Below are 144,179 nucleotides of genomic sequence, written 5' to 3'. Positions count from 1 at the left end.
AGGCTGACCAATCAGAGCAGGACTGCTGGAAGGCTGGATTTTGGCTTACAAAAAATAAAGTTCCATAACTTATTTTCTGTGATAGTTTTAATAAACATATCAGTGGCAAGTTAATGGATTTACAGCCTGATTCATCATTGGGAGGTTTTGCGAGTCTGAAATAGCTAATCAGCTATTTCAGACTCGCAAAACGGGATTCATGTAGGAATAGCAACATTTTTTGCGATTCCTACAGATTCCTTATTTGCGATTAATACTCCCCATTCATTTCTATGGGCCAAAAGGCCCATAGGAATGAATGGGGAGTATTCCTTATTTGCGATTAGCAATTAGCTAATCGCAAATAAGATAGCGATGTAAAGGGTGCCAGGGGTGTCCAGAGGACACCCTGTAGCACCCCTTAAATGCTAATATAAACAGGGGTTGCGCACACACATGTCCAAAGGACATGTGTGTGTGCAACATGCAACTCAGTAAAATGCTGTTAAAAGCATTTTTCGGAGTTTTCGCTATTTACCACGAGGTTTGACCTCGCGGTAAATAGCCGCCCGAAATTGCGATTTCGCAATTTGAAAATGGATGATGAATTGCATTTAAGGAATCTCAAATAGAGATTCCTTAAATGTAATTCCTCGCAAATTTGCGAAATCGCTATTACCGATTTTTGCATTTGGGATGATGAATCCAAAATGCAAAAATCGCACTCGCAAAGGGCCAGATTCTCAGAATCTGACCCTTTGCGAGCGCAATTCAGCTTGATGAATCAGGCTGTTAGTCTAGTTATCATTTTGATACTTCAAAGTGTTTTTTTTAGCTCCTTCTTTCAATAGTTACACTTTAATAAAGTATTCTTGGGTTAGCTTATTGAACCATTGTGCTGTAATGGGAAAAAATGAAATTGGCAGTTCTTCCCGCACCAGGGCATATAAAACATATTTTATCATGTCCCTGCATATAGTTACAAGCACCTTGCCCCAGGGGCACCTAGTGGAGGCCTTAAGGGTGACATGTACAAATAGGGTAGCTTGAGAATTTGGAAGTACCTTTAATTCCAAAGTCAAATTTGCATATAATTTGAGTTTAAAACAGCCTGCAAGGCAGGGCTGGCTTTTAAAATGACAGCAAGGACCATAGCAGAGCACACTTAAGTAAATGTAATCTACTGCATCTATAGACCTACGTGCCCTACCATATATCAGTGACTTACAGGTAGGTTGTCAGTACCAATTGTTATTATACCTAATTACCATGAACTTATAATCAGATCATGGGACATGGGTCTGGTTAGCTAAGCCAAAGCAACAATCTGAGTCGGAAAACCAGCATCTAGTGGTCAAAGTGGGGGCAAAAAGTGGCGGGACACTGCAAACATGTTCTGGTTACTCACAATATAGATACAAGGTTTTCATCCTATTAGCACCATTTATTTTTAAAGTTCTCTCTTCATAGTTTCAACATAACATGGAGCCCAGGGAATTTTATTTGTCGTATGCATGAACTCACCTGTGCGTGAGATGCATTTTCTTTTAAATAGTCTTTTTATGCTGCTCTAATGAGAAGTCTGTTGAAACCTCTGCTGCTCCAATTTAAGACGGAAGGACGCTCTCTGCCTTTGAGAAAATTGTGCATGAATTACATTTCATTCCGAACTGCTCACTTAATTTAGCATGTATTTCAAAGAACTAAAAGTTTATTTAAAATTAATGGAAAATTGCCTTGTCCTTCTTTGTTTATGTGTATTGTGCATGCCTATCGATTTAAGGTTATTTTTTTACTTGACTCATTCTCAGAAAGGGAAACATAACTTGAAAAGGTATTTTATATTTATAATACAATATACAACAATTTAAAAACATCATTATACATTTCATAAAAAGATTTTTAAAAAAACAACAAGAATCACAAGTCGACGCGGCGTTTCGGTATCCTGTATTTGAACCTTCTTCAGGACTGATTCTTTGAAATTAGATAGGGCAAGGCGCCCACTGGACACAGTTTAAGTGAATTCTGTACCATGTAGTGATTGGATACTGATATTCTCCCGACCAGATTTTCAATTTCTGATCTCACTGATTTTTGGGTTGTAAAAACTTTGTCTTAGACTGCCAGGGGGAGCCACCGTTTTTCTACAAATGGGTTTCTTCAATATCCCATTAAAAAATTGGATAGTTGGCGCAATGTTCAGGATGAGTTGCTACCACCTTCCTTTTTGATCCACTCCAATTTCTTTCTTAATTCACAGGTTCGGCCTCCCTGCTCCTGGTCTCTGGCAGTCGGTCCGCACGTCCTTCCACTGATGGAACGTCTTGAAAATTGTGCATGAATTACATTTCATTCCGAACTGCTCACTTAATTTAGCATGTATTTCAAAGAACTAAAAGTTTATTTAAAATTAATGGAAAATTGCCTTGTCCTTCTTTGTTTATGTGTATTGTGCATGCCTATCGATTTAAGGTTATTTTTTTACTTGACTCATTCTCAGAAAGGGAAACATAACTTGAAAAGGGTACAGGAGTGTACATCTTCAGAGAATACCAGCAGTGAATATGTCAGTTCATTGATAGACCAACTAATTATTTTGGCTTTGGGCCAAAACAATGTGTCATAAAAAAAAATACCAAGCATAATGTTATATAGAAGTGAACGACGTTGCGCGCTTTCTGTGAAACGGGTACACGGGATACATTTCTTGCAGGCATCAAACAATATCCTGATTATGTGTCATTTTTTTCATTTTCGTCCCCGGTTCTTATCTGTCCAGCTTAATCTTCCAAGATAGTAGCCTGCTAGGCATAGGAAAACACATAAACAAGCGCCTGGTAGATCACAGTGGTTGGGAGAGACTGATCATAGCAGCGAGTTCTTGCCACAGTCCTCTGAGCTCCTGGCACCAGCACTTAGAGGGGGAAAATTATGAACACTTTACGCACACACAAACAGTGTGCAAAGTGTTGTGTTGGGATTTAGGGGCATATTATCAAGTTAGGGCCTTACATTATCGCCGCTTTTATCGGCAGGAAACTGCCGATAAAGCGGCGATAATGGGCTTGATAATATGCTCTATGAATTCCAATCGAAGCCCATGTTATATGTGAAGACATGTAAAATGGGCTTCGATTGGAATTCATAGAGCATATTATCAAGCCCATTACCGCCGCTTTATCGGCAGTTTCCTTCTGATAAAAGCGGCGATAATGTAAGGCCCTATCTTGATAATATGCCCCTTAGTTTCCAATGCAAATCCTGATTGCAATTGCAAAGTTGCCTAAAGTAAGAGAAGGTAATGATGTTCTCTAGTTTGTTCTCTTAGGCATCAAGAGGGAGTTCCATAGGTGGGACATTGACATGCACATGCAGCCACCTATGGATTTTGACACAAATCCTACTAAAAGCTGGTAGGCAGGGATTTGAGACAATAACGTATGCCTTATCTGGTCAGGCGTAAAGTTTGAAAAAGGTTTTAGTTCCTGAACATCTTTCAAACATAGTATGTGTGCTGCACTGTACAGCACATATGGAATGTGGGAAAAGCACTATAGAATACTTTTACTGGAGGGGGCCCTCGCAGTATTAACCTATGCTTGACAAAATGATCCCCATTGCACTATGGTGCAAAAGTGCACGAGTTGGAGCATGGCAGCCAAAAGTGTGCCAGTGCTGGAGGGAGAGAAAAGCAGAACTATGGGGCATATTACCAAGCAATAGCGATAATTATCGCTATTGCTTGGTTAGAGACAAAAATTTACTGCTGAGCTGCGGCAATTTTTATCGCAGATAAACCTTGGTATTACCAAGGTTTATCGCAAATGCGATAAAAATTTTTATCGCAGATAAACCTTGGTATTACCAAGGTTTATCGCAAATGCGATAAAAATCGGCCGCAATGCATGAATATCGCTGAAAAGTCCGCGATATTCATGCATTACCGAGCTAATGCTCTTAGCCATGTTATCCACCTCCCATTGGATAACATGGCTAAGAACTGCTCAGGGCAGGTGTTAGCTTTTGGAGATATTCGCGCTTAGCGCGAATATCTCCAAAAGTTGGTAATAGGAGATAGCGATGTTAGCGACTGTTTCCAGCCGCTAACATCTTGGCACGCCCACTTTGCATGTCATTAGTGATAAATATCACTGACATGCAAAGCGGGGCCCAAGATGGTCGCTATCTCCTACTAGCTGTCGCTAACTGGTGTTAGCGACAGCTAGGTAATAGGGATATGGGGGCATATTACCAAGCAATAGCGATAATTATCGCTATTGCTTGGTTAGAGACAAAAATTTACTGCAGCGCTGCAGCAATTTATACCGCAAATAAACCTTGGTATTACTAAGGTTTAACGCAAATGCGGTAAAAATCGCCGCAAAGCATGAATATCGCTGAAAAGTCAGCGATATTCAAGCATTAGCGAGCTAATGCTCTTAGCCATGTTATCCACCTCCCATTGGATAACATGGCTAAGAACTGCTCAGGGCAGGTGTTAGCTTTTGGAGATATTCCCACCTAGCGCGAATATCTCCAAAAGTTGGTAATAGGAGATAGCGATGTTAGCGACTGTTTTCAGTCGCTAACATCTTGGCACGCCCACTTTGCATCTCATTAGTGATAAATATCACTGACATGCAAAGTGGGGCCCAAGATGGTCGCTATCTCCTACTAGCTGTTGCTAACTGGTGTTAGCGGCAGCTAATAGGGAGATAATTGTATCTCCGCTTTCTTGGCTTTTAAAGCCAAAAAAGCGGAGATAAACCCCCTTGATAATATGCCCCTATATCTTTGTAGATGCTGTGCTGTTTTTGTCTTTCCCGTTGACACAATATAGTGATAAAAGTTTAGTTGATGTGCTGCATTGCAGAAAAAAAGAGCAAATCCGCTTCATAGTTGGTAGTCACTCAATTCACACTGCACTCTTGCGTTCCAGGGACACCACCTTAAAATGAGATGGAACCTGCCTGACGGCCATTGCCTCTGAGAAACTATGATCTGCTAGATGGTTAACCGTGACCTATTTCTACCGCCATTCGAGGCATTATCCACCCTGTTGATTGACAGTGTCACTGATCTGGCAGGCTTTTGAAGGCATTGGTTGATTGACATGTGACGTACTCTATGCTACCCTTTCGGAGCCACTGACCCGATTTAGCGCCATCTCCTGCCTTGACCTCCTTGCAGGGATACCAGCGCGAAATGTGACCAACTCTGACCCATCCCAGCCTTTCATTGGTTAAACTTGCTCGTGCCCGGCAATTCTATAAAAAATTAATTTAATATTCATTACTCAAATGCGTAGCGTTTCGAAGAAGTAAACATTTTAAACCAAGCATAGCTAGGAGAAACAGTACCCCACAGATATCTAGGTAACTAACCTAATTTCGAGAGAGTATATCTCTTAATTTAGTTATCTAATGAGTTGTATACATACCTCGCTGTGAGCTTGACAAAATGATCAGGAAACACGCACATCTTAATTTTCCGAACTGAACTTTCACATTTTTGCAGCAGCTTGGAGGGCGATTCATTGAACCGTGACTTCCGACTTTTTAAACTCATGTGCGACATTATTTTACCTTTCAGTCGTGTACTTGAATCCTTTTGTTTGAAGTGCGCTGTTTAAACAGAGATTCAAGCGTGAGGGCATATTTAGCAAAGTAGTCATATGTTTGCTCATGGGCTCTGTTACGCGGCACAATTCTCCCAGTTGCGAAACCAGCAGTTCACGGGGGAGACTGCTCAATGAATTGAATGAGCATTTCTTTATCAAATGTTTAATTTATAGGCCACGAGTTCAATTCTTGCAAGTGCAGCCATTCATGATTGGGAAGGGAAGTTAAGCATCATAAATCGGGTAACTGTAACAATTATTTACAGTGTAGGAGAAAGCATTATACATTGTTTTACTTGTATTGATACATGCGGATTGATTACAGTGGTTGCAGTCAAATCCAGCCCTAGGGGTGGGCAGACTGTGGGATGGCAACGGACCCTGCTCGTTCATGCCCCGATTACTTACCGGTAATCTTCATTACACCGAGTTAGTCTTCCTCGCCACATGACTTACAAAGTGAGCTTCAGCTCCACACCAGAACCCTCCAAAGCAAAAAAAGAGTCAGCCTCCCATGCTTCCCATCCCTTCCCAATATGGCCGACCCATCAAACCCATGACCTCTATAAGAGGCGGGACAGCCCAACCCATCAGCCTGAAACTACCAAGCAGAAACATGGAGCCGATAGCCAGACAGGGAGGGAGGGATGGGAACTCATGTGGCGAGTAAGACTAACTCAGTGTAATGAAGATTACCTGTAAGTAATCGGGGCATTACCACCTCGTTAGTCTTCCTCGCCACATGACTTACAAAGTGAGCACATACCAAAGCCAAGCGGCTTCATGGAACCTCACAAGGTACCAATGGGACAGAAGGGGATGCCCAGGAAGAGGGCAAACCCACAGAACAGATGAGTGGGAAACCACCAAAGGTTGAGGCAACCGCGAGCAGGAAAAAACGAACCCGGGACAGAAAAACACTGGGAAGCCCGAAAACCCGGACCCACGAGAGACGAAGTGCCGACTGAGAAAAAACTGCCCCGGCCAAAGACCGAAAGAGGACAGAAAAGGCACCGAACCAGACAGCACGGAGCCAACAGCAACAGCGAACAGGCCCCAGAGAGAAGACGTAAGCCAGTCAAAAACCCACCAAGACTGGCCACAGGCGACCAAAAGTGAGAGGGGAGCAAAACAACATCGCAAGGGAGACCCACCCGGAAAGGATGTGACACCTACTACAAAAAAACCAGGCAGGCACAGGGCCAACAGACCCGGGAAGTGCCGGAAGGATATCGACGAGACCTGCCAAGGGAACCCAGGGTCGCCTACCCACCGAAGGGCGGAAGGGTCCAGGGCCAAGGCCAGACACCAGAATGAAGGGAAAACGCACTGAAGAAAGCCCCACATAGGAGCAAACCGCAAAGCGCAGGGACCTGAGACTGCCCAAGGACCCAGGGAGACAACAAAAAAAACGGGCGGCCAGCACCCCCGGGCACCCACAAGGGGAGGTCGGGGCAGAACACAAAACTGGCGCCCACAGAGGCAAAACAGGAGCCGACAGGGCGGTTCGGCCGGAGCCAGGAGAAGAAACTCAGGACCCCATGAACATGTACCACATCGGGACACCTCAAAACACAGGCAGGCCCTCGGCCAGTGGAAGCCGAAGCCACCAGAGGCACCAGACATACCAATGAGCCACAGTACAGCGGTGAAAGGACAGCACAACCGTGCCAAGCCAACAAGCCGCAAACGCCCCAGTGAAAAAAACAGGGGAGAAACAGCCCAGGAGGGCAACAGGAAGCCCCCACAGGGCTGGTGCCAAGGAACGGGTAACAGAAATCCGACCAACCGAGCAACGCCGATCGGGGCCAAAAGCCCGCATCAAAGGCTGGGAAGGCCCCCAGCAACCAGGAAGGGGAAAGAACAGAAAGACCACAGGGCCAAGAAGGAACGTTGAAGCACAAGACATGGACCCCACCGGAGAGACATCCCAAAGCACCAGGAAGACCCAGGACCCAAGGTGTAAACCAGTCCAGACCCGGCCAACTATCCAGAGCAGATGAGAACAGAGGCAAACAAGGGAAGAACGGCCATGGGGCCCAGGAAAACCAAGGACTGAAAGCAGAACCCCGCCCGTGTAGACCGTGACCCCAGAGGAACAAGACAAACGACCGAGCCAAGCACCATGGTGGTACGAGGTCAAGCGGCAAGGTGCAGCACCACAAAAAGGCCGCAACAGCCAACCAGAAGAAAAAATACACTAATAACACCGCCAGCACAGGCGAAGCCGGAATGGCCAGGCAGGCCCAAAGGGCAGAGACCAGCCGGACACCAACGGACAGACCGGGCAAGCACCCAACCAGGCACCAACCAGGCCTGACCATGCCCAACTCATGAGACCAGACGAGAACAGGGACCATCAGGGTGCAAAAGCCGCCGGACCCAGAGAAAGACGGACAACGAATTCCAGCCACCATTCGCCTAAGACATTACCTGGAACAAAGCACAACCTGTGAAAATCAAAGCACGTGTTAACCCCATCGGGTACTCGTGGCGCATCACTGGATACTCATCGCATCAACCTTAGATGGATGAAAGGCTGAGTAGACCCACCAGGATCTGAACCTGTGACCATGCGGCTGAATCACAGGCCCCCGCAGTGGATGCAGTAGTCCACTGAGACCAACCACGTGGCCACCCTTGAGTCCAAACAGCACCCCGTAGGGAATAATATAACATGAGTATGCGTAAAGCACACGCAGAACCCAAGGGCAGCACAAAAATGGACACTTCGACAGGACTCGAACCCTCGTCGACTGAGAGCCTGTGACAACAGACTCATCACTGAGCAATAGGCACATGGACACCGACACACTGGAAGCATTCTGTACGACTGAGGTACCTCCACACCGAATAACAGAAGCAAATGGGAACCCAACCCAATGCAACTCATTACATAGACCTAAAAAAGTCGAGCGGAGCCGCCCAGCTGTGAACCCCGTGACTACGAGGCCAACCACAGATTACAGGAATGGAAACAAGAATCCAGTGAGCCAACAAGCCTAGAGTATAAGCAGGAGTGCCAGAACATGCGCTCGGGGCCAGGGGAGAGGGAAACCCGAACAGCCGGGAGAGGAGCGCCGAGGAACCTAAAAGATTTAAAATAAATGCACAGTAAGAACAATTATCACCTCCTGTGGAAGGGCAGGAAACAGCAGTCAAACGTTCCCCCACTGAGCCAACCCCCCCCCAGCGCTACTGTACACAGAACCAACAGTCCAGTGATGGGAAAACGACAGGCTTCTAAAAAAAACTGAAGGTGTCAAGGCGCTGGGGGCCCCGGGGAAGACCAAGTAAGCCACTGCCCAGAATCACACGGTGGTGGGCTGAACTGCCGCCATTGGGAAACGAACCGTGAGACCCCGGGCGCCAGCCGCTGCATCACTCCACCTCCGCAAAAGGGAGAGCAGACGACCATTCCACTGAACGTATGTTAAAAGCACAGACCAAACATTACTCCCCTTAGGACAATTTAGAAAGTAAAGCAGGATTAGAACCCTGAGCAATAGCACCTCGGTGACAAGCCAGAAAGGACCTAAAAACGCGACAAGCAGGGGCAGGGAACAGCAAGAGCACCAAAAATCCCCGAAGGGCACGCAGGTGCGAACAGCCACAGGACCCAGCTCAAGCGAGCGGCCCCGACGAGACCTGAACCTGAGTGGAACAGAGGCCTCAACTAAGTACATCTGCACCACAACACAAACTAAAGTGTTGATAAAGAAGAACAAAGTCAATCCGACTCGACCCCAAACAGCCCTTGTGATGAGCAAAGAAGAAATTCAACTTGTGCCGAACCCCGGGTTTCAAACAAAGGACCTTAATATCTTCAGCCCACACCTGTGAGCGCAGGGAGAGCAGGATAGCTGAACAGAAACAAGAAGCCCAAAGGACGTCCACCCCCCATAAAAACACGGAGGGAAACCGGGACCTGCAAACAAACACATACACAGACCCCGGGCAACGAAAAATACAAACAAATGTCCCCAATGAGAAACCACATTAGTGACATCATTTACAGTACAGGGTGCAAGTGTTGTCAAACAAAACACCGAAACAGCACACAAGCGGACAAGACCTCACCCGACATCGAAACCCCGCTCAGGCAACGGCAGAAACCATCAATTGACCCAATTACCCGTGAAGGGAGGAAAACTAGAATGCAAAAATTGGGACGATCAGAATTCCATAAATAGCGCAAAGGCAACCCCAATCAGGTATCAGAGCCCCGTACATAGCATCTAGCGCAATACATGAACAAATAAAAACAGTACAAGTAACACCTACTTATTCTAAATGCACAGCAAGAACATGTAGCATGCTGAGCGAGCCCACAGGAGCAAAAACTCTAGTCAAATCACAAAAGTATAGGTCAACATACCTGACCTCGTCCCGCCCTGGCAACGTTTGCATCCAGCTGGAGGAAACCAAGCCGACTCCGCCAATCCCGAAGGAAGCCGGAAGTGCCCGGCCCCACCCCCAGACCGAAGGAAACATGGAGGCTCACAGCCCGGAGAGCAACGGCCGCGCCCCTGAAATATGGCAGGAACTAGAAACTGAGCCCAGTCGCCCCCTGGAAACAGAGCAGGGGGCAGCCAACTCACGCCGCGCGGAATCCCCAGGCCGCAGAAGGTAAGCCCGCGAGAGCGGGAACACGCATAATCAGCCTTGCATCAGGGGAGCAGAGCCGTCGGCAGAGTTTCAGCCGAATCGTGGATGTCAGCCCCACGGGCGGTGAGAGGGGGACTTGAAACAGAAGATTACATGTTCAGAATAAAATATGTGAAAAATAACCTGTGCAGAAACTCGGTATTGGGGGACCACAAGATCATCAAACTAACTCACTGCCATCTCACAACATGTATACGAAAAGTACACAGACATCCCTGCCATATGGCATGATTAGGAGACGCAGAACAAGCGTCCGTTGACCCCTTCAAATACTTAAGTTTTGGCGGGAGTAGTCCGAAATTCAAACTGTACCTGGCGAAACCAGTGTGCCAGCCCTCCCTTTGGATACAGTACAGGTGTACCCGCGCTATCATAGGCCACAGATCCCAGCAGTATGGACCCAATAGGCCACAGCAACCCAGGAGGACCCAACACTACTGTGCGCGAAGGGACGGGCGTGAGACAGAGCAATAACTCTGACACTGTGCAAGGCGAGGGGCAGAAAAGGGCGCATAAACTACAGGCCCAAAGCCGCCCGCTCCCCCTATTGACCCATGGCTCGCTAATGCAGGGCCTTACCAGGCCCTAAAAAGGGACCGGGGAAGGAAGGCGGGAGGTCCAAAAAGCCCCAGAGTCCGCTAGCGCAGGACCACCAACCAAGGACCCATGTGCTTCCTCTACAGCAGGAGAGGAATGATGCGCAGAACTAAAAAAACAGGCTGATGGGTTGGGACGGCCCGCCTCTTATAGAGGTCATGGGTGTGATGGGTCGGCCATATTGGGAAGGGATGGGAGGCATGGGAGGCTGACTCTTTTTTTGCTTTGGAGGGTTCTGGTGTTGGAGCTGAAGCTCACTTTGTAAGTCATGTGGCGAGGAAGACTAACGAGGTGGTAATGGGGATCCCACAGCAATGGGAAGACTTTTTGTTCCGAAAGGCTGCCAGATACGGCAGAGACAGACAGGGCCATATCCGCATCCCAAATCAGCGTGTGTTGTGAAGTGGGGAGATCAGCCAATCACTATGCAAGACACAGAAAAGAGATCTGAGCATTGGCAAATAATAACGCACCTCACTGCGTGAGGTCAGAAGCACAGCACCAGTGGGAGCTTAAGTGCTTATAATTGAAGGCACCGTCCCCTCAAGTACTTTAAAAGCTTGGCAGCCGCTGTCGTGTTCTCTTGCAGTATTATTTCTGCTACAGAGTGAGAGAGTGATGCCTTTCAGCTAAACACCTCCCTGCAGCAAAAACCCAGTAGCTGAAGGCTGACTGGTGAGCGAAATAAATTATTTATCCAGTGTCAGCTTCTGGGGTTACCTGCTTGTGACGCTGTAAGTATGTTAAACCTCTGAAGTCATACGGCACAGTTCTTCAGACTTTATCGAGGGAGACATGCTTGACAGCTGAGTGACACACAGTGAGCCGCTGGGGAATGCCTAAGCTTGGAGCTTGCCCGACACTGCACTGCACAGTGTTAGACCCAATGCCCCAGACTACAAAGGGGGTCCCTTTCATGTGCAAAACTGAATTCCATATGTTTTAATCAACTATGCAAGCTGTGACTGTGGGCTGATCTTTACAGTATTTAAGAGAAACAACGTCACAAAATGCAACCAGCTTGCGGCTGAAAAGCCAGAATTAGTATAACCACTTATGACCTGTGACCACATGGAAGCCATGAACTTTGTATGACTCCATGCAGGTTCTGATTGGATTGGCGTGAAATCTTTAAAATATTATAACGAAAAAATATACATATTTTTAAAAATTATTTAGTGGCCAGAGAAATAAGCAAAGGTGTTGTAGACATATGGTTTAATGTGAATGTGTGGTCGCTAGCATATTAATTTCAAATGAAGATCAACCGAATTTCGGAAATGAATACTTAGTTATCTACATAATTCCTTCCATCCAAGTAACATCCAGAAGTACTTATTGCTCATGTTTATTCAATGAAACAAAGTTTCAAGTGGGTCAGGGGAAAGAGGGAGGCTGCACTGACCGGTGACGCACTCAACATCTTCTTCGACATCCCTACAGATCTTTCTCAGGGGCCTACTAATACATTATTACTATATGCCAATACTCTGCATTGTATCGCTCAGGAGTTTATTTTTAAAGGCATCATATCAATATGTACATATATGGTTGACTCTAAAGTGTCCAAAGATACAGCGACTCTCAAAAAGTCACAAAAAAGGCCTTGAACTATTTCATAGTTTCACGTTGAAAAGAATGAAATGTCACAAATGAAATAAATATCTTTCAGCAAAAGAATGGAATGCGAATTTGTCATGGGATAAACTGTGATGCTTTTCCCATGGAATATATGGTTGAGGCTGTCCTAAGCATGTAGCGTTATGGTTGGAAGAAGGGAGATTAGCCCTGAGATGAGAGTATTACACGGTATCACACTGAAAACAATGACATCTCTCCCTCTTTTCTTATTTTGCCTTGCCTCTGACTTTTATCATAAATACCAGTTAACTGTGGCAAAGACGGCAGCTGTCCACTTTCAAAACCGCGGAACCAGACCCCCAGGGAGATGTGTGATGTAATAAATGGCCAACCTGGCCCTGGAGTGGACCTTTTATCCACTCTGTAAAATGATGCTTTTGAAATAAATATTTGAGCAATGTGTTTTTAAATTCACTTTATGAAATACATACTATTGTCGGAACCTCTCAAGCCCTTCGTATAGTAATCCTGTTAAGTTTTGCACAATGTTTTTTTTTTAATAAACAAGTTTTATAGGTTTTATGTAACAAAACACACACCACAATCGCCATGTATGGCCACGACCATCAATAGAAAAATAAGAAGCAGCGTCTGACCCATAACCTAGAATAATCATCAAAAACAATAATAGTAGGAACACCCACATGCACGTGCATTTCAACACTTACTGTCAACAGCCATGCCCAAAGTGGTCCCACCATTTACTCCAGATCTAGCCATCCATTTGGGGACAGCCCTGCCTCATATACTGGCCATTCCTCCTGCGCACACCATTCCACCCCCCGGCGCCACTGAGCAGCATGGGTGGGGTGGGTGACTTCCATTTGGAAGCGATGTCCCACTTCACAACCACTGTTGCTACACCAGCCAATGCCCTGCCGGCCATGGTGCCTCCATCCCTTCAAAGATTCCTAAAAAGATAATGTTGGGTGTCAAATCCATCTCCTGACCCAATAACCTTGACAGGGTTTGGATTACTTCAACCTAGTAATCACTAAAAAGGGGGCACGTCCACACCATGTGGTAGAAGTCGGCCAAGGCATAAGCACACAGAAAGCATGTGGCAGCAGGGAGGAAGGGTGCCCTATGTAGGCGGCTGGTAGTAAGATATGAGTAGTGGAGGTAAGTAATACGCCTGCACTAGCCGTAACCTGGAAGAAATTGCAATGGTGTGGGGGACCAATGAGCCAAAATGTGTCAATTTGCTCAAGCCAGTGTAAATTGGTATTTAAAGCTTTTTCAAGTTTTTTTCGACATTGCTGATTTAGTAAGTGCTATCAAATCTTGATAGAGGTGCTAATTTCATATAAGAACAACACAATCTTGTTTCTTTCCCAATGTCATTACAACTGTTTGGGAGTGTCGAAAGCACGTGCACATGATCATGCTGACACAATGGATGACAACAATAGCAGAAGAAAAGCAGTAGATTTCACATAGTGGTGCATGCATCTGATTAATGTTCTCAACACTGTCAGGTGGGTGAAAAATATAGATCCATTTTTTCTCCAAGGAGGGGGCGCCGCATCGCAGCCTCTGCCGAGGCCCCATAAATTCAAGGTCCTGCCTCGCTGCCAGTGCCTGTTGCAGCGACGTTGGTGAAGAAATGAGGCAGATGGGCGAATCGGCTTAAAACCCCCTCAGCGCTAATGTCATATGCCAAAGGCCATTAAGTTGTATGTTTCAAATGAACAATTATAGCAGTGTGGTTCAATGGTCGTCTTCGTGTTGATACAGTGGAACATTGACCTTGGATTATAGTAGAAGGAGAAAATACTTGCCTAAAATATTTTTTCGATGAAGTGTTAATTGCTGCTCACTATTGCTGCATAAAAGGACGTATATTTCAAATGCATATGTATTGATGGATAAAACAAGTGTGTACACAAAATGTGCGTTTTGCGTTCTGCTTCTGGTGTGTTTTAACAGCAACCTCATAAATTAAGGCCTAATAAGGTATAATATGTGTAGATTCTCCTTTAATTCCGCAAATTGTTAGCACCAAAATCTGCATTTATTCTACATTTCAGGGATGACACTGGCAATAGGTGCTATTTATTGTACCCAGTAAATACCCTGCTTTATATAGTATTCTTATTTATCATATGTGATCATTATCACACCTTACATATGGCTATATGTACTGAGGGCCAAAGCCTCCCAAGTGTCCACATGCTTAACAAATGTAGATGGTCATTTTGTCGAGTATCTTCCTCTTTCAGTGCCATAGCAATATCTCAATTTGAATGTGGATTTTTCTTTTAGACCTAAAGTTAGAAGAAGCTGCCTCACAGACAATAAACTCTGCAAATGTGTCAGGAACTAATAATGCTGAAAGCAATCATTCTCAAGAGAAAATGCTTTTCAATGCAGTTGGTGTTTTTCAGCCCTCTGGTGCCACTTTAAACATAGTTTTTTCTGACAATCCAAAATAATTTACCAGCTTGACTTGTGGCACTTTGGTGCTATTACAGAGACAAGTACGTTTTTGTAGCTTTAATGAATGTATTATTACTTTTTAGAGCTTCAGGTCAAGGATTTCATAAGAGACAAACAATAGTTTTACCCAGCAGTTTTTAATGGGCTGAATTGACTTTTGTTCAATTTTCGACCTCATTTTGCAAAGTTGTGTAACAGAGTTGGGGACTATCTATAACTCAAATCGATAATTCACAATATATAACTTCCTAAACAGTTACTGTAAGAAATTACATTACTTTTGTGTGACCTCCCATTTTTCCTGTCTGTTTTTGCAGTCTTTATAACTTTGTGTGCTTTTCTACTGCCGAATAGAATTAAAACGTCTACCCCCATCCCCCGTCCCTACAAAACATGTTCCGAGCATTTGAACTTCCAGTTTTGCCTGATTAACTTTCCAAAAAGTCCATTAAAATGGTGCCTAAAATATACCTCTGGCAAGGAAAGTTAAATGTAATATGCGGGCTTCAGTGTGTAGCGACATCATCCACATAATATTAAACACACACACACATATATAAAAATATCAATTTGATACTAATAGAATACATAGGCAGCTTATGTTCATTTACATCTTTGCATATTTTGCACAAATGCTTCTGCATTTAAGCAGTAATTTGCACCTAGATTTGTATATGTTTACAGAAGTTTGAATTTGCATATTTTGCACATAACTTTGGGTTTTAAAATATGTATATATTTTATTGCATATTTTATATACAATACTTGCGACGTTTGCACAAACTGTGGGCATTTGAGCTGCAAGACATCAATAGTAAACAAATGAAATAATCAAGTTGAGATGAAACTTTCTCGCAGCTAATGTTCATTTATATCCTTGCATATTTTGCACAAACGCTTCTGCATTCAAGCAGTAATTTGCACCTAGTTTGTTAATATTAACTGAAGTTTAAATTTGCGTATTTTGCATATAACTTTGAGTTTTTAGAACATGTATATATTTTATTGCATATTTTATATACAATACTTGCGAAATCTGCACAAACTATGGGCATTTGAGTTGCAATATGTCAATACCAAAACAAAATGATGTAATCAAATAGAAACAAAATTTCCTGTTATTTTCTGTAAAAGAGAGAAAAAAAGCTACGAATGAAACATAATGAGAGGGTTCCATAAATATCTGTTGCACTTAGTATGTTTTCACTGTTTATGGTCACATGGTATAGGAACGTAAAAAAATAACTGTATATATAGCCAATATCATACTACAGGCTCACTATGTGAACAAGGGAACTTGTTGCCCGAAACGCATCATGCGAGGATATCCATGCTGCTTGGTGATCCGTTGTTTTCAATGTTCGCCGTCAGGAGGAACAGAAAGGAGCTGTATATATATATATATATATATATATGTATATATATATATATATATATATATATATATATATATATATATATTACCTACTGGCGGTCGCCAGTAGGTAGTTATAGTTAGGATTATTTTCAATGCAAAATCTCAACATTCTATTGTGCATAACTTTGGCGCCGGTTGAGGAATCTGCCTGAAAATTCCCTCAAATTTGCCTCGTGGCGCCCCGGTCCTTCCCTTAAAGTTTGGGGGGGATTTGTCAAGCGGGGGCTGAGATAAAAGGGGGGTCCCAAAACGTGTTTTCTCCATGTTAATTTCCATAGGGCGGTCGACCTCACTTTTAGCTCGAACGGCTGAATGGATTTACACAAAACTTGGCAAAATTGTAGGGACTGGTAGCCCGATGTGCCTTTGCTATGTCTCAAGATATGTGCTCCAGTGGATTTTGAGTAATTTAGGTTAAAAAAAAAATATATATATCTATAAGCGCGCCCCGGTACGCGCACCGGGGCGCTAACCAGCGCGCTACGCAAGTTCGCGCGCGGAAAGCTGATTGGCTCTCGGGTGTCTGTAAACATTCCAAACAGTCCAGACCCGCCGCCATCTTGTGTCTCAGTAGGATCAAGACACAAGAGGTGGCAAAAACAAAGGAGAAAATGAGCAAAAGGGGGCAGGGTAGACCCCCCTGACCCCCTAGGTTTGATGTGGGGGCTATAAAAGGGCCCCGCGGGACCAAAAAAAATATTATTTTTTTCGATTTGCGCGGGGGAGCGCCCGGTACGTGCACCGGGTAGCAGACCGGGGAGCGTACCATGGAGAAAAAAGAATGACATGTTTAAAAAAAAAATTTCAAAAAAAATTAGAGATAGTTCTAAAAAGAACTGTTTTTTTTCTTCTTTTTGTTGTTTTATATTTTTTTTGAACATTTTTTACTTTTTTTTGCTTTTCTGAACAGTTTTATATTTTTTTGTATTTTTTATAGGGAGAAACAAAAAACAGGGATTTGTAAACGGCTCAACTGGAGCAAAAAAAAACAGGAAAAAATTAAGGCTTCTTTGTGCATTTGTGGTTATCACCAGCAAGCATGATGAGTGTAATGCTCTGCTCACCATAAGTAATTAATTTCCCACAACGTACATAAACAATTTTGTATCCCCCAAACTTTGGTTGTATACTTGAAATCAACTGACTTGCTTCTGGAACTGATGGAGTGGGTTCTTTGGTTGTTGAGGTTGTGCCAGATGATTGGGGTAGGTTTATGCAGAGTTCTCTCACCTCTGCTGCTGAATAGTTAATAAGGTGCAAACGCTGCATATGCCGAATCATTGTATGATTCCCAAAGGAATATTTTTTGGTAGGGTTCCCCCTGGATAGCACAGCACCACAGATGAGACAGGTCACCTTTGCAGCGTTTACTTTTTTGAAACCAGTCGGGATTTTATAAAACTCACATATGAAGTGCTCCCTAGGTTTGTATGGTGGAGTGTTTTCAGGCAGGAACTGCCTTGTCCCTTCCTCCTCTTCCTCCTCCTCCTCTTCTTCTTCTTGACCACCAATGAGATGTTCTGGTGGTCCTTGTGGTGGTGGTGGTGGTGGTGGGGCAGATGCTCCAGCTGCAGATAGTACAGTAGCCATATCTGTAAGAAAAAAGAACAAAGTGAGAATGAGGGAAAAAGGTGGGGGCTTTCATCATTTGGAAACCAAAACTGATCTGAACCAATGAAAAGTGTTATTTTCAGGTCACATCACCCGACGCGCTTACGCTACGCGCCCCGGTGCGTGCCCCGGGGCGCGCCTGCAGCGCTTACGTAGCGCGTTCGTATGCGCGTGGGTGCTTCCGGGCACGCTTACGCCATGTGTATCACGCGGACGCGGCTAGGCGATACGTCACGATGATGTTTTCGTTTGCGCCAATAGCGCTAACGGGACGCTCTCGGTACGCACAGCAAAATTGCGCTGACCGAGGCGCTCCCCGGTAGGCGCCCCGGGAGCGCACCAGGGAAAGAAATAATAAAATAGTATTATATAAATATACAATATAGGATTCATTATAAAACATATTACATTTCATAGGTTTGAGGTCCTATATATAGTTAGGAATTAGCATTTAAAAAACCTATGAAATTCACTGAAAAAACCATAGGTTCCACACCAGTTATAGATAGGAATTAGCATTTAAAAAACCTAGTAAATTCACTGAAAAAACCATAGGTTTGACACCAGTTATAGTTAGCTGGAAATTTTACTGACATAAAACCATTGAAATTTCCATGTTATAGTTAGTTGGACTCACTATAACTTGCGTGCCTGCAATGCACTGCTGATGACGTCACATATTACATCACTCATGACATGGTCAGTGACATCACTCATGACATCACTGATGACACCATCCTTGTGATAGAGTGACAGACCTCCTTTCAGTGTAATGTAACCCTTGAAACACATATTCAAAAATAGAAACTAACATTTTCAAAAAAATGGATATACCCATACCAGTTACAACAACCAATTCAGTAATACCATCATCTATATACACATCCACTCATTCACCAACAGTTCTATATAGTCACTCATACATATGTAGTGAAACACCTATACATCCTGTTACACACTGACAGTCATCCAAAAGTTACTCACACACATAATCACACATGCAAATAAACTATTGAACATCCATTTATTTGCATATACAGCTATACACACACTACCACCCTACTTCTAAGGAAACTTACACATACTTACTCTCTTAAACAATCACTTATAGAAACACATACATATTTAAACAAGAACTCTTTCAATCTCTCACTCTCACATATACTCACTTATATACATCAATACTCACATATACTAGATTAAAACATATGTAGTTACTGATAAAGACTCTAGTCATTCACAAACTAACACACACATATACACACTCATTCACCCATAGAGTCCTGCACATATGCTGTCTTTAAAGCACATACAAACAGTGAGTCAGTCATTAATGCATCTATGTGCTGAGTAATACTCCCACCAAACCATACAGACACTTATACTGATACAAAAAAATCTAATAACTCATATACATACACATGTAGCTACTCACCAACCCATGCAGCCACTTATACACAAAGTGAAACACTGATACATATATTTAATTATTTAAAAATTACTCGCTAATATATGTATTCACTAAGATACACTTAATAAGCCAGTTAACCAATCATTTTTTTTTTAAAAAAACAACCATTTAGACACTTATTTAAAAATGTATTCTTCCATCGACTTTTCCAAATACATTTGAAAAACATATTTATTTTACAGAAAGACACACATTCACTGGATGGTGTCATCAGTGATGTCATGAGTAAAGTCACTGACCATGTCATGAGTAATGTAATATGTGACGTCATCAGCAGTGCATTGCAGGCGCGCAAGTTATAGTGAGTCCAACTAACTATAACGTGCAAATTTCAATGGTTTTATGTCAGTAAAATTTCCAGCTAACTATAATTGGTGTCAAACCTATGTTTTTTTCAGTGAATTTACTAGGTTTTTTAAATGCTAATTCCTAACTTTAACTGGTGTGAAACCTATGGTTTTTTTCAGTGAATATATATATATATTTGTTTCTACTCGATTCGGGTCCTTTCAGGACTGGTCCCTTAGTCGGGTGTTGCATCTACCGGCAGGAGCCCCAAGTCGGCTAATTTAAAATCCAAAATCAATCCAAGTTATGATGCACTCTCGGAATCCGTTTGTTTAACACAAGAAATTTATTTTCCGTTTCTTGTGTTAAACAAACGGATTCCAAGAGTGCATCATAACTTGGATGGATTTTGTATATATATATATATATATATATATATATATATATATATATATATATATATATATATATATATATATATATATATATATATATATATATATATATATATATATATATATATATATATATATATATCTCTACTAACAAATTCGCTCTTGGATGCCTAAATTGTATTTATCAACACACCCCAATGCATTTCAGCTTTCGCCTTGCTCATGGTATGGATCGAGAGCCGGCACTGTCAATTACATACACATTGTCACAGCAATTAACAATGGACTACAAAATGTGCAAGGTACACAGAGAGCAGGAAAGAATGGCCGCTAATTTGGCATGTTTATATTACATCTTAAAAACCATGAGGGAAGTGATTTAATACATCATATTATTCGTGAATTTATGACATATTGTAAAAACTAAACAATATTTCATCATATACTCTATTACTTTACATTTAGTATGATTTACTAAATCGTTAGCTCATCAAATGTAAGAGCCCTTAATGAACTGCCTTTCTATTTCGATAGTGCAATTGGTAAGGTAGCAGAGAGAAGGAAGAATGTGCACACAAGATCACATATAAAAATACTGTATCCTGCCTCAGCCCTAAAGCTACTATGGGACAATCCTTCTCTCTATAGCTTCGCTCAAAATCTGTGCAATTGCCCGATGTGGGTATCCTCACCATACACTGATAGGTAATCACTCCAAGCTAATGATTACTAAATCGTACTAAATGTAAAGTAATTGATTTTATGATGAAATATGTTACATTTTTTTAAATATGTGTCATGAATTTGTAAATAATATGATGATCACAACGCATTTTTAGAAACTACATTTACAACGCATTCCATTACAACGCATACCATTGCAAGGCATACCATTACAACACATTACTTTTAGGGCAACAGTAGGGTAAGTGTTGGATAGTGTAGGGGTAAAAATTACTATTCCCACTCCAGTGAGTGCAACAGTAGGGTACGTTTTGGATAGTGTAGGAATAAAAATTGCTATTCCCACAACAGTGAGTGCAACAGTAGGGTAAGTGTTTGAAAGTGTAGGGTTAAAAATTACTAATCCCCATTACTTACCTCATAATGTATTGTAATGGCATGAGTTATCGTGACATGCGTTGTAATTACACACATTTTAATGGCTACGGTGTAAAGGCATGTGATGTAAAGGATGTTGCATTGTAATGACTGCACTGTAAAGGTAGTGCGTTTTAATGACTGCGTTGTAAAGGTTGTTTCCCCCCCCATATACCTTGCACATTTTGTAGTCTGTTGTTAATTGCTGTGACAATGTGTATGTAATTGACAATGCCAGCTCTTAATCCATACTGTGAGCAAGGCGAAAGCCGAAACACCTTGGTATAGAGGCTGTGTTAATAAATATAATTTAAGCATCCTAGAGCATCCTGGCAATTCCTAGATGGTGGTAATTGTTAGTGTGTTAATTTGGGCTGCCGGAACCCCACAAGAACAAATTCAAGGAGATGATGGACAGAGTGCTGGAACTTTGCACACACTCACCCCAGTCACAGATCTAGGTTTAATCCTTCATCGTTCTTTAGTTCACTTCGCCACCCCAGTTCAGACCCAGCCATACGCAAATTTGTTTTGACCCTGTTCTTCATGGGGACAGTCAACATGAACTGCCAAACCAGATCTTTCCTGGACTGGAAACAAGCATTTTTCGACTGTTTCGGGGTTTCACCTCTCATCAGCCACACTAGCTTGAATCCAGTGGAAAAGTGAGCAAGAGACCCACATCTGGGCATACCCTGTCAACTTAGGGCAACAAAAGCAAACACAAGGAGATGATGGACGGAATGCTGACACTTTTCAGACACTCACCCCTAGTCACAGATCTGGGTTTAATCCATCATTGTTCTTTAGCTCAATTTGCCACCTCAGTTGGACCCAGCAATATGCAAATCAGTCTTAACCCTGGTCCTCATGGGAATAGTCCAGCTCGAACTGCCACGCCAGTTCTTCTCTTGTCTGGAAAGAAGCATGCTGAGCCTGGTTTGGGGGTTTCACCCCTAATCAGCCAGGCTAGCTTGAATCCAGTTGTAATGTGACCCACGTCTGGCATACCCTGCCAACTTAGGGCAAACAAAGCAATCACAAGGTGATGATAGACGGAGTACTGAAACTTTTCTTTCTGACACTCACCCCCAGTCGCAGATCTGGGAGCCACACCAGGACTGCCACAACATTGGAGCCCCAGTACTCTGAGTTGTGTATATCTATCTATCTATCTATCTATCTATCTATCTATCTATCTATCTATCTATCTATCTATCTATCTATCTATCTATCTATCTATCTATCTATCTATCTATCTATCTATCTATCTATCTATCTATCTATCTATCTATCTATCTGTCTGTCTGTCTGTCTGTCTGTCTGTCTGTCTGTCTGTCTGTCTGTCTGTCTATCTGTCTATCTATCTATCTATCTATCTATCTAGCTATCTATCTATCTATCTATCTATCTATCTATCTATCTATCTATTTATATATCTATCTCCTACTGGTGGTCACCAGTAGGTAGTTATGGGATCCTATTTTCCATTTTTCCATAGGAAGAGCTTTTTTAAATTTGCTAGCTAATCCCTTTGGCGTAATTTGAACAATCCTCCCGAAAATTCCAAAACTAATGCGCCATTCACTTCAGCTCCCCTCTTGAGAATTTTGGGTTGATCCGTCAAGCAGGGCAGAGAAAAAGGTGGTATCCCAAAATGTTTTTTTCTCCATGTTAATTTCCATAGGAAACTTTAGACATGGCTACAGCCTAAACTATTGAATGGAATTACACCAAATCTGGCAAAAAGTTCGCTCTTGGCCCAGAAAGCATTCTTTCTTTAAATGGTGTAAAACTGTTCAGTAGTTCCTGAGAAATGTAAAGATATCTCAGATATACAACGTGGCCGCAGTGGATCTGCGAACCCTACCAATCTTGTGACTGAGATCTGACTGGCTGCAAACACTGTTGGCAGCCATCATGTAACTCGGTTGAACCGAGTCACTAGAAATAACGTTAATAAAAAAGATAATGGGGTAGGGTAGAAACACCCTGACTCCCTTGGCCTCTTAAGGGGGGAGGTCCAAACAGGTATCTCCAAGGGTTAAAAATTATTTTAAAAAAGAATTTCGTCAGGAGTCGCGGTGGATCAGCAAATCTCACCGAAAATGTAAAAACAATATGAAGCATGGGTTGCCTCTCTTTGTTTAAATAGGCCCCCAGGTGGGCAAGGACCCGCGGCAATTAAAAATAATAATGCTGGAGCCAACATGTGCCCCCACATGCAGCCCTAGGGACCGGCACTTCCATGGTCTAATTTAATAAAATGCCGGGGGTACGGATCCCAGCTGCCCCCGGGAACTGCAACCTCCCCGAGGATATATCAAAGTATAATGCATGGGGGGGCAAGCAGACCTGGGGACCACCACCTTCCTGAAGCTAATATGTTAAAATGCAGGGAGCACATGTCCCCGACTGTTTGGTGGACCTCCACCTCCCCGGCGTCCTCCAGGAGCCCTGCATGGCCAAGGGGACCACCACCCCCAGGGCTGGTTTTAGCAATGTCCTGGGGTGCCCACCCCAGGACATTGCAGTGTGCCATGGGATAGCAGGAGCATTTCTCTCACCATACCATACCAAACAATGTGCTCCGCTTTGAACAAGTGAGAGCATTATGCTTTGGTTATTATCACTTTGGTTTTTACAGCCAGGGAGCTGCATGTCAGCAGCTTCCTGAGTGTAAAAAGCAGTGCCGGCTGCTGCAGGAGGCAGGAGCTGGCTGGGAATGCGAGAGCCTTCAGGCTCACCCTGCGGTCCCCAACCAGCTGGCCATGGCCCAGGTGGGGGTCTGTTGAGCCCTCCACCCTCTTAAGACGTTTTTTTTTAAATGGCCAGGCCCCAGGGCTCGGGGTCCCTGGGGTTGAAAATGGCCCGGGATGGGGTGCTCCTTCCCTGTCCTTGAAAAAAAAAATTGACTGGACCCTGTGGATGGGGTACCCATGTCCGAATTCAGTCTGGTGTTGGGGGCTGCATGGCCCCTCTCCCAAGTCATTGAATAGAAATGAAAAGAATGGCTCAGCCCCCATAGGGATGGGGTCCCCAGGGCCCAAAAGGGTCAAGGGAATGTAAAAAAATCTGAAGCCTGAAAATTACACCCCCTTTCTCCACTGCTCTGCAAACTCACCTCCAAGCATGCTCTTGTTTTGGGATAAAGTCCCCTTCACTGCTGAGGGTCCTTACAGGCCAACTAGCCCATCTATTACCTCCAGTAAGCCCCACACAGTGGGATTGCTAGAAGGTGGTCAAAGGTCATGCCCCTTTCTCCACCACTCTGCAAATGTACCTCTCAGCACACTGCTGGTGGGGGGATGAGGTCCCTTGGCACCTGACTAGTTAGACTTAATCCTCTAAGTAGGAGTGCACCAGGAGGCGTGTTTGCAGAGTGGTAGAGAAAGGGGTATGCCTCTGACCACCTCTCATCAATCCAGCTGTGTGTGGGATAATGGAGGTAAAAGAAGGGCTAGTTGGCCCCCAAGGACCCTCAAGAGCGAAGGGGACTTCATCCCCCAAAAGTAACGCGCTTAGAGGAATGTTTGCAGAGTGGAGGAGAAAGAGGGCATGGCCATGAAAAACTCAGCAAACCAACTGTGTGGGACTTTCTGGAGGTAACAGAAGGGGTAGTTGTCCCCCAAGTCTACTCAATAGCCAAGGGGACTTCATCCTCCTACTAGTAGTCTGTCAGGAGGTGCGTTTGCAGAGTGGTGGAGGAAGGGGGCACAGCCTGCCATCAGATCTCAGCAATTCTGCGATATGGAACTTACTGAAGGTAACAGGAGGGGTAGTTGGACCCCAAGGATGTCTTTGATGCTCAACTACCCCTGTTCCCACCAGTAAGTCCCAACAGCAAGATTGCGGTGAAATTGTCAGAGGTACGCCTCCTTCCTTTTGTGGGATAAAGTCCTCTTGGCTCCAGAGGGACCTTGGGGGCCAAGAAGCCCTCCTGATACTTCCCGTAAGAACTACGCTTGAAATTCCTGAGAGCTGGTCAGAAGCCCAGCCTCCTTTCTCCACCACCCTGAAAATATGACTGCTAGTTAAAAAAATACTCAGAAATTCACAAAAAAAAAATCAAAGGTTTCAGGGACTTTATAGTTAGGAATTAGCATTTAAAAAACCTTAGAAATTCACTGGAAAAAACAAAGGTTAGAAGGACTTTAAAGTTAGAAAATAGAATTAAAAAACCCTTAGAAATTCACAAAAAAACGAATGTTATAAGGACGTTATAGTTAGATCGGATTATTCTCATACAAAACCAGAGAAATTAAGCTGTTATAATTACCCGAGTTAATGATAACTCGTGCCGCACGCTAAGCATTGCTTATGTTCTCACATATTACATCACTCATGCCATGGTCCGTGGCATCACTGATGACATCTTAAATGAAATCAATGATGACATCAGTGATGACATTATTATCCAGTGACTGTGAATTTCTGTGAAAGTTTATGAGTGTTAACTATATGGACAAAGGTGTATTGGTGTAGCAGTGGGTATATGAGAGACCGTATGGATGACTGAGTGGGTGTGTTACTGACTGTATAAGTGAGTGATTAGGTGTCTCAGTGAATGTATGGGTGACTGACTGGTTGTGTGAGTGTGTGTATCTGTCTGTCAGTTGATGTCTAAGTGAGTGTCTGAGTGTGTTAGTGGGTGCAGACATTTGCAAGAGAGGTACTGAAAGAAGCAAGAGGAGTGCAGAAAAACCAACTGAGATGCAGAAAGAGGCAAGGGAAGTGCAGAAAAGGCAAGAGAAGTGCAGAAAGAAGCAACAACGGTGCAGAGAGAAGGCAATTGAACTGCAGATAGAAGGAACAGGGGTGCAGAAAGAGGAAAAAGAGGTGCAGGAACAGGGGTGCAGAAAGACACAAGAGGGATGCAGAAAGAATCACAAGAGTTGCAGAAAGAAGCACGAGAAGTGCAGGAAAAAGCTTCTGAGGTGCTGAAAGTGGCAAGAACGATACAGAAAGAGGCAAGAGAAGTACAGAAAGAACCAACAGAGGTGCAGCCAGAGCCAAAAAAGGAATAGAAAGAGGCAGGAGGGGTACAGAAACAGGCAAGAGCGGTACAGAAAGAGGGAAAAAGGGGTACAGAAAGAGGCACGAGAGGTGCTGAAAGAGCGAAGAGGAGTGTAGATAGGGATAAGAGTGGTACAGAAAGAAGCACCAGAGGTGCAGAAAGAAGCAAGAGAAGTGATGGAAAGTCAAGAGTTGCAGATACAGGCAAAAATGTAGAAAGAGGCATGAGAAGTGCTGAAATAAGCAACAGAGGTGCAGAAAGAAGCAAGAGAAGTGATGAAACAGACAAGAGAGTTGCAGAATCAAGAAAGAGTGAAGAGATGTGCAGAAAAATGGAAGGGGATACAGAAAAAGGCAAGAGGTGTGTAGAAAGGAGCATCAGAGGTGCACAATGAGGCAAGAGAAATGCAGAAAAAACAACTGGTGCAGAAAGAGGCAAGAGAAGTGCAGAAAGAGACAAGTAGGGTGAAGAAATGGGAAACAGGTAGAGAAAATGGCAAGAGGGGTGCAGAAAGAAGGAAGAGAGATGTAGATAGAAGCAAGAGGAGGGCAGAAAGAAGCAACCGAGGTGCCAAAAGAGGCAAGGGGGATATAAAAAGAGGGCTGAAGGGTGTATAAAGAGGCACTAGGGTTGCTGAAAGAAGCAGGAGATGTGCATAAATAAATAAAAGAAGTGCAGAAAGAAGGAACAGAGCAACAGGGGTGCAGAAAGAGGGAAGAGGGTTGGAGAAAGAGGCAAGGGGGTGCAGAAAGGAACATGGGAGCTGCAGAAAGAAACATGAGAGCTGCAGAAAGAAACAAAAGAAGTGCAGAAAAAAGGAACAGAGGTGCAGAAAGAGGCAAGAGTGGTGCAGAAAGAGGCAATAGCGGTGCAGAAAGAAGCAAGAGGTGCAGAAAAAAATAAGTGCAGAAAAAAGGACAGAGGCGCAGAAAGAGGCAAGAGGGGTGCACAAAGAGGGAATAGGGATGTGAAAGAGGCATGAGGAGTACAGAAAGAAGCAACAAAGGTACAGAAAAAGGTAAGAGGGGTGCAAAAAGATGGAAGAGGGGTACAGAAAGAGGTACGTGGGCTGTAGAAAGAAGCAAGAGATGTGCAGAAAGAAACAAAAGAAGTGCAGAAAGAAAGAACAGAGGTGTCATTTGAGATATCATCAGTGATGTCATCAGTGATGTCACTGACCATGTCATGAATGATGTAATATGTGACGTCATCAGCAGTGCATTGCGTGGGCACGAAACCTATAGTTTTTTCAGTGAATTTCTAAGGTTTTTTAAATGCTAATTTCTAACTATAACATGCCTGAGACCTATGTTTTTTCAGTGAATGTCAATGTTTTTTTAAGCTAATTTCTAACTATAACGTCCCTGAAACCTAGGGTTTTTTCAGTGAATTTCTATGTTTTTTTAAATGATAATTACCAAATATACCTACAAAGTTAGGACATGTGAAGAAAGAGGAAGAAAAGCGCAGCAAGATGCAAGACAAATGTAGAAAGACGCAACAGAAGTCCAGAAAGACGAAGAAAAGTGAAGGAAGAAGCAAGAGATGTGCAGAAAGAACCAACAGAGGACCAGAAATTCCTCCTGGGCCCACAACTTTTTATTGACAGGTACTAGTGGTAACTGACTCTGACTAACCAGGACCGGAGCCAGTGCTATGCTAAAAGACACTTAGAATACAGTGACAACACCTACATACACTAGGGAGCACTATGTGTTGGGGTACCCCTGTAATTAGCATGCCCTCCTCTGTATTTGCCATGACTTAGTGCCTGGGTCATTGCATGAGTACATGGGTAGTGACTGGATGATTAGAGTGCTGCACGGACTGCTTGGGTTTTGACGGAGTGATTGGATAAGTACATGATGCTGGATTGGTGATTGGAGGAGTACATGGGTACTTACAAAGGGATTACTGGAGTGCATTTTTACAATCAGGGTAATTGGAGGACTGAATCAGTACTGTGTAGGTGGTTAGAGATCTGCATGGGTAGTGCACAGGGGATTGTAGCAGTGCATGTGTTAGTACCTGGGTCACTCCATGAGTACATGAGTACTGACTGGAAGATTATAGTACTGCAAGGAGGGTGCATGGTGAATTTATAAGTGCCTGGGTTTTGGCGGAGTGATTGGATAAGTACACAGCGCTTGGTGGGTAATTGGAGGATTGCATGGGTAGTGACAAGGTAATGGCTGGACTGCATGGGTACTGCTCAGGGTATTGCAGCAGTGCATGAGTTAGTGCAAGGGTCATTGCATGAGTGCATGGGTAGTGACTGGATGATTAGAGAGCTGCAAGGAGATTGCATGGTGAATTTATAAGTGCTTGGGTTTTGGTGGAGTGATTGCATAAGTACACACATGTCACATCAGGCCCGCCCCCTCCGTTCACCACTGTGCAAACATGCCCCCTGGCAGGTTTTACTTTGGGTGATTAATTCCCCTTGAATCCTGAGGGTCCCAGGGGGCCAACTAGCCCACCATGTACCTCCAGTAAGCGCCACAGAGCTGCGTTGCATAGAGGAGGTAGAATGCCACGCCCCTTTTTACACCTCTCTGCAAAGCAACTCTGTGACACTTAATGTACGTACCTGGTGGGATAGTTGGCCCCCAGGGACCCTCAGGATTCAAGGGGACTTAATTCCCCAACTTAAAATGCGCCATAGGATGAGTTTGCACACTTGTCATATCAGGCCACGCCCCCTCCTTGCACCAATGTGCAAACCCACCCCCTGGTGCATTGTAAATTGGGGATTAAGTTCCCTTGAGTCCTGAGGGTCACTGGGGGTCCAACTAGCCCTCTAATTTAAAGGCATAAAAGCTTTTTCATAGTGTATGGTCAGATATATTTTCCATTAAAATATTTAATTGTACATTTCTTCCCACAAAAATGCTAGAAAGGTGATTCAAAGTAATTTTCCACTTAATTATCAAAATCTAATTTAATGGGGGGAGTCAGGTTTTTGTAACTTTATAAAAATGCACTTTAAAGATTCCCCAGTCAGGACTGTTGTTAAACCAGTGCTGCCACATTTCACACCACCAGATCTGAAATGCATATTTCTCTTGGAAGGTTTAGACACCCTGGCTCAGAAACCAGTGGCCTGCCGCTGAGTCAAGGAAAGACATGGTAGTATAAATTGCTGACTCCATAACAGAAAATATCTATCTTGTAGTGAGAAGTACGGACGGCAGCCTTAGCACTACTTCCTTGTTACTTTTTTAAATACCAAGGAGAGCTTATCCTAGTAACTTCAAGGACCCTCCTAGACAGCCAGGCTCAAGTCACAGTATGTTATGTTATGTTATGTTATGTTATGTTATGTTATGTTATATAGTCTTATATAGCACACAGCTGCCCCAACAAAGGGGCGTCCCGGTGCTAGCAGCTAAGAGGTATAGCACACAAAACAGCCTAAAGCCATGCTAGTCACCTTACAACCAGAAATTACACTGAAGGAAAGAGAAAAATTTTAATAGTTCTCCTAAAGGCAGTCAAACAGTCAGTGCCGCGAATTTGTTCAGGCAGCGAACTCAACAGCCTGGCTGCAAGGCAGCGGAAAGACCGTCTGCCCGCATGGCTGCGCTTGAACCGAGGGACAACAGCCAGATGTTGTCCTGCCGAGCGCAACCGGCGGGAGGGAACATAAAGGGTAAGCAAGTCATTCAACAGATTAGGCCTGGAAGATTTCATTATTTTAAAAGGTAGACACAGTGTCTTGAATTGAAAACGCTTCTCTACTGGAAGCCAATGCAACCTCCGGATAGTGCCTGTAGCAGAGCAGAATCATGGAAGACCAACCAGAACTCTACCTGCATTATTTTGAACACGTTGCATCCGGAGTATTTCAACCATATTTGCTCCCAACAGAAGAGAGCTGGCATAGTCTAGGTGAGATAGAATGGCCGCCTGAACAATCAGTTGACTTATGGAAGGATCAAAAAACTTCTGAAGGGGCTTAGGACCCCGCAGAAGGTCAAAGCACGTGCCAGCAACTCTCTTATTATGTGCCTGAAAACTAAGTAATGGGTCCATCCATACTCCGAGATTTTTAACCACTGCCTTAGGCATGGGAATGTCACTCAGAGCGGTCGGCCACCAATGCTCGCTCCACAGGCTTGTGTTCTTCCCGACCAACAAAACCTCCGTTTTGTTGGCATTTAGTTGCAAGCAATTAGTAGTATGGGAGTAAACAATGTTTAAGCTTTCCAGGTAGGTGGATAGTTCATTCAAATAGGGGCTGGTTGCTAAAGACAGGCCTGCCTGGTGGTAGTTGGGTTCTTTTGTATTGAAACAGATGATCTCAGTTAATTTTGTAGTCAGGCAAAGAGAAAATGCGGCAATAATAAATGGAGGGACTGCTAGTTAGGATTTGGTGGCAGAAGGTCTCCAATCATTATCTAGAGCACGGGATAAAACTGGCACCTTATTTACCTGCTTCTCAGAATGTTCTTGGACCTGGTAGGACTCGACCTAAAGATTGAGGCATTTCTAGACGAAGGTGACTAATAAAATGTATCCTGCTGGCACACAAGGACTGTGGCTGTTCCAAAGATGCAAGTGGTTTGTGATGAAAGCAGTTTAATACATGGTGTGATGTGAGACCTCACCATGTAATAAACTCACAAAACCATCTTGGCTCCAGTCAATATTATTTGTAGAATCTTAGCGAAACACTAAGTAGCTGTGGTTCAGAGCAGGCTGGCTTAATAAAGGAACATGTGTGAATCAATTAGGAGTAAAAAAAAGCTAAATAAGAAAAAGAAATAACACAATAAAATCGAACACCAACGTCTAAAAATCGATATTATTTATAAGACATTTTAGACACCAAAATCACAGGATGGTTCTGGAGATATACATTATTGAGTATATCATAAATCACTACTTTTAAACTCAAATCACAAATAAGTTATGGCATCTACTGCAGTTAGCAGTTACTTTGTAAACTTTTATAATATTGTGTTTGGATATTCTGCACCCCTTTGGGACACCAACTCCAATAGGAAGTGAGTCACAGAGGCCAACAAATCATAGCAAGACAGTTATCTTCCAGTCAAAGCAGTCTCCAGTCCAGTCCAGTGCCAGGTTCTATATGTAAATCGCCATTGATATCAATGGAGTGGTACTTATGCAAAGAACACAGGATGCTGAAGATGCTGAGGATGCTGACTCGATGATGGGGGCCTTCCTGGGGCTACTCCTTGGTCCATGGTCATGATGGGGTAACTTTGGTCATAACAGTTGATGTCCCTCAAAGTCCAGTTGAAGCCCAGATAAAAGCCAGTTGCCACTGGTCTACCGTTCCCAAGTTACAGCAAGCCAACAGTTCCCTTTAACTGAGGCTGGTGTCTGTCTTGGATTACAGAGCGTCCGTATAAGTGACTCAGCCTTATCCCTCTTAAGTTCTGGTATTGTCAACAGAGAACAACTGGTGTCTCTGGGTGATTGTTCATCGAAACCTTTTTCACAACCATGTGGGGTCCCTCAAGTATAGTCTCTTAGTTCCACCCAGTAATATGTATGTGCACCCTTGGCTAACCTGATTCAGTCTTCTGTTTTTTTGGGAATGTCTTATGCTGACGACACACAGATTGTAGTTTCAATCTTGTGTGACGTCGAAGAGGTAATTAAATGGTTCAACACATGTATACTACAGAGTGTTCGCTGTATGAAAAATAACTGTCTTAAATTATATTCTGACAAGACTGAGGTTCTTCTCTCCAGAAAGGATCCGTCTTTGTGGAATTCTACCTGGTGGCCTCAACATCTAGGCCTACTTCCAACTCCTGAAATAAAGCAAATAATCTGGGTGTCATTTTTGACAGAAAGCTAACTTTTTCTGACCAAAATCAATCAGGTCACATCCTCATGCTTTTTTCTCTAAGAACACTAAGAAAGACCTTTCCCTTTAAACGACTGGAACTTCAAAAGACGGTCATTATTACTTTAGTGAAATTTAGGATTGACAACTGCAATGCTCTATATTTAGGTATCCAACAATACTTGTTAAATAAACTGCAGAACCTCCAGAAAGCGGCAGCTCACCTTCTTATGAAAATTTCCAAATTTAAGTTGATCTCCCAAGCAATGCTTGACCTACATTGGCTTCCAGTCCAGAAGCAGGTCAGTTTCAAAGCTCTCTTTTTAGCCCACAGAAACAACCTGACCATTTCTAGAGAAAAATCCACTGGTATACCCCAAATGCATGCTTTGGTCCTCTTCAGTCAAAAAAGTTTCAATTCCTAAAATCAAAAGCCAGGTGGGGAGGCAGAACCTTCACATTCTCCACCTACAAACTCGGGAATGAACTGTCCTATCAGCTTAAAGCTCAGTCCAACTTAAACCATTTCAGAAAACAGCTTAAAACCTGGCATTTCTCATGCTGTCTACCTTTTTAGGACATTCAGCTAGTTTAATAACAGCCAATAGCACCAAGAGTCCTTACGGCATATGCATGCTCTATACATGTATTTTACTTCGTTACTTACTTATATGAGTGACCAAACGGCACTCAAATGACTCTCCCGAGTCCAGCAGATTCTGGTGCAATTTTTGAGCATCAAGACTTGTTCTCACATGCTGTACTCTGTGGTCAGTGGTGGAGAAAAAATTATGGCTACCATCTCATCAAGGCAGGCTTCTTCATCTTTTGTTCCCCTATAGCTGTAACAGAAAGGAGTGACTCTTGGAGTCACTCTGTCTGTATGGGGAATGGGGACATCTTTTCCCCAAGCAGAGCACCACAGGTGAATTCCTCTCTTTTCTTGGTCAGGTGCATTAGGTACTGTCCAATCTTAGGTGCAGCCTCTCTTTGCCTGAGGCCTGGGAGCCAGGGGTGCTACTTGTATTCCAATAAATTGCCCTCAGAGATGTGATGGATACTAGCCAATGGGCTACCTCATCCCCTCCTGCTTAATGACAACTTTCTGCAAAGTATGGCATCTAGCTATCTAAAAGGTGAAATAGTATTCCCACTTCCAAGATGTAAGAACCCTCCTCTTGGTGTGTGGAGCTTGGAAGCCCACCCTAGAGATATGGCTACTTGAGTGCTACACACCCTCTGTAATATTGGTTTGGCAACTGTTTTCCTCTCTCTGTTCCGCTGTGCCAACCTATCTCTCATGTGTGTCCACCATTTGCCCTTTACAAAGGCAGCTTTCCCTTTGAAACTTATGTTTTGAGCTCACTCCCTGTTTGGCCTTACAAACATCTTTTCCAACTGCAGTACCTTTTTTGTCTTCCTAAACATCATCCACATCTCTCCAAGGAGGTCAGAAGACTGTCCTGTAGCTAGAAACCATAACCAATCACTGGAAATATTTAGGAAACAGTGTTGAAACTTTCTAAAGTTGGCATTCACTTAATCTTTGCATTACATTTGACTTGGGTATAAATACTTTGCTAGAAAAGGAGGTCTCTAGTGGGCACCGTTGTGCAAGTAGGGACCCTTCTCCCGAGTCAGGGTATGGGAGATATGCTTCTAAAATACCCTTGATCACCCCCTTGGGAGCTTAGCATGAGCAGACAGGCTTATCTCAGAGGCAGTGTGTAAAACATTTGTGCACACATACAGTAATACAGTGAAAACACCACAAATGGACACCACACCAGTTTTGAAAAATAAGTAATCTTTATCTAAAACAAACAAGACCAAAACGACAAAAATCCCAAATACAATAATCAAAATGTGACTTTTAAAAGTAGAAATTGTTCGATCATAGAAAATGGTGGATGCGACACATTCAACACAAAGTACCTTGGATGAGTCAAAAACATGAGCAAAAAGTGTTGCAGGGAGTGGGATGCGTTGGTTCCCAACACACAGGGAAGGTGATGCATTGGTTCCTTACTCCAGTGGAGGTGATGCGTCGATTCCTTACTGTTACGCAGGGGGGGTGATACGTTGGTTCCCTACCAGAGAGGAGGTGATGCGTCGGTTTCTTACTTCATGGGGAGGTGATGCGTCACGTTCTTACTGCGTCATCCAGCAATGGGACCGACCTGGCACCTCGAAGCAATGCCTAATGACCTGGGATGATGTGATGCATGAAGATCCGGGATGCGCTGCGAAGATTCCAGCTGTGTCCCCTCGATGCGTCATATTACACAGTTCTTTAGTCTTTTGCAGTTCCAAGCCCCAGAAATAACCTCCAGAGGCCCAAAACACTGTTAGGCACCTTTTGGCAGATCAGAACTCCCAGCAAAGGAGTTCAGGAGGGACTGGAGGGGAAGGCTTTGTGTCCCTGAGACTTCAGAACAGGAGGAAAGCTCTACTTCAAGTCCTAGGAGATCTTCCTCAATCAGGGGACACAACACACAGCTATGCCCTTGCCCTTTTCTTGGCAAAAACAGCCACTGCAGGCCAACCCCAGACAGCACACAGCAAAGGGGCAGTACTTCTCCTCAGTTTCTCCAGCTCTTCTCCTTGGCAAAGGTTCCTCTTGAATCCCAGAAGTAATCTAAAGTTCAGGGGTCTGGACCCCAACATTTATAGTCCATTTCCCTTTGCTCTCTGGTGTCAGAGAGGCTCTCTGCTTATTTAAAACCAGTTCTGTCTTTTATGGTGCAGCTTCCCGGCAGGAGGTGGAAACAGCATTGTCCAAAGCAGACCAGGCCCATTCAGGTGAAAAGGAAAACTCCTCTCCCTACTCTAAATACATCCCAGGTCTATTCACCCCAGCCCTGACTCATTCAGAAAAAGGCAGGACACACAGCACCCTCACTGGTAGCTGCCTGAGTGAATGCACATCCCCAGCCCCTGTCACTCCAAAGCCAGATGGTCAGCATACAAACCAGCAGAGGCACACAGGACTGCTAAGCAAGAAAATACCCGGTTTCTAAAAGTGGTATTATCAAACACACAATATAAAAATCATCTTTCCTAAAAGATGCATTTTTATATTCTGAGTTCAGGCATAGTAAACTCCATTTCTCCATCTTGTCCCAATGTGAAGTTATATTTATAAGATGTTATAAATAAACTCCCACTCTATCCTATAGGACATATGCCTTTTAATAGTGAAAAACAAAATTGGCAGTATTTCACCATAAGGACATCCCACACACATAAGAGCATGTCCTACCTTTTACATACACTCCGCCCTGCCCACAGGGGTAACTTGGTCCTACCTTAGGGGTGACTCACATGTAGGAAAAGGGAAGGTTAGGGCCTGGCAAGTGGGTGCACTTGTGAGGTCGACATCGCAGTACCAAATTGAGCACAGACTCTTCAGTGGCAGGTTTGAGTTATATTTACCGGCTGCTCATGTGGGTGGCACAATCAGTGCTGCAGGCCCACTAGTAGCATTTGATTACAGGCCCTGGGCACACACAGTGCACTGTACTAGGGACTTACCAGTAAAACAGATATGGCAATCATGGAATCACCCATACATAAATAACATTTACAGAGGGAGCGCTTGCACTTTGGCACTCAACAGCAGTGGCAAGTGCCCAAAGCATCTAGACCAGCAAAACAAACTTCAACATACAGTAAAAACACAGGAGGCAAAGGCAAAAATACAGGGGATGCCAGCTCTAATAGTCGTGTTTAATGTACCACATGTAACAAATCTTTTGATACCTTGAAGTACCAATTTTAGTAGATCCATTTAGACATTAGCACAGCTGAGCTGTAAACCTGTAACCCTGTACTCGCAAATGGGTCTACTAGCGTTTCTACAGCAAAGATGACAATTTGCAATATTACTGTTAGAACATATGAAAACGCATTTTTTAACATGCCGCACAGTATCTTAGTGCTCAATTAGCCTGCCTAAGGAGTGGCGTATATATATATTAAAAATGAATGTCTGCACTTTGACATTGTTTCAAATGGCAAACTTGAGTTTACAGTTTGAAAACTGCTCTTCCAGTGACCAATGATAGGAGCCTTGTTCTGCCTTGTCACACTCGAGGTAGTACAATAAGTGCTGCTGACCCCAAGGAACATTTTTACTTGGGTATCCATGGGAACATATACTAAGAAGATATAATTATGTAAAAGTATGTTAATTGTGGGCGTACCAATTAGACATGCACGTTTTAAGGGTCAAAATATTGGCATTGAGACATGGTTGGCAGGACTCAGTGCACTCTCAGAGTCGAAAAATCTGCTGTATCCATCCTTAACTTTGGGAGTGATTTTGCAAAAAGAGGCATTTCCTTACATAGTTGGTCTCCTGCTTGCCTTCTGACGATCATGCAAAGCTGCCCACAGAAGACTGAATTTTGCAAGAGGCCTAACTGGAGAAACACCTGGTCCTAGATGCATACATGAGGAACTAGGAGTTGCAAATAAAACTGACCATAGGGACCTTAACTAGCAGCTGAAGAAGCGGATCCCATTCCCTAAGGCTTCCAGTGGAGGGAAGCATACTAGATGGGCAAGAAAACAAGATTGTCCCACATGGAGAAAACAGGTTCAGGAGACTTTGAGGAATGGTATCCAGCTTTGTGGATCCCTTTCTGATTACAATTTCCAGCCTGGCATTTTGGAGGATTTTGAATTCCCAAAAAAGTGACCCCTGGACTGGGGCAAGTCATCAAATCTATCCAACCTGCAATGCACGCAAAGTGGCTGCAAAATCCAGCTTGATTATACTTAAAGGTTATAGTGCCAAAAACCAAAGGTATCAGTAGAGCTTGATAATGACATATCTTACTTTGAGGGACCCTCACTAGACACACCCTAGGGTGTTCCTTGTCCCGATGGATGATTTTGACTTTCATTTCACGAACGAAGTCTGACAGTTAAAACAAAGAATTAACAACCAGCTTATGGTATCGAAATTCTTCTCCATCACCGTCACCTTGGAAATCAGCCAAGGTCCTGGTTAACTACAAAATGTTTTTGCTCAATGGTGTTTTACATTTTCTAGGTGCTTCTTGGCTTAAACCTTTCTTGAACTTGTGTCTTTATTCTCATTAAGGTTTTCCCCTATATTTTTAAATCAATTTGGATTTTTTGGGGGGTCTTGTATTACTTAATTTAAACTTTTAGTTGTTTTGTAACTTAACACACACTTCTCTGTGGCTTGTCACCTAGCTACTAGGGGTTGATCTGAAATTCTCTCTCTACAGTGTTTTGCTCTAACCATATTGTATATATTACTTTGGTATGATTCACCCTATCCCAAATAAATAGCCCCTTTTCTGACAGTTTCAAAAGTGTTAAAGTACAGTTGCATACATCCATGAAACCTAAAGCTAAAAAAATGTAAAGGCAAAATAACAAAGACATAAATATTAAGCAGAACTCAAAAACAATAAATAAAAGAAAACACCAAACCATTGCACAGAAAGACATCCTATGTGTGCAAGAAAATCATGCAGTCCTTTCACATACACTCTGAGTACAAATGCATGCATACTCATAAATCTCAACACCACACATGGCTCTCCTATGAAAAACATGATAACAAGTAATGTGTACAACACAATAATTGTGTTGTTACATAACGTAAATTTGCATAAGTGAATCAATTGTACGAAGCTATAGGGAAAGTAGTGCCAATGTGTCTCCTAAAGTGAATACCCACAGGAACACAGGACACATTAGACACATTATACACCAGTGCTATAATGAGAAGTCCATTGCTTGTTAAGAAGAAAATAATACATTAAGGGCCCGATGTAGGTAATAGGGAAATACCGATTCCTCAATTTCGAATTTTACTGATTCGGTATTTAGAATTCGGTATTTCAGATGTTGGTAAGAATTTGGTAACAAAAACAGAATTGTTAATATTCGTTATTACCGAATCGGTAATTGAGATTCGGTAATAATGAATACCTACCCACTCATTTCTATGGGCTCGGAGGCCCATAGGAATGAATGTGAAGACATTCAGTATTACTGATTTGGTATTGTCGAATCGGTAATACCGGGAGGTATTACAAGGGTGCCAGGGTGTCCAAAGGACACCCTGTTGCACTCCTGAAATATGCATGTGTACACATGTGGCACACATGCATGCCCTAATGCCTAATGCACATTTCAAAAAGCAAAAAAGTGCATTTTGAAAGGAAATCGCTACTTACCACCAACTTGAAGTTGGTGGTAAATAGCGATTCCTTAAGGCTGAGGTGCACTGTTTTAAGTGCTACCTACATTGCATATAAGGAATCGGTATTACCAATTACTTAAATGCAAGGCCAATAAGGAATCAGTATTAAGGAATCGGTATTTTCCGATTCCTTATTACCGATTCCTTCCCTACAACCCACATGGCTAAATACCGGTCGGTAACGGTGAAATTTAATTAATTTCACCGTTACCGACCGGTATTTGCCCACCTACATCTGGCCCTAAGGTACAATAGAACCTGAATCAGATTCCAACACCAAAGTGGATTATTTAGAGACGCCATGGTAACCCAGTGTTGGAGCTTGTCCTTTTTGCCTGGCCATCCCCAACATTTTGCATTCATTCCCTTCCTTTAGGACTCTGTGCACTTTACATCTGCTAACTAGTGTTAACATGCTTGTGTTTGCTCCCTAAAACATGGCAAATTGCCCTGCACCTTATTGGCACATGTGATTTACTGCAAAGTAAATGCTACTAGTGGGTCTTCAGTACATGTTGTGACACCCATTAAAGCAGACTCTTAAAACATGTCTGGAGCCATCCACTGCAGCCTGTAGTGCAGTTTTCAAATACAATTTCAACTGGGCAAAACAATATTTTTGCCAGGCCTAAACCCTCCTTCATAATACTTATAAAATACCCCTGAGGTATACTCCAATGGCTCATTGGGCAGAGTGCCTGTTATTCGAAAAAGTAGGACATGTGTATTGAAGTCTTATGTGTCCTAGCACTGAAAGACTTCTTAAGCGGTTTTTCACTGTTGTAAGGGCTGTCTCTTGCATTGACTAAGACAGGGTTATCTAATAACATTTAGTAAGTTCTAACTTGGAATTGGGACCAGATCCATGTATGTTTGCTTTGGTTCAAATGAATTGATATATAACAATTATTTGTAATGTTAAAGTCAGATTATGAATCACAATTATGAAAATGCCACTTTTGGACACTTGACATTTTCTTGTCCTAACCATTTGTGTTTTCTGCCAGTTTCCTGGGTCACATGAATGTAAATGGCTCTGCTATTAGGGTTTATGCATTCCTCCAAGACTGTGACACAAACATGACTAGGCATGGGCAGGAGGATCCTCCCTACCATGATGGCTGGGGCAGACCCATGTCCGGCCCCACTCACACTTCAGAGAGCTTGCCACCAGCACACACAAAGGAACCTGACACTAGGCATTTGTCACTCAGTACAGTTTTGAGGCTTGACTGGGGAAGAAGATCTCTTCAGAACTCAGATGTGTGGTAGGACAGCTTGTCCCCCACCAAAAAGGTGGAACCAGGCATACATATCGGACCTCCAGAGCCATTCTTCAGAACACTCCTGGACCTTTACACATTATAGAGGACTGTCCTGCTGCCAGAAGACTAACTTGCTGCTTGAGTGCTGCCATGCTGTTTGAGAAGGAAGACTGGACCTTCTTACCTTTATCTGTGTCTAACTTGAGTGGCTCCAAGGGTCCGTTGGTGACTGCCAACATGTAGCTCCATATATAGTTAATCAAAAAGAGACTAGCTTATGTATATAAGGTTAACAAAAATTTAAGTTAACACAAATTTAAGGACTCAAGTATGTTTCGTCAGGGGGTAGGAGCACCTGGTGGGTGTGCTCATGAAGCCCTCACCCACCAACCTAGTTGGTGGCATGCTTCATCAGCGGGCCCACCCAGTGACACCTAGCGTGTCCCGGGTGTGCTTCGACGCCTGATTACAGCGGAGCAGGTATGTCGCTGAGTGTGCGGTGAAGAGTGTTATGAGTGTGAATTTAAAACGGCTTGGCGGGGGTCCCAGTACCCAAAGGTGAATTAAACTTTAATACCTGGGCCACCGTCAGCGGGTAAAAATAAGGCTGCCGGATGTTAGAGGCGAGTTACGACCTCCCACACCCTTTAGTGTGTCAACATGTTTCAGCCAGTGCCTTATGAATATGCTGGCTTTCTTCAGGACGAAATTAAAATAAGTGTGTGTGGTTAAACTAGTGGGTGTGTAATTCAGACTACGTGTATACATGCCCTAAAGTGTTTTTCTATGTGTGAGAGGGGGATTCCCTTCTCAAAGACACCTGTACATGTAACATATATGGACAAAGACAAAACATACAAGGGGAAAAGAGAGTCACTTGAATGTATTGCATTATATACATCTGACTGCCGACACTATAGCGATAGGAGTGCAGGCTATAGGCGGCTACAGTGTAATGGTATTTGTGGTACCATTAGGGTGAGATTCGCACTTGAAGTTCGGGGGTGGAGTGGCTAAAACACGGTATTCACAACCATAGTGCATGAGTGGTAAAGAAAGCGCAAGAGTTCTTTCTTACGCTAGTTCAAGCAGTATTCTGCTCCAAGGTTGTGAAGTGGCAAGGGGTTGACCCTGTAGGGGAGAAAGGTTTTGGCCACTTTGATTAGGAGACCTGTAGGGGAGAAAGTTAGTGCTTACCAGTGGTGGTGGTGGTTGTTCATCATACTCACAGCTTTTCTGGGCAGAGCCTGCTCTGGACCTGTAGTGCCTCCTTCGCAGAACCGGTAAGTAATGGCCGTTGCTGCCGGATTTTATACTGTGGTTAATGGGGTAATTGTTCGAACCTGCATGGTGGAAGAAATGGTAGAGAGACTCGAACTGCCGAGTCATGGTGTTTGCGAGGGCGCCCAGGCGCGCTCTAATGAGTGGAGTGCGCTCGCGCATGCGTGCGACCCATGAATAGCAGTGCGCATGCGTGGACGGTAGTGTAGTGTTCTAACGACTTGCAGAGTAATGGAATGCGCTGTCACAACGCGGTCGTTGTTATGACCGTGTTGTGACAGCATGCGGGCTAATGACATGCGGATTCAAGAGGGATATTTGGATTTTTATTGTGTTGTATTTTCACTTTGTTGCTGTTTGTGTGCTTCTTTAATACTTTATACTTTGGTTCCAAATTAAGCCTGACTGCTTTTGTGCCAGACCACTAGAAGATTAAATACAGGTTAATTTAGTGATGTTTGTTGTTCACCCTGACAAAGACTGTGGTTGATGCCTGAGTGGGGTTTTCACCCCTTTAAACACTAACAACATTTCTTACACCCAGTGTATGAATGCAAGCTCAATACTTGCATAAAATAACAACATTACCATGATTACTATACTTATAATAACATTGCACCTCCCATTCTACACTTTTGCTAACATTCAACACAAGTGCAGAGTACAAAAATGACCTGGTGCGTTGTGGAATGGCAGTCTACTCAGCCCACCCACAGTTTCATCCAACTATACAATGGCTAGACTGAATATTTCACCAAACCATCCGCACACTACACCTGGATTAAAGAATCAACTTTTAAACCTATTCCCAACACAATCATTCATTCACCCTCATGATGTGCAGTGATAACTGCATTCACTGCTAAACCCTGGCCTTGCAGTAATCATATGTAAGACTGAGACAAACATATAATGCTCAGTCACCTCTTGAGAAAAGACAAAACACTCTCTTGCCCATGACATCAAAACCTAAAATGAACTCACACCAAAAGTCTCTCTCCTTCAGATCAACCAGAACTCTATCTATAAGTAACTGGCACACATTGAACCAGTTTGAAAATGATTGTAAATCCTACAATGCAAAGGAGCAGTCTTACAAAAGAGCCAGAAAAGTGAGGCATTTCAGTGAGCAGTGAAACTACTGATGAGGATGGAATTCTGAAAGCCATCAGCAGAACCGTCACTGAACAGCCCCCCAGGTTTGTGAAGCAACCACATAAGGCAAAGAGTAGAGTGGCTGGTACCTCTGATACTGACCACCAAGTGACTAATCTTATCTAATCAGTTGCGTGGATAGTAGAAAGAATCCACACTTGAGCAAATAAGAAACATTAGAACCCATGAGGTCAAAAAGCATCCGCAAGTGAATCTGTTTAACCCCTTCACTGCTAGGCCTCCCAACCCCCAAGTTCTAAGGTTTCAAGCCTTATTTGGCTATTTGGTGTAATTCACACTCAGGCTCCTGTAACGTTTTGACCACATAAGGTATCAATGCCAAATTTGCGTAATTTTTTTCCATCATAATGGGGATTGTAATGGTACCCAGGGTTTGTTGATTCCCTTGGAGGGGACCGCGAAATTTGCCAGAGAACAGCCACATTTGGTTTTTTGGGGGCAAAAAATTGAAAAATAGTGCTGAAAATGAAAGCGTCTGCTTTTTTGCCTGCAAATGGTATCAACAAAGGGGTTGTGGTGCTGAAATCACCATCTTTCTAGCTTTCAGGGACAGACTTTCTTTTGTCAGAAAACCAACATTTTTTACACAATTTGGGCATTTTACTGGGACATAGCCTATTTTTGCTATTTTTTGAGATTTCAAAGTCCTTTCAGTTAATCTCGAAATGGGTATGAAAGCAATAATTGATCATGGAAATAATTGATCCTGGAAATTTATACATTTAAAAAATGTAGGCAAAATTCTGAACTCAGCAAGGGAATACTTTTGTAGATCCTTCAAAGTTTTTTCATGGAAACTAACAGTTGAAAATAGGAAAAACTGAAAATGAGTTGACAAAAACAGCCATGTGTGCCAACGTTCTCACCTGTAACTTCTAAGTATGACAGATTTTTTTAAACAATACACTGTTACATTTACTGGATCCTTCTGGTTGTATGAATGAATAGGACTTGTAGGTTCATCTAGAACCCGACGAACCTGGAGCCAATTACTGAGCAATGTCTTACAATGTTTTTTTATTGTGCACAGGGTATATCACAATTAATTTGGGAAAATATAAACAGTGAAATATCGGTATGAAAGACACCTATGTATTTCTGAAATGGGAACAAAATATGGAGTTTAGAAACATTAGGTATTTGCACATCTCTGAAACTGTGGGTACCCATACTAACATGTGAAATATAGGACATTTTTCAAAGTGCTTTCTTATTTTCCACTTTGTCTTACATTTGGAAGGCAGAAATGCATCAAAAGTCAATAGGTAATAACAGTTGCTATGCAATTCTGTGATCCCCTAAGTCTCCCGATAAAATTAGTACCTCACTTGTATGGTTTGGCCTAGTGCCCGTGACAGGAAATGGCCCAGAACGCAACGTGGACACTCCACATTTTTACAGTGACAACTGACCCTTTTTTGGGAAATGGGCCTAGATTTAGATTTTGAACCCTAGCTCTACCAGCACCTAGGGAAACCTAGCAAACCTATATATTTTTAAAAACTAGACACCCAGGGGAATCAATCTAGGATGGGGTGACTTGTCTGGCTCTCACCAGGTTCTGTTAGACAGAATCCCTTACAAAGCTCATACTTTGTAAGGAAAACACATTTTCCTCACATTACTGTGATGGAAAGTTCTGGAATCTGCATGGATCCACAAAATTCCCCCCACACTGAATTTCCAAAGTCTTCCGCAAATAATGTTACTTCACTTGTGTGGGTAGGCCTAGTGCCCGCAACATGAATCGGCCCACAAAGCAACGTGGACATACCACATTTTCACAGTGAAAAAAGGACCTTTTTTTGCAAAGTGCCTAGCTGTATATTTTGAACCCTAGCTCTGCCGCCACCTAGGGAAGCCTAGCAAACGTATACATTTTTGAAAACTAGACACCCAGGATGGGGTGACTTGTGTGGTTCTCACCATGTTCTCTTACCCAGAATCCCTTGCAAACCTCACACTTTGTCAAAAAACACATTTTCCTCATATTTCTGTGATGGAAAGTTCTGGAATCTGCTTGCATCCACAAAATTCCACCCACCCTGCATTCCCCAAAGTCTTGCAATAAAAATTATACCTCACTTGTGTGGGTAGGCCTAATGCACACAACTGGAAATGGTGCGAAATGCAACATGGACACGCCACATTTTTACATTGTTAACAAGCACTTTTTTTGCAAAGTGCCTTGCTAGAGATTTTGAACCCTAGCTCTGCCAGCACCAAGGAAAACCTAGCAAACCTACACATGTTTGAAAACTAGACACTCAGGGAAATCCAGAGTGGGTGACTTGTGTGGCCCTCACCAGGTTCTGTTACCCATAATCCCTTGCAGACATCAAACTTTGTAAAGAAATTCTCACATTTATTACATGATGGAAAGTTCTGGAATCTGCGTGGATCCAAAAAATTCCATCCACTGCACATTCCGAAAAGTCTTGCAATAAAAATGATGCCTCACTTGTGTGAGTAGGCTGAGTGCCTGTGACAGAAACAACCCAAAACACAACGCGGACACACCACATTTATGCAGTGAAAACTGACCCTTTCTTGGTGCTTGGCAAAGTGCCTAGCTGCAGATTTTGAACCTTAGCTCTGTCGGCACCTGGGAAAACCTAGAAAACCTATGTATTCTTAAAAACTAGACACCCAGAGGAATTCAGGATGGGGTGACCTGTGTGGCTCTCACCAGGTTCTTTTACCCAGAATCCCTTGTAAACCTCAAACTTTATAAAACAAAACACATTTTCTTCACATTTCTGTCATATAAAGTTCCAGAATCTGCATGGATCAACAAAATTCCACCCACCCCACATTCCCCAAAGTCTACCGATAAAAATGATACCTCACGTGTGTGGGTAGGCCTAGTGCCCTTGACAGGAAACGATCCAGAACGCAACAGTTCACACCACATTTTAACAGTGAAAACTGACCCTTTCTTGGCAAAGTGCCTAACTGTAGAACCCTAGCTCTGCTGGCACCTAGTGAAACCTCGCAAACCTATACATTTTTGATAACTAGACACCCAGCGGAATGCAGGATGGGGTGACATGTGTGGATCTCACCAGGTTCTCTTACCCACGATCCCTTGAAAACCTTGGTAAAAAAAAACATTTTCCTCACATTTCTGTGATCGAAAGTTCTGGAATCTGTGTGGATCCACAACATTTCACCCACCCTGCATTCCCCAAAGTCTTCCAATACAAATGATACCTCACTCGTGTGTGTGGGGGAAGTACCCACAACAGGTAAGGAGCCAAAACATACTGAGGAGACATCAAAATCACTTATCACAAAACAACCTGGTTTTGCAAGGGGGTTACCTTGGTTTTTTGCCCGAACTCAGCGGCCAGCAAGGGAAACCTACCAAACCAACACATTTCTTTAAAGTAGACACCCTGGAGAGTCCAGGGAGGTATGGCTTGCGTGGATCCCCCAATGTTTCCCTACCAGGAATCCCCTGCAAACCTCAAATTTAGTTAATAAAATCACATTTTCCACACTTTTCGGGCGTGAATGTTGTGGGATCAATCGGCTTATACACATTTCCTACCACCTAGTGTTCCCCCAGGTCTCCCAATAAAAATGGTACCTCACTTGTGTGGGTAGGCATAGTGGCTGCAACAGAAAAGGGTCCAAATCATAGTGTGGAGGCTTCAAAATTCCCTATCGTAAAACTACCTGGTTTTGCAGGTAGGGGGCACCTGGTGGGGGGCACCTGTTTTTTGATCCCCGGGCTCACAGCCATCTAGGGAAACCTACCAAACACACATATTTCGGAAAACTAGAATCCCTGTGGAGTCCAGTTAGGTATAGCTTGCGTGGATCCTCAAACGTTTCCCTACCCAGAATCCCCTGCAAACCTTAAATATAGCTGAAAAAAATCTAATTTTCATCACTTTTCTGTGTGGGAATGTTGTGTGATCACCGGGCTGACACAAATGTCTTACTACCTAGCGTTCCCCCAGGTCTCCCGATAAAAATGGTTCCTCTCTTGTATGGTAGGCATAGTGGCTGCAACAGGAAAGAGCCCAAATCATACTGTGGAGACTTCAAAATACCCTATCATAAAACTACCTGGTTTTGCCGAGGGGGTTTCTGGTTTTTTGGCCCCAGGCTCAAGGCAATCTAGAGACACATACCACACATTTCTTAAAACTAGGGCTAGGGCCCAAAATACAGAGATAGGCACACTGCTAAAAAAAAAGTCTGTGCCTAGTGGGCTTTCTGCCACCCTGGAGAGGACGTACCAGGAGGGTTTGCCCCAATAATGATTTATTTTAAGGTTTGTATAGCGCCAGAATCGACTCCAAGGAGTATCTCTGTGCTTAAGTGGATGTGTATCGGTTGTTCATGGGGAGACTGTAGCATGTTTAAAAACAGAAAAGAGTGGTTTGAAGAATTTTACTAAAAACAAGATGGTTCGAAAATTCTATTAATTGAGGAGGGAGGTCATTCCAATGTTTAGGTCCAAGGTATGAAAGAGATTTACCCCCCAAACTCACTCTCCTGATTCTAGGAACTGTAAGCAGGTTTTTGGTGCTGGAGCGCAAAGCTCTCGAGGGGAGATAGGGAATAAACTTTTCGGATAGATAGCCGGGGCCGAGATTATGCAGTGCCTTGTGAATGGTACAACAGATCTTGAAATTTATCCGTTGGCGTATTGGGAGCCAGTGAAATTTTAGGAGTAGAAGGCGGGAAGCTGATCTTGGCGGCATGTTTAGGACCAGACGTGCTGCCATGTTTTGAACCACTTGTAGTCTGTTAATTAATGCTTCATTGGCAGAGAGCAACAGAGCGTTGCAGTAGTCTAAGCGGCTCAAAATATCTGCCTGGGTCAGAGTCTTTCGAACCAAGTCTGGAAGTAAAGGAAAGACTTGTCGGAGTAGGCCCAAGGTGTGAAAGCATACACCCACTGTCTGGCCAATAGGCTCTTTAAAAGAAAGAGCTTGGTCTAACCGAACTCCCAAGGTTTTGACAGAAGTTTTAGGAACAGGGGGCTCTCCAAGATTAATGGGCCACCAGTTTGGGGACCATAATACAGGGGCCTCTCCAAAAAGTAGGAGCTCGGTTTTCCTGACGTTGCATTGAAGGAAATTACTCCTCATCCACTGTGAATTGACATTCATGCCCAAAGAGAAGGTCTCCTGTATGGTAGGAGTGAATTCATCGAAGGGGAAGAGCAGCTGCGTATCGTCTGCATATGATATTGGAACAAACCCATATTTTCTTAGAACACCAGCCAAGAGAGCCACATAGATGCTAAATAAAGTCGGGCTCAGGCAGGCGCCCTGTGGAACTCCCTTGGTAAGTCCCATGGGTGCAGAACAATACGCGCCTAGAGTAACCGTCTGAGTCCGGCCAGATAGAAAACTTGCCAACCAACGAAAGACAGAGTCCCTTAGTCCCATTTCCTTCAGCTTTCCGAGCAGTATTTGATGGGAAACAGTGTTGAATGCTGCGGGGGGGCAAAAAGACTGTGTCTATTTTATTGTGTGGGGTGGGGGCATTGGTATCCCCATTCTGGGCAGCCCCCACCACCACGCATAAAAAAACTAGCCTAATCGCTGGTGCCTAGTGGGCTCTCTGCCTCCCCCTGGATGGAAGGTCAGGGGCTGTGACCCTCATCTGTCTCCTGGGGAGCAGAAAGACTGTGGAATTTTTGGGGTGTGGTGGGTCATTGGCATGCTCATTCTGGGCAGCTCACAACCCAAATAAAAACAAACATATTCCCTGATGCCTATTGGTCTTTCTGTCCCCCCGGGAGACAGGGGCAGAAAGAATCTGGCAATATTTATGGGGTGGGGGCATTGGCATGCCCATTATGGGCAGTCCCCACCCTATGTATACAAAATAAACTATGGTGCCTAATGGGCTTTCTGCCCCACCCCCAGTGAAAGAACATGGTCTACTGCCCCATCTGCCCCTGGGGGCAGAAGGATTGTTGCATTTTTTTGGGGGTTGGGGACATTAGCCCACCCATCTTGGGCAGCCCCCACCACTAAATCAAATAAAAAAATCCCTGGCTTCTAGTGGCCTTTCTGCCCCCCGGTGGTTAAAGTGGGGGATACTGCTTCCATTTGCTACCGGGGGGGGGCAGAAAGACTGGAATTTCTTTGGGGGTTAGGGGAATTGTTAAGCCCATTTTGGGCTGCCGTCACAACTACATCACTACTAAAAATAATTCCAAGTTTCCGGTTGGCTTTCTGCCCTCCTGGGGGTCAGATAAGGGGGATACTGCACCTGTCTACCCCCAAGGGATGCAGAAAGATTGTATTGTCCAAAAGAATTATGGGGGAGCAAAGGCCCTTTCCCAAGGGGCTGCTCCCCCCTCCCTGGGGTGTAGTGGGTGGATCCCACCTTGGGCAATCCCCAAACAGGGTTCCACTCGGGAGAGGTACCATTGGAAAGGGGATATTCTCCCTTTTCCAATGATACCTCTCCTGTCTTTCTACGTGCTCGGGGGGGCTAAGATAGCTCCCTGCGCACATTAAAAGTGAAACTGAAATGAGCCTAACTTTTAATTTCAGTTTTGGTATTTCTGAAATTACGTCAGGGCAACATATGTGATCGTCATTTCAGGGAAACCAGGGGAGCAGCCTCGGGTTCTGAGGAAGCTCTTTGCCAGCTCCTGAGGCTGGTGGGGGGAGAAGGGAATCCCTTTAGTGCCCACGCAAGAGGAATTCACTATGCTATGTGATGGGTCAGCCGGGGCCCGTCTGAAGCACAGAAGGGGTTAACAAATGAAGAGTTCTTCAGAAGCCACATAAATCAATGGCTGTATCAGATTATGTAATCTTTATTTTTTCCTATTCTTTAAGTTGCATTCACAAGTATTAAAATTAACGTTAAGATTGTAAATGCTCTTCACTTCACAGGACTCTGGGTCTTTGGTGTAAAGTTGGTTTTCTAAGCCTCCAAACCCTTTTTGACATTCCAGCTTGCTAAGTAAGGCCTAGATAAAAGTAGATAGTGTGAAAGTAGAGGCTAGATACAGTATAATATGTTTATCAAAATTACAATAGACATGAAATATCCAGCAAAATCTTTATTTATATAAAAGGACAGCAGTTTTAATATACTTCAGCATATGTGAATATTTTGAGGTACAAAATATATGCAGAGTAAAAATAAATCATAAATCCAAGTAGGCAACAAACATCGACCATTGGTTGAAACTCTGAGCATATAAGCATTATGCAATGTATACTCTTTACAATCACTATCTGATCACACATAATCTCCAGTTTATAATACAAAGAAAACACTGGTATTGTAATCCTCCTGCCTAAATGGTTACCCAATAGATAGCACCAGCATGATTATAAAAACTACAGGTAAAGTGGTGCAACCTGCACAGGAAAACAATGTATCCACATAAAAGGCTGTTATCCTGTTGGATACAGACATAAAGAGGAGTCTATAAATACTTATGACCCAGAGGGGTAATCTGGTGTGAGTCCATGCGAAAAAAAAGGGAACACAGACACCCTGACAGTGGTTCTCCTAGCTCATGGCTAGAAGTCTGGCCAATTGGGTTCGGATAGCCAAGGTCAGGGAAACCTAAGGTCAGTAAACCCCAAATGTGGCTTCAGGGTACCTGCATGCCATCCCAAAACATGGTTAGTGGGCTCAGCAAGAAACAGTGGTATACTCCCTCAAAGATTTTCAGTTCCCTGGTGCCCAATTTGGGATTAGATTTAGAGTTTGGCTGATAGAGTACAAATTTGACAGAGCAGCATGTATTTATTTTATTCTGAGTCCAGAGGACCCGCCAGTTTCTGATTGCAATGGCCCTAGTGCTCCACTGACTGAGTAGGGGCCATTGGAGTAAGGATATCGGACCACCCGCTTGATTTAGAGTCTAAAATTTGTTTTTTCTGGACATCACTACCAGGTAAAATATTGTAGTCATGAACAAAATAAAGATAATAACTTCCGATACCCTAGGAGAAAAGTCATGCCCTGATAACGAGTTTTTGGCAGCGCACACCACTGTCCCTCCGCTCCGACAAATCTTGGCTGCCTGCCTACCAGATTACGACTTTTTCGTTGTCTGGACGGCAGTGCCTCTTTTAAAGGTGGCTTGCAATCAAAAAAAGGTTCTGCAAAGGCACCATACTACAAGGTTTTTACGCAGCATGGACTCAAAAGTTCGGACCTCCAGACTCGGAATAGGTCCCTTAGTGTATGAAAAAGTTTGGGGGTATGATTTTTCAAAAACAAATGCACGTTTGGAAATTCGTTTTTTTAAAAACAAAATCAAAAACAAAATTGATGTCCAGCCACTTAAAACCAGGCACACAACAGTTTTCCAGGGCATTCAACGAGCCGGTGGGGTGGGGGTTTCTGTCAACAAACTGAGATCCCCACTGGGCCAGCAATGATCCCTAAATATGGTTGTCTTCTATACCTCATGGTGGCAGATGACTAAATCAGGCTCTAAGGTATCTCAGTGCCATATATAAAAATAAGTAATTCAGTTACGCATTGAAGGATTCCATCTGCTTCACAAGTTCAGGAATTAATCATGGGAATAGTTTTTTGACTAGGAGGTAGCTGTCTTGCCATCAGCACCTAGAGTCCTTCTGATCATTTTATTGCTGTAGATACCATTATAAGCCCTTTGTTGTCAAGGGCTTATTTGCAAAATATATTTTTTAGCATACATTTATTATTACTACTAGTACAGTATAAAATGCTATTCGCAGACTTATGTGTGAAAGTTCTGCCTCTCCAATCTTTTTCTGTGCAGAGATCTCAGCTCCTACTGCGGAGTCTTCACACACATAAGTATACATTGTAGTACTAAATGTGGGAGGGGTAGAGGGAGGTGGGTACAAAATGTGGAATACTTCAGAGTAAAATGAAGCAGAGCTGAGGTTAGCAGTCTAGCTGCTAACCTCTCCTATTTAAACTGATGCCTGGCACAAGGCGCAGCATCCACACCTGGGCGTCACCAGAAGCCAGCACCCCTGTATGCTCTTCTCCAGACTCAGGTAAAAGGAATTTGGGTATATATACAAGGCAAGAACTTCTAATGATCCGAAATGATAGCTTAGATAACTGCACTCAGCTGCAAAACACCATGTCATGTATGGCTATGGAAGGTCCCTTCATATGTAGATCATGCCACTTTCAGAGAATGAAACAAGTTCATCCTACTTTTAGGAGCATGATGCCCAATGGGAGCAATGATCAAAGCCGCTACTACTACCAGACTGACTCCTCTCCCCTGATTCCATCGGAATTCCAAGGCTGAAATTGTCTATTATATAATGTTAGATCTATACCTAAACACACAGCGGAAATATAGGACCTGCTTTAAACTAAACTCCCTGATATCGGGTTGCTGATGGAAAGCTGGATAAAAACCATCTCAATTCCTGCAATGGCAGTGGCTCTCCCGGAAGGTTATTGGATACAAAGTTGGGTAGATCATCCAAGGTGGGGGTGGGCATAGATATTATCCACAAAGACTCCATTAAAGTATCTATATTTGACTAACTAAGTAATCCCACACTGAAAATCTTTGTTTTAGAATTGATCTCCTCTTCCAACACGGCTGGAAGGGTGCTCTGGTCTACCGGACCCTGGGTCCCCCTTTCTAATTTTTTGCTTCAACTAATGTAACTAATCTCTCCACATGTGATCTCTACTAGAAACATTTTGCTTCCAGGAGACTTCAATGTCCATAGTGAAAACACCACTAACCAAGACACTGCTACTTTTCTGGCACACTGGAATTAAGTAAGATCAACAATGGCCCCACTCATTGCTGGGCATACGTCAGATATTATCTTTACTAACTCCCCTTATATCATCTGCGGTGCTACCTCTCCCCTTACTTTGACAGACCATTCACTAATAGAGTTTTATATTAGGGGCCCGGGGACATCCACCAATTCCCGTATAAATTCACTCAGGTGGTGCAGGCAGTGGTACAAACTCACACTATAGGATATTGAAAATATTTTTCCTAGACCTCGGAATTCTGATGCAGACACGTTGAGGAATGTCTGGCTTGCTTTAACTCTACTAGTAAAACCACTATTGATTGTCTGAAAAATGCTCACGCATAGCCAGGCGTCCTCAGACAGCTTGGTTCTCTCCAAACCTCCGAAGAGAAAAGAGCAGTTGTAACAAATTGGAACGACTATGATGTCTATCACATAATATAGAGGATAAAGAAAGATATAAACTTGCACTGGCCCAATACCATAAAAACATTAAAACTGCTTGCAGAACCTACATAGTGCAGAAACTTCATGGCACTCAAGTCAGAGGATGTAGAGGTACTACTTAAAACTAAGAAATGAGGTTCCCCGCTGGACATCCTCCCAGCCAAGACCACCTCACTGCTTGTCAAATAACTTGCTGCTCCTAGTTGCTCAATGTCGAAATTTTCTATAGAAAAGGGTCTCCTCCCCTCCGCATGGAAAGCAGCACTAATAATTCCCATCCGCAAAAATATTAAAGCCCCTATGGAGGACTTATCCAATTATCGACCCATCTCATTGCTACCTCTCCTGATTCTGATTTTGTCGAAGCCTCAAACTTCCTTCATTCATCTCAGTCGGGCTTCCAACCCAGACATAGTACAGAGACTGCTCTGATTGAAGTTACACACAACATCAGAATGTCCCTTGACAATGGACAAGCGTTTCTTCTGTTGTTGCTCGACTTATTGGCAGCCTTCAACACTATATCCCATCAGACTCTGCTCAGGAGGCTTGGGGAAATTGGCCTCCAAGGGAGCATTCTGAAATGGATGACGAGTTCTCGTTCTGATAGAACAAAAACTGTAAATCTCTGCACTTTCCATTCAAAAACTACTAAATTGACTAAGGGTGTACCGCAGAGTTCCTGCTTGAGCCCCATCGTATTTAACATATTTGTTGCCTCCTTAGTGAGATTACTAAGGAATCTAGGATTTGTTCCTATGTCTTATTCTGATGATACTCAGTTCCTTCTTTCCTTTGATAAGAACAATCCTAACACTCAGTCTACCTTCTCGGAGGGTATGCGTACCATTGCAGTCTGGATGAGAACCAATGTTCCCCAGCTGAATGCGGGGGAAAATGAAAATCATGCAGTTTGGTGAGGCACTGTTGAGATGGTCACCTGGGTGGTGGCATGAGGAAATGGGCACTGCACCGACTACCAATCTAGTGGTAAAAAATCTGGGTGTCCAACTGGACCGGAAGTTGACAATGAAAGAGCACGCTACATCTACCGTTGGGTCATGCTTTCATGTGCCTGGTCTCCTAAGGAAGGTATTCCCTTTTTTGCCTCTAAAAACGCGGAAAACACTTATCCAGGCACAAGTTTTAAGCCGCCTGGACTATTGTAATTCCCTGCTGATTTCAGCAAATGAAGCATTTAAACAGGCTGCAAGTGGTCCAGAACACTGCAGCTCGCCTGGTAGCTAATCTTCCTCCTCGAACTGCCTCCCTCCCTCTTCTGCCACAACTACATTGGCTGCCTATGCGAATGTGGGTTAGGTTTAAGGTCTGTTGCCCTATGCACAAATTTCTGAATGGCAAAGGCCCCAGTTATTTTGCGGAGACACTTACCAACTACTTGCTGCCCAGGTCTCTCCGATCAGGGTCTAAATCTCTTCTCGTTGCTTCTCGCTATAAAAAAGAGCACTTGGAGGGTAAAGCTTTTTCCCACCTGGCTTCAACTTTCTGGAATGCACTCCCTGTTCACCTGCGACAATACTCGATAATTTGCAGTTCAGAAGACTCCTCAAAACCCTACTATTCTGATCTATTTCTTTTTGTGGCTGGCAGTAGCATTGAGACAGCGCAGAGATTCCCCTTGGGTGGTAATTCAGGGGCTCCACAAATAAATAAATCAAATCATGGGCTTTATTGGATAATAATGAGAAGTCTAGAGAAGGTTGCAGAGGGTTTGGGAATGGATGTTCACCCTTTCATAAAAGAGTGTGGGCCTCATTTAGAACTTGGCAGACGGGTTACTGTGTCACAAAGGTGATGGATATCCGTCCACTGAAATATAAATCTCATTATATGCTATGGGATTTATATTTGGGCAGACAGAATGTCTGTCATCGTTGTGATGGACTAACCCAGTTGCCAAGAAATAAATCTGTCCCTAGGTCTGTTGCTGCCTGTTTGCACACTGCATTTTCAAAGTTGCTACAGCAAAAAGGAACTAAAAACAGTAGTAATGTACTCCAAATCATAGCTGAAGTACATCCAGCATCACACATGGCCAACCACTAGTACTCCAAACTCCTTCAATAGAATATAATCAGGGTAGGGATTTATAGTTGATAGTTAATAATCCTCCTTTAAATTCCTTAGTATAAATTACAAAAATTAAATACATATACTTAAGAATAAGAAAAATACAAACAAAACATATTATTTATGTAATTCAAAATATTTTATTAACTTTTTGATTTAAAGTTAACTTGCCATTTATTTTTATTAAGATATTAAATTACATTAAATTATTTCTGTACATCACGGTTAGTTATTATAATGCATAATACTTTTGGGGAGAGAATTATTTTTATTTAATCTCACATTTTTGTACTCCACTTTAATACAATAAATAATATATTAATTCAAAATGACAGTATTAGTGCTGTGCTATTTTGTCTTTACTGTAAAATAGGCAGACTCCACAGTCTTGGCAGATATCTCGGTACAGAACAAGATACATGAGGCGAAGGCAGAACCTCCACAGGTAATCTTGAGAATAGCACTTTGTGTTATGTTTGAAGTAAAATTGTAGTCAGTCAGAATAACTTTATTTTGCCGACATGATGAAGGCATAAAAATATACTACATATATAAAAAGGATAAATGATAAACACATTGCACATCATTACAGTACAATACGTTTTAAGATATATTAGATATACAACTTTCAAATTTATAATACAAATTTATGCTTGATTAAGTTCATATTACAATTGATTGGAACTGCAGATTGAACGTCTCTTTTTTTAGAGCAGTTAAAAGAAAAGATGCCGCAGAAAAACAAATGAAAGGGGTCAGACAATAGCTGCAAATAGTAAAAGGCCACACAACGTTGCCTAAAATTCATTTTTCGCATAATAGGGATGATAAACCTTTTCCTTTCATTATGGTAATGTTTACAAAAAAGCAAAAAAAGCATATCATTCTGTATTGACTGGTTATCACAAGTACAGAATGGGAGATCGGCAGCAACATAAACATTGCCATGGATACCCAACATTAAAGGGATATAGGTTAAGCGGAATCTCACCAGGGTGTACCTATGCTGTAGGCTAGTAACAAAAGTTTGGTACGTTGATTTTTTTTCCATTTGTGAGATACTCGGTACAGTTAAATATATTTTAACTGTTGACAACTTGGCATTTAAGATCTCCCTTCCAATCTGCATATTAGTTAATAACTGGGCTTTCAGATCTTTCTTAGAAATAGAACAACAACTTACAGGATCCAAAAAGAGATGATGTAGCCCATTAGCTTTTAAAGTAGATTCAACATATCGTAGCCAGGTTATGTCACTCACCCCATCTAGTTTCAAGACATCACTTATAATATCACTTAGGAGTGTAAGGGTCTCTTTTCGCCATATTGAGTGCCACAGTAATATTGGCGCCAAAGAGATTTTATCAGAAATGTAGGGGGCTGTCATTTCCATATGACATTTAAAATTGGCGCAAAACTTCGGCAATGAGAGTAACTTTAACTATTTCTAGGGATGCAGTATCCATAGTCTGAGGAGCATTTATACCCAGGCCTTCCCCTATAGGGACAGTGAGTTGTATTGGCTCATTTAACCTAGACAATTTTCGTAATTCAAAGTCCAGAAGGTCTAGTCGGCCCGAAGCTCAGAAAAGCTGTTGTTGATTAGTTCTTTCAATTGAGCAAGAGCTGTACCTGTGGTAATCCTACCAGTAGTTGCAGATACAGGTTCAGTGATCTCTAGAGCATCACATATAGGAGCCAGTAAGGAATGATCGGTCTGTATTCCAAAAGTGCAAATGGTGCAATTTTGGGGCTTCTCATGATTTAATCTCTGTGGCCGTTCCGGTTGCTTAGGCTGCTTATGTTTTCGATTGCCCTTCCCTTTCCTCCACTTCCCCAATGGCTCATTTGACTCTTTGACTTCTCCTCTATCAGTGGTAGGAGGAAGACAAATACTAGGTGCCCCACCCACGATGTTAGAACATAATGAGGGGCCTAGGTAAGAGCGCCTTTGCAATAATAAAGGTTCGAGGGACAGTCGCCTCTCAGTAAGTTCGGTCTTATGTGTGAGTATTGATTCAGCCCTTATAATAAAGGCGTCCAGGGTGCCCGCCACCCCCCTGGGTTTGCTCATTATGATATGAGTGGACGTCACGCCTCGAGATTTAATGAAAGCGCACAATGAGAAAGAGGGGGGTACCCCAAAAAGAACTTAGCGTGAAAACCTCCATGAGAAGGTGCAGTAATCTAGCCTTCTGACCCGTTAATGGCACAGATCACAATGAATTCTCATGAAGTATCACAGATGGTAAACAGTACCTTTAGGGGTCGCAGCCCGAGCCCATATAGATTGCAGTCTGGAAAAGTAAGAGGGGTGGCCTTGTCCAGCCACTTCCAGTCGATGATGGGCGCAGGACGGGCCCGCCCTTGGCCGAGGCGAGCCCGCACGCATCCTTTGCCGGGGCAGCCCAGGAGCACTTTTAAAGCACCTCCAGGCACTGATGACTTGCGTAGGTGGTGGCGAGGGCCACGCGGGAGGCTGGGAGTTGTAGTCTTCCTCCTCCTTTGGTACGCGTTAATGCCTGATTACTTACCGGTAATAACCATTACTCCGAGTCCTGGTCTCCCCGTCCCATTCCTGATACGTGAGCAGCTAGTCTGCTCTACAGAACCCCTACCTAGCTGAGCTGTTGGCACTTCCCCCTAGGATGACGTCACTATCACGTGACTACAAAAGGGGTAAGTGCCGGAAGAATCATCCTGAAAATACCAAAGACAACAGAACGAAACACATACAATCACCCACAGAAAAACCAAACCAGGGAGGGAGGGAAGGGCTCAGGAATGGGACGGGGAGACCAGGACTCGGAGTAATGGTTATTACCGGTGAGTAACCGGGCATTACCTCCTCGTCCTGGTCTCCCCGTCCCATTCCTGATACGTGAGCCCATACCCAAGCACACGGTGATTGTAAGAAAAAACAGACCAGAAAAATGCAGTAAACAGGTCCATTTAATCCACAAAAGTAAGTACAAATCATAAATCATGTACAGCAGACAGGACCGAAGCCCCAAAAGCAGCGGAGGCCGTTCTCCCTGTGTTTTTTCCGGCTCCTGCCTCTCCTGAGGAGGAGCTACTCCATTCTTCTTGGAGCGTATGCCTGATGATAATGGGCAACAAAAGTGTGGGGAGAAGCCCACGTAGCAGCATTGCAAATGTCACGCAAAGAGGCACCCCTGAACATGGCCCAGGAGGACGAATTGCTCCGAGTCGACCGACCCTGAACAGAAGAAGGCAGGGGACATTGGACCGAAACATAAGCAGAAACCACTGCGCCCTTGACCCAACGAGACAAGGTGGACATAGAAGGTCGAAGCCCAAGACCCGACAGGCCGTAGGTGACGGACAGGGAATCAACCTTACGGAAACCAGGCATACGCTCCAAGTAGATGTGCAGAGCCCTCAACACATCCAAAGAATGGAGTAGCTCCTCCTCAGGAGAGGCAGGAGCCGGAAAAAACACAGGGAGAACAATATCCTCCTGACAGTGAAAAGTCGAAATCACCTTAGGGAGAAAAAACTGACTCGGACGGAGAACGACCTTGTCAGCGCAGAAGCGCAAGAAGCGGGGGGAAGCCACCAGCGCACCAATCTCACCAACCCTACGCCCAGAGGTAATGGCCACCAGGAAGATAACTTTGGCAGAAAGGAACTTCAGGGCCACGGAGTCCAAAGGCTCAAACAGGGGACCCGTCAAAGCCCATAGAACCAAGGACAGATCCCAAGGAGGCACAGGGGAACGGGAGACAGGACGTTGAAGCAAGAAACTCCTTAGAAGGCAAGCCACCAACGGGGAGACAGATGAAACAGAGGAACCCCGAAAGGCAAGAACGGCAGCCCATTGCACCCGCAGGGAAGAAACCGCCAGTCCCAAGACAAAACCATCCCGTAAGAAGTCCAACACCCGCACGGCCTCACAGCAGGAGAGAGACTCCTTCCAAGACATCAGGTGGAAAAATTCTTCCAGTGACGGGCATAATACTTCAAGGTGTAAGGACGCCGGGAAAGCTGAAGACACTGGGCAACCTCTAACGAGCAACCCAGACCCAGTAAACTCAGCCTCTCAAGTGCCAAACCCCCAGCCGGAGGCGACGCAGGGAGGCAAGACTGAGAAGAGGAGCCCGCAGGGGGGAGGGAGACAGGGGAAACCTCCAATGAGGGCAAACGGCAAAAGTCAGCAGAAGGGGAACCAAGACTGCCGAGACCACTCTGGAACCACCAGGAAAACCTCTGCCCGATCTAAACGAATCTTCCAGAGGACCCTTGGAATTAAGGCAAATGGAGGGAAGGCAAACAGCAGACCCCCCGACCAAGGAATCGAGAAAGCATCGGTCGTCCAAGCCAATGGAGACGGAATGATGCTGCAAAACAGAGGAAGAAGGGCGGAACCCTCCGAGGCCAAAAGATCCAGCCAAGGAAGGCGGAATCGGAGGACAATCTGCCCGAACAGATCCGGGGACAGACAGAGGGACACCGAGGAGGGGAACACCCTGCTCAAAGTATCCGCAGGCCCATTCTCCTTCCCCGGAAGATAGACCGCTGTCGGAGACAACAGATTCGACTCGGCCCAAAGGCCGATCTCCCTGGACAGGAGAAAGAGAGAATGACACATGCCCCCCAGGTGATTCACATAGGAGCGAACCACCTGATTTTCGGTCTGCACAGAGACCGCCCAACCCCGAAGGAGAGGAGCGAACCAAAGGAGAGCCAGCCAGACCGCCCTCAACTCCTTCCAGTTCGAGGACTGGAGGGACTCGAATCGGGACCACCGACCCTGACCCTTGGAAGAACCCAGAACAGTCCCCCATCCCAATGCACTCGCATCCGTGGACAACACGACCACAGACCGAGGGGGAAGGAGAACGAGCCCCCCGGAAAGGGAGAGAGGAGACAACCACCACTGGAGATCCACCCGAATCCCCGGAGTGACAGGGATCAGAGTCTCGTAGTCCAAGGAGGCGGGATCCCAGTGAGAAAGGACATGATGCAACAGGGGGTACAGATGCAGCCTGGCCCAAGGAAGGAGATGCAGAGTGGATGCCATCTCCCCCTGACTCCGCAACCAGAGACGGGCGGACACCTGCGACTGGGAAATAAGCCATGAAAGGCGGCGAAAAAAAGTCAACTGGCGCTCCTGGGAGAGGAACACCATGCCCAGGTCCATCCGGAAGAAAGCCCCCAGGAACTTCAGGGACTGAGAGGGTACCAGGGAGGACTTCCGGTGGTTGATAAGGAACCCAAAGGAACCCAGCAGATGACACACCTGGGCCACATCTGACAGAGCCTGTGAAAAAGAGGGAGAGACAATCAACCAGTCATCCAGATATGGAAACACCAGCAGCCCCCTGGAATGAAGAATACCCACTAGAGGGGCCAGGAGCTTGGTGAACACCCTGGGCGCAGAGGACAGGCTGAAAGGCAGCACCCGGAACTGGTAGTGATGGGTCCCCACAGCAAAGCGCAGAAACCGCTGGTCAGCAGGATGGACAGGAACATGAAGGTATGCATCCAACAAATCCAGGGATGCCAGGAAGCCACCCAGAAGGACCAGAGGCAGGATGGACTGGAGGGTCACCATCTTGAAAGGGCGATGGACGACGAAACGGTTGACACGCTTCAGATCCAGAACAGGACGAAGATCTGAGGTGTCCTTCTTGGAAACCAGAAAGAGGATCGAGTAGCAACCCTCGCCCCTTTCCAGCGTTGGAACCTCCACAATAGCCCTTTTCTCCAACAGGAGTCGAACACCCGCCAATAAAGACACTCTTCGCAAAGGAAGACGGGGCAGGGGAGTCTGAACAAAACCCGGAGGAGGAGGAGAGGAAAACTCTATCCGGCACCCTTCTGAAACAGTCTGAACCGCCCAGGCATCCGGAACCGACAACCACTGGGCGCGGAAGCACTGGAGTCGACCACCAACAGTCAAAGGCAGACAGTCATTGCGAAGAGGAGGAAGCGGGGGTGGCAACACCGGCAGCGGCCCGGGGCTTGGCACTTCCAGGGACCCCCCCGGCCACGACCCCTGCCTCGAAAGGGCTGAGAAGCGCCACGAGCAGGAGGCCCAAAAGTGCGACGATAACCAAATCCACGCCCCCGAGCAGGAGGACGGATCGGAGCCACCAGCTTGCGGTTCTCCGCGGACTGCTTGACCATGCCCTCCAGCTGAGGACCGAACACCTTAGAACCTTCAAAAGGCAACTTAAGGAGGACCGACTTCTGCGAAGAGTCCGCCTTCCAGGAACGCATCCAAATATGACGCCGGGCAGCAATGGAAGCACCAGAAGCGGTGGCCGCCGCCCCCAAATTGTCGAAGTAAATGTCTGGCAGGTAACGCACCTGCAACTCCATCAAAGACAGAAGAGGAGTGGCATCTTTGCCGTCGTTCAGCAGAACAGACAGAGACTGGAAGCCTTTAAGGAGCGACTGAACCATATAGTTAGAATATGCAGTCGCCCGGACAGAGAAATTAGAAGCAGCATAGGAACGCTTCACCGCCCCTTCAACACGCTTATCCACAGCGTCCGTAGGAAGGGCGTCCTCAGAAACAACCAAACCCTGAGAGGAAAGGCCAGCCATTAAATTGTCCACTTTCACAGCCTGAGGGAACTCATCCGCAAAGCCCTCATGAGGGTAACGCCTGGAGAGGAAACGAGGGAAAGAAGACTTGTCCACCTCCTTCCATTCGTGAGACAGCACATTACGCACAGCACCATGCAAAGGCAAAGAATCCGGAGCAGGCTGGACATACTGCGTAAAAAAGTCATCCTCAACAACAGCATCCGCAGGAGGAGAAAAACCCAAGTTGGACCTCACATGGGCAAACAGGTCAGAGAGCTCAGCACCCTGAACAAAACAACTACGGACACCCTCATCCTCCTCAGGACCAAAGTCTTCCACAGGATCAGCCTGTGCATCCAAAGAAACATGAGGCACCTTGGGAGGAGGCCCAGCCGCGTCCCTAGCCAGGAAAGCAGCAGCCACAGCCTCATTAATAATGAGGCGCAGGGCATCCAGAGGGGCCGCAGAAGAAGAAGCTTCTGAACCCATTGCAGAAGCACAAGTCCAAACAATACTCCCAACAGGCAAAAACAAGGACAAAAAAACATCCCAAAAAGGACCCCAGATATAGGCGAGGACCCGAACACCTGTGGGAGGGCAAAAAAACTGGGCCAGTATGAGAAGCCCAGCCAGCCGCCAAAATCGCCCCCTTAAATGATGCAAGACACCAAACTCCATGAAAAAGCCCCTGCCCGCTAAAGCAGGGCGAAAAACGGACCGGAGAATGCCCAGGAACGGCCGCTGGAGCAGGCCAACCCAAGCCAGGTGAGCACCACGAAGCACAGAGCACAAAAAAGGCTGCTAACGCGAGCTGCGTGCAACAAAGTGCCCCCACAACAAAGCCGGCCGCTAACGCGAGCCGTGAGTAACAAAAAATGCCCCCATGAGGTTTATGCAAACATAAAGGAAGCCAAACGTAGCTCGGGGGAAGCGGCAGAGAAAACAAACAGAGGCAGCCGCTAGAGCAGGCCGCCGCATTTAAACAAACAAACAGCAGGGAGACTTACCCGAGAAAAAGGAAGCCTCCAGGAAACAGCTCAGCCAGGAACGTGGTCGTAGACTGCAGAAAAAAGAAAACAGGATGATTCTTCCGGCACTTCCCCCTTTTGTAGTCACGTGATGGTGACGTCATCCTAGGGGGAAGTGCCAACAGCTCAGCTAGGTAGGGATTCTGTAGAGCAGACTAGCTGCTCACGTATCAGGAATGGGACGGGGAGACCAGGACGAGGAGGTAATGGTGAGGCAGCAGGCAGGCAGCAAATAACAGAAGAAAGGGCGTCCCGCGCCGCTCGAGCCCCGGAGCACTTTTAATGCGCCTCTAGGTGCTGATGACTTGCGTAGGCGGTGGCGAGTGCTGCACAGGGAGCTGGGAGTTGTAGTCTTCCTCCCCCTTTGGTGCGTGTTAATGGCCAGGCGTCAGGCAGGCAGGCAGCAAATAACAGAAGAAAGGGCGTAATAAACGTACTACAAAATGCAATTTGTAAATCGGTCTGCAGTTTTTTGCCAGTATCTTGAACATTTCTTAAAGAAAATTCCTTGTGTAATTTCCAATGAAGTTTATTTTTTTTTTAATGTTGTTAACATAAACTAACAGACTCTTTAATAATTGAACATGTGGAAATATTGTTTGTATATTTTTTTCAATATTCTCTTTGAACCAAAAGTTGGAGGTTTACAGAACAAGGATTACAACCCTTGCAAAACACCAGTTAATGAAATAATTGATTGTTCTCAACTCCTCCAGAAATGAGATCTCCCCAGCTGAAACTCATTTGTACAACAACCAGTCACAGTCAGCCTGAGCACATAATAAATGATCTCAAACAGCAAACAACTTTAGCTGCATTCAAAATAATGCTGAACATCTTTCTAGTTTTGACCCTTGTTTTTAGGAGACATTATTTGAGGAGGAGAGACTGCTTATAGTCAAAGGAGCATAATCTTTGAGATTTCCAGGGGTGCGGTAATTGCCAGATACCGGTTACGTTTAATGCGTTCTTGGAGATGGTTTCTAACTAGGAGGGAGCAGTAGCGTGATTCACCTACAGCTCGCTCCAATGTAATCCCAGTCTTAGCCCGGTCCCAATCAATACCAGCCTATGTCAAAATACTGCTGCACTCCATTTCATGGTCACTGGATCTTTTCTGAGCATTGCTCTGGCAGTGTTGTCACTTCACCGCCAATCCGTCTTGATGCTTGCATTACATCCTGAAAAGCATCAACAAAAGAGTGCATAGGTTTTTTCTCCATGCCACCATCACTGGCAAAGGGAATTGTATGCCTTTGCCCACTTCTTCATTTGCTTGGTGGCATTGACTGCACCCATGTGGTACTTCAGCCACCTCATCCCACAGCACACATTCAGGCTGTCTGCAATGCCAAGGGCTGCTTCACAAATGTTTGTGCTGCCTTTCCTGGAAGCACACACAAATACATGTTCCTATACTCATTTCAGGCATGTTGCTTAGTTGGTGGGGATGTTGGGCACTTGTAGTTTATCGGCAAGATATATAACCTCACACTGAGCCTAAATTTGCATATGGTATGGCTTCTCAAAAATAATCAATAATCACTGTAATACAATACAGACACATTATCCGGACTCATCTTGCATGCAAGTAGACATTATGTAGTAGAGCTTGAATAGAAGAGCCTTCTTTGAAATTTTAGATTTCGTTTTTGCAGGTCGATGCTGGCTATGCTCTCTCTCCCAGTCCCCTCCCACTCTACAGACATCAAACCACAGTGTCTCAGCAGAGGTAAAATAGGAAGCACATACATACATGAACCAATTATTGAATTACCGTTTTGGGTCCTGAATTTATGATTCAGATTTCTGGACTGTACTGTAGTGCTCCCCCTAAACTGCCAAATGTAATTGCCATTGTTTGTGATAATATTAATATCTGAAAGATTGGGATATCATAATGCACATAGTGTCAACAGGAATATCTGCCAAAAGACATACAGCTAACCTGTCATTAATCAATAAGGCAAAGCAGGAGAGATTTAATTTACCAGCATGTACCATCCATCTGCTGTATCATGCAGGTCCAGGTGTTGTTGCACTGCTAACAGCAGAAGTCGACGTTGTGGCAGGTCATGGGTGGGACAACAACAACATATTAACATGTATGTTTATTTTGTAAAAAAAACAAGTGAAAGCAATAATCCAAAGTGTGTAATGAGCTTAATGACATATGAGTTTACTTGTCTTTGAGGGTGATTTGTGTTGCAAGAGCTGCTCTGTGTTTCGCCCTGCTGGCGTTGCAATAACGTATACCCCGGCTGAAGTGACAAATCCACTATAATGTGTGGATTTATGAAAGAGTAGAATCCTCAACGTTAACACAGCATGTACAAATCTCTATGGTTTGTGTTACATTGGGCCCGATTCACAGAATGAACTTACTACTTTTGGCATTCACAGAATGCACTTACTACTTTTGGTATTCACAGAATGAACTTACTCATTTCGGTATTCACAGAAGTTAGGACTACTAACTTTAGGATGTCTAAATGCCTTCTGTGAATACCGAAAGTCTTAAAATTAGGATTTTTCTCAATTTAGTAGTAGTAAAGTTAGGACTCCTAACTTTAGGATGCCTAAATGCCTTCTGTGAATACCGAAAGTCTTAAAATTAGGAATTTTCTCTATTTAGTAGTAGTAAAGTTAGGACTACTAACTTTACTACTACTAAATTGAGAAAAATCGTAATTTTAAGACTTTCGGTATTCACAGAAGGCATTTAGACATCCTAAAGTTAGTAGTCCTAACTTTACTACTACTACATTGAGAAAAATCCTAATTTTAAGACTTTCGGTATTCACAGAAGGCATTTAGGAGTCCTAAAGTTAGTAGTCCTAACTTCTGTGAATACCGAAATGAGTAAGTTCATTCTGTGAATACCAAAAGTAGTAAGTGCATTCTGTGAATGCCAAAAGTAGTAAGTTCATTCTGTGAATCGGGCCCAGAGTGTTTATTATTGGCATATATGTGATTTCGAACAAAGAATGCAAGTATGAGTGAAAGACACATATGGATGAGTGCTTGTAGGTTTGGTTTTAGAGAGATAGAGTGGTGATGGCTATATTCTCACCTGACACTGCATTAGATGTATCATGAAAATATAGCAGGAGGGGGTGAATTGTGTTTAGATGGGAGACAGTTGCCACTCCCGGAAGAACTTCAGCTATCTGAACCCTGGAGAACTTATTTACCTGCCTCCTCTCATTTTGCCATTTTTTTTATGTCTTCTACAGTGAGGACATCCTCTCACACTGTATTCACAGAGTCTATGACTTCTTGACAATAGACTGCCTTCTGGGTTCCACTGAGGGAACATTGAGGCAGCCCATGTAGTTGCTTGTAGCATTTTACCATACATTTTTCTCAAGGGGCTGTTTCTTCCTCAGATACATTTGGCTTTCTCTTCATTACTGGCTGCATCCTTCAGACCTAACGTTGTGGCTACAGGATCTGAAAGCTGAAGAATAAATAACAGATCCTTTGGTGGGTGCAGTATTTTTGTGGTTTTAAGGGAATGGGTGTTAGTGGTGTCTGTCTGACTTCTTCCAGATGTAAATAATGTTCCAATTTGTTTCCATGCAACGTATCCTATTCACTGTCATATAGAGGTCTCTGTCAAATGTGCAGAGAATCCGCACCATATGCAGAGGTCTCCTTTTCACTACCATGGGGAGGCTCCACCTCGAGTATTGAGGTCTCCTCAGATATAAAATACAGTTGTAAGTTACTTACAGTAAATACAGTAATAAATTATGGATATTCCGATTCCATCTCTTAAACGGATATATCTACACTTTTGAATGACTTTACGATCAGATTTAATGAATAGCAAAATGTAGTAAAGTTACTCAAAAGTATAATACTAAGGTACCCAACTACATCTGTAGAGCCATGGGCAACGTCAGTGTGGCAATTTAATCAGAAGGTTATAATCTACCAACCGTCTACCAATCCGACCTTGAAGCCTCTTTAGTCCCCATGTCAAAGCATCCAGGCTGACAATAAAAGCCAATGCTGCAGAGGGTAACTCAAGTAGCAACTACTGTTTCTGCACCTGTTATTGTCTGGTTGGGTTGTAGTTCATATTTCTCTTCCAACTACCCTGTAAATTGTTTTCCATACATGTTTCACCTTTCCTATCTCTATCTTTCATTCAGGAAACAAACCTCTTCATATCATTCAGTGCCATACCTGTGTCACTTCTTTTAAGAATCTCCCTTGTGTCAATAAATCAACAAGTGCATCCTATCGCCATCCTCTGTCTAACATTTTTTCAGATTTATGCTTGTTAATGCTCACACAATTTAGAGTCATGTTTTTGGCATTTCTAGCCCGATCATCCATAGCTACTGAGATATCATCTTCCTCCTAGCGGTATTAATCATGTTTATGTCGATACACTCTTCATTCTCATTCTCTTCTTGTGAGTAACCTTCTCGCAAAACCACCTACTCCAACATATATCATCATGTGGATTTCCCGTCTAGGTCTTTTCTGCTAGCTTCTCAAATTCCATATCTTCTTTTTATGTCTTCTATTTGATCAACATGTACTGGGGCAATTCAACCTCCTTGGGGGCCAAACCACGTAAGGCATGAGATTCCTTATTGACATAAATGCTTCTGTAAGACTTCTTGATCTCTTATGTCACAGTCCCAACATATTACAAAGGTATCAACAATTACGTCATTATCTCTGCCATGACTTGTCTGACTTGCCAGTACTAAAGTTCTCCCATTCGGCTTTTACTTTTCATAACTGTTCCCCTAGATCCCCAAACAATGGGTAACAAAAGCATCTAGCATTACTGCATGTATATTAAAAAAATTCCCATCAATGGCTCTCTGACAAACAGCAATGCCACTCCCTTTAACATGAACCTACTTCTATCCTTGCTTAACAATGCACTACAATCCCTGAAAGAAAGCACTGTCCCTGTGTGATTGAAAGTGCAACCTAAATTTCTGCACCAAGGGATACCCAGAAATTGAATGCTAATATTAAACTAAGCGGTTTCTAGCTGGCTGTGATGCAACAAAGCCAGACAGAATCCATCTTCCTAGATAGGATGAGTATGATACACTTGTCCGTTAACCTATGCTCACTCTTTGGTAACTTGACACAAAGCAGCAGGCTTATCCTACTGGTCAAAGTAAAAAGTATTGGCACAGCACTACCCTTGCAACACACTGAGTAGACTACAAAATGTCCCCTCGCCATATGTATAAAACACTTGTCTTTGTATTACACGCACATTGAAAACAAATTGGATATATGCTTTACAGTTAAATGCAATTGTTGAACTGTCCCATTAGCAGCAGAACAGCATGAACATATATGTATCCTTCATAGGAATTCACTTTTTCCATTATCCCCTTAGCCGCAAAAGAGTCATAAACCAAGGTGCATCCTTTCCACGAGGTATCGACGATCCAAGCGATCCCTCCCATATAGAAAACAACAGAAACATATATGTAGACGGTTCAGAGGTATTCCACTTTCCTGCTATCGCATTAGCATAAACCACAACATTCCCAAATATTGCATACCCCACAGTTGTAATGGTCAAGAAATCACAGGTTGTGTCTGCTCCTCCTGACCCAGCCCTTTAGCCACTCAAACTACACCAGCCAATGATAAACATTGCACCCGCTGGCAACACTTTGATTCGACTGCCCCAACTACCTAAAGCAGAAGCAAACAGTTACATAATTTCGCCTATCCAGAGAAGGCCATTAAGGCCCACAGTGGCACATTTACGAGTGCAGCTTCACTATCCTACCATAGGCAAAGGATTGTGACAAAGGAAGTTGGCATGCTTCTGATTCGGAGAAATAGTTCCCTCAGGCAGAGGTGTGAGCTGCAGTTGCTCCAGGCAGCCACTGTGGGTGCACCCTGGGCACAACGAGACCCCTCTGGTCCAGTCAGAATGTTAACCAACAACAGAGTACCTTCTGGCGTGGGTCCGTGTAGAGGGAGCCGGAGACCTCAGACTGAGGCAGCAATATCAGGCACTGTTATGCTCCCAATCTGGAGGGAGGAGACTATTCAGGCATCAAGATCGGGTCCCGTGGACTCTGCAAATGTACATGGACACCCCTCAGACACCACACGCTATGAAGTGTGACCTAGCACTGGTTTAGAATTGCAAGCTTGGGTCCCTTTGACTCTGCAAACTTCCTCAGCATTCTTTAAACTCCTCATGTTACTGCACTCCAGGTAGGCCACTGAAATTTATAAGAACTCCCCTCTGCACACTTTTTCTACTACATACTTCAGGACTGCCTTTCTCCTAACTGATGATAACTTCTACCCATTTCCGTCACACCCTGTGTGGTCCTTACAATTTTGTAGAATTGGGGAGATCCTTTCTGTCCCTGGGATATCGTGAACAGAAGACTAGCCAATCTGCTCTTGGAGAGTGCTCAGGGAGCCGTGCCACAACAGTTGGGAATCTAGCTGCAGGCCAGTAACATCCAGGCAACATCCACCAAGTGATAGTTCCCTTCCTGAAACACAACAAGCCCCAGGCCACCACAAGCCTGCTGGAAATCCAGTTGCAGTCCATCCTGCCCCAATTGTTTTTCTTGTTGATGTCCCAGCATCGAACTAGCGTAGTATGTTTTCAATCATAAAAACTTCTCTAAACTCCTGAGGTCAGAGCCCCAGTAGTTATACCCAGAATGGTTTTTGAAGATGTAATCAGTTAAAAAGCCCATTTTTGAAATGCACAGGCTCCCTCCAAATGTAGTTCTGTCTGCCATCCTACCCTGGGAGGCTTAATCAATATATTTATTGGGACCTGCCCTTTGGAATGTAGATGTCAATTCCACCTCTCTTATCCAGCCCAGAAAGGCCCCTCACAGTCAGAGGTATGCCGTTTCCCTTAGGAGAAAGAGGATTGCAATATGGAAGGTCTCAATACAAAAGAACATTGCCCTTCTGTAAAATGTTCAGTTGATTTATCTAACTGGACCTGCTAAAGAAACAATTTATTGCAACTAAACAGAAACATTTATGGCAACAAGAACTTATGATTTGGACCAGAATCTGTGAATACATTTTACAATAAAATATAGGAAGAATTTTTACTTTGCAGTAACTCTAGCAATGAAATGAATAAGGTTGTGTTTAAACAACTGTATATTGATAAAAACAAGATACATGATGTAAATTATAGGAATCTTCTTTCATGAAGATACCAAAAAGAAGAGAAAGACTTTCCATTCTTATCTCAAGGACTGTGCTGAGGCTTGCCTGCGCCAACTAAATCACAAAAAGGGTATTTCAGCTTTCTCTACACTTTAAAATGGATGTTATTTCAGCACATATATATATGCTACTTTGAAAGTTCAAAACACATTTTCCAAAATAAATGTATATTCTAAAGTGAGGTCAAATCTAAACTAAGCACATTTTAATCAACCATGATTGAATTGTGCATGGTTTTACATGATTCATCAGACTCAAACCATATGACCAGGCCTCATTCATTGTTTTCACTTTTCATGCACCAAATGTATGCGTGCCACTTTTTAAATGCAGGTTTATGTCTGAAACTTAAGGCAGCTTTTGTCATTTAGTAATGCATAAATATATCGGTGAAAATTAGGCACTATCACTGACATGAATAGAAAGACATACATTGTTCTGCATTCTGTCCATCAACTGTGGTTTTTGCATTTGTAACCCCAAGTGGGATGGGTATGCTCAGACGTGAGTCTCATGCTCTCCACACCACTGGATCCAAGCAAGCCGGGCTGAAGACGGCTGGAATGCCAGAAACCTGTCCTCGGAAGCTTGTTTCCGGTCCAGGGAAGGCATGGCTTGGCAGTTCGGGCTCGACTGTTCCCATGAGGCACAGGGTCAGATAGATTTGCATATGGCCATGTCTGAACTGGGGTGGTGTGGAGTGCAAAAAAACGATGGATTTAGGCCCATATCTCTGTACTGGGGTGAATGTATGACATTGTTCTGCATTCTGTCCATCAACTGTGGTTTTTACATTTGTCACCCCGAGTGGGATGTGTATGCTCAGACGTGAGTCCCATGCTCTCCACACCACTGGATTCAAGCAAGCCAGGCTAAAGACGGCGGGAATGCCAGAAACCGGTCCTCGGAAGCTTGTTTCCGGTCTAGGGAAGGCATGGCTTTGCAGTTCGTGCTGGACTGTTCTCATGAGGCACAGGGTCAGACTGATTTGCAGATGGCCATGTCTGAACTCGGGTGGTGTGGAGTGCAACAAAACAATGGATTTAGGCCCAGATCTCTGTACTGGGGTGAATGTATGACATTGTTCTGCATTCTGTCCATCAACTGTGGTTTTTGCATTTCTCTACGAGACTGGCAATCAATCAGTATTTGTGAAGCTTACTAGTCACCCGTGAGGGTCCCAATGCACTGGGGGTGGGAAATGCACAGCTCCGTGGGGTTATTAGAAGAGCCAGGTCTTCAGGTCCTTTCTGAATTAGTGCAGTGTTGGACTCCGTGGGAGGAGAAGGGAGAGTTAGTTCCAGGTCTTGGCTGCAAGATAGGAGAAGGATCTTCCACATGCACTGGTCCTGTAGAAACATCAACGGTGGCTAGGGTGAGGTTGGCTGAGCAGAGGTTTCTCTTGGGGGCATGGAAGGAGATTCACTCATTGAGGTATTGGGGGCAAGTGTTGGGGAGGGCTTTGTAGGCATGTGTGAGGTACTTGAAGGTTATTCTTCTTTTGACTGGAAGCCAGTGGAGGTCACGGAGGTGTTGGGTAATGTGGTTTTGTCATGGGATGTTAAGGATAAGTCTGTCTGTAACGTTCTGGATGGTCTTGCTTCTTAAGGTTCCTATGCTGTAGGAGTAGCAATATTATCCCTTAAAAGCTGCAATTCCCAGATTCCTGTATCCCCCTGGACCCTGCTGGGAGATACATTTTTCAATCTGGCATGTTATGGAACCTCCCTAACATGTTCATTTACACCAATTCCCTTGATGAAAACTCACCAGAATTCTTTGAAAATGTTGCCCTCCATGACTAGAACCTTAGTTTGGGATGCAGTTTTAACCTAGTTCTAAATGCAGGAATGGATAGTATAAATAGACGTAGGGCTGGTAGCCGTTATGCGGTCTGGGAACTGCAACACATTCTTGAGTTTGACTTCTTGGTGGACATCTGGCAGGATCTGAGGGGTGACCCTCCAGCCTTTTCATATTACTCCTCTGTCCACATAACTCATTCAAGGATTGACTTTTGGATACAATCACCATGGATCTACTCTATCAACTAATTGCCCTACGCTCTTTCAAACCACTCAACACACATGCTCACTATGTTTATTCCTGACCCAATATGCTAAGCTGACCTATCTTGACAAAATACTAGCAATGTACAGGGAGCTAGTTGATTAGGGTATGGCTACTTTGGCAAATATTCCCAAGCTTGGGTATTTGGAGTGGGGAAGCAGCCTAGTCAATCCCTATTTTAGCTCCTGAGAGGGACGCAACCTAGACCGGTCGTCCAGTCTCTCTGTTCAATGAATGGGAGCCCAGTGCTATGAAACCTACCCATACAACAGAATATTCACAGCCATTATCAGATGCTGTAGGACCATAAGAAATCATTGTACCATCTTGATGGATTTCTGGAGGAGGTGGTCCTGGCCAGGGTGGAGAGGACAGATGATATGTTTTGCTCACATGGATCATGTTGTAGGAAATAATGACTGTGATAGATAGTTTTGCTGGAGGCAAACCCCCTGGCTTTGATGGGATAACCAAGAAGTATTTTAAAGTATATAGTGAAACACCCGCTGGAGCTATACTTAGTCTCGTATGAATGTAGCTCCCTACCTGCTACTACAACAGAGGTTCTTCACTCTGTATTTCGAAGCCAGGGAAGAACCCAAAGGAGATTGAATAGTATAGATTCTAGTCCATCTTAAACACGGGTAACACGATGTTGGCACTGGTTTTTGCCAATAGTTTAAATCACCTATTATCAGAGCTGCTTCTGCCGGATTAATTTGGTTTTAATCCTGACCTGGGACACCTCTAATAATTTAAGAACGTGAATGGCTTTATTACGCCACATTTGGGTGGAAGTGCAAATGACAGCTCTGTTCCTAGACGCAGATAAAGATTTGAAAATCTGAAGTGGGCTTTACTATCTAATGTACCACGTCGAAAGGGCTTGGGTCATCACTTCTTGAGCACGACCAAGCTGTTGAACACTAACCCAATGGCTAAGATCTGAGTGAGTGGCTGTCTATCTACTGCTTTCTATAAATCCCTTATGGCTCTGCTACTGGAGAGACACATCAAATGTGGTATAAAATGTCCAACCCCTAGATAGATAATTTCAATTCCTATAGACAATATTCTGCTATTTATCAAGGACACTGAGGTGAATTTCGACCCAAATACATACTCCATATCAACCCTCCGCATTAGTCTAGAAAATTAAAGGAATAGGTGGCCAAATTATATCATGATTCAGACGTGGCTATGCCTGCGTGAGACACTGAGGTAAGAGTGTAGTGGGAGGAAGATCTGGGTAAAAACATGGCTGTTAAAATGTGGTGGTATTGCTGTGAGCAGACTGATGTAATCCCCATCAATCAAAGCATTGTCTTACTCATTTTGTTTTTCTTAATAGAGTTTGTTTACACCCCAAAGTGGCTACACCTCACAGACAGCTTGCACTTCTTGGGTTGTGGCCACTATTCTACTGATCAGGATGATTTTATGCACTTAACTTGGGGCGCTGCTCTAACTGTAACTAGTTCTAAATGAAATTGTTGACATAACCCTGCCTTGCACACCACTTGCATTATTAGGAGATATTTTTGCTGATGTCAGGGCAAAAGATGCATTGTTGTGCAGCTTCTGGTGCTTGCCAAATCTCGAGTGTCCAGGGAATGGATTAAAGGACCTACTCCCAAAAACTTTAGACTGGCAACGAGATGTTGTTGTCTATAGCAGGCATGCATGAAACATGTGATGCTCTACAGGTCCCGACCTCCTGATATCTGTAGTTCCTAGATTACATGGCAGAAGATTGTGATTTCCCTAGAATGAGCACTGTGGGTTTGTATACGTATGGCAATGACTCAACTCCTTGTTTTTTTTTAAAGCAACATATTTTGATGTGTAGATTGCCTCCTGGAATATACTCTGCCCTGTGTTTCATAGAACAGATTGTGAAATGTTCATTATAAACTGATTTCCAGGATGCTGTGCCCTGTACATATCATCCGTGAAGTGCATTCCTTCTATTTCTGTTTGTCATTGTTTTTAACCTTGGTCTATGTTCTGTTTTGAAAAAGAAAACTTAATAACAATTGTTTAAAATACATTTAGTCAATACCTTCCACATAGGAAACATACCAAAGCAATATTCTTAACCCCTGCAGTTCGAGTCATACGTACTGCATCATCAGCATATGTCCCGAATCCCCACCCATGGAGTATCTTGTCCCATTTCCTTTAGCAATACCTACAAATACTTATTATATAAAATAAAAATGATTAAAGCAAGTGCAGAACCTTCATGTACACTTCTGACATGGCAAAGACGTTCAACCATTCGCCAAACATTAGGACCAAATCTAAATGTCATTCCGACTTCCATACATGCAGAATAGACCAAGCGATTCTTAGACCTAAGCCCAGGTCACACATGGCCCCTTACATTAAGGCTTTACACTGGCTTCCAGTGAAGGAAATGATTAAATTAAAGGTCCTGGTGTTATTCTACAAGGCCCCTCATGGCAAGGGGGCCAGCTATCTCAATAAGCGCACTAGCTGCTACATCTCAGTAAGGATCCTCCTCCTCTGACCTCGCCCGCATACCCAAAGTATGCTTGGCCCATATAGGGGGCAGATCTTTTTGGGTATCTAGGCCCCCATGAATGGAACCAACTGCCTGCCCCCCTGAGAGTTACAACTGATCTAACAGATTACAAGAAACATCTCAAAACTTTAAGAACTAGTGGAGCCTCAAGCTCCTGTCAAAAATGTTCCTCTAACACTGGGACAGTCTTGTTTGAGAAGCTGTGCGCTTCCCCAGATCTTTACATTCATTCATTCATTCATTGACTCAATGATTGAGCAAGGGATTCTAAAATAAAATAATGGGGAGTCCATGTAACTCATCCCTCTTGATCCTAGAGAAGCCCAATGGCAAGTACTGTATCATTCAGGACTTGAGAAAAGCTAACTCCATTGATTCGATTCGATTCAAAAACTTTATTCGATCATTGATTAATAATCATAAAAGTACATACATACATAAGTAATAAAACATGAGGGTACAGCAGATTTTAGTTAATCACATATCAAAAAAGGGTGCTTTTCCTCAAGCATATCGATTTTAAAATATATACAGCAGTAAAAAAACAGATGTCCTGTGAATCAAGTCCAAATAAAAGCCCCATGGCCGATACAATAGTGGATACATTATATTTTTTGAAAAGCGGTTTCAGATATATTTTTCGAAGGTGGAGATAAAGAGGGCATAACAATAAAAAATGCTCCGTACTTTGCTTTGTGGTCCCATCACACGGACAGGGGGCAGTAGTATAGGTCTTCATTACAGGATACGCAACAAGCAAATGAACAATCCCCATCTGTAATCTTGTCAATACATATTGGTGGGATCGGATAGTAACCAATTTAAAGTATCCTGAAAGCCCCATTTCTTCCTTAGTGTATCTGTCGTAAAAAACATGTGAGGAGAACTGAGCAGTAGCTGCGTTACGCTTCACCATGCTAACCCTCAAAAATTCATGTTTAATCTCACTCTTCGGGATATCTAAAACACAAGAAGGGCTATCACGCACAGTGAGATTAAAAACATCATTAAATGTTCGGATAATATAGTTAAGCCAAGGGATGCGGGAACATTTGTCCATGTGAAGACAATCTAAGATAATCTTTCTTGTAAAACCAGTCTGTTCCTTAACCCATATAGATCTCCATACTAACAGGGGTCTTAATCTGATCAAGTCAGATAGGTGTTCTAGACCAACCTCCTGATGGATCAGCTTTGTTGAGGCAGAAGATGGTAAACACAGGAGTTTTTTGACAAATTTGTTTTCCTCAACCTGGAGCATGTTGTTATTACAATGGCCCCACACTCCTGAGCCATATAGGGCCAGAGCAACACATTTATGGCGGTATAGGTACAACATGTCTGGTATCCGTCTTGAGCCTAACTTGGATGCAAACCTAAATATGCCAAAAGAACACTTGGCCATTTTGGCTCTTACATTAATCATTTCAGGTGTCCACATCCCCCCACTGTTAAAAGTGATACCCAAATAACAGAATTTATCCACCACTTTTATAGTTTGGTCCATAACTGTGAAGGGCCTTAAGTTTTTAATTTTCTTCCCACAGGGCATTATAAAAGTTTTTGAATTATTAATTTTTAATTTTCTCCCATTAATAAAATCTGCAAATGTATTCATAAGTTTTTGCAACCCTAAAGGGGTTTGTGAGAGCAGAACCGCGTCATCCGCGTAAAGCAATATTGGGATGGAATGGCCGCCAGCAGTCGGTGCATCTGCACTGATGGTCCGTAGTTCCGACTCGATTGCATTAATAAAAAGGGAGAAAAGAAGAGGTGCAAGGACACATCCCTGCCTAATTCCAGAACCTACTTTAATACTGGGTGTACACTCCCCCGATTGCCCGTATCGTATCTTAGCCGTCAGATTCCTATAAAGTTGGGCCAAGAAATAGATAATATCCTGTGGAGCACCCATGTCCAACAAGGTTGACCACAGAAGGCCATGGTCAACCAGGTCAAAGGCACTGGTCAGGTCGGCAAAGCAAAGAAACAACGAGCCTTGTTTAGCCCGTGTATATTTGCATATAATAAGGTCTAAATTAATGCACTGTTCTATGGTGCCTAACCCCTTGCGGAATCCGTACTGAGAATCCGCAAGGATCCCTTTATCTTCTACCCATTCCTCCAGGCGACTCAGTAATACCCTACTCATAATTTTTAGGGAAGCAGTGAGGAGAGAAATCGGGCGGTAGTTTTTTGCCTCACCCCTCTCCCCTTTTTTATACACCGGGATAATGATTGATTCCCCCCAAGTCTGTGGGGCTGCAATCATTGCAGCTGCATTAAAAACCTTTGTTAACAATGGGCTCCAGATGGAAACCTCGGCTTTATAAAGGTCAACGGGTACCCCATCAGGGCCCGGCGCCTTTCCCCCCTTACTGACCCGGATGGCAGCATCCACCTCAGAGACTGTGATATTAAGAGGTAGGGGGATAAAAGCCACGGTTTCCCTATCACCCCCTACAACTAGTCCTTCGGGGTTAAAAATACTAGTAAAATGAGCCACCCATTGTTCCTCAGACACCTGGGCAGACATTACCGGGACTTCTTCATTTTGGAGGAAGGGACTATTGACAGTGGACCAGAAAAGCTTGGTATCCTTAAGATCCACTGCCTTAGTCAGGTTGTTCCAGGCCTCTTCCCTTAGTTCCTGTTTCCTATCCCTCAGATGAATTGTGTATTCCCTTCTGAGGGTTTTAACTGCTTCCTTATCCCTGGGTTTACCCTTGAGAGCAACTTTGAGTCTTTGTAAGGATTTAGTACATTCCCTGTTAAACCATCCCCCGTTAATCCTAGGGCCCTTTGGTTTTCTTCCTGTTAAGATTTGTGCAATGTTTTTATTAATGATGTCGAAACTAGCTAGAATATCAGCATTATCCTTTTCGGGTTCGAGACAGCATTCCACCTCATCTATACAGGCAGACACAATAGTACATAGTAAATGTTCCTCATTTTGCCTACCCCATTTAATTCTAGGGCCATTAGGTCTATGTGGAACTACATCTGTCACTGCACCATGTAACGCCTTTACTTTATCCCCCCACAAGGAGAGATACATTGTTAGACAGTTATGATCGCTTAGGGCTGGGTCTACTATTACGGGTAAGAAACACAAAGCTGTGATACTGGAGGAGACAATGAGGTAGTCGATAACCGTGGCACAATTCCTACCAATAAAGGTCGGTACCGAATTGCCCTCACTGTCTACGCCAGGTAACATAATGCATAAATCCATTTTAAGCATAAGAGTGTTTAGAGATTCCCCATAAACCAAATGTAAAAAATGGGTCTGATCTTCCCCCACCTCACCCCCATACCCACACACCCTTTTGCCAACAAATGGGCACATGTGAATGTTGAAATCTCCGCCCCACAAAATATCAAAAGACACATCACTGCGCCCATATAACCTTTCCACCTCCGCTTCAAGTTCATCAACCATATCTGTTTTTGAGTGGTTAAAGACATTGTTGTAGTGGTTTATAACTAAAACATTTCGCCCATTCCTGTGTTGTAACCACAACAACTGAGAGTGCAGACCGACGGTCCGGTGGATTTTTACTCGAACCGGTAGCCTCACAGAGAGCAATATCACCATCCCACCACTGGCTCTCCCCATGTTGGATGGCTGAGCATGGCAATTATAAGCGACATACCCATCAAGATAGACATCTTCGGCCGCCCAAGTCTCCTGGAGACACAAGATGTCAAATTGGGATATAAATTCTAACCATCCTAGACGATCTATCTTGTTATTCCACCCAGCAATATTCCAACTCGCCATCTTATATCCCCGTTCTGTTAAACTAACAGCCTCAATAGATGGTGGGGGTAGGGTGTGGACGTGGGTTACTTCCCCTGGCACGGGGTCTTCAGATAGTCGGGTCGGACTTGTACTTCCATTGGCCGGGGTAGGAGTATCTGAGTTACAGTGAAGCTGCCCAGAATTACGAGTATTACCCCCAGAGCTACAAGTAGCATTGTACCCATTGGGTGGGTTAATATCAGTTGAGCCTTTTTCCCCCGTGCCTACACCCGTGTCTCCCCCTGTGTCTCCACATAATTCCTTATCCCCCTCCCCTGTGGCTCGATGGCATCAGTTACAGTCTTCCAGGCCACTAAACACGTCAAACCTGTTGGTGGTATCTAGGGGTGTAAAAGGTTTGAGATGATCCATTCTCCTGTGTGTTAGGGAGTTGTACCTTGGGCCTACAGTATTCCACCCATACGGATCTACAACTATAGGTGGTTGCTTGTCGTTAAATATAGGGCCATTATTGTAGACAGGTGGACGATATGGGTTTGAGAGCATTTGCCTCAATAACGGGGGGGGGGGAGCTCGCTGTGATTGATGATTGGGTGGGAACACCACTGAGCGAGGATAAAAATATGTTAGGGGACGGGGGTAATAGATTTACTACCGTGGTCAGAAGGCCAGTTAAGTATAAAATGGACGGCATTCTGATCTCTAAAATTAATGACCACTATGTCTCCCTCAATATCTTTGGGTCTTCCTCCCAGCCAAGGAAGGCGGCGGACATGGACAATTTCTCCATTGATATTTTTTGCAATAGGTCTGTGTAGACTTAACCAATGCGATATTTTATTTTTCAGCTGGGCAAAGCCCTCCCGTTTGTTCTTCTCCAGCTCTGGTACCCCAGTAAGGACTACTACAAAGGGTACAGCTTCTGGTGGAAGTTCTGGAAGGGGGCCCTTGTTATAGTTTCCTCGAACCAGCCGCTCGTTTCCTCTCTCTCTATTTTTATTCCCTGGGGCTTGACCAAGATTATTCCGCTGTCCATTAGACGTTACAGCCAGGGACAATGTGGGTTTACTCTTAGGTCCAACAGGGTTACTCCCTGATGTACTTCCACTCATATTATTTGAGGATTGAGGCAGAATGGTAGTCTGAACAGGGGTAGGTATAGTAGTTATAGCGAGGATACCTGATGAAGTAGGTAAAATTGGGGTTTGTATAGGGGGATTAGGCAACACTTTATTAGTCACTATCTTGATTCCCAGTTCATGTTCTATTTTCCCAAGTCTATCTTCTAATTTACTAAGTCTATCTACGATAGCCAGAGTATAGGTCCTCATTATAGACTCTATGCTATCGATCAAGGCCCTGTTTGTAGGTTCCTGTAGCGTCACAACCGCGGGGGGGCTGTCGGCGGTGGAGATGACAGGGTCTGTAGGGGGGGTTACGCATGGATGCGTAGGTGATATAACTATCCTTCCTTTATCTGTTACTTTAACCTGTCCTCCCCTAGTACTGTCGTCCTTTTTAATGCCAAAGTCTGCATGATTAATTTTCCTTTTTGGAAGGTCAGATTTTTTACGCCTTTTTGTCGGAGGAGGGCCATAGATTTTAACTGGCGTGACTTTTTTTGCCCTACTTTTAACTACTTTGGTTTGTTTAGGAATAGGGGTAATTTGTGCTTTGGTTATAACAATAGATTTAGTTGTACTAGGAGTGGTAGCAATGGTTGACAATTTACTAGTAGTGCCTAAGGGTTCAAAATCGCTCGTAGGTGTTCCCTCTCTAAATATTAGAGGGATGCTGTCCTGCGAGGGGGTGCAGATATTTTCAGTAAGAGTTCGGTCCCCCGTAGAGCTAATTAACACTGGTGACACCAGGAATGGTCTATTCTTTAGGCTTTCAACCGACCGCCGTCGCTCAGCCCGAAGTTCTTCAAGGGTGGGGGTAGTTGGAGAATCCAAGAGAGTTTTCTTAAAGTAATTATCTAATTTCCCATTTATCAAACTCACCGGCTTCTCAGGGCCAGGCAACTCCGGGGTTAGTATTTCGATTGACATAATGATTGGTAATATAGTATACCCCCCAAGCACTTACACAATAGTCCTAGGCTGTTCGGTAATCGACCAGGGAATCTGGCCCAGTCCAGTCTCTTTGGGCCTCTGAGGGTCTCAGAGGGTCCGCCCTTAGTCCGGGCTATGTCCCGGGTGATGTCCCGCACACGCGTCCCGCTGACGCGTAATGACCTCAGGTCCTATGCTGACTGTGGATAGAGGGGGTGGAGTCACGGGAAGAGGCGGCAGGTGTGCTCGATGGGACACGCACAGCCTGCTGGGCCTCGCAGTCCCGTCCTCCTGCACAGCAGCAGCTCCCCACGCGATTTCCAATGCCCAACGGGGCTCCTTGCACACAGGTTCACAGGTGCCAATGCCCAACAGGGCTCCAGAAGACAGCAGGCAAAACGGGTCAAAGTCTCCTCTGCGAGCGGCTCCCGCGAAGCGGGGGCCGCGAGGAGTTATCAGCGGTCAGCAGGTCAGCAGGGGGCGGAGACACGGGAAGAGGCGGCAGGTGTGCTCGATGGGACACGCACAGCCTGCTGGGCCTCGCAGTCCCGTCCTCCTGCACAGCAGCAGCTCCCCACGCGATTTCCAATGCCCAACGGGGCTCCTTGCACACAGGTTCACAGGTGCCAATGCCCAACAGGGCTCCAGAAGACAGCAGGCAAAACGGGTCAAAGTCTCCTCTGCGAGCGGCACTCCATTGTTGTTCCTTGTTTTCCTGTGGTAGTGAATCCAACTGTGATATTATTTCAGATTCCATGTGAAGCTGAATTGTTCTCTGTTATTTATCTGTGTCAAGCCTTCTTTTCTATTACTTTTCATGAGTATAGCCAGTAGCATTTTGCTTTTTGTATCATTAGCCGTGTCTTGGCATGGTGCTGAGCCCCACAAGGGTATACAGAAAGCCCCTAATATCGAATTTGTAACTCAAAAACAATATGGAGTCCTTGGAGATGCATCACCATTCAGTTTTAGTTCAATATATTACTGACCTGTTGGTGTAGTTAAACTCTCAAGAAACGTGCAAAGACACATGATTGCTTTGCTGAACCACATATGTGAGTGAATTGACATAAAGTGTTACCAAACAAATTACAGTTCTGCGAGAAAGAGGTCCTCTATTTAGGACACTACATTGAGAAAGGAGCAAGGAAAGTGTCTCAAGAAAGAATCTCAGCAATTCTGAATATAAGCCCATTAACCATCCAGAAAGAAGTTTGCATGTTCTTGGGCATGGTGGGCTACTGTCGACAGTGGATTCACAACTTTTCCTTGATAGCCAAAACTCTCCAGAGGCTGGCACACAAAGATAGGTCTTATCCTGTACCCATAGGATGGTCAATGTATACATACTTTCACAGAATTGCACTCTGTAAGGGCTCTGGGAATGCCTGTGTGTAACAAATGTTTGTATTTTTTGCAGTGAAAGAGAGAGCTGCGCTCTTACAGTTATTATAAAAATACACAGCATTGCACTCAGACCCATGGCTTATTCTTCAGCCACTCTTGATCCAGTAGCTGTAACATTGCCTAGGTTTTTGAAAGCTGTTGCTTCTACATTTGTGTCTTGAACAGCGTGAGAGCATAGTCATGGGCCATCCTCTTACTGTTTTTATAACACACTCATTTGAGGTGCTACTAACCTGTACTTGAACAAAGCACCTTACGAATAGTCAACTCACCAGATATGAGCAAATCATCCTGGGTGTATAAAATGTCACTCTTAGAAGATGAACTCTGAATCCTATTACTTTACTACCTCTTCCTGATAATGAGAATGTAAATTAGGAGGTTGAGCATGACTGCCTCGATGCGACTGAACTGTGTACTTAGCCAAGGCCATATAAGATGTGCCATTGCCTGAGTCAGATCATTTGCTCTTTGTCAATTGCTCTTGTTTGCAAGATCATGAGGGAAATTTGAAAGCAGCTTATGCTGCCTGTACTGTTGCAAGTGTGGCTGAAGCCTCCTGGCTTCAAGGAGTATTTTCAGCACTAGTGGCATAATCGATTACCTTGCTGAGGATATGCTTAGACTCAGACCAGCTGAGAGTGACAATTTTCACTGATGGTATGAATTTGGCATCATCCATGAATTTGTGCAATTGTGGTTACAGCAAGGGTTCATGACTTTTTCCGTTTCAGCTATAAGTAATGCAGAAAGTGTGATGAACCTTTTACAGTCCCTGAAATTGCTCTGTTTGCAGTAATGTTGTTTGTTGTCCACAGGCACGGTCCTGACTATGCAACAGTCTGCAATCTGTATGCTGACAAGACTGCTAGGTACTGTGCTTTGAATACCTGTACTTTTAAGGGGGATCCAACCAATGAAACTTCAGATGTCACAAATTGCAATCTATCACTATCTGATGTCGATAGGAAGTTAACAGATTACAGGAGAGAGTGCCAGGAGCTAAGCAGCAAGGTTGGTTTTGAGATGGCTGTACCAAAAGAGCAAAAGATCATAAGTGAGTTTCATCAGGTGGAAGACCTTTTTTTCTTGACTGCTTATTACCACCTATGGTTAAACATTATCATGCTGCACACGTAGGTAGAGATGAAATGAGGTGCCTTTCCTGTCAGACTTGGTTTAACTCAAGCTTCATATCAGTGGCTAAGAGTCTATGCCAAAGATATGTGGTGTGTCAGCAAAAGAATGCAGGGAGCAAAACACCCGTCAAAATGAGTCACATAGGGAGATCGGGAGGTCCCTTCAACAGGATGCAGTTAGACATTATTAAAATGCCTCTTTGTAATGGGCTGAAGTATGTCCTGGTGACCATTTGCATCTTTTTAAGGTGGGTGGAAGTCTACCCAAAAAGAAGGAATAATAGTTTTACACTAGCCAAACTGTTGAGAGAGATGATAAAGCGGTTTGGTTTCCCGACTTTTCTGGAGTCAGACCACGGAACTCCTGAAGATGTTATTTGCAGCACTGCAAGCTGAGCAGAAACTTCACTGTAGTTACTCTCCAGAGGATTCTGCACTTGTGGAACAAGTTAATGGCACATTAAAGTCCAGATTGGCAAAGGTGTGTGCTTCTATACATTTGAAGTGGCCTGATGTGTTGTCTTTTCTGTTGATGAGTCTGTGGAGCACCCCAGACTGGAACGCAGTATTGTCGCCCCGTGTAATTATCATGGGAAGGGCTTGGAGACAGCCAGCGGTGCCTGTAAGGGCACTCATAAATATCACAGATATCATGACAAAGAATTGGCTGATGTGGTACGTTCTGTGTCTCATCAGGTCGGAGAAGCTACAGCTTCGACTCAACCGGAGTAGTGCCATAACCTCAATACCAGCGACTGAGTGATGGTGAAGAAGAACATATGGAGGTTATGCTTAGAACCTCGATGGTGTGTACCATCCTAGGTGCAGTGCGAGGTCTCCTGAATTGGGTATATGCAGCTCGTACTCGCAGAGTCCCATGTCCCCTTGATGATATAACAGCACCTGTTCCTGATGTGCCGGTGGGTACAATGAGACAGAAGGAGCTGGTTAGTCAAGCTGTTGGGGACCAGTAAGCTGCTGGGACATCACTCTTTTGGCCTAAAGGGGGTCCAAGGGGTGTTAACTGTTGTTGGTTCCAAAGGGTCCAATACAGTAGAGTTGACTAAGCGAGGTTTAGATCACAGCAAAGGGACTAGTGCACTACTAATGCGAGTATTCGTCAAAGACCATTGGCTCAGAAGGCAAGAATGACTGAGACACTGTCTATTGGGCTTAACATTTTTGGCCAGTTTATCTTCTGACTTTTTACTTATTTGCCTCCTGTTTTTTACTTTGGTCTTTTGCTGGTTTAGTGTCTATGTGCACTTTTTCACTGCTATTCAGTGCTAAAGTGCATGTGCCCCTACTGGTTTACCATGATTGATATATTTGATTTATTAGTAAGTCCCTAGTACATTGTACTCTGTGTACTCAGGCCCTGTAAATCAAGCGCTACTAGTGGGCCAGCAGCACTGGTTGTGCCACACACAGAAGTAGCCTTTCAGGAGTGTCTCAAACCTGCCACTGCAGTGTTTTCGTACAGTTTTTACTGCCATTTCAACCTGGCCCTAACCTTCCCCTGCCCTACATGTAAGTCACCTCTAAGGTGCCTTACATGTCCTGATAGTGAAATGCTGTGCATTTAGTTTTTCCATATTGAATGGATATCTGTCCCCAGAGGTTAACAATGGAGCTTCCTTGTAACATCTTACAAGTGTAACTTTCCATTAGGACAAGATAAGAAATGGATATAGGCTGTCAGAACTAAAACATTTAATGACACATCTTTTGGTGACAGTGATTTTTAAATTTTGTGTTTGAAAAGGCTGCTTTTAGAAAGCAGGCATTTTCTTCCCTAACCATACTGTAAACCTCTGCCTGTTTGTGTATTCACCTTCTGGGTTTGGAGTGATAGGAGCTGGGGATGTGCATTCAGAAAGTCACAAGGGGGTGTTCAGTTATGTCCTGCTTTTCCTGGGTGACTCAAAGCCAGGCTGAATAGAACTTTTCTGCTGTTAAAACGATGGGAGGAATTTTCACTAGCATCTGATTTGGCTGTGTCTGCTCTGCAAAATGTTGTCTCCTTCTATAGTGAAGCTGGGCCTGGTAGAAAAGAACTGGTTTTTACTAAGCCCTTAGACTTTCTGCCTCAAACTTCCAAGGGACAAGTAATATAAATATTGGGGCCCTGACCCCAGAACTTTAGAACTCTTTTGGACTAACAAATCTGCAAAGAAGAAGAGCTGTAAAAGATGTGAGGAAGAACTACCACTTTGCTATCTTAGGCAGTGAAAGCGCAGATCTAAACTCTCTGCAACTTATTTTCCTGAGTTTCTCCAAGGGCTTGAGGTAGAGCTTGCCCCTTGTTCAAGAAGTCTCAGGACATTAAAGACTTCAAGTTCTGCTACCAGCAGTGGAAACTGTGTGTTTGGTGCTGCAACAGAAGAAAAAAGCAATCCAATGCCATCAACGATGCCGCTGCTGGCTCTGTGGCCTGATGGCACAACAGAGATCAGACCAGCTCTCACTGATGCAGCCAAACAACAGTGCCACTGAAGCCACTGCTTGCACCCTGGCTTCACATTCCTGCCCTGGTATCATCGTCAATGTGGCTTCATGCCGACATCAATGCCACTGCATGCACCATGGCCTGGGGGCACCACTCATCAGTTACTTTAAGTACCGTCCTGTCCCACACCACAGCCTTGGTCCACTAATGCTGGTGCCATGGACTCCAGATTGCCTATTGACGATGGCACTTCAGCAACGACGACGCCACTGCCCGTACCGTGACTGGCAAGCACTGCCCGGAGCACTGCCCCACTTCGCACTGCAGCGTTGGTCTCACCGACGCAACTGTGTGCTGTCACCAAGTCGCTGCAAGCACTGTGACCTGCACGCCACACTGCTGCATTTCACATACCACAACCCCAACGTCTACCAATGCCAGAGCTGACTTCAACTCACAAAGGTTGATCTGCAACGGGTGTGACTTCAAGGGCCCGACAACTCCTGCACCGCCATCCAAGACTGACGCCTGGCAATGCCGCCTCTTCATAGTTCATCGCAAGTTCCACATAATCCCTGCATTTCCAAGGTACTATTTGTGGGACTTCCTGACACCATTGCAGGCCTGCGATGCTGCGGCCGGCCTGAACTGTTGGATTTGTTTGTTCACGACACAGTGATAGCCCCGGATGGAGCTATTCACTTCAAAGAACTATATTTTAAGTCTATTCTTGTTTTACACAGATAATTATTGGCTATATTTTTAAAACTGGCGTGGTGTCCTTTTGTAGTTTTTTCACTGTATTACTCTGTGTTATGTGCAAATGCTTTACACACTGCCTCCGAGTTAAGCCTGACTGGTTGTGCCAAGCTACCAAGGTGGGAGGAGGGGTTATTTTAGAAGTGTAATCCCCTTACCCTAACTAGAATGGAGGGTCTCTATTTCGACAAGGTGTATACCTCTTGAGGAAATATAATTTTTGATCGAGTAGTGTTCCCCAGCGAGTACCCCACCGTCTCCATGTACTAGCTTACAGTGCATGTAATTTCCCTCCTGTGCCAACTATGAAGACGCAAAAACATTTGCGTCCATCTTTAACATGTCCTCTTTCAGATCCGCCATGAACGGATTGAATATTCAGTTCCTATATATGCCATGCCACCGTCTTTTTGTGGTGCACTTTACACGTTTTTCAGCCCTGGCGAAGTAGGCCCAGATTATGCCATTGAGCCTTTTCCGAGTTCTTTCCTGCTTCCTGACTCCGAGGGCCTCAGCCCAGGCTACCTCTGTACCAGTGACCCCCACCTTACTCCTTGCGCGGCTCCGGCGCATAGCCTAGCCTCTGCCTGCCAAGACTGCATTCAACCTTCGAATTATCTGCTCCACTCCTCGAAAATACATTCCTGTCTCGTAGCTTAAGTAAACATACTCCCAGCTGCAGGAGCAGAGGGCCCAGTCTTCTGTCTCCGTGCAAGTAATTCATAGACTCCGTTGCCATGGTAGGCCCATGCCCCCTCACCCCGCATGCCGACATGTAGACACATGTACACGCACTCACAACCAGTATAGTGTAGTCTTCGCCCGAGAGACCTTTCCCCTTCCAGATATTACAGTTCCTTAAACATATGATATCAGATATGATTTGGGATTAGGTTGATCTGACATCCTAGACTTATGTCTACCCTTGTAGTGCTAAATGTCAAGTCCCCTTCGCCCTCCAGTTATACGTCAGACTCACGTCAAGCTGCTGCGCGCGCATCTCTGCCATATATTTCTGCTGACATTGCAGGATTCTCTTATGGATCCACCTACTTGTGACCTCATGATAAGTGACGTTTCTAGTACACGCCTTCATGCACGCCTATTGTAACGCCTTTTTCATGACGTTTCCATGTTTTATCTCTTCTTTTCCAGCTGTTACGCCTACTACATGCTCATACATTGTAATGCATTGACTATATATATGTACTTCTGTAAACAATATGTTGTCTGTCTGCCCCTTCCCGAACCTATGTGGTGACGGAATGGTATGCCACCTTGGCTCGAGCCAATAACCCAATTCCTTGTACAGGAATAAAACCCTTTTGAGTTAACCTCAATATCCCGGATTTTGCCTCTTATTTCTCTGAGTTATTCTTATTGATTATTGATTATAAATTATGTATTGGTAATCGATTTTACCACAGTTTTTGGCGCCCGAACAGGGACCCCTCCCCCACCCCACGCGCCGGAGGTGCGTTGCAGGCCTAGCCCCCTGCCACAGCCGGACAATTACGCGTATCCGCAGGATTTCCTGTATCTCCCTCAGGCCAACGGAGGTGACTGAGGCTGCGATCGACACCCAGACGAGGCGGTGAGGAGTGCGGAGGATCCCGACCTGAGCCTAGCTGAGAGAGCAAGATCCGTGGTATACCGAGGCCCACCAGATTCCGAAGTATCTGCGTCGAGTCCGAATCCAGTCCGAGCCCAGTCCAGTCCAGGGTTTCCGAGGCCTTCTGTTTCCGTGCTTCCTGGTGAGTACCGTTGCTAGGGACGCATCCTGACGTGCGCATTAGTTTGTGCCGGTCAAGACGGGTTCGGGTACACGAGCCTGGTCTGCACTGTTCAGCAGTGTATCTGTACTGTATAGCAGTATATCTAGTTTGCACCAGTAAAAGGTGTATCTGTGCCGTTTAGCGGTACATCTTAGGTTGGTAGGTTTGTCATTGTAATTAATGTGGTTTGTCTTTGAAATGTTTTGATGTGTCATTCAAATGTCGTGGTATGAGTGAATGTTCGATCTTCATTACTGTGCTTAAACGTGTCTTATGTGTTCATGTTCATATCTGAAGTAAGAACCAAGTAGCCAGATTTCAGAATGCCGTTGTTTCCCAAACTAAGACAAATAAAAACCCGTAAAGGGGTTCTAGAAGAAGCTGTTCCCATTCCACCTAGGGACACTCCAGGGTACTTTATGTACCATAAACACGGCCTAGATGCTGTTTTATTTCTCGACTTATGGGTAGACTACACTAAAGACTTGTCAGAGAATCAGAGATGGCCCGCTGCAGGGACATGGGATGCAGATTGCATCATGAGAGTAGAAGAAGCATTATGGAAAAAGAAAGCCAGACAGTCACAGAAAGATGCCATCGAGTTATGGCGTAAAGAGTCGCATAGGCGCACAGAAAAAGCTCACAGACTAGAAGGAAAGAATAAGGAGGAGCCTGACAAGGCCCAAGAAAACGCATTAGTTGAGGAAGGTATCAGAGTAAAATTAGAACAAGTAGACAGACAGCGAAATACACTTATGAATGGCATGTACCCTATCTTGTCAAAAGGCCTGCCTGAGGCCTCTCCAGAAGTACCGAAGGACCTACCACCCCCATTGCTCCCGACTAAAACACACCAGAGGACAGCAAAGGACATTTTCCTTTCTTCCTATTTAGACGATGTGGCTCCCACATATGTTAATACCGCATCGCCACCAGTGCCTGCACCTGACGGTCAGGACGGTCAGGACAATTATGCTCTTCCTCCTCGGCAGGCTACTCCTCCCCGGATCCCTCCTCCTCCTCTTCCACCTCCTCCTACTTCCCTTGATACGAACCCGACTAACCCTTTCGGAGCCGGTGCCTCAGGAGGCGCGTCCGGAGGGACAGGTTTCCAGACTCCGCCACAAGCCCAACGTCTGAGCTTTAGAGAAATAGCGCAACAGCGTACACCTAGAACAGACATTACAATTTATGGAGATCGCCTTGCAGACTGTAGATATGATCCAGTACCTGGTAAAAAGAGTGACGAGAGAATGTTACTCGCATCAGTACGTTTACGGCGAGTCACGAACTTCCTGATGACGTTACCTGGAATGACAGATCACTTAGATCGAATATATACGTTTGTTCAGACAGGAGTAGGGCCTGAAAGTATTAAAGAGGCCATGGCCTATCAGAAAGTGGATACTAAAGGCAAGTTATTGCGGTTTCTTATAAACTGCTTTATTAGAGAAGTGGATAGGCCGGGTATGAACCCGGAGGATGTAAAAGCACTCCACAAGTGGGGTCAGCATATAGCGGATGGACAGCATGACAAAGATGCCTGTATAGATAATATGTACCGAAGAATCAGAAAGTCAATAATTAAGATGCATGAGAAAAGGCAGCCCGTACCGGAAATAGATTCAGACAAACAGGAATCCTCAGAGGAGGAGGCGGAGGAGGAAGCCGAGACACCAGAACAGACCCAGTTGCCAGCTAGAGAAATGGTGGCTTACGTAGGTAAAGGAAGACCATTTAATAATTCAATGCGCCCAGTGCGCCCGGAAAGTAAAAGAATATATCAGGAAGCCATGTGTAATCCTAGAACACCCGAACACTTATTCCAAGCTACTGACAGAGTACTTCAAGAGCGCATGGGGTACCATGTACTCGATTCCATGGATGAACAAGAATTAGCCAGGTCAGCCGTGCAATGGGCTGACAGCTCTGAGAAATATGGTGATGATGCGCTAGCACATACGTTCTTGAACTTGACACCGAGTGAACAGCGTTTAGCTGGTATGTACATGATACAACATCTGCTCTTATTGTATAAAAGCCAACATTCTGATCCAGGCCCTCTGCCTGATATACTAATTGAACTGGTCACGAACAGATGGAAAGGTCTAAGTACTGACCTGATTAAAGTAATTCTAGAACACCGTCACAAGTATAGTGCGTTCCTATGTCCGCAGATCAACTCAGCACCCGTTATGGAACGAAGGACCATGTATTACATGGATAGACAGAATCCGTTGCGAGAAGTGCACCCCGTACAGAACGCAGACAACACGCTTAGACGCGTGTTTGTGTATACACCTATAACTAAAATTGAATTGTTAGAGATGAAGAAACTAGTACCTAGTCATGATAAAGACCCTGCAGGTTTTCACCGTGAAATAAAAGACATGTTATTAATGGGCGATTACACTTATCCTGACCTTATGAAAATACTGAAAGTACTACTACCTCCAGGCATATACGAGAAACTTAAGGAAAAAGAGTGGGAGGTGGGAAATGCAAAGATTGATTGGGCTGGATTACAAAATGAAGAGGATACTCGAGTGCCAGGCCTAGGGCTTGGAGATAAAGTTAAAGCGTTACCAGGTTTATTAGTACAAGTGTTGCCACGCTTATTGAGTACGAAAAAGGAGGATTGGGGTGCAATTTCAGCATGTAAACAGAAACCCGATGAAGATACTAGTGATTTTTATACACGATTTGAGAAATGTTTTGGTATTAATAGCGGTCTGAAAGCAAGTAGCGAGTCATATCCACATCTTTTTGTAACAAAACTAGTCGAGAATTCCTTACCCCAAGTTAAGAATAGAGTATTGAAAGTAGAAAGCACTTGGCAAGCTAACACCCCTGCACAAATGTTACAAATGTTACAGTACCACCAGAATAGACTTAGAGAAGAACAAGAACATGAACAAAGACGTATGAAAGATACAAAAATGAAAATGTTAGTTGCTCAGTCAGTTCCCGCCGATGGTCAGAAAAAGGGTGCGACCCATCCCGGGAATCCAACAGTTCCTGTAAAGGGTGTATGTAATTATTGCAAACAGCCAGGTCATTATATAAACGATTGTGCAGTTTTGAAACATAATATCGCCACGGGTAAGACTAAAGAGAGACCGCGTCCTCCTAGACAAGACCAGACTTCACAACAGGTACCGCAGAATATACAACATATTGCACCCATGCCAGCCTCCACACAGACCGTAGCGATACCCCAGCAACAGCCCATTACCGCAACACAAAACACAACACAGCAAATGTATCAGTATGCACAGAACGATTACCCTGATTACCAGCGATACACATGAAACAGCCTAGAGAGGGAATTCCGCTTGCCTCTTATTGAAGTTCCTGTAGATCAGAATGGTCCCTACGTACATAGTCAGGTATTAGGGAAAGACAGAAAGTTCCTCATTGATACAGGGGCAAGCAGAACCACGATAAGCCATAACGAAGTACCAGGGGCACCCCTCTCAGGCTCCCAGAACGTGTCCCTTGGATTTTCAGGAAAACCCATTATTAACGAAGTATCACAACCCCTCCCTCTTGCAGTAGGTCCTCTGACACGGACTACAGATTTATTGCTTACGAAATCATGTCCAGAAAACCTGTTAGGCATAAAAACACTGAAAGCCCTAGGAGCTATTATTTGTTGTTCTCCTGAAGGAGTACGATTATTCTTGCGAGATTTCAAAGGCCATTATGTATCGAGAGATATGGATCCCCGGTTACAGAACGTCCCTGCGCACTTGTGGGCGCAGGGCCCCACTGATGTAGGTTGCATGCACATTACCCCGTATCGAGTCACACTCAAAGCAGGAGTGGTATTACCACGAATTCGACAATACAAGTTACCCCCAGATGCTGTAGTGGCTTTACTGAGAATCATTGACGAGCTGATTGCACAAGGAGTGGTTGTGGAAACTGACTCCAACATGTGTAATTCTCCTATCATTCCTGTTCTTAAACGTACTGACCCAAATGCTCCACCTGTTTATCGATTAGTTATTGATCTACGCGAATTGAATAAATGCATTGTACCACAATACCCTGTGGTCCCAGATATCTCTTCATTACTAACTGCTATTGACTCAGAAGCGACGTTCTTCACTGTAATTGACCTCAAGAACGCCTTCTTCAGTGTTCCTATTGATCCGGAAAGCCAATATTTGTTCGGATTCAGTTTAAATGGACGATCTTTCAAATTTGCCCGCGCACCTCAAGGATTCACAGAAAGCCCCAGCATCTATAGTCAAGCACTGAAAAAACAACTGGTTAGCATCCACATGCCGGTACACACTGCTCTGCTTCAGTATGTCGATGATCTGCTGATCACCGCTCGAAGCGAACCCGAATGTGAAAATGCTTCTCTGACTATTCTGAACTTCCTGGCCGACAAAGGACACAAGGTGTCTCCTTCGAAGCTACAATTCTGTGTTCAGCAAGTTGTGTACCTGGGTCACTTGCTGTCCAAAGTGGGGAGACAGCTCACACCCGATCGCATTCAGTTAATCGTAAACATGTCACCACCCAGAACACAAAAGGAAGTGCGGGCTTTCATAGGCCTCACTTCATACTGCAGACAATGGATTCCCCAATATGCATTTCTAGCAAAGCCACTCATTCAGTTAACGACACAGGAGGCAGCGACTTCGTCTGTCCTCCCTTGGACTCAGGAACATACACAAGCTTTTGAAGACTTGAAGAAAGCCTTATGTCAAGCACCTGTTTTAGCAACACCATGTTACAGTAAGCCTTTTACACTTTTTGTCACAGAACGTGAGGGTACTGCCTTGTCAGTCCTCACTCAGGAACAAGCAGGTTCACACAAGCCGTGTGCTTATTTTTCTAGCACATTAGACCCAGTAGCCCAGGCCCTTCCAGCATGTTTGAAATCAGTTGCAGCAACAGCTTTAGCAATCAGACAGAGTGATTCTATTGTGTTAGGACACCCATTGACAGTACAGGTTCCACATTCTGTAGAGGTTCTTTTAAATCGCACTCAGACCCAACATCTGACTATAGCAAGATTGACAGGTTACGAACTGACATTGTTTCAACCTCATATTGAAATCAGACGCTGCAGCACATTGAATCCTGCCACGTTATTACCAGTAAATGGAGTAGATCCATTGGCACATGATTGCATTGAAGTTATCACTATCACAACAAAGCCTAGACAAGACTTGACAGATGTTCCGTTACCGGATCCAGACCTGACACTGTATGTGGATGGTTCATGTATGAGAACAAGGACAGGTGAATTAGTGGCAGCCTACGCTGTCACGACAGACACGGAGGTCATTGAAACCAGTTGTATTGACACTTTGTCAGCTCAAGCAGCAGAGCTCATTGCTCTGACACAAGCATGTATTCAAGCCAAAAATAAGAGAGTCAACATATATACTGATTCACGTTATGCATTCGGAGTCGTTCACGACTTTGGAGTCCTTTGGCGAGAGAGAGGTTACTTAACTTCTCACGGTGCCAACATCCAACACGGTCCCCTCATTCAAGCTTTATTAGACGCGATACATCTACCCACTGCAATCTCTATCATGAAATGTAAGGCACATACCAAGGTTACTGACACCATTTCCCAGGGTAACGACCTGGCAGATCGAACAGCAAAGCAAACTGCTCAGAACCGAACTCAGGTAACTGACCAGACACAAATAGTGGTACCATCACATTGTATGACAGTTAGGGATCCCGCACATGATGTGATCGACATACAGTCACATGCAACACCAGAGGAAATTAAGGAATGGACTAAACTAGGAGGGGTCCAAACAGATCAGGGATGGATGACGAAGGGAAAATCTACATGGTTTCTCCCCGATTCTATGGTACAAGTCATTATTAACACAATACATAGTCCAGCACACCTAGGAGAGAAGGCAATGCTAGACAGTATTCAACACATATGGTCCAATAAAAACTTACGGGCAGCAGCCAAACAGAAAGTGCGTACTTGCATGATTTGTGGTCAGTTCAATCCAGGTAAAAGCATCCCCGTAGAGCAAGGTGGATTCCAGCCTCCCGATCACCCTTTTGAAGTCCTCCAGATGGATTATATCCAGATGGAACGTTGTCGAGGATTTAAGTATGTCCTCGTAGTCGTGTGTGCTCTTTCCCGATGGATAGAGGCATACCCAGTTCCCGATTATACTGCTCCAACCACTGCCAAGCAACTGGTTCGTGAATACTTCCCACGGTATGGTTTGCCCCGTATCGTGTACTCAGATAATGGCCAGCCGTTCTCATCCGCACTTGTGGAAAACATTACACTTCTGTTAGGTTACCAGTGGAAGTTCCATTGCGTTCGGCATCCCGAGGCAGCAGGCCTCGTGGAGCGTCATAATCAGACACTGAAAATCCGACTTTCCAAGATTTGTAGAGACAAAGGTATAGACTGGATAGTTGCCTTGCCGGTCGCCCTCTTCTATATGAGGATGGTGGTCCATTCCCGTTCTGGGCTATCCCCGTACGAAGTGGTCTTTGGTAGGCCACCGAATATGTGGGGGACGCCTATTCCACGTAAAATAACTGATGTTGATTGTCTTATGCTGACAGATTACCTTGCCTCCTTGATGTCTGCACTACAATCTTGTCGTTCACAGGTAGCTGCAGCCTTTCCCGACAACACGGAGACGAAGCCCCATGAGGTGGTTCCTGGTGACTACGTTTTCGTCAGGAATTTTGATCGGAAGAGCCCACTGGAGCCCCGCTGGCAATCCCCGAAGTTGGTTCTGCTCACGACGAGGACAGCTGTGAAAATAGAGGGCAGGAAGGGATGGCTGCATTCCAGCCATATTAAAAAATATTTCGGACTTCCTTCGGACTTGGACTCTAAGCCCTGCCCTCCTCCACAAACTGACACGAAACTCCCTTTGGTTGAGAAAACTGCTTCAGAAAATTACAGACTGAAATTACGATCTAGCAAGTCAGACAGTTTAATTGTTTAAGTCCTCCCCTAGGTGAATCGGTTAAATTAGTTTCTGACATGTATCCCCTAGATCGAGATAGAGAGAGAGATAGACAAAGACAACATAAAAAAAATGCATATTGCAAATCACTTCGTAGTCGCTGTATAGTGACACTACTTGTTATGTTTTTTTTAAGTTTGCTGGTTATTACTGCTAGTGTTCTGTTGCACATATACTATCCTATATTCAAGCGTGCACAATCTGCCTATAATGCTACTGCTGAACATTCTTTTAGTGAATTACCGCCTCACGAATTGTCCTACAGACTTGCGCTGCGCAATAACACTTTTATTAGTATGTTACATCACTCCCATCAGACTACCAATGCTACTAATTGTTGGATATGTGGTCGTCTCCCTCCTTACCAAGAAAACAAGGGTGTTTTGCCCCTTTTCCCATACCCGTTCACTCACAATGGCACGTGTGGTGCATGGTTTAAAATGCTCAATTCCCTAGTTTCTACTGCTGCTATTTACGAAGGTAACTGGGTTTGGGGAAACCTGAATTTAGTCCTGCTTAAGGTATGCTACCCTGACAAGGAGGGACTCCCCGTAGATACTGGAACTGATCTAGAAAATGAAGTATATGGATTAGGTAATTACACAGTTACATTTATGATTTTGTCTGTTGAATCCGAAGCTGCTCCTGTTCTACCTGCTATGGAAGTATTGCCCGTTACTGGTGAACTCTGTGTTCGCAAGAATGGTTCCGTACACTTAGGTCATAGTAAATGTACCACTGTAGTCGATTTCACTGATCATGGTAGATCCACGTTTAGGGCCTTACGTCACTCCTATTTTGTTTGTGGTCATACTGCATATGTCCGTTTGCCTCTAGATTGGGATGGTACCTGTTACATTGCATTCCTTCTGCCACCTGTTTTCCTAGCCCCTCCTGACTACCATAGAAACACCAATCTGGTTAAGCATAGATACCAGAGAGATCTCCCGCTTGTCGATTATACTGAAACTACATGGGAACAATATACAGATTTCAATAAAGGTTTCTTCCCCTACCTGGGTACTGTTTCAAATAGTAAACTAATTCGTAGATTAACCAGAACCCTCGAAGCAGTGGTACTTGAGACCACTTCAGCTCTAGGTAACTTAACGGAGGAACAGTCCGCTATGCGGGTTGTTGTTCTTCAAAATCGTCTTGTTATTGACGTCATCTTGGCAGATAGGGGTGGAGCTTGTAAGGTCATCGGGTCAAGCTGCTGTATTTTCATTCCTAATAACGCGCCAACCGTGTATAAAGCTATTACACGTCTCCATAAAATTGCAAGTTTAATTCATCAGACTCCAGGCACCTGGACTTGGTCCGGTTGGTTCTGGACAACGTTGTCAGCCTGGGGGTGGAAGATCCTATCCCTCCTAGGTATTGGCTTTCTTGTAGTATTCAGTTGTTGCCTGTGTCTCCAATGTGGTCCGGCGATTTGCGGCCTGTGTGCCACTTCATGTGTCCCGCATCCAAGTTCCCATTCAAAGCGCGTAAAAGAAGAGCAAATGATGTTAAGTGAACAAGTTGATCAATTAATGAGAATCGATGTATCATGAAGGGTCCGTGGGGAACAAGGAGGGAATGAGGAAATATAATTTTTGATCGAGTAGTGTTCCCCAGCGAGTACCCCACCGTCTCCATGTACTAGCTTACAGTGCATGTAATTTCCCTCCTGTGCCAACTATGAAGACGCAAAAACATTTGCGTCCATCTTTAACATGTCCTCTTTCAGATCCGCCATGAACGGATTGAATATTCAGTTCCTATATATGCCATGCCACCGTCTTTTTGTGGTGCACTTTACACGTTTTTCAGCCCTGGCGAAGTAGGCCCAGATTATGCCATTGAGCCTTTTCCGAGTTCTTTCCTGCTTCCTGACTCCGAGGGCCTCAGCCCAGGCTACCTCTGTACCAGTGACCCCCACCTTACTCCTTGCGCGGCTCCGGCGCATAGCCTAGCCTCTGCCTGCCAAGACTGCATTCAACCTTCGAATTATCTGCTCCACTCCTCGAAAATACATTCCTGTCTCGTAGCTTAAGTAAACATACTCCCAGCTGCAGGAGCAGAGGGCCCAGTCTTCTGTCTCCGTGCAAGTAATTCATAGACTCCGTTGCCATGGTAGGCCCATGCCCCCTCACCCCGCATGCCGACATGTAGACACATGTACACGCACTCACAACCAGTATAGTGTAGTCTTCGCCCGAGAGACCTTTCCCCTTCCAGATATTACAGTTCCTTAAACATATGATATCAGATATGATTTGGGATTAGGTTGATCTGACATCCTAGACTTATGTCTACCCTTGTAGTGCTAAATGTCAAGTCCCCTTCGCCCTCCAGTTATACGTCAGACTCACGTCAAGCTGCTGCGCGCGCATCTCTGCCATATATTTCTGCTGACATTGCAGGATTCTCTTATGGATCCACCTACTTGTGACCTCATGATAAGTGACGTTTCTAGTACACGCCTTCATGCACGCCTATTGTAACGCCTTTTTCATGACGTTTCCATGTTTTATCTCTTCTTTTCCAGCTGTTACGCCTACTACATGCTCATACATTGTAATGCATTGACTATATATATGTACTTCTGTAAACAATATGTTGTCTGTCTGCCCCTTCCCGAACCTATGTGGTGACGGAATGGTATGCCACCTTGGCTCGAGCCAATAACCCAATTCCTTGTACAGGAATAAAACCCTTTTGAGTTAACCTCAATATCCCGGATTTTGCCTCTTATTTCTCTGAGTTATTCTTATTGATTATTGATTATAAATTATGTATTGGTAATCGATTTTACCACACTCTGCCAACTAGTGATCCCCATTTCTAACACTGTCTGATCAAAATAAAAGTCATTTTTTTTTTTTTTTTTTATCAATGGGGAAAGGATCACTTGTCCTGCGAAAAACTTAGGTCTGCAGGTTGGCAACTGGGTGTCTCCCAATAAAATGACCCTCATACACGTGTGTTTTTTGATTCGTTTGCGTTAGCGGTATATGAGGTGTCCCCGCTGTTGTCACACGTGCGTGCGTAATCATAGGGTCAGTTCATTCGTGTGCACCCTCCACCAGGAGGTTTACCTTAAGTTTTAAGGCAGTAGTGATCGTGGAAATGGGGTGATCAAGGTGGTGATAAGTGATTAGATAAAAAAGTCTGGGCTCTCAGAACAAGGAGTTTATTAAGTCTGGATTCCAGCTTTTGTTAAAAGAAAGTTCGTGCTGCTGCAGAATCTGTTTATGAATTCAAGCGCACTCAATGGTCATTTAAAATGGTCGACATGTTTCAGCTGTGGTAGACTATTGGTCAAATAGCTTTCTTCAGGACCAGGGGGTGAAAATTGTGAATAAAGTGATAGAATAGGTTAAATTATAACCTGATTCTTGAAGTGATGAGAGGTCTCATTGTACCTCTTAGTTTTAAGCTATTCGCTTCATCAGGAGGTGGAGGTTGTGAACTGGACGGTAGCGCCTTTGCAATCGCGTCCTCGCTCGCAGCATGTGCTGTCTCTGCCTTCGTCCACCCGAGACAGCACATGCTGCGAGCGAGGACGCGATTGCAAAGGCGCTACCGTCCAGTTCACAACCTCCACCTCCTGATGAAGCGAATAGCTTAAAACTAAGAGGTACAATGAGACCTCTCATCACTTCAAGAATCAGGTTATAATTTAACCTATTCTATCACTTTATTCACAATTTTCACCCCCTGGTCCTGAAGAAAGCTATTTGACCAATAGTCTACCACAGCTGAAACATGTCGACCATTTTAAATGACCATTGAGTGCGCTTGAATTCATAAACAGATTCTGCAGCAGCACGAACTTTCTTTTAACAAAAGCTGGAATCCAGACTTAATAAACTCCTTGTTCTGAGAGCCCAGACTTTTTTATCTAATCACTTATCACCACCTTGATCACCCCATTTCCACGATCACTACTGCCTTAAAACTTAAGGTAAACCTCCTGGTGGAGGGTGCACACGAATTAACTGACCCTATGATTACGCACGCACGTGTGACAACAGCGGGGACACCTCATATACCGCTAACGCAAACGAATCAAAAAACACACGTGTATGAGAGTCATTTTATTGGGAGACACCCAGTTGCCAACCTGCAGACCTAAGTTTTTCGCAGGACAAGTGATCCTTTCCCCATTGATAAAAAGCAATTTAACAGGAGTTTGAAAGGATCTTATCTCTTTCTCCCCACCCCAATTGATTACCTGTCAAAATAAAAGTCACTCAACTCATTTCTGACGGTTCTTGTCCATTTCACCAAGGTGACAGAGATGAATAAGGGCCAGCAGTGAAGAAATAAAAAAAAACAAGAGTACCCAGCCAAAAGTACTCCTCTCCTGAATGGACTTACTTGGCAGCAAATGATTGAGAGAGAGTGTTTCATACTTTTTGCTATAACAATTGTCAAATGCTTGATCATTCAAGTCAGAGTCAGATTCTTGTAGTTTCAGTCTTTTCACCCGTGCAGGGGCCCAAATCCTTTCTGGCATTTCTTTCCTGGCTTTGCTCAGGAGAGCAAATCTCTTCATTTGGAGAACCTTCGCCTTGTGTTTTTTACTGGCGCTGGAGCGCGAGTTCTGACCTCTTCCCTTCCAAGATTGTGGGGATTCTTACCCACTTAGAGGTGCAAGCCTTGCTCCCTTCAAACCGGGTGCTGGGGCAATGAATGGAGCTTATCCACTAGCTTCGCAGACTTTCTTGATGCCCTCACATGGAGGGTAATCAAGATGTTCCTCATTTAGGTTGCTCTGCCAGCTTGTAGCACTTCACCTGCAGATGGATACCACTCTATCCAAGTACCAGGAGACTCCAGTGCCTAGAAACCATCCCTTGTTGCGCTGACTGTGGAGTAACAGGACGCAATGAAGAACTGCTGCAATGCATGCTTTATAATCAGCTAAGTACATTAGGCTTACTGCTATTTTTACATAATTCTGCTCTTAACATATATTACCTTGCTGGAACTCCCAAACCTGTGGGAGTGTTACTTCAGTTTCTTTAATTTGATCGCACCTAGTTGTTTTTTCTTTTGGATGACTGCGGCATGTGTTGGAAGTAAGTGTGTTTGTCCACAGTATACATTGACCATTGCAACCGGTAGAGAGGCGTGTACAGTGTGTGTACAATGTGTCTCTCTTTTTGTCTTACTATAGGACACATGGGACCAGACTGCCTATCTTAGGGAGAATAGATATTGTTTTTCTTCCTACCGTGGATGACACTCACCCGTTGTACCTACCACCGCCTTCTCCTTTTATTATTATATCCCCCTTTTCCCTTTCCCCTACGTGGTGTTTTCTGGTAGGGTTGTGTACTTCTTGCTTGCAGGAGATACCATAGAAGGGAGAAGGTTATCTAACCTCGTTTATCGCCCCTGCTGGTCGCTGAACAATAGGTTAGTGGAATCCCAGTCTGCCTTCTGACATTGTCAGTCCCACAAAATTCCGACAGCCCGGGTGATGGATGCCAGTACTGTGCTCACCTCTGTATTAGAGAACCCTGACCACATTGTGAATGGAGGTTGATGCCTTCCGCAATAAGAACTTAGAGTTGCGGAATGAAATGGGGTCTGTAAAAAGAGAAATAGCAGGTTTGTCAAGAAAGGGCAAACCTGGCAGTAGAGGAGGATTGTATATTAAAGAATAAGCTCTACTTCCTCCTTTACAGACCACTGGTATGGATACAGGATCCCAGGACAGGCACAGGGTGGGGCATCCTGGGTGCAGGACCCACCTCTATTCAAGTGGTTCAACCCCCTAGCAGATTCCCTTAGCACCCTGTGAACGTTTATTTGCGGACCCAAAGAAATTCGGTATTTTTCTTAGCCAGTGTAGGTTGCATTTCATATTTAAGCCCAGGGTATTCTATAACAACTAGGAAAAATTTGTTATGTCCTATTTATGTGGGAACATGGCTAGCTGGTCGATACCCCTGATAGAGAGGGATGATCCTGTCCTTTATCACTTCCCTGATTTTTGTACAGAAATGCGTAAACTCTTTGATAGGAAGGCACACTTGCTATCAATTGATAGAGAACTTACTGCAATGAAACAAGGCTCACAAGATCTGCTCACTTATGTCACCACTTTCAATAGACTCCTTGTATAGACGGGTTGGCCTGCAGAAAAAAGAACCTCATTATTCTATCAGGGTCTGCGGAGTAGTGAAAAGACTTTCTGGCTCAGGTGGTTCATCTGCCCCAAATTTATGATGAATTAATAGACCTAACAGTGCAGTTGGATCAGCATCTCCAAGAAAGGAAAGGGGACAGATCTAGAACGGAAGCTGAATATTTCATGCCCCATCCCAACCCTGTTCTGGAAAAACAACCTCGATTTAGTGAAGGAGTTGAACCAATGCAAGTTAACGGGATAAGGTGGGGCCCCTTAGTCAGGAAGAGCAAGAGAAAAGATGCAGACAGAAACTGTGCATGTATTATGGCAAGTCTGGACACTTTATCAAAGAATGCAAGGTCAGAAACAAACCTGCCGAAAAGACCACTCTAGGAAGCATTCCAGTGGTGGTCCATACCGCGAAGGATTCGGAAAACTGATGTACTCAAGCAAGACAGAGATCCCTTCTCCAAGGCTGAAGGAGAATGAGGTCTCTTCAGTATCCAGACATTCGTGGCTCATATAAATGTATGAATGTATGTGTGACTTTATGGTTACCCAAGGGTGAGCACCTGGTTGTATATGCCTTATTGGATTTCGGTCATTAAAAGTAATGGGGTAACCCTGTAACCCTCAGAACCTGGGTAGATTAACTAAACGAGAACAATGGTTTTGTTGGGAATCGCATTTGCATTGAAGAATATATTGAATATATAGTTGTGGAACACTTTCATGTGAATGATATATAAAAAAACTGAATTCTAAGAAAAACAGAACAAAAAACCCGGACCACAGTGTCATAAAGTGAGCATATATATATATATATATATATATATATATATTCACTGAAAAAACCATAGGATTCACACCAGTTATAGTTAGGAATTTGCATTTAAAAAACCTAAGAAATTCACTGAAAAAACCATAGGTTTCACACCAGTTATAGTTAGGAATTAGCATTTAAAAAACCTATTAAATTCACTGAGTGATGTAATATGTGACGTCATCAGCAGTGCATTGCAGGCGCGCAAGTTATAGTGAGTCCAACTAACTATAACGTGGAATTTAATTGGTTTTATGTCAGTAAAATTTCCAGCTAACTATACCTGGTGTGAAACCTATGGTTTTTTCAGTGAATTTAATAGGTTTTTTAAATGCTAATTCCTAACTATAACTGGTGTGAAACCTATTGTTTTTTCAGTGAATTTCTTAGGTTTTTTAAATGCAAATTCCTAACTATAACTGGTGGGAAACCTATGGTTTTTTCAGTGAATTTCCTAGGTTTTTTTAAATGCAAATTCCTAACTATAACTGGTGTGAAACCTATGGTTTTTTCAGTGAATTTCAAAGGTTTTTTTAATGCTAATTCCTAACTATAAGTCTCACTTATTAAGTAAGACTGTTAGCGCTCTAGTTGTTCTTTAGAACACTGTGGTACATTCTGTCGTTGGGCTATAGTTGGGCTACATCTGGCTGATATTTCGGCTACATTTGTTTTTTTTTGTCTCTGGTGGCCATCTTTGGGCTACATTGGGCTACATTAGGCTACATTGGGCTACATTTGGGCTACATTTGGGCTCTAACATATATATAGCCCAATGTAGCACAATATATATTTTTTTCAAAGTTAATTTTCGTAAAAACCACTTGAGTATATATCTTGAGACATAGCAAAGGCACATCGGGCTACCAGCCCCGGTGAGCGCCCCGGAAAGCTTAGTTTTATGAAGCGCCCCGGGGCGCGCACCGGGGAGCGTCCCATAAGCGCCAATATTCCAAACCAAAACATGATCGTGAAGTTTCGCTTAGCCGCGTCCTAATGATACGCACGGCGTAAGTGCACATGGAAGCACTCGAGCAAATACGATCACGCAACAAAGGCGTCCGACGCGCTTACGCGACGCGCCCCGGGGCGAGCCCCGGGGCGCGTAGCGTAAGCGCGTCAGGCCATGTGACCTGAAAATAACACTTTTCATTGGTTCATAACAGTTTTGGTTTCATAATGATGAAGCCCCTGGTCATGTGACCTAACAATAACACTTTTCATTGGTTCAATACATTTTTTTTCAAAAAGATGAAAGACCCCACCTTTTTCCCTTATTCTGACTTTGTCCTTTGACTTAGGAAGACCTGTTTGTACCTCTCTGTACCTTTTTGATCTATATAATGGCTTCAGTAGCAGCAGCAGCTGGTGCATCTGCACCACCACCACCACCACAACCACCAAGAGGACCACCTCAAGATATCATTGGTGGTCAACAAGAGGAGGAACAGGTGGAGGAGGAGGAAGTGGAGAGGAGAACCTGGCTTGAAGAACAAAATACCCCATACCAGCCAAGACCACACATTATATGGGAGTTTTTTTCGATCCCAGTGGGGAAAAAAAAAGTAAATGCAGCCAAGGTGACTTGCAAAATCTGTGGTGTGGAACTTTGCAGGGGAAACCCAAACAAGAAATATTCATTTGGAAACAACACGATGATACGCCACATGCAGCGCAAGCATCCAATAAATTATTCTGCTGCAGAGATGAGGGAACTGGCCAGTAACCCTCCCCAATCCACAAGCACCACCTCAAAAAGGAAGCAACCCACTCCGTCGGCACAAGAGGAAAGTGAGACGATGCCTTGCATTCAGGCACGATTTGCAGATTTCCGAATTATCAGTATATATATATATATATATATATATATATATATATATATATATATATATATATATATATATATATATATATATATACATTATATATATATTCCTTTGTTTCCTCTTGCTTTCTCTCTCCTCCCAGTGGAAGTCACAGCACAACAGCAGGTCAGGTCAGTTTACTTATTTCTTTATTTTTTTTAAAACACCATGTGCAAAACACACAAGACAGGACGGCCCACGCGTTTCGGCTGCAATTAGCCTTCAACTGAACCCTATATATATTCATAATTTGGACAAATGGCTGAGAGATTACATTCTTTATCTTATTTAAGGTGTCTATTAGTGAGCATGCTACTCTAGCGTTGCACAAATGTAACAGGCATCTGTATGTGAATTGGAGTCATGCCAAGGGACACTGCTGTCCGGGTTTAATCCACATCAGTCACCTTTAACCTCTCAACCCAGTTTGCTCAACATTACTCTGGATTAAGAGTGGAACTCTAACTTTTCAGGTGATCGCCACGGCGGCACAGAACTACACGGATCTTCCCACCGGCTGGTGTTGAAGACCAAAATTAATCAAACGAGGTATGCATAGCTCTGACCACATTGGCTCACACGGCATGCTCTACCCTTCTGACATGGTTGCCTAATAGTTTACCGTGTTTAATTATTTCCAGAGGAATTCACACCTCAAATAAATTGGAGTTTGTCGGCTGACATTCTCCACCTTCATCGGAAGTCATCTTTGTTGATACATCTACCTTTAACAAGGTAAGCCGCCATAGGCATTTGAATTGACATCAATTTAAACACTGACACACATCAGGCCCTGACCTTATCCATTTTACCTTCATAGGCTGTCCATCCTTCATTCAGTCCTGAGGAAGACCCGACTTTAGATGCACAAAAGTCAGTGCATCCTATTTAGGGTCGAAACATCAAAGTTCTGTCTATGTATTGGTCCACACATAGTTTCAACCAAACTAAAGAAATAGTATATCCGTTTGAAACAAGTGTGATTCAGATGGGACACTTATGATTGAAATATGGTGTTTATATGTATGCTCATGATTATGTTTATTGTTTATATTTCTGTTGAGCACTCAGTCACCAGTCACAACTCACTTACCCAATGTACATTTTGTTGATGTATTGTTTGTTTTGGACAGCTTCTTAAAAACATTGAGAATCAAACTGTCAGAAAGGCCAAATACAAAAGATTTGCCTATATTCTGTATTGTGGTCAGTTGTTTGTTCTGTTTTTCTTAGAATTCAGTTTCTTGATATATCATTCACATGAAAGTTTTCCACAACTATATATTCAATATATTCTTCAACGCAAATGCGATTCCCAACAGAACCATTGTTCTAGTTTACTTAATCTACCCAGGTTCTGAGGGTTACTGGGTTACCCCATTACTTTTAATGGCAATCTAGTGCAGGTCCACACTTACGAGGGTTTATTCACACATTTGGTGTAGTTTACTGTAAATTATAACATATCTGAAAGAGACACATTGTCCTACACAGAGGAGTACATCAGAAAACTAATTGAAGAGCAAGCTGAATTTGATTATTTGGGTACAGGACTGACGCCTGTAGACACCACCCTTAATGATAAACAGACACGTCTTGAAAGATTAGCGAAAAAATTAATCCGCACACGCCTTCATTGGCACTTATTGACAAAATATTTGCAAGAAAACATTATCCCGAAACATATCCTTTAACATGAAAGAGCCACTTATTGTATAAATGAGTCACCAGTGTGTTGATTCACAATGAGAACAATGTTATTGTTTTTACATATCCTTTGACATAAAAAAGCCACTTACTGTATCAATGAGTCACCACCATGTATACCAGATTGTGCATTCAAATAATATGTGGGTAACAATCCTCCTTGGTGATTCACCATGAGAACAATGTAATCGTTTTTACATGTCTTATAACATGAAAAAGCCATTTACTGTATAAATGTGTTTTTGAGCCACAAAATGTAACCATATTCTAGTGGCCATTGGGTATTAAGATGTATTGTTAATAAAAGGAGTTGGAAAAAAGAGTAAGGGTCTACAGTGCCTACTAGAATTAAGTCATTTTGATTCCCGACTAAAACATAATACGAGGACAAGATCACCCCTTTAATGCAATCCACCTTTAAGACAGGACGTAAGACATGTAATCGCTCAATACTCACGTATTTCCCATGGGCCTTACGTAAGCCGATGAGTCAGCTCTGACAAATTTGTCACGTCCGCCATGGCCCCGCATGTCAAATAGGAAGCACGTAAGGGCCCTAGCTGTCAAAAGACGAGCTACTGAGAGTGATTAAGACGTCCCTGTGCCCACATGAGAAGTAAGTAGATCGTTGGTGCGGTCTTTAGCCGTAATTAATGTACGTTCACATGACGGGCAAAATAGCACATTACGGGCCCGATTCACAGAATGAACTTACTACTTTTGGCATTCACAGAATGCACTTACTACTTTTGGTATTCACAGAATGAACTTACTCATTTCGGTATTCACAGAAGTTAGGACTACTAACTTTAGGACTCCTAAATGCCTTCTGTGAATACCGAAAGTAGTAAAATTACGATTTTTCTCAATTTAGTAGTAGTAAAGTTAGGCCTTCTAACTTTAGGACGCCTAAATGCCTTCTGTGAATACTGAAAATCTTAAAATTAGGATTTTTCTCAATTTAGTAGTAGTAAAGTCTAACTTTACTACTACTAAATTGAGAAAAATCGTAATTTTAAGACTTTCGGTATTCACAGAAGGCATTTAGGCGTCCTAAAGTTAGTAGTCCTAACTTTACTACTACTAAATTGAGAAAAATCGTAATTTTAAGACTTTCGATATTCACAGAAGGCATTTAGGCGTCCTAAAGTTAGTAGTCCTAACTTTACTACTACTAAATTGAGAAAAATCGTAATTTTAGGACTTTCGGTATTCACAGAAGGCATTTAGGAGTCCTAAAGTTAGGAGTCCTAACCTTACTACTACTAAATTGAGAAAAATCCTAATTTTAAGACTTTCGGTATTCACAGAAGGCATTTAGGAGTCCTAAAGTTAGTAGTCCTAACTTCTGTGAATACCGAAATGAGTAAGTTCATTCTGTGAATACCAAGAGTAGTAAGTGCATTCTGTGAATGCCAAAAGTAGTAAGTTCATTCTGTGAATCGGGCCCTACGTTTGGCACCAAGCCCATCATTTTCTCACCACGTAACATGTAGCAACCGGGTCAGTGAGGCACTTAGTTTGTTGCCCTGACCCACTGTGCCGGTTCTAGGCGCATTTAATTTGTGTCATTTCAAATGATGCCGCTGCACGTTCACATTGCTGCGAGTATTTTTCAGGTTGTTTAAATTAAGTTACTGTGTCAACAAGGTTTCCAGACCTGTGCCCTGAGCCCCTTATAGCGGAACATGCAAAAACAACAGGTGATGGACCGAATGTGGATCAATGTCACACACTTAACCCAGTCCAAAGATCTGGGCCCAAATCCATCGTTTTTTTGCACTCCACACCACCCTGGGCTAGACAATGGCGATATGCAAATCAGCTCTGACCCTGTGCCCCATGGGAACAGTCCAGTCCGAACTACAAAAGCCATGTCTTTCCCAGAACGGAATCAAGCATCCGAGGACCGGACCGGTTTCGAGGTAACACCTCTCATCAGCCCGGCTAGCTTGACTCCAGTGGTGTGGAGTGCCTGGGACCCACGTCTGGGCATCCCCAGCGCACTTAGGGCGGAATATGCAAAAACAACAGGTGATGGACCGAATGTGGATCAATGTCACACACTCAACCCAGTCCAAAGATCTGGGCCCAAATCCATCGTTTTTTTGCACTCCACACCACCCTGGGTTAGACAATGGCGATATGCAAATCAGCTCTGACCCTGTGCCCCATGGGAACAGTCCAGTCCGAACTACAAAAGCCATGTCCTTCCCAGAACGGAATCAAGCATCCGAGGACCGGACCGGTTTCGAGGTAACACCTCTCATCAGCCCGGCTAGCTTGACTCCAGTGGTGTGGAGTGCCTGGGACCCACGTCTGGGCATCCCAAGCGCACTTAGGGCGGAATATGCAAAAACAACAGGTGATGGACCGAATGTGGATCAATGTCACACACTCAACCCAGTCCAAAGATCTGGGCCCAAATCCATCGTTTATTTGCACTCCACACCACCCTGGGTTAGACAATGGCGATATGCAAATCAGCTCTGACCCTGTGCCCCATGGGAACAGTCCAGTCCGAACTACAAAAGCCATGTCCTTCCCAGAACGGAATCAAGCATCCGAGGACCGGACCGGTTTCGAGGTAACACCTCTCACCAGCCCGGCTAGCTTGACTCCAGTGGTGTGGAGTGCCTGGGACCCACGTCTGGGCATCCCCAGCGCACTTAGGGCGGAATATGCAAAAACAACAGGTGATGGACCGAATGTGGATCAATGTCACACACTCAACCCAGTCCGAAGATCTGGGCCCAAATCCATCGTTTTTTTGCACTCCACACCACCCTGGGTTAGACAATGGCGATATGCAAATCAGCTCTGACCCTGTGCCCCATGGGAACAGTCCAGTCCGAACTACAAAAGCCATGTCCTTCCCAGAACGGAATCAAGCATCCGAGGACCGGACCGGTTTCGAGGTAACACCTCTCATCAGCCCGGCTAGCTTGACTCCAGTGGTGTGGAGTGCCTGGGACCCACGTCTGGGCATCCCCAGCGCACTTAGGGCGGAATATGCAAAAACAACAGGTGATGGACCGAATGTGGATCAATGTCACACACTCAACCCAGTCCAAAGATCTGGGCCCAAAGCCATCGTATTTTTGCACTCCACACCACCCTGGGTTAGACAATGGCGATATGCAAATCAGCTCTGACCCTGTGCCCCATGGGAACAGTCCAGTCCAAACTACAAAAGCCATGTCCTTCCCAGAACGGAATCAAGCATCCGAGGACCGGACCGGTTTTGAGATAACACCTCTCATCAGCCCGGCTAGCTTGACTCCAGTGGTGTGGAGTGCCTGGGACCCACGTCTGAGCATCCCCAGCGCACTTATGGCTTTTGTAGTTCGGACTGGACTGTTCCCATGGGGCACAGGGTCAGAGCTGATTTGCATATCGCCATTGTCTAACCCAGGGTGGTGTGGAGTGCAAAAAAACGATGGATTTGGGCCCAGATCTTTGGACTGGGTTGAATGTGTGACATTGATCCACATTCTGTCCATCACCTGTTTTGTTTGCAATTGCCGCCATAAGTGCGCTGGGGATGCTCAGACGTGGGTCCAAGGACTCCACACCACTGGAGTCAAGCTAGCCGGGCTGATGAGAGGTGTTACCTCGAAACCGGTCCGGTCCTCGGATGCTTGATTCCGTTCTGGGAAGGACATGGCTTTTGTAGTTCGGACTGGACTGTTCCCATGGGGCACAGGGTCAGAGCTGATTTGCATATCGCCATTGTCTAACCCAGGGTGGTGTGGAGTGCAAAAAAACGATGGATTTGGGCCCAGATCTTTGGACTGGGTTGAATGTGTGACATTGATCCACATTCTGTCCATCACCTGTTTTGTGTGCAATTGCCGCCATAAGTGCGCTGGGGATGCTCAGACGTGGCTCCCAGGCACTCCACACCACTGGAGTCAAGCTAGCCGGGCTGATGAGAGGTGTTACCTCGAAACCGGTCCGGTCCTCGGATGCTTGATTCCGTTCTGGGAAGGACATGGCTTTTGTAGTTCGGACTGGACTGTTCCCATGGGGCACAGGGTCAGAGCTGATTTGCATATCGCCATTGTCTAACCCAGGGTGGTGTGGAGTGCAAAAAAACGATGGATTTGGGCCCAGATCTTTGGACTGGGTTGAATGTGTGACATTGATCCACATTCTGTCCATCACCTGTTTTGTTTGCAATTGCCGCCATAAGTGCGCTGGGGATGCTCAGACGTGGGTCCCAGGCACTCCACACCACTGGAGTCAAGCTAGCCGGGCTGATTAGAGGTGTTACCTCGAAACCGGTACGGTCCTCGGATGCTTGATTCCGTTCTGGGAAGGACATGGCTTTTGTAGTTCGGACTGGACTGTTCCCATGGGGCACAGGGTCAGAGCTGATTTGCATATCGCCATTGTCTAACCCAGGGTGGTGTTGAGTGCAAAAAAACGATGGATTTGGGCCCAGATCTTTGGACTGGGTTGAATGTGTGACATTGATCCACATTCTGTCCATCACCTGTTTTGTTTGCTGAGCCCCTTATAGGTCACACGGTATCGGATTTTTCACTTTTAACATCTTTCCACTTCGCAAGAAGACTCGTTTCTGGCATGACTCCATTTCACATACCGATGCCTGTTACATTTGTGCAACGCTAGAGTGGCATGCTCACTAATAGACACCTTAAATAAGATAGAGAATGTCGGCTCACAGCCGTTTGTCTAAATATAAATATATTTATATATCTATATATGCTCACTTTATGACACTGCGGTACGGTTTAATCCACATCAGTCACCTTTAACCTCTCAACCCAGTTTGCACAACATTACTCAGGATTTAGAGTGGAACTGTAACTTTTCAGGTGATCGCCACGGCGGCACAGAACTACACGGATCTTCCCACTGGCTGGTGTTGAAGACCGAAATTAATCAAACAAGGTTTGCATAGCTCTAACCACATCAGCTCACACATCATGTTTTACCCTTCTGACACAGTGCCCTAATAGTTTACCGTGTTTAACCCCTTGGGCGCGGCCGCGATTCGGCGCCTGTGCGGCCGTTTTTAAAAGTGGGCGGGTTCATGACGGTCCACAGCTGTCATCAGCACACGAGAACGGTGATGCATAAGGCTGGGGGCAGTCATCAGCACCGAAGAGGTTAATTCTTTCTAGAGGAGTTTATGCCTCAAATAAATTGGAGTTTGTCGGCTGACATTCTCTCCCTTCATCGGAAGCCATCTTTGTTGATACATCTACCTTGAACAAGCCACTTTAAGCCACCCTAGGCATTTGGATTAACATAAATTTAAATACTGATACACATCAGGCCCTGACCTTATCCATGTTTTCTTCATAGGCTGTCCATCCTTCTTTCAGTCCTGAGGAAGACCTGCCTTTAGATGCACAAAAGTCAGTGCATCCTATTTAGGGTCGAAACGTCGACGTTCTGTCTATGTTTTGGTCCACACATAGTTTCAACCAAACTAAAGAAATAGTATATCCGTTTGAAAAAAGTGTGATTCAGAGTGGACACTTATGATTGAAATCTGGTGTTTATATATATGCTTATGATTATGTTTCTGGTTTAATTTTCTGTTGAGCACCCAGTCACCAGTCACAACTCACTTACCGAAGGTACATTGTGTTGATGTATTGTTTGTTTTGGACAGCTTCTTAAAAACATTGAGAATCAAACCGTCAGAAAGGCCAAACACAAAAGATTTGCCTATATTTTGTATTGTGGTCAGTTTTTGTTTTGTTTTTCTTAGAATTCAGTTTCTTGATATATCATTCACATGAAAGTTTTCCACAACTATATATTCAATATATTCTTCAATGCAAATGCGATTCCCAACTGTACCATTGTTCTCGTTTAGTTATTGGATTCCGGGGCAACCAGCAATTTTATTGACCAAAAGTATGCCCAGGAAAAAGGAGTTCCATGCATTCAGAAGGATGTCCCAGAACCAGTGCAGGCGGTGGATGGCACAGCATCGAAGCTCTGGACCTATATGCTATCACACTCAAGCTGTAATATTGCAAATGGGGAAAACCACTATGAAGAATCCAGCTTGACTTGATAGATGCCCCCCATTTTCGTCTTATCTTGGGGATGCCCTGGCTAACGCATCATGAGCCATCCATAAAATGGTCGTCCGGCACCGTCATGATGGATTCTTCTTTTTGTATGGAACACTGCACTAGTGAAAGAAGGTTCCAGCAATTGGATGCAATGAAAAGATGTTGTGCTGTGTTACCACATTACCCAAGGAGTACACACTCTATTGCTCTACCATTAGCAAAAGAGAAGCAAGGCAGTTGCCTCCTCACCGGAAATACAACTGCCGGATCAATTTGATGCCAGGGGCATCCATCCCTTGCAGTCGGATTAAAGCTCTCACCGAACAGAGACCGCCCATCTCCAATGATAGGTTGAGGAACATCTGGCCTCTGGCTTCATTCGACCCTCCTCATCCCCTGCCTCCTCACCGGTATTCTTCATACCCAAGAAAGAGGGGAGTTCCAAGGGCTTGCATAGACTGCAGGACAATCAACAGAGTAATGATTAAGTACTGATCACTGCTACCCTTGGTACTAATTTGCCTCCTGACAATCTGGGACATCTGATAAGACATTGATGGGATGGCTTGATTCACCATTAGAGGGAGGATTGGTACAGCCAACCCTCTACACATCACAAAAATCCAAATTTTACCAATTTGTGACACACCAAATTACGAATCATTTCGCACATGAGAGTTCAATTCTTTTTGATTCTTACCCACATTAAACCTGATACTGCTGATGCAGAGAGTCGTAATTTTTTGAATATCATAATTACTCACTCAGGATGTATTCTAAGGCTTCAAAGAGAATAATTTGAAAAAGTAGTTTAATGTGGAAATATATCAACATAAGGAACTCTCACTTATATGTAGCATTTGTGGACCTCAGAGCGGCCTTTGATCTGGTCCCCAGGGGGAAGCTATGGAAATCGCTAAGGGACATGGGTGTCCCTGGGGACAGTCTTAAACAACTGATCAGGCTGCATGAGGGAAACTATGCAAGAGTGAGTTGGTGACCTAATGGAGAGCTAACAGAGAGAATAGATATAAAGAGAAGCATCAGGCAAGGTTGTGTCATGGCGCCAAACCTCTTCTCCCTTTATGTAAACGACATTCCAGACACCCTCTTGGGCTGCGAGGATAACTCTCCCAAGTTGTGTGGTCAAGCCGTTCCGGCCCTATTATTCGCGGACGACACGATCTTAATCTCCCAGACCCCTAAAGGATTACAGAACCTGTTGAACAAATTTCGGTTTTATAAAAACCTTGAAATTAATTCTTCTAAAACTAAGGTCATGACCATCAGTCCCCATAAGGGCTTTAACAAAGTCTTTATTGTAAATAATGAAGAGATTGAACATGTGCAACATTTTAAATACTTGGGCATTACCCTCGATACTAAAATGAACTGGAAGCCACAAATAGAAAATTCGAGGTTAATACTAACACAAAACCAAGCCCCCATTATTAGGAAACACAAAAATAGCCTTGTCAGAGCAGTATCACCTGCAATTGAGCTATTTAAATATAAAGCTCAATCGGCTACCCTATATGGGGCAGAACTGTGGGGCCACGTAGTAAGAGATGCCTTTGTAGTACAAGAAAACAGCTTCTTTAGACAACTTTTAGCTGTTCCAGGTTGTACCCCTCTAATTCCTTTATTTTGGGATTTGAATATTCGCCGTTCGGATGACTATGCCTCTTTACGCCCCTTACTGTACTGGGTACACCTGTGGTCTACCGACGAGATAGTGGACTACAGAGAAGCACTAAAGGAAATAATGCAAATAAATAATACTACTCGGTTGGCATGGTTAGTGCACATCGAAAATTGGTTTTTAAAGCTGGGCCTTTGTAGTTTTTGGACAGATCCTGACTCCCTTACTCATTCTTGTAAAAAATTGCTGAAGGAAATGTACTGGGATTATACCAACAGTTGTTTAATTCAAAATTCTAAAGTAGGAAAATTGACCCTTACGTTCTTTGAAGGTAAAATTGAAAGTAAATTTGAATGCTTTATGGATGAAATTAATCCCCTTGTGGCTAAATCATTGTATCTAAAGTACCGTTATGGCATTCTACAAATCAAATCTAGAACATCAATGTGGTCGTGCAATAAAGGACCTTGGGGCAGTACTAAATCTGACCTGTGTGAACTGTGGGACATAGGTACTAGGGAGGATGAGGCCCATGTTTTATTTGTATGCCCGCATACTTGCAGGCAAGGAAAAAGTGGATTAAACCCATTTGCCTCCTTTTAGGCTTTCGGCATATTAAAGACGGGGAAAGAGTGTTTAAGGGCAACACGTCACAGACTATAGTATTCAGTCTGAGCCGTTTTTTTCTTGCTGTGGCGATAGTTAGGAAAAGAAATGGCCTAAAAATGTAACAGTATTATCAGGACAAGTACTGATGTGACATGTATTGACCTTAAAGCTTATCCCACCGAATGGAAATTATGCTAAACAAGGTGGATTTTTATTAAAGTCCCCTTTATATATATATTTTAACCTTAACTGCACATGCGTAGATTGTAATGATTCAAATACTTATTAGTCCTAATATTTGTTAACATAATAGCTCCTGGTAATTTTTAAGCTTTTTAAAAATAGTTATTTATTATATTTATTCCTTTATACATGTATTACCTCACCCACGGATGTTTGGATTTGTTGCAAAAGATTGATGAATTTATACTGTGTCTGGAAGAACCTCTAATGTCTCCACAAACTGCGAGCTCTTCAAATTTAATTTTTTACTGAGCAGATATTTCATGTACGTATGTACCAACTCCACAGCCTTCAACTGGCACACCCTGTTTATGATGAATGTTTTTAAATATTGTATTGTATTCTTTTATGGTTGTTTTAACCAAAATAAAGATATTGAATTGAATTGAAAAAGTATTTATTCATTAACTGTTGTCAATGTGCTTTATAATTGAAGCTTTACACCTGATGAATACATAGGTGTAATTATCTCTGTGTAATTGCTAGAAATGTCTTTTTTAGCTTTAAAGGCTCTTTGTATGTGCCTTATAGTTTATTAAAGTATGTATTTATCTTACATGTACATATATATGAATTTTCTTCTGCAGCACACTCACTGTTATGCATTTTAATTGCTCATTACTTGAATTAATAGATTAAAGTTATAATCAGCAATGTTACGTTTACATAAGGGTTTTAAGTACAAACATATATACAGAGGTGCACTGTACATTTAATAATTAAAATGAGCTGTTTTATATTAAGGGCCTAAAATCTGTTCCCCTGGCCTTTCATTCCTGCATTTCTCTGACTCGCTTATTATACGGTAGATCTTATTGACTGTTAGTTAACTTGATACATTTCTTGGAACAGATATTAGATACATACTTGGGAATGGAATTCAATGTCAGTTAGGGTATGCCTTGACTTGAGGTCTGTGAAAGTAATGTGTTTTGCACCGTTTTCTAATTAGTAAGGGTGCTAGATACCTTTTCTTAATCCATGTATCGAAGGCTAGGCTAATCCCCTTATAAAGAATCTTAGTATTGGCCCAGAGTGATTCCATTTTAGAGCCTTTGATGCTATTCTCCAGTTTCTTATCTACCTTTAGTAGTGCAGTTTTTGTGTTTTTTAAGATAGACTTGGAGGTGTTGTGGTGTCTATTTGCTGTTAGTAGAGCCAGAGGGCTCAGATTGTTCAGGATGACCCTCTCTACCTGTAGCCAAGCTGGTGTGTAGTCGGTAGGGGGTGATATCCAGTATGACCCTTGTTTTGCCGGAAAAGGTAACTGGAATATTCTGAAGTCTGCTAGGTTTACCCCTCCTTGGTTTTTCTGTAGTCTTAATTTCTTGATACTTATCCATGCTTTCTTCCCTCGCCAGAGGAATTTAGAGATCAGGATATCTACTTTGCGGTACAAATCGTCTGTGAGGAGGAGCAGGAGCATGCTGATCAGGTAGTTAAACATTCAGGTGATCACCACATTATGAATTTTGCCAAGCTAGGCCCACCCCCCCAGGACATCTCTAGTGCAGAAAATATTTAGTGGTTTGCATTCAGATTTGTCCCTGTTTAGCTTGTACCCTGACAGTCCAGAGTATTCTGCTATTGTATCCATCAGGGCCTCAATGGTAACCTTTGGTTATTCTGTTACTATTAGTATGTCATCAGCATAGGCAGCAAGTTTTATCTCAACGCCATTAATATCGACCCCTTTTATTTTCATGTTTAGCTTGATGTCCTGGATAAGGGGTTCCAGTGCCAGTAAGAATAGAGAGGGGGACAGTGGGCATCGCTGTCTTGTACATTGTTGCAGTGTAGAGGGTTCAGAGAGTGACCCTTTAACGACAATACAGGCTGTTGGCTCCCCATACAGGGCCATCACCATCCGTATATACCACTCTCCTAAGTTGAACAATTTCATGCAACGCTCCACGAAGTCCCAGAAAACCCTTGGCCTCTAGGGTAATAGCTACTGCTGGTTCAGATTTAATGGCCGTATGCTCCAATATGTGGCAGAGAAGTCGGGTATTTGTCCTTAGACATACGGGTGCATAGGACTCCCACCTTAGAGTTGCTTATTAGTTTGGGTAGAGCAGAATTGAGTCTGACTGCCAAAATCTTAGATTATATTTAGCAGTCCACATGGCGTGTTGCCGCCCTCAACCAACACAATGATGCCGCAAGTAAATGCACGGAGTAGCCCGGCGGGGGAGATCTAAAGGGGACCGCTTCTCTTCTCTAAAAGGAAACCCTGCAAAAGATAGGGTGCTTAACTAACCATCCAGAAGCAAAGTAGCACCATCAGCGGCCGATTAAAAAGCAGACAGGGAGCGCTAATAGAATACCAACAACTACAATGGGCCAACAAGGAGGCAAGCAGATGGTGGAGTGGGCAAGTCCCCTTTAGATCTCCCCGCCGGTCTACTCCATGCATTTACTTACAGTGTCATTGTGTTGGTTGAGGTCGGCAACGCACTGATTTTGGACACCTTCCTCTTTCCCTTTGGTGAAAACTGCACACTATGGGTCCTGCTACAAGAGACCAAACTATCCATGGAGGGTGCCAAATTAGTGAGAAGTAACTGTATCTCACAGATGGCTTGCTCACCCACCGAAAAAAATAAGTGAGGGGTTAATAATATAATAATAATAGGGAAGCTTATAAAGCGCCTGGTTATGCGCACCAGCGTGTCCCCGAGCTGTAGTAAGTGGAAACAGCAAGCCCTCAGCAAAGCTTACAGAGCCAGTCTACTGCACAAATAAATGGGTTTTAAGTTTTCCCCTAAACCTTGCCTCTGACGGTTCCAGTCGTAGTTCCAGCTGGAGCTTATTCCAGCTCCTGGCTGCAAGAAGCCGGAAGGATCTGCCCCCCATACGTGCCTTCTTAACCTTGGGAATCACCAGTAGACCAGAGCCAGAGGACCTGAGGGCTCGAGCCGGCTTATAAAGAGTGATAAGGCTCTGTAACGGCTCAGGCACCTTGCCGCCAATAATACGGTGGCATGTACATAGAGCCTTGAACTCAATTCTGCTCCTCACCGGGAGCCAGTGAAGTGTCTGCAGCGCGGCCTTTGAGGCAGATCTTCTAGGCAGCCTCAAGACAAGCCGGGCTGCAGCATTTTGTATCACCTGAAGGTGGTCAAGGCTCCTCACCGTAGCACCCAGATATAGGAGATTGCCATAATCCAGTCGGGCGGTAACCAGGGCATGCACCAGTGTCCGTCTAGCCTCCATTGGGAGGATTTCCAACACCTTCCATAGGCCTTTCAGGACCCCAAAACACATCCCCACCACCGACTAATCTGGGGCACAAATGTTAATTCTGCATCGAGCCATACACCCAGATTTTTTGCTTGCTGACACAGTGTGGAAACCGGACCCAGACAGGAGGGCCACCATGCCGATGACCATACAGACGGTTCCCCCCCCACCACGAGCACCTCCGTCTTGCTGCCATTCAGCCTCAGGCAGTTGGTCAACATCCTAGAGGCAAGCTCCTGTATACAGGCTCTGAAGCTGTCCGCAGCAAGACCAGGCGCACGCGACAGGGAGATGACCAGCTGTGTGTCATCGGCATAGGACACAATACGCAACCCATAGCCTTCAACTATAGTTGCTAACGGAGACACATAAAGATTAAATAGAGTTGGGCTCAGGGACGAACCTGCAGTACGCCCTGACCCAAGTTGACCACTCTAGAGTAGCATTCCCCCTGCCTGACCTGGAAGCCCCGGTCCGTCAGGAAGGACTGGATCCATTTCAGCGCAGCCCCCGAGATCCCACCCTCATTCAGACACTGCAGCAAGGTGTAATGTGCTACAGTGTCGAAGGCTGCGCTCAAATCTAGGAGGATCAGGGCCATAGTTTGGCCCTCATCGACCCCCTGTCTGATGGTCTCAACAGCCATGAGCAGAGCTGACTCCGTAGAGTGGCGAGGTCTGAACCCGAACTGTGTAGAGTGTAGCAGATTGGCTTCCTCCACATACTTCATCAGTTGGGTGTTCACAACCTTCTCCGCCACTTTAGACAGATAGGTTAGCAGTGAGATTGGGCGAAGGTTCTCCATTTTCTCGTAGCTGATATTAGGCTTCTTCTGAAGGGGAAGCACTACCGCTTGTTTCCATCCTTCCGGCACCGTATGTGTCACAAAGGGTACATCTAGCAGATGCCTAATATAGGGCTCCAGGATCATTAGGCTTTCTGTAAGCAGCTTCGGTGAGGCCGGATCCCTAGGGGAGCCCAGCCTTATCGATCTGCAGATCTGTCTTAGTGCCTCTGGGGGAGGGGTAGTAAAATTCTCAAGAGCATACAATCCCCTGACTTCCCTCTCCACCTCCACACACTCCGACCCTATTTTACTTTCTCCCGGAAAGGATGAGTAAATCTTGGCCACTTTTTCAGAAAAGAATTCCGCAATCCGATTACAAGAATCTACTGAGAAATCCATGGGCACAGCGCAGGATTTGGATGAGGAAATTGCCCTGTAAATTTTAAACAGTTCCTTCGTAGAGTTTTCCGCCTCACCAATTCTCCCTGCAAAGTAGGCTATCTTCGCCCTTCTAATAAGTCCGTGGTAGGCCTTCCTCTTAGCTTTATACTCCTGCTTAGCCTGGCTCAGAAAGGCCACCCTCCACTGCCTCTCGAGACGTTTGAATTCTGCCTTTGCTCGATGCAAATCTTCATTGTACCAAGGGGCTGTTTTCTGTAAGCGTCGCCCATCGTTGTTCAAACAGAGTGGGGCAGTGCTATCCAAGGCCTCTGTTATACGTTTATCTAGGTTGCTCCTAGCAGTTTCTGCATCCATCCCACCTGGCCTCCCTCCTTTAGTTAAAGCTTCATTAAACTTTGCCTGTGGGAATTTTGCCCACTTCCGGCTCGGATAGTTGGAGAGTGGCTGATCCTTGGTTCTAGCTCCTGGAATTCGCACCACGAAGGGCACAAAAAAGTGGTCTGACCAGGGGATCAGGACGGGGGATTTACCTTCACTTCCCCCCAGTTGGCAAATATAGGGTCCAATAGTTGGCCTTGCTGATGGGTGGGGGCCTTTACTCTCAAGTAAAACTGCAGTGACTGTAATTCCCGGCAGAAACCTGCCGCCCCTCTATCCAGTGGGTCTTCCAAATGCATGTTCAAATCCCCCAGTACGGGGAATTTATCTCTCCGTAAAGCAGCCTCCATAATACTCTCCACCAAGCTATCCATGAAGCGGGTGTAGGCGCCTGGAGGTCTGTAAATCAGGAGCCCTTTTAACGTAGTGGCAGCATTCACCCTAATAGTGAAGGCACCTGCCTCACTATACGCTACCGTAGGCTGTTCCAATTGACAGCGCAGTGGTAGTTTAAAAGCAATTGCTATTCCCCCCTCTATCCGTAGACCGGTCTTGCCTAACCATTATGTACCCTTCCGGGAGCGCCTCGACGACATCTGATTCTGAGTCACCATCTAACCATGATTCCGTGAGGAACAGGAGATCAAGTTATTTATCAGTGAGTAGGTCATAAATATCCAGCCTATGTTTGCGCATAGATCTAGCATTAAGTAGCCCACATGCCAGCCTGATGTCCTTCAGCTTTTCCTACTTTCCCGTACAGAGCGTATACTGGCAATGATAACAGCATACATCCTCCTCCACCTTCATGCTATGATAGCATGTGTTAGGACGGAGTTTCAGGAGTTGGTCCCTACTTCACTGTGTTCTTACCACAGTTTGACCAGGGGTTAAGGCCCTGGCCCGTGCCCGGCCGCGGACGGGCGCAGACGGGCTTGCCTTTGGCGCGCCTTCGGCGCGCCCGCTGCGCGGCCCGGTGGATATCCGCCTTTTAACCCCTCCAGCGTCTAGATTAACTAGACCGCTGACCGTCCTCCCCCGCGCATCGGAAGTGGCTGCCTCGGACCTTCCATGCCCTCCGCACAATCGGTGCTTGTCACTGCGTCAGAACAAGGCGGGAAGGAAGAAAACGAGAGCAGCCGCCCGGAGCGGTATAGCGTCCCTCCAGGTGAAATTCCTCAGCAATGCCAACAATGCAAATTAAAAATGCAGTTTAAAAGTTACAGAGAGGAAGCCTAAATCGCTTTCCTCACTATGCTCCTAACAGTTTAAAACTATTTAAAGCACAACAAGTATCATGACTGACAACGCCGTAAAAGCGGCTGGGACACTGCCACTGCCCACTCACTATGACACTGATAACAAAAGATCCAACATATCACTAGACTCACAGACCCACGATAGGGAGGGAAGGCTTTTGGTGACATATTTGAGAAGGGTAGAGGAGCTAATCCACGTAGTTAACATATACGGCCCAAACGCGGACGAGCCAGTCTTCTGGGCTGAGGTATCACACACACTAGATAGCTTCCCTCAAACCGACCTCATGGTGGTGGGGGGGGGATTTTAATATCCCACTGGATCACATATGGATAGACAACCATCCTGCAAATATCACCCCACGAGCTTGCATGCTACACTCCAAAATACCTGCTCAAAATTTAAGCTTAAGGATGCATGGCGCCTCCATCACCCGGACACTAGTGACTACACATTCCACTCTAACCCACACAATTTATACACCAGGATAGACTATATACTATTCTCAGGACCTCACACACATCTAATAGAACTTTCAGATATATCTCCAAGACTAGTATCAGACCACTCATGTATCAGCCTAAAACTGAACAGGTGTCACAACAAAGCCATCCCCCGGAGGTAGCGTTTTAACAGCCACGTATTATCAGACCCCGCGAACAAAAAAAAGATTGAGGAGGCCATAACCGATTACCATAAAAATAATGACACCTCGGGGACCAACACACTCTGGGATGCTCTGATGGCAACTGTCAGAGGCACAATCATTGAAATTAAGTCAAAAATAAACAAAAGTATAAACCTGAGAATGGCACAGCTTGAGCAGAAGATTAAAAGCTTAGAAACGGCCCATGCTATAGCCATGCAAGATAGCAAACCTCTAGCAAAAGTAACACAAAAAAGTACGTAAATAAGCAAAGTTAATGATCTAACTGAGGAGTAAATTAGAGGTGGCAAAGAGATAATAGGGCTCAGTATTGTGGAGTTTAAATCATCTGGATCAGCACCTAGGCTTAACTTAGAGGCAGTGTGTAAAGAATTTGTGCAACACCTCAAACTGTAAAACAGAGAAAACACAGCACAAAGAGATCCCACACCAGGTTAGAATAACGAAGCTGAATTTAACAAATAAAACAAGACCAAAATGGCATGAATCCAATCAGTAGGGCCACAGTTATGTTTTTTTAGAAGTAAACTGTAAAATAGTGCCTAAAAGTATAAAGCGCCAACGACAGCTATCAGGTCATGCTGGACCAGGTTAAACTCAAAAGTTCAGGCTGACTGCAATGGAGTGTGGACTCAGATTAGTCCTGTTGGAGTTTTACCTTGTCAAGTTTTTTGTCAAAGGTCCTGTTCGCGTTGGAGAGGGTTGTGAGGTGCAAAGAGAGCATCATGCTTTGTTGTTGGCTTGGTGCAAAGTGCAAGTAGGGTGTCACAGACAAGAAGGCTGGAGCTTTGTGCTGGCAGCCCACTATGCCCACTATGGGCTGTTGGAATAGCTGTAAAAAGAGACAGACTGGCAGGGGCTAATGCTGGACTTAGTTGCGATCCGGCTTATAGTGATTCCCTCCCTTCTGTAAAACCAAAGTACCCCAGTGGTGCACAAAAGTAGAAGCACATGCCATGGTGCCACCGGAATACTCTGTCATAGGGCCTCAAGAGTTTCAGCACCATAGCAATAAAAGAAACTGAGCCCCTCTTTGTATTCTCAAATATTAATTATCAGGCATCTCATTGTTACACTTGCAGTGGGCTTACTATAGCACAAGGTGATCTACCCAAGAAACCTGCGGCTGAGTTGCATATGTCCCAAATATCTCAAAACTACTTTCTCATTCCACAGTATCAAAAGCTTTTTCAATATTGACGATTGCTATGTAATATTTCTTTGATTATAAAAATGAGTGCTTGACATATGTAAGTTGCAGTATGTTGCAACTGGTACTTTGTCTCGTAATAAAACAACTTTTTTCAGGATATACTAAAGGACTCACTATGTAAAATAGTTGTCCAGCCAGGTTCTTGCTCAATATTTTGGTATTAATATTTATCATAGAAAGCGATATTTATGACTGTCTGGTGGGTCCGTATCTATTTTTGGGGATCATTATGAGTAGCAATTCCCTCATGGTGTTTGGTAGTGAGCTACCCTCGACTTCCTCAGGGAGTACAGTCAATAACCTTTCTGTCCTCATGTTTGGGAAATGTGTGTGCAGGTCTGCTGGAAATCCATTGCTTGAAGATATTTTTCCATTTTGAAAATTTGTAATTGCCTCCATAATAGCTTGGTTGGATAACGGATTCCCTTACTCCAGCAGTTGCTCATGTGTTAGCTGCAGATGTACCAAGCAATTAAGGTATAGCTGTTTTGCCAGAAGTGCTAAAACAGGTCCAGAATGAGTATGAGGCAGCACTTGCCCTGAATTTGGGATGAAAGTGATGGTCAACTTTGCTGCAGTATCCACCATTATGTGGAGTGACATAAAAGAGCAAGCAGCAGCATGGGCTATATGCCAGCATCTAAGGGATTTGACTCCAGGAAACCAGGTTCTCATAGTGCCTAAAATTATTGAAGAAACCTTTGCTTCACTGGGTAGAGATTATTTGGGAGCCAGACCTGGTAAACCACATATACAGAGTAATTCTGAAAACGATAAGTTTAAGCAAGCACCCAAATATTCTATAAAGAAGTGAAGAAGAAAAACAAAGGTAAAACTAAATCACAGGTGGGTCTCCTCCACAGGAAGCCACTGAGAAATGCTATAGACCAGTTGACAGGTATCAGGATACTGATACAGGTTTAACTTGTGTCTTTTCAGGATCATCCGATAACCATTCAGGGGGAGAAGGAGGACGTCAGAGAGCAGATCAGAGGAGCAAGTGAAACCAAAGAAGGACTCACAATGCTCATCTTATTACATCATTAAACAGGAAGATAAATGTAAAACATCAAAATCTAAATTCAAAAAGAAAAGGTAGCTGAACTTAAAGTCAGGCATGCCGCGCATATTGAGTACACTGCTTCTGTGTGGGGAGTGAACAGTTACAATGCTGGGCAACGTGGCAGGGGTCATGATAGTTTGCCAGAACATGATCGATTGTCTGGTGGGAGTAGCGCTGAGTGACTATATCCAGATGGAGACACCAGATACTAGGGTAAGAGTCCCATATCATTTATATGAAATACAATTCCAATTCTATAACATCCAACTACATTGATGAGGTTACAATCCATATTAGGATTCCTAAATGTAGATTGAAATTACATTCAAGATTACTCGGAATGGGTTAAACCATTCTGCAGTCTGATTTACTAAGCACACACTGAAACTCTGAACACACACAAATATTAGGCTTAGTACAAGCTGACATGCGAGCTGCCAAACATTTACACACATGTGTTAAAACAACAAACCTGGTGAGCTGCATAATTGTGGGTACATCAGGGTACACCAACGTGACATTCAATGAAGGTGACATTGTACCAATTGCATGGAAATCACATCTATATGCTAATGCAGAAAGGCATTTTGCAACAACAGAATAAATGCTGATGGTGGTACAAACTGCTGTGGTGTGAACATTGGCTCATGGAAAACAAATAATTTTCATGACACTGGTGACGACCTCAGAGTCCATCACAAGAGCAAGTGTTGTAAATGCAACGAAATTACCCCCTAATGGATACAATGGACTGACTCACTTTTTTCAATTTCACCGAACGGACGCGTATGCAGGGGCAGTGAAGTCCGTGCTGTGGGCGGACTCTCCTCCACAGCGTTAGCACCACCACAGGCTGCCGGTCCCCCCCGCCACCGCGACAGGAGAACTACGCGGTCGCCGAGCGGGGGGACTACAGCCCCCACCATTCCTTGCGGCTGACCCCGGCCCCGACTGTTGACGCGCCCGGAAGGCGCAGAAAAGGAAGCAGCTCCTTCCGCGTCGCGAGACGCGCACGGGCAGCGCCGGACGAAGCCCAGGCTCAGGACGGGCCGTCTGTGGCTGCCCGGGGACGGCCTGGGACGGGACAAAAAAAAGGATTACTGACACCAGCAAAAACCATAAGAGGAACTTATTATTGTATTGTGACTGTTTTACCTTAGGCGCAACACATTGTATTCTTGTAAAGACGATCTCTCCGTATACCCTAGCCACATGGAGAAACGAAAATCGATGGAGGGGGGGGACGGAGCTGGTAATGCATCAAAGCTTCACAAGGGGAAGAGAGCAAAAAAATAGGCATGCCAAGCAGCAGATAGTGACGTTATGGATCGTTTTGACTCCCTTTTGAATGAGTGTAGAGAAATCCTTGTTAACGATCAAATAGAGAACTTTGTTACCGATAATGGTGGGGACACTTTGAATCTATCAAATGCTCCAAATGATCATCCTAAAATACCAGCCATGTTCAAGGCATAAAGGAAATGTAAACCCAAGGAAAGTATGGCAAACCCTACTGAGGATTGTATAATTGCACCAAGTGAATCTGTTAGCGCAGCAGGCAGGTCTACTCCCCCTGATTCCGAGAGTGAGACTGAGCCATTGGCCTCAGCCCCGCAGGTTCCTTTAGCAAACAGGTTTGCAGTTTTGTCTGGGGTCCACGAAGAACCTCCTTCTCACTCTAGCAATAATAGTAGCAGGGATAAGATACTGCCTATGGACGTTGGTACTCTGTCCAATTTAGTTATCTTACTAAGGGATGAAATTGAGGCCTTGAGGTCATTGATCGTAAATTTAACCTCTGTGATCACTGACAAACGTGAAGGTGTACCAATACTAACAAGTAAAGTGGCTCCGCCAGTACGTAATTCATCTCAAACTCGTACTGACGTCGTAAGCAAAGCACCCCTTGTTAAAAACCCGAACCAATCTAATGCCCAGAGGCAGGGGAATACAGCAGGATCAAACTCCGGGTGCCTAGCCACGAAACTGAGGAACACAGACCAGCCTCCCCGAGACCCTAGAGGAGGGGGGTGTGGCCAAATAAGAAGACAAACTATCAACGGGCCAGCTGGTCCCCATTTATACTCGGCCAAAATCTCTGAGGGTCTACCAACCTTAGGGCCAAATAACCTGGGTCCCAAACCAAGCAGCCTCTATAATAAAGTATACTCCTCTAAGAACAAAATATATATGACCAATGTTCCAAAATTAACGAAGGGAAAGCCTGGCAATAGCGAGCCCTCGGATTCTCTTACTAACAAAGCAATCCATTGGCTGCGCCATGTTAGAGGATGCCGTTCGGTGATTAGGGAGGATATTGTAGAGGCGAAGAGATTGAGGTCCCCAAATCTTGTAGGTGACTCTATAGAGCTAACTCTGAAATCCCCAAGCCTTGCAGAAAACCTTTTCGCACTGGAGTTTAGAAGTAGTGCCTCATCTCCTTCTCAGATCCAGCTAAGGAAAACATGCCCCCACACCTTGGTGCCCACCCGTGCAACCCCTGTAAGACTAGGTAGTAGGTTTAACTCTGGTCTAGACAATTTTGACTGACAATCATTGGATTTACCGATAGAAGGTAGTGAGAATTGGATGGTAGCCAATGAAAGGGAGGATATGCACAGACTGGTAAGAAACGACCCGCCTAGTTCTGAAGTGTGTGATGTTACCCCCATAGCAAGTTCTAACCTTGAGCTGAACCCTGTGAGAGGGGTTGATACTGCTTCTAATCAACATCAAGGTCTGCTAAAGGAAACGGAACAAGATTCGTCTTTGGTGAATCATGTAAACTCTTTATTGAATCCCCCGGCTGGCATTGTGGATAATGTGGGAAAACTACTCTCATGGAACATTGCTGGGTTGGGTTCTAAACTGGACTCTGGCGATTGGCTTTTCTTTGTTAATTCTTATGATTTATGTATATTCCAGGAGACATGGTTATGCGATCCATCCTTTGCACACGGATACTTGAATTACTCTGTGTCTGCACTAAAGGGTCCAAAGGGGAGACCTATGGGTGGTTTAACCATGTGGGTCAGTCAGATTCTAAAATTAGCTGTCAAGGTAATAGATACCTTCCACAGAGACATACAACTAATCAGAATGAGCTCTGCCACTCTGGGGTCGCTTGATATCTACAATGTTTATGCAAGGAGCATTAAGGGTGGGAGGTCAGAGGTTTTAGCGGCCTTGGGTTCCCTCCATGATACTCATTCACAAGACAATAACATTGTCATTGCAGGTGACTTTAACCGAACATTTGAACCCTTAGCCATAGATGATGATTTTCTCAGGAACGAAGAAGATATGCAATGGGGAGTCCCCAAATTAGAGCTGAAATCAGTTGTACGCTGGACCGAGGATGTCATTAGTATGAATGCCTTATGCTATGAAAAAGGATTAAGAGCGTTAAATGGGAGGACCTTAGGTGACAAAAATGGGTCTAGTACATTTGACAACGGGCGCCATAAAAGCAGAATTGACTATGTTTTATGTAGCCTGAAATTATGGCCGTTGGTCTGTGACATGGAGGTTGTGTGGAGGAGCGAAAGTGACCCCAATCCTCTGTGTACAGAGCACAAATGGTGGATTCCCACCAACAAGCCCATAGGCTCTAATGTCCTTATTCCTCCCTTAATTGTCTCTACAAATGACATGCGCAGGTTAAGGTGGGTAAATGTAGCGACCAACCAGCAGGCGATTGCCAACATTAACTGTGAGGCAGATAAAGCAATACTAGCCCTAGAACACAGAGCACTAGAACAACGCTCTGTGTTGAGCCCGACTCTTTTTAACATCTTTTTGGCCCCTCTGGCGGCATTGGCGGAGTCTTTTGGGGCCCAGATCGTATCCTATGCTGATGACACCCAGCTCCTCTTTTCGTGTAAGAAAGGAGGGGATTTTGATGGAGAGAGTATCCGTGAGTGCCTTGGGGCTGTTTTTAAATGGTTCCAGCTGAACAGCCTCAAGTGTAACTCAGACAAATCTGAGGTACTCTTCTTCGGTTGTCCTTCGGACCCGGACTGGCAGGCATGGTGGCCTGTTAACATGTTCCCCCCAACTTGCTCGTCGCAGCTGGCTAAGAACTTGGGGGTCAAGATGGACAAGGGTCTGACGTTAAGATCTCAGATCCTTGGTCCAACGGGAACATGTTTTGGTCTTCTCAAGATGCTCCGGAAGTTTCTGCCTCTACTTTCAGAGGAGCACAGGAAGATGACAGTGCAGGCCATGATTGGCTCAAGACTGGAATATTCTAACGTCCTTTACTTGGGCCTGCCAGAATATCTATTGCATCGGTTGCAAGTTGTCCAGAACTCGGCCGCGAGGGCCATCTATAGCGAACATAGGCGATCCAGTGCTGCTGGCCTTTTGCAGTCGCTCCATTGGCTGCCTATCTGGAAGCGGATAGCTTTCAAGGCTTTGACCTTGGCCTACAAGGTTCTTCATGCTGTGGGAGCAAAGTATCTCCAAAGGAGACTTGCCTTTTACCACCCGGCCCGATCCTTGAGATCGGAATCTTTGTTTCTAGCGGTGGTCCCGCAGGTAAAAAAGGCTCGCATTGGAGGCCGCTCCTTTAGCTTGCTGGCGCCACAGCTGTGGAACACTCTGCCTTTGGCGCTGCGTGCTGCCACCAATCTGCTTACCTTTAGGAAGGGCCTCAAAACCTGGCTTTTTACCTTGTAGGCTTTCTCTGTTTCTGTGTCCCCTCGATCTGTTTTTATATCACTGTGTTGTGTTTACTGTGTTACAGGTACTCAATAAAAGCGGCGGGACACTCTTTTTGAGTAGCCGTGCGCTATATAAGACTATATATAACATAACATAACATAACATGACATAACATCAATTCCTCTAGTTCTGAGTCGAGTACTGTGGTTGAAATTCATGATACTCTCTTTTGTGTATTCAAAAACCACTTTCTGAAGCCCGTAAAATTCACCAGAGCGAGAGCCCCCAAACAAGCAAAATAGTTTAATGTCCATTGCAGGGAAGCATGACTGGCCCAAGGAGCTGCGATAAAAGGGAGACAGCCCATTGCTATTCAATCTGCTAGAAAGGAGTATAAGGCTAGCATAGCGAAGGCAAAGAAAGTCTGGGATGAGCATCACTGGTCTGAGCTAAAAGTAGCCTGTGATAGAAATGATTCTAGGTTATTCTGGACCATTGTCAAGTGGGGTAGTGAGGGGCAACCCGAGCCCCCAGGCAACAACGTTCCAGAAGAAGAGTGGATAAAATACTTTAAAACACAGTATGCTGAGCCTAAAGAGGTCCCCACATTTGTGGGTATAAGTCCAACCCACTTTAAAGATAAATCCTTTAGCTCAAAAGAGATCATGGCGGCCTTGAACTCTGTGTCCAGTGGGCGCGCTCCCGGACTAGATGGATTTCAAGCGGATGTCTTTATCAACGATAAGGAACACTGGTGTAAGTACATCTACCTTCTTATTAACGCTATTGCCCAGGGTGTAGAGGTACCAACATCCTGGCAGGGTGCAGTAATAATACCAGTGTTTAAGAAGAGTGACCGATCACAGCCTGGCAATTACAGGCCGATAAGCCTTATTGACACCATCCAAAAGGTAGTGGGGCGTGTGATTGTAAACAGGCTGCTTGACTGGGCAGAGGAGAACAATGCTCTGCCACCTTTCCAAGCGGGATTCCGTAGGTCCACAAGCACCTTGTTGCAATGGAGGACCGTGGTATTGGGTGGAGGTGGTTTATACGCAACCTTTGTCGACTTGCGCGCTGCCTTCGACCTAGTGCCACGGTCCAAGCTGTGGTCAGTCCTCAAGACTATGGGTGTTCCTACAGAACTATTGTCACTGATAATAAGACTTCATAAAACAAACTTTGCTAGGATTCAGTGGGGGGGACATGGTAAGGTGACTGAGGACTTCCCGGTCATGCAGGGTGTCCGACAAGGTTGCTCAATGGCACCCACCCTCTTTACACTATTCATTAATGGCATTGTAGCCCGTATGTTGTCTGCGAAGGTGGATGCTCCTTCACTATCTGGCATAAAAAGGCCTATTTTAATGTTCGCAGACGACACGCTCATTCTATCAAAGACTCCGAGCGGTCTCCAGAACGCTTTGTCTATCTTTGATCTATTCAGTGAGGAGCATGGCCTGGAGGTCAATGTGGCCAAAACAAAACTTATGGGTTTCAACCCCCACCGTAGCTTTAAATCCAAAATTACTATGAATGGCCGCCCTCTAGAGATGGTGAATGCTTTCAAATATTTGGGGATGATTCACATATCGAGTAAGAACAGATGGAGCCAGCACATAGATATTGCCACACTGAGACACAGACAACTGTCAGGTGCTATCAGTTCAGAGCATAGAAAATCCCTGACTAAACCCGTAAAGCCTGCTCTCCAGGTATATGAAGCAAAGGCTCTTGGCTCCGCACTTTATGGTGCTGAGCTATGGGGGTTTGAGAAGGTAGCTGCACTTCAAACCTCGGAAAATACGTTTTTCCGGGCAATAACTGGTGTACCTAAAAGTACTCCCTTGTTGCCCCTGAGGTATGATCTGGGCAGAAAAGCGGTTACAGACTTGGTCAGGCTCCGACCGATTCTGAGCTTTCCCATTATGCCGAGGGGTTCTGAGACATTATTAAGGCAGATGTATTTCACAAAATTGAGTGGCTCAAATCACTCAGTGCAATTTTGACTGAGCTTGGTCTGAGTTCACTTTGGGTAGACCCAGCGGGAACGCCTTTTCCGACTAAAATAGTCTTAAAAGAAATTTACTGGGAAAAGGTAGCCTCTAGGGCCTGGGGTAGCTCGAGTACAGGATCTATGGCTGGAACATTCCTAGAAGCTAAACTTTATCCCTGCCTGGAACCCTGTTGGGACATTATAACAAGGCCTGGTGATAGAAAGCTCCTTATCCAATTAAGAGCAGGTGCGCTCCCCCTTAGAGTTATGACAGCAAAATGGGACGGTGGAGCGAGCGACAGTTGTCCTGCTTGTGGTACCGCCAAAGAAACAATTGGTAATTTTTTATTTTCTTGCACAGCCTATTCTGATCCACGGCGTACTAGGTTAACACCGATGTGCAAGAACTTGGGAACCACCAGCAGTACTGTTGCCTTGCATATTATACGCACTAACAGTCTGACATGGATATCAATAGCTACTGCCAAGTATCTTGGATGGGCATGGTCGATAAGACAGAGACTGCTAGTCATTTGACTATTCTCCGACCAATTAACTTGTCTGTATTCTATGCCTATGTTTTTTCCTAGAAAATTGTTTTAACTAGGCAAATTTTAACTTTTGTACTATTTTTAACAAATTGCTTACTTTGCACTGTTTCAAATTCCTAAAACTGGAATTGTAATCCAAGTCAATAATTGTAAAATGAATGCTTTAGCTCTTAATATAATTAACTGTAAATGTATTTGTATTTTTAAAATGTTGAATGTATCTGCTTTTATGAGTGAAACCTCGAATAAAGCATACTTTGACTTGACTTGACTCACTCACCCCAAAAGATCCAGATTACAGATTTGACTACACTACAAACACTAGCCTTTCTGCAATATGAACAAGAATATCCTCTGCCTAATGGAATTCTGCCTCAAGAAGAGTATGTTTACATTGTATATAATGATAGTTCTGCCCAGTCTGCCATAGACAAAGCACCAATATTTAGCAGCTAATGCTATCATGATGGGTCACATGCAGAATGGAAAATTCCATGCAGAAAAAACCTGCACGCAGTCACTTGATGACTGCACTGCGCAGTTGGCTGAACTAAGGGCTCTAATTCTGGCACTGGAGAACACAGACTCCGGATTCCCCACACTCATTATGTGTGATTTGCATTACTGTATCCAGTCTCATAAATATTATTTATACTAATGGAGCCAGAATGGATTCAGAGATTCAAAAGGATGCACAATAAAGCACAAGCTGCTTTGGGACTAGGTAGAAAAGCTGGAAGAGCGCTTGGCACGGACTCATGTAATGCACCCATTGAGTCATCAACGTGTTGGCATACACGTTGCAGGAAATTCATTGGCTGATCAAACTGTAAAATCAACAGTGCGAACTGCTTCATCCACTGCAGTAACTTGCTCTATTATGAGAACAGATAATGACATCATGACAGCAGTCAGTGCTGCATGCAAAGATATCCATCTGCCAAAGGGCTTTCCATGCAATTACTCCTACAAGTTAACAAAAAAAGGTCTCAAAGCACACTGAAATGTGAAGTTGAGGTTGTTGTTTTTAACAATTCTTTTATTTCATTCATATTTTACATGCCCCTTCGCCAACATGTGTTTCGTCTCTGGTTGTTCCAGTCACAGCTAACTTCATTGGGGCTTTACATTCAGTTTAGTTGGACACTTTCACGAATGTGTCACCCCGTATTCTCATAGTGTCTTGATATTATGTGTGGGACTGTAATTGATCTAGTAGACTGATAACTTGTGTGATTGATCACCCTTGTGTACTCTGCGGCACCTGATAGAGTATGGGAAGACACAATTCTTATGTGATCACACAAGTCATCAGTCTACCAAATCTTGGCATGTAAACTAGGAATGAAATAAAAGAACTGTTCAAACCACAACCTCAAATTTGGATTTCTATGTGTTAGGAGACTCATTTTTGTGGACTTCTTGACTTTTTATAATTGAGAAAGAATGGATGGCTCTTTTTCCTCCTGAGCACCAAAAGATATATGAACACTAAACAAATCAGACATACACTTCTTATTGGACTAGTGCTGGTGAATGTGCCTTCTAACCCAGCCATTGCTTCTATTGTTGTGCAAGATAGACGCACAAAATATATGAATTGCTCACACTCCTAGAGTGAGGGATAGAGTAATTCCAAACTCTGATCGCAGGTTAGGATTCATTCTAGCTGCACACGGGGGTCTTGCATCGACACAAGCATGGATGGCTGCTACAATGTCACTATTGCAGTAATGACCAGTCTCTTCAAACAGACCAAGGACTTCGTCCTTAAATGAAACTTCTGCCAGTAGATGAAGGGTTCCACAGTAGCATGTCCACCACAGACGACTCTATTGATCTTGAACAAGCCACTGGCTTGTGTTTATCTGGACCATAGTGGCTTTTCTCATCAGATGAGGCTTCCAAGTATATCTTGGTTGCAGTGGATTCCTGTTCTTGATTGCTATGGGTAAGGCCACAATGGTCAGCTAACACCCATTATAAAGGGCTTGCAAGTCGTTATCAGAACAGACTCAGTTGGCACACTTCATTCCTACCAGGGATGAGCATTTGCTCCAGGGCATACAAAGAAGCCCTAGGAACTTTGGTTGTGACCCTGTGGTATTTTTCCCCATACGATCCAGGGAGAAATGTGGTCATGAAGACAAAAATACAGGACGTAAATCAGTCTTTAACAGCTAGGGTACTATGCTCAGGTCACAGTTGGGTCCATCATCTATTTAAGGTCCAAAGAGCACTTAACAATCTGCTCAGAAAATCCCTGGGTAGTTCGACTCTGTATGAAATCCTGTTTGGGGTGAAGATTTCGGCTCAGATCGTGACAGTCCAAGCACAGTGGCAGCGGGAACACTATTTGATCTAAACAAACACCTGGCTGTTTTACAGCAACTGAACAGTTTCCACTGGAGAAGTGAAAGGAGTACCAGCAAGGCCTGGCTGGATCCCGAAAAACGGGGGTCTGGTCAGGGAAAAGATTATGCACAATAATGAATTTGGGCCTTCCTACAGAGCACCTGCACCTGTCCTGGCAGTTTAAGGTACCTTAACCGAACTTCTTCTGCCCCTTGCAGGGTGAAAAAACAGGAGATTCATCTCCGTTATCTGATCAAACCACACTAAGACTCCATGTGGGCTCCTGGGTGGTTACCCGCCTCCTCACGATACCATACAGGAAGCTCAGATGGCTGCTTTGATTACTAATGATGCATCTTCTCCCCAAAGGGAGATTGCAGTAACCGACAATAAAGTATCACTTCTACCGGTTACTACAACAACTATACCGTCAACTAATACAGAACATCGATTTCAATTTGAAATCCTGACACAAATCATGTTTACCTCAATGTACCACAGATCAAATCGTCTCCCAGTTCTACGAAACCTGATGTGCTGCCAAAAATAGATCGGACTTACTCTGACCACTTTACCGACTTTGGTGACTTTTCCTCAGATTCATCTGTTTCACCAGCACCACCACCTCTACCATTTCAGCTGAGACAGTGTGTTTTCTATCTTTGGCTGAAAAAGACTTACTTTGTTTCTCCATGGTTACATCCAGGGCCACTGAAATAATGTGAATGTGCGGCCATGACAGTTTTTGCATAGTTATAGATTTGCGGCATTTGCCACCATCTGCCACATAATCTGCAGATTGTAACCAACAAAATGTAGTTCTAACTCAAATGGTTCAAAAGTTACAAAAACGCTGTGCCATGTGTTGTGAAAGGACCTTTGCAAAGCTGGGCTGGTCACCTTTCTGTTCTGTATTACTATATTTGAGTATTAAACTGGTACTAATGAAGTACTACCAATGCCCTAACAGTGTTATCACTGTTACAAAATGTGTCATATTATGTCGCATAATTTGGCTTTGCTTGCTGCATAATTCAATCAACCATGCTGCACCCTTTTCTGCTGCATAAATCCAGTGGCCCGGGTTAAAATTTGGATTTCAATTGCGTTACTTTTCCTGGTCCTTTGGATTGGCTTAGTTGCAGTCTTTTTCTTGCTTCTCAATGGAGAACACTCAGCAGTACAACTGGTACTCAAACCATAGTCGTCATCACAAAAAAACCAAGAGACGTTTCCCTGGTGAATGTTACTGATGGGATTGTTTGGGATAGGGTATCGTATGTCGTGTATGCCCAACTGAACTTATAAAAATGTCATATTTGTTTAAATAATCTTTAAATGACATTGTCTCCCCAAGTGCTATCTTTCATGACTGGGATGTAAACACAGTACATGAAATGCTAGAAGATTTAGGGCATTCTACTGTATTTTCAGACAGAACACTTGGGGGTGGTAACAATGTACAGTGTTGGAAAATTAAGCCTTTATGGGCTAAACGCTCAACATTATCCTCGGTGAAATAACAATTAACCCTTCTTTCAGATGATCTGGAACTATGGGACATCATGTTAGGGCCTCAAACCACATCAAAACGCTTGTATGTGCTATACAATGAAATATGAAACGGTCCTGTTGTAAATGGCCCTTTTTGCAGGGTTATCCGCAAACGTTTTGCTTCTTCCTCCTATTTTCCTATTTTTTACTGACCTGCTGTTGTTGGTTTTTAGGACTCTGGGCACTTTACCACTGCTGATCAGTGCTAAAGTGCATATGCTCTCTGGATAAATTGTGGCATGGATTGGTGTTTCCATGATTGGATATTTGATTTACTTGTTAGTCCCTAGTAAAGTGCACTGAGTGTGCCAGGGCCTGTAAATCAAATGCTACTAGTGGGCTTGCAGCACTGATTATGCCACCCAGGTGAGTAGCCTTAAAAAGGTAACTCAAACCTGTCATTGCAGAGTCTGCGCGCAGTTGGTAACTGCCATGCTGACATGGCCATTGCACACACTTGCCAGTCCCTAACCTTCCTTTTTCTTACATGTCAGGCACCCCTAAAGTAGGCCCAAGGTACACCTGTGGGCAGGGTGCAGTGTATGTGAAAGGTAGGGCATGCCCTGAAGTGTGTGGCATGTTCTGATAGTGAATTACAGCCAATTTCGTTTTTCACTATTGCAAGGCTACCTGTTCCCCATAGGACAGAATGGGAAGTTTGTTTAAAACATCTTATAGATAAAACTGGCCCGGGGACTTAGTTAAGAAAATAAAATTTAGTATGCCTGAACTCATAATCTAATGATGCATCTTTTAGTAAAGGTGATTTTTACATTCTGTGTTTGAAAATACCACTTTTAGGAAGTAGGTATTTTCTTGCTCAGTCATCCCATGTGCCTCTGCTGGAATGTGAATTGCCTGTCTGGGTTTTGGACAACAGATGGCTAGGAAGCAAGGGTGGCTACTGATAGTCTAGGTAGGTAACGGACAGGGCTGAATAGAGCTGGGCATGCGATGGGGGAAGAGGGAGGAGATTTCCTTGCACCTCAAAAGGCCTGGTCTGCCTCTGACAATGCCATCCCCACCCCCTGCCAGGATATCACAACAGAGAAGGCAGAACGGGTTCTGGCTGGGCATGGGCCCCCTCTGCTTAGAAGATCAGAAGATTTTTAGAAACAATTACTGGGGCCCAGACCCCCGAACTTCAGAACTCTTTTGGATCAAGAATACTGACAAGAAGAAGAGCTGATGAAGCTGTGAGGAGGACCTATCACTTTGCTGTGTGCTTTGCTGTGTTTGCCTGCAGTGGCTGCTTCTGTCTTGGGCAGTGAAAGGACTGGACTGAACTTTCTGCAATCTGCTTTGTGAGTTTCTCCAAGAGCTTGAGGTAGAGCTTGCCCCCTGTTCAAGAAGTCTCAGGAACGACTAGGACTTCCAGCTCTTCTGCCCGCAGCACTGGGGACTGTATGCTTTGTGCTGTACCAGCGAAAAAGCAACTCAACGACATCTACGACGCTGCTGCCGACTCTGTATTTGGACAGCACCGCAGAGGGCACTGCCGCAACGCTGCACCGCGACCCTGGTCTGACTGACGATGCCTGCTGATGCCGCCACCGAGCCAGTGATCCTACCTTGACCTCTGGGCACTGCACTCCACACCGCCTTGCTTCATTATGACGTCTTTGCACCGCAGAGGGCACTGCTGCAATGCTGTCACCCTGGTCTCACCGACTAAACCATCTGATGCCACCACAGAGACAATATTCGCACTGCAACCTATGGGCACCGCACTCCGCACCGCCTCACTTCACAACGGCACCTTAGTATCCCCGACGATGCAGCTCCATGCCGAAATCGATGCCGCTGCTTGCACCGTGGTTCAAGGGCACCGCTCTTAAGGTTACATGATGCACCGCCCACATCCCACACTGCAGCCTTGGCCTACTGATGCCAGTGCCATTGACTCCAGTTTGTCAGGCAACAACAGTCTTTCAGCAACGACAATGCAGGTGCTTGCACCAGGGACCTGCTAGCACTGTGACGAGCACAGCCTTCATCTCGCACCGCGACCCTGGTCTTACCGATACCGCCATCCGACGCCACCACTGAGCCACTGATCACACCACTACCTGAGAGCACTGCATGCTGCACCGCTGCACTTTGCACCACAGCACCTGACGCCAGCCAACGCCAGCGCTCCTGACGCCAAAAGAGAGGAGATCGACGTGCAACGCGTGTGACCTCTGGTACTGGCGCGTGCGGACGCCATGTTTTCAAAAGCTCAATGAAAGGTCGCCCACACCCTACATTTCTAATAGGAACTGTTAGTGGGTCTTCCAGGCACCGTAGCGTGCCCACACGGCCACAGTCAGCCAGAACTGTTTGGATTTGTTTTCTCACAATGCCGTGATAGCCCCGAATGGAGCTAAAGACATCAAGGAACTGTTTTTAAAGCAAGTTTTGATAACTGTGGATTTTTAAGTACTGTATTGTGGATTTTTATCGTTATTGGATATTTTTCTAAATTTGTATAGTATCCTTTTGTAGTGCTTACGCTGTATTATTGTTTGTTATGTGCAAATGCTTTACACACTGCCTCTAAGATAAGCCTAACTGCTTGTGCCAGGCTACTAAGGGGGTGAGCAGGGGTTATTTTAGGAGTGTAACTCCCTTATCCTGACTAGAATGGTGGTTTCTGCCTGGCTTTGACATATGCCCTAGCTTGCCAAAAATCCCATTTATAACATGTCCTCAGCGGGAAACTGCTGAAAGACTTCGCAAGATTGAAAGAGCTGATTTGGGAAAGTCACTAGCAGTAGTTGACAATGATTTGACGACCCTGTCCTCCACATTGTACTCCATGGGTATTATAGTATTGTCAGCAATAAACATTATACAACATGACATGTCTGCATTACGACTTGGGCAATCATAACTTATATCCATCCTGAGATTGAGTTGGACAATTCAGACACTTTGTTCGGGTCAAGCACCATGGCAACATATTAATGCCACAAGCCTGTTTTTTCCTTACCAACTGACGGCAAATGCTCCTGGATCGAATAGATGCAACATACACTATGTTACACATAGAGAAATTAGAGAGGTTGCCGTTTACTGTTGCTGAAACACCTTCAATGAATTGGATAATCCTTTGGTTCATTACTATGCTGATTTCGACATTCTATTTCCAATACTGTTTAGAACACCATTAAGTGGGCGGATATGAATGTTAGGAAAAAAGGTATGTAGGTGAGTATTAGGAATTCTCCTTCAAATGTATGTATCATGATAAAGGCACTGAAGTTTTTCTCAGCTGTTCCAGCTGTGAGAATGCTTTAAGTGGTTTCCTTCATTTGTAAGGAATTTTCGCTCCACCGGGCTTGCAATGCTATCGTAGCAAACATATCTTTCTACTTGAAAATTTCTCCAGAGGCCATGATTTATCCAGCTGTCAGACTACTCTTGAATAGGAGTAATTTGTTGTTGAATGATCAATGTTGCATCAGGATGAAACCGGTCATAGCCTTTCTTGTCACAGTGTCTTCTGTGGTTACTTGTTATACGTACGTACGGATGCCACCTGCCCATACAGCCAGTGTGGTCTTCGATTATGCTTCAGACATGCACTTTGATTGGGCCTTAGCATCTGCAAAGGAGACTTTTGATCTTCAAGTTGCAAGGTGTTCCAAAATACAGTAACTATTCTACACTAAACAGCATTTTTGAGAATTGGTGCACTGCATTTTTAACATGTATAATACTGCAGGATAGCATACTTTTTAAAAAGCTTAGTCTCTGGCTTGGTTAGCACATTCCAGACAGTTTTCAGAGTCAGTCCACCATTCATTCACTCTGTGCTCTGAAGCATTTTTGGAGGTGTGCCATTGGTACTGTTTCTGATTGTAGGGACTTTGATTTTAATTTTTCTGCTCCACAATGGATTCTTCATTTCAAGATCAAAGGGAAATGGCACTTCCAAATGTGCTCTTGTGCCATGAATTCATGGTATAATGTTTTGGCTTTCGCTTGCTTCAAAAATTGATTGAACATCGGTTCCTATCATTTCGGCCTGTATGACTACAATGCATGCAGCCTGTATTCCACTGTCTCCTGTGCACTTTTGAGTGTGCCTTGGACATGTGCCTAGGAACACAATCCTTCCATCCTCTGGACATGAACTCACTGGTGGTGTCCTTTGTGTATTCCTTTGATCCTGAACTCATTCTACGAGTCTTCCTGCGATGCTTCTGCTCCTGGTGAGTTGGATCTTGGCTCCATTTTTGCATATTTACTACTGGCTGTGGTCACTTCTTCAGTGGCTGCTGTGGAGGTTGGATGGGAGCACACCTGCTCCATTAACCTGCTCTTAGGTGCGCCTCTGAGGTCATCATCTGCAGCTGCTGGTAACAGAAATGTTTTTTCTACCTCTTGGAATACATAAATAATTGGCTATTCTGTTAAGTGGGAATTTCTATTTGATTCGACCTGATTTCAAAATCTTAAATTACATTAAAATTTTGTTTTTTTATGCACTTTCACATTTTTGAACAATGGTTTTCTATATGCTTTGGTTTTAAAATTATATGATTGCCTTTTTAAAAAAAATATATTCTAGATTTTAGCACCTTTTATATAAACACATACTGTAGCATTGCTACGGTTAGCTTTCCTATTTTAGATTGCTTCAGTCAACTTATGTCCGAGGATTGGTTGTCACATGGCTAGGTTATCCAGGGAGAAACACTGCCATTTTACATAAACACATTTGATAAGTTGCCTTCTTACCAACAAAGTGAATTTTGCCACACATTTCATCATTTGACAGTAGAGGAATAGTTTCTTTTGGGCCAATCCACAGAACTAATCTGAGACAAAATCCTAAACTTATTACTTTTGGTATTCACAGAAGGAAGGCATTTAGCAGTAGTAGAGTTAGTATTCCTAACTTTACTACTAATAAATGCCTTTTGTGAATACTACAAGTCATACAGTTAGAATTTTGTCTCAGTTTAGTAGTAGTAAAGTTAGGAATCCCAACTTTACTACTACTAAATGCCTTCTGTGAATACCAAAAGTAGTAAGTTTCGGATTTTGTCTCAGATTCCTTTTGTGAATGAGGCACTCTGAAACCACATTGCTTACAATTCCAATTCTTAAGCACACTATCATGGCACCTTGGACACCGAGAACAAGGCCTGACACACACTATGCAATTGTTGTTTATAATTTATCCATAAGGCAATGGCGCTAACACAGAGACAATAAACAATGGCAGCATGGCTAAAACCTCAACACAGAAACAAGGATGCTGTTGTTATGAATACATATGTTCTTCTGCGCTCAAATTAGAGGAGAACTCTGATTTCATTGTAAGGTCGCTGTGTCCGAGTTTCGGCCCAATTGATTCCTGTTTACCCTCTGTGAGGAGGGATGTCTAACATGTGACAAAGATGGGGGACTTCATACCTTGCCTTAAGATAATCTGGTTTTAGATTATTCAGTAGGAGATTTTTGGCAGAACACCCTCCCTCTACAAATAGGTTAGGGAGCGCATAGTATACCCATTACCTATATGCCAGCATATACACACTGTTTTAGCACAATGCTAGAATCGTTCATCCTTTTCACTGTTTTGTAGTACTGATCTAATATTCATTGTGGCGCGCATATTTTTTACTAGAATCACAGTGGTTCAATAGATATACAAAACTCCCCTTTTTGTATTTCTTGTGTGTTTCTCTGAGTGAATATGAATGACTGAGCAAAAAGGTTCTGGATCTGTTACCACAATTCCTGGGGGAGTCAGGGTTGCCATGTCCTGATGTTGCCCAAACTATTTGTTAGCTAGCCAGGTTTTGGGGTACTAATGGTGGCACTGTGATCTAGCAAGTTTATAGGCCAACATAGCCTGAGGGGGTGCACAGAATCAGTCTGGCACCATCCCAAACTAATAGTTCCTACTGAAAAGTGGAAACTGTACAACACTACTCATGCCAGTGTAGGGACTTAGAGCACTCTGCATCACCCACGTATTACACAGAGACAGTGAATGAGGAAACACTCTATACCTCACAGTTTGTATGCAGCTCTTTGATGCCTGTTCATAGGTCCCTGTACTATATTAGGATTGTTGTATTGAACTGCAAGTGATGAAAGAATCTCTGTGACAAAATTAGTAACCCACTGAGCTATCCACATAAAATACAGTTCTGTGATCTAAATGATACACATGCTTTGCATCAGAAACATTAACCCTCTGCGCTGCTTTATGATTAGTCAGGACTCCCACTATGTTGACATTTTCATTGTTGGCCGAAAACTGTCTGACAAGAAAGGACATATGCAGTGGGTGTCTTTAAACCCATAAGTTTTTTCGAAACACTTCCAAGGTCAGCACCAGGTGTGGCTGCACCAAATGCAACACCCTAGATGCAGCCTTGTTGTGGTTCAGCAAAGCTTTTTAGGACTTTTTAAAACCATAGTTCAAGTCTTTACAATCCTACGTCACTGCTGTTCCACCAGCAAACAGCCCTGACCTATTCTGTGATTATCTATTCCCTTGCAACATAGAGTACATGAACAGATTAGTACAGAAAGAAGCACAGGAATTGCCGATCCGCTGGCAGAAAGGTAGGGATCAGATTAGCAAAATGAGATTCCAAGCTGGTTAACATTTTATTTAGTTTTTCCAAGACCCCATTGCTCAATAACTCTGGCTCCTCATAGGATTAGCTGATGGAGCAAGGCCGGGAAAGCATTGTGTAAAGGAACACTTACTGGCTAATTTTTAGAGTATCTCTATTATGTACCATTTCACATTTTGCAACACCCACTGATCTGAAGGCCCCACTGACATAGAAAGATGATGAGTCTATCATCCAGTTTTCTTGGTGGGCAAGGAAAGAATCCAGATGTACTATCAGTGAAGATGAAATCATTCTTGACACATCTGTTTTCTTTTGCTCCATGAAAATCCCCTCTGGGGAAAGTAGGACATGTATGTGTGCTCCTAGATCACTGAAAGAGGATACATGTGTCAGGGACCCCTTCTGTGCTACTCATCCTCTTTGAAATCCTGCTGTGCTCTATTGTCACAGTTTGAGTGAAAGCAAGGTCAGTAATAACCTCTTTCCTCTTATTTAGAAGCCAGCAATGTTTCACTATACCCAACAATTGCTACTCATGCCTAGATTGTCTCCAAGCATTACAACATCAAGGCCTACTTGTCATAGCTCCTATAGGATTTGAAGAGCATCTTGGTTCCATTCACTAATAAAACAGGACTCAAATTCTAATTTTCCTAGGGGTTTCTTGCTGAGAGCACTCACTGGGGAGTGCCTTGCTCTGCAATGTCACAATGGTGGCTTTTTAGCTGTTTCTTGAATACCTTCAGCCCTACTCCATAAACATCTTGCTTCAGATTTTGGACCAAAATCCCAGCAGTATTAGTAATGAAAAAATGAGGTGAGTATTATGCAATTGCATACCCAGAAAACATAAAAACATATGAATAACAAGCATTCTAGCAATTATTATTCACTGAATATATACAACTTGCAACAAAGACCTGAGGAAGATAAACTTTGGCACTACACGTGATCAGAGTCAGAAAAACAGACCCAGCTGGAATGTGAATAAGACAATTCCTGAAAAAATATCGAAAATCCAACCAACTAATCAATATACTTTTATTACTGTGAAAAGTTATAGGGACAATTCTTTTCATGTTGAGAGTCAACATAAAGTATTATTTTTGTTGCACGGATTATTACATGTACTTCATTATTTTTATTCTTACTGTACTCCCATTGATTCAGAGGAATTACGTTTTTTTTCTTACTGTCACCACATACATGAGTGTCAATTACATGTTGACAGAGTAACACTAAATAGGTTAGAGCATAACATTATTAAAGCAAGGATAACAAGGGGGGGCGTGGCTTGCGCGCCGCTGTGATATGGCGTGTTGCGCTTGAGCTCCGGGGTGAGTTGTTCCCGTTGAGCGTTTTTCTCCGTTTCTTCGTGCCCTTTTCTGCGGAAAATCCACACACCTACGGCGGAATATGCGCTGATCTCCACGACGCTGTTTTTCCGCGACTGCAACTACCGGAATTATGTGTTCTGCTTCCATCCTCGCAGGCGCTCGCATTCCTGAGGAGCGGCCGCCATTTTCCCGCGTATGACGTTCCTGTCATCTGTTCTCTGAGGCACCGCCGCGGATACAATCTAACAGTATTTCGCGTATATCTATGGATTTCTTCACACGACGGCTACAATGGTAACATTTCTGCTTTCTTTCTAATGTTACTTTTTGCTGTTTTGCTGCTTGGCTGGGTTTGTAAGTGCTCGCAGTTTTTTTGCTCTCCACATGATTCATTGAGGTGTTCCTATCGATATCAGGAGGTGTCTTCCTGCTTATTTTTGCTCTTTTTTTTCAACCGCTAGATTAGCATAGCGTGTTTGGAGCGTGAATTGCCTCTTTTTTCACTATTTCTGGATATTTTGCGCAACTTTGGTGCTATACTCTATCCCTGTGACATTTTTGCTAGTCTCCGGCTACAACACTGTCATTATGAGTCGCTCCTTGAACGGCAAAGACTCTAAAGACCCAGGCACTTCTTTAAAGCGACTTAAGTCAGTCTCTCCGACTCCTGAATCACCTCAGGCGGACAATACTTCCACATTGGACACCATTTTGGCGCGCCTGAATGAGGTTCACGATATTGCGCAGTCAACTAAAACTAACACTGACTTATTACAAGTGGAAGTATCTGCCATCAGGAATGATTTTAAAGCCCTATCTCTACGTGTATCAGCAACAGAAACACGGATAAGTTCCGCAGAAGATGGTATACAAAAGCAATCCAGGTCGCTTTCTCAGATGGAGCGGTCTATGGCGGCAATGCGCAGAGACCTTACGGAGCAGGAGGACCGTAATAGGAGATCTAATCTGCGTATTTTTGGCCTACCGGAGGATTCAGAGAAATTATCCTCCTCCATGATTGAATACTTATCTCATTGGATTCCTGATACACTTCAACTATCTTTTCACAGAGACTTTGAGATTGAAAGAGCACACCGTGTTCCAACGTTCCGTTCGAAGGCAGCCACCCAGCCAAGAGCAATCATTTTTAAGCCCTTACGACATCAACACACTGAACTGATTTTGTCACATATGCGCAAGATTAAACAACTCAACTGGGAGGGTCATCGCATATCCATTTCCCAAGACTTTGCCAGAGACACGGTCATAAGACGGAAAGGTTTCTTGAATCTTCGAAAACGTCTCACAGACTTGGGCATCTCTTTTTCCTTTTCTGGTCCATCCAAGTTTCGCATTACTTATAAAGGGCGTTCCAGAATCTTCGATGAACCGGCAGACTTGTCAACGTTTTTGGACAACCAGGAGGAGATAGAGATGGAGATTCAACGTGCAACGACGCAGACTCCTGGGGCCTCAGGGACCTGATTTATTGTTCTCCTTACTTCTGGTTATGTCTTTTTCTGCATTGTTACCTTCTCTTTTTTCTCCAGCCAGGTTTTCTTGTTGATCTTCTCCTCTGCTATCGTATGTCCTATCTCTGTTTTTCTTTCCATACTACCCTGATAGCTCTCTTTTCTTTCTAATATCCGTCCTCTTCTTCTTTTTTCTCTTCATTATTTTTCGAGAAACTTCTTGTAGATCCTTTCAACGTTTTTCTTCTTCTTTCTTTCACCCGTCTTCTCTGATTTCGTGTGTACCTCTGTTTCAACTCCTTTTTTTTCTTGCTCCTCTCTATTTTTATTACGGTGTGTTTCACTTATATTGATGCTGTTTATACTTACTAGTTACCTGCACTTTTTAGAGTTCTCAGTTGCAGATTTATTAGCTTTTTAACCAAGTATTATTACTCCTTGCGATAGCACTGTTATTATATTTGCATTATACTACGTAGCATTCTAGTGTCGTAGAGTAGACTTCTCCTTTTTCTTTATGCTCGTTTTCATCTTCCTTCTCGGTTTCTTCCTCGTGTCTCCATTCTGTTCTCACACACCTTCTATTTTTCCTCTTATGTCACTCCATTCTATAGTATAGTTAGAATTAGGTGTTTTGGTTTGATTCATATGCGATTTCAGCACTTCTTTGTTCCTCTATTCACAAAATGATCTATGCTATTTACGATGTTTCATACATAATGCAGCTTTTCCTACATGTTATGATATTGTTATTTTTGCCATGCTTTTGCGCTTGATGGGGTAATGTTAATCTAATCTGAGTGGTATTTTTCTTCGAATAGCAATGTAATATCTCGCTATAAATTGTATTTCTTTGTGTATGGATTTTTTATTGCTTTTTGTTCACTATCAGTCGTATTCTGCGTAATGGGCTATTCTTCTCTACCAACTTTTGCTCCTATAACGGGTCTTCGACTCGCCTTTTCCACGTTCTCCCTTGCATGTTATGGGTCTCTTTTAGACCTCCCCCTCTGCCTCGTCTCTCTCTCCTTTCTAATCTTTCTTCTCTCTTTCTGGCTTTTCTTTTTTCATGGTTTTCCCACATGGTTGCTCCCGTAACATCTATTTTGTTGTGTGGTTGGTTTACCATATTCCTGTACCTCGTCTCTTCTCTGTTATCATTGTTGTCTTCGAGTGTATCCCCTTCAGGTAGATGCCAGGTTTAAATGTTTTATCCCTTAATGTTAAGGGCTTAAATCATCCGGTCAAGCGATCTAAAATCCTGGATTATTGTAAATCTCTCTCAGCGGACTTAGTCCTATTTCAAGAATCTAAGATCACTAGTAAAGAAGCGCTATTTTTGAAGAAAGAATGGGTGTCGGATGTGTCTTGTTCGGATGCTTCTGGTAAACGCAATGGTGTGGTTACGTTGGTTTCGAGGAATTCGGGTTTATCGATTATCTCTTCTGAACATGACTCTGATGGTCGATGGCTCCTATCTAAATTATCAG

Source organism: Lissotriton vulgaris, unplaced genomic scaffold, assembly GCF_964263255.1.
Source record: "Lissotriton vulgaris unplaced genomic scaffold, aLisVul1.2 SCAFFOLD_649, whole genome shotgun sequence".
NCBI classification, from domain to species: Eukaryota; Metazoa; Chordata; class Amphibia; order Caudata; family Salamandridae; genus Lissotriton; species Lissotriton vulgaris.
This window is presented reverse-complemented; position numbering follows the sequence as displayed.